At 41.5% G+C, this 144179-nt stretch overlaps 1 protein-coding gene across 2 annotated transcripts; it reads right to left on the reverse strand.

The window, feature by feature from the left end:
- Positions 1-23745: 23745 nt before the first annotated feature.
- NSD1 (nuclear receptor binding SET domain protein 1) lies at positions 23746-103199 on the reverse strand. 2 transcript variants are annotated; one of them, XM_089671153.1, is made up of 23 exons: positions 102956-103198; positions 101272-102197; positions 78299-78425; positions 72158-72327; positions 69967-71914; positions 65137-65261; positions 55757-55955; positions 55138-55259; positions 48160-48214; positions 47832-47938; positions 46406-46543; positions 43545-43668; positions 43039-43239; positions 41914-42093; positions 41132-41288; positions 40833-41038; positions 40635-40747; positions 38849-39118; positions 38450-38566; positions 35477-35618; positions 31541-31647; positions 30494-30680; positions 23746-28327 (listed from the first exon to the last, which is right to left on the reverse strand). In XM_089671153.1, exons 2-23 carry the CDS (start codon positions 102178-102180, stop codon positions 26847-26849), a joined length of 7185 nt encoding a protein of 2394 aa, XP_089527279.1. In that variant the 5' UTR covers positions 102181-102197; positions 102956-103198; the 3' UTR covers positions 23746-26846. The 2 variants fall into 2 exon arrangements, with proteins under 2 accessions (XP_089527279.1, XP_089527280.1); XM_089671154.1 differs by lacking the exons at positions 55138-55259; positions 55757-55955 and having other exon boundaries at positions 102956-103199.
- Between the last annotated feature and the right edge of the window lie 40980 nt (positions 103200-144179).

Genomic DNA, 144179 nt, shown 5'->3' on the forward strand with positions numbered 1-144179 from the left:
GAGGACACCCCCCATGTCCCTACCCCACTTCATGAGTCCTCAGGTTTTGTAACAAGCAATGTTAGTAACCTAGGAATAGAAGGGAGGGTATTGTGTTCTGTACTGTACCCCAAGATATGGAATTTACAGGTAAGTCAAAATTGTACAATACAAGTCACAAGTTGAATATTCATAGGCTCTGGGACAGCCACAGGCAATTAATGAGAAGAGTAGGCAACAACTAGACAAACAAAAATGTGACAACAAGCCCAACAAAAAGGGTCAATAGACCCAACTTCACAGTGCTTCTGCAAGAACCTTGCGGCCAATAACTGCATTCACAGAAGACTGGATTTCCATCTGGTAGAACTTTGAAAGGTATGCACAGACCAGCTAGTGGTCTTCCAAAAGGCTACAGTGGCTTGATGCTGGAATACCCAGAAATCACCCACCGCATGGAGTGGACACAGAGGACAGGAGGAAGTTTTCCTTTAGAGTGTAAGCATTGGCGATAAGTTGTCATGTATCTGGTGATGGTGGACTTTAGCAGGATATGTTTTGCAAAGTCCTGAAGGTAGGTTGAATATGGAGTCCATGCTGAAAGAAGCTGTTGCTTTGAGGTATATTCTTACGGCGCTCACTATGTCCAGGCAATGGAGAGCAATTTCCTTTAAATACTTTGGAGTAGGGCAAAATGATGGAAGGTCTATGTTGTCATTGAGGTGGAAGACCGATACCAAGAAGAGATGGTCTTGGGTGTAAGACAACTTTTTCTTTGTGAAGAATGGGTCTTTACAACAGAGAGGCCAGGTCAAAGACACATTTGACAGATGTGATAGCAACCAAGAAAGCCACTTTGCAGGAGAGACCATCTAAGACCTGATAGGCTCAGAGGGTATTTTTTGAACTCCAACAAAAAAAAGAAAAGTTGAGGTCCCAAGAAAGCACAGGGTGCTGCAATGGAAGCTGATCTAAGATACCAAAGGTTTTTAAAAGAGAATGGAAAAGACCAAACCATATCTCTCCAGAGTGCCTAAGGTCAAGTCCTGATTATAGGAAGGCCAGAATGCAAGGCACAGAGTAATCTCTGGAATTTAAGTTTCTGTGTTCACACTAGGTAAAGAAGGATTTCTAGGTACAAAATTAGATCTTTCTGGAAGTAGCTTTTCTTGTTTCCGCAATGTAGCAATGACAGACTCAGGGACCCCTCTGTCTCTTAAGACCTGGGTTTCAACAGCCATGTGAAAAAGCTAGTGACTGAGGCAAGATGGAATAAAGAGTCCTGAAACAGCACGTCTTGCCTTGCAAGAAGTCATTTTCTAGTAGTCCGAGTATATTTGTTTATCTGGCTCTTCTGGGCCAGTTTGGCGCAAAAGGAATCACTGTTTTTTTTTCTCAATGTTTTTTGTGTAGCTGGCGAACTCACAGTGGAGGGAAGGCATAAGTTAGTTTAAACTGAGATCAGGAGATTAACAAGGCATTCAATGCCATCACATCTGTAACCTTGGCCACAAACATGTTTAGCTTGTTGAAGCTGGAGGCCAAGATATCCATTTGGTCCCCCATTTCTGACATCAAGTTGAAGATGTCGAAGGGAAGGGCCAATTCCCCTTGGTCTAGGCAATGTTGGCTGAGGTAATCCACCTTCTAGTTGTCCACTCCTGAAACATGGACAGCAGAGATTGCTGGATGGAGAGTATCCATTCATGAGATTATCTGGGTTGCTTCCTCTAAGACTGCATGAACCCTTGTGCCCGCTTGATGCAGGCTGCAGCCAAGCATTGTCCAATTGCACTCTGATTGGGTGCCTTTGTGGGGGGGAGGGGTCTAGTCAGTGTTGCAAGGACATCTTTATTGCTCTGAGCTTCAGGATGTTGATGGGGAACTTGATTCCATGAATGACCATGTTCCCTGAACTGTGAAGGATAGCAACACTCTTTCCCAGCCTGAAAGATAAGCATCTGTCATTGCTTTCCAGTGATAAAAAAGGAAAGACTTTGCCATTGTCAAGGCTGGGAATCCACCAAACTTGGGAATTCCATGCTTGGCTGGACAGGAGCGTGGGCAGGTTGAGAGAAGGAGCATGCTTGTCTTGGGTTAACAAGATGTTGTGTTTGAGAGTTCTAGAAAGAACTTGGGCTAAAGAAACAGCCTCGAAGGCTGCCAACATGAGACCTAGAACTCTCATGGAGAATATCACGGAGGAATGACTAACTTCCAAAAATCTGCTCTTTAGGTTAATCACCCAGCCAAAAGCCTGGAGCATCTGAATTGTCTTGTGGATGTTTGCAGATAGCTGGAAAGGAGATGAATTCTTCAGGAGAATGTCAGCCAGATAACCTGTGACCTGCATGCCCTGAGTTCTTAAAAATGCAAGAACCTTTGTGAATACACTAGGAGCACAGTTGGTCACATTGCAGTGGATATAAAAAGTCTACACATCCCTGTTAAAATGCCAGGTTTCTGTGATGTAAAAAAATTAGATAAATCATTTCAGAACTTTTCCACCTTTAATATAACCTATAAACTGTACAACTCAGTTGAACAACAAACTGAAATATTTTAGGTGGAAGTAAAAATAAAAAATAATTAAATAATATGGTTGCATAGGTGTTGCATAACGAATATTTTGCTGAAGCACCTTTTGATTTTATTACAACACTCAGTCTTTTTGGGTATGAGTCTATCAGCATGGCACATCTTGACTTAGCAATATTTGCCCACTCTACCTTGCAAAAACACTCCAAATCTGTCAGATTGCAAGGGCATCTCCTGTGCACAGCCCTATTCAGAGCACCCCACAGATTTTCTGTATGCTTTGGGTCATTGTCATGCTGAAACATGAAGTTCCTTTTCATGCTCAGCGTTCTAGCAGAAGCCTGAAGGTTTTGTGCCAATATTGACTGGTATTTGGAACTGTTCATAATTCCCTCTACCTTGACTAAGGCCCAGGTCTAGCTGAAGAAAAACAGCCCCAAAGCATGATCCTGCCACCACCATGCTTCACTGTGGGTTTGGTGTTATTTTGGTGAGGTACACAGTGTTTTTGCTCTAAACATATCTGTTGTAATTATGGCCAATAAGTTCAACCTTGGTTTCATCAGACCATAACACATTTTCCCACATGCTTTTGGGAGACTTCAGATGTGTTTTTGCAAAATTTAGCCAGGCTTGGATGTTTTTCTTCATAAGAAAAGGCTTCCGTCTTGCCACTCTACCCCATAGCCCAGACATATGAAGAATACGGGAGATTTTTGTCACATGTACCACACAGCTAGTACTTGCCAAATATTCCTGCAGCTCCTTTAATGTTGCTGTAGGCCTCTTGGCAGCCTCCCAGACTAGTTTTCTTCTCGTCTTTTCACTGTGTTCCATGGTATATCTAATGCCTTGCAAATTCTTTTGTACCCTTCTCCTGACTGATGCCTTTTAACAATGAGATCCCTCTGATGCTTTGGAAGCTCTCTGCGGACCATAGCTTTTGCTGTAGGATGCAACTAAGAAAATGTCAGGAAAGACCTACTAGAACACCTGAACTTTATTTTAGGTTATTCAGAGGCACTTTAAATGATGGCAGGTGTGTACTGACTCCTATTTACCATGATTTTGAATGCGATTGCTTAATTCTGAACACAGCTACATCCCCAATTATAATAGGATGTGCACACTTGTGCAACTGCATTATTTTAGTTTTTTATCTTTACTTCCCCCACCCCCTAAAAAGATTTCAGTTTGTTTTTAAATTTAGCCTTTAGCCTTGGGGGGCTGAGAGTCATGTTATGAGCATCGAAAAGTACCTACTGCAAAAGTAGATGAAGGAGAAGGCTGGCCAGCCTCTCTTCTTCGACCTCTTACGTTGAACCAGGTGAACACTCAGGTCTCCCCATAAAAATCTTGATGATGGTATCAAGCATAGAGCCAAAGAGACAATATCCCTCGAAGGCCAAGCAAGTCAGACATTGTTTGAATATGGCATCAGTGGCCTGAGCACCTTAATAGTACTCTGTGCATCTGGATAGAGATCAGACCCATGTTTGGGTGTTTCTAACAATCCATCGCAACTGATGCATAACAATAGAAGTCACCTCTGGCAGTGGAGAGATCCTTTTTAAAGGTTCACAAATTTCTGCTATGGTTTGGCAAGAGTCACAGACGCCACAGGTTAGAACTTGCCAGAGTGACTTGGGATTTATGGATGGATTCCAATTAGTGGTCAAAGGTCAAGGCATGCCCTCTAAAGGTTTAGTGGTATTCCTGTTAAGCTGAGTAGCTAGCAGATTCATAGTAGGTAAAGACCATAAATTTCCTATAAAGGGAACAGCTTCAACTGTGCCTATATAGAGAAATGTTGGGGTAATACAATCTGGCTCAAGGTATAAGGCAAAAAGTCAAGCGTGGGTCCGAACCTGCGCCTTCTGCGGTGAGTGGCGGTTTCTTCTTGCTGAGGTACCTGGAATGCTGGACAGTTCCCTTGACAATTATTTGTATGATCCTACATTGACCTTGTTTGTCATGAACCTTGAACCCCTTGCTCCTCCCATGAACTTCCGGATATAAGCCATGTCTCTGCACTTCCTGTTTGCCAGATTATTGTGCTCACCAGCCAGTATCTTGCACCTTGCCTTCGCTGCTGTTATCCATATTTTGCTACTACTCGTTATTGACCCTTGGCTTGTTCTCGACTACGCTTTTGCCTGATCCCAACCTGCGACTGCTCATTAACGACCTTGGCTTGTTTACTGACCATGCTTCCATTTGATCCTTGACTACTTACTACGCTTACTGGACCTCCAGTTGCTCACCTCCTGGTGGGGTGATCCTGAGGACCACGACCTGGTGCTAACACGCAGCAAAATCCATCTTCACTGGTGAACACCGGTTGGTACTTAGACTCCGCACCTCGGCTGAGCCCACTCCTCCGCCACGGTGACCTGCCTGTGTACCTATCCTGCTGGTTTTAGGCGAGACTTTCCACTGCTATAGCAACTAGTCTTTGAGCCTGACCCCTGATCGTGACAGAATAATCTGGCCCAAACATGGAGGCCGCTATAGCAAAGTTGTGGTTCCTCTTCGGCAGCAAATTGCTTAGCTGCAGGAATTCGGGGTTACCCATCAAGAAAAAGTTGCCAAACTGGAAAGTATAGTGGATAGGCAACAGGGAGAGATTCACTCTGCAGAGACAACTGCTGGAGGATACTAACTCACATATGCCCCAGCTCCATCTAAATTTAATGGAGACCGCTGCCATTACAGGGGTTTCCTTAATCAATGTCGTATAGATTTCCAAATGCACCCTGCTGCATTTCCTTCAGAGAAAAAGAAGGTATTGTTTATATTTGAACTTCTGACTGGGGAAGCACTAGCTTGGGCCTCCCCTTATATAGAACAAGACAGTAGCACTCTGAATGATTTTGAGACCTTTTTGACTGCGATGAATCAGGTTTTTGATAATCCCAGCCATTGCACTACTGCCGAAGCAAAGTTGCATAGTCTGTGGCTGGGTAATTGCTCTGTCGCTGAATACACAGCCGAATTCACATGTTGGATCGCATATACCACTTGGAACCCTGCAGCACAAAAAAAACAGTTCCGCCAAGGGCTTTCTGGACAGGTAAAGGATGAGCTTGCCAGAGTAGATACTCCTAATGATCTTGAGACCTTCATCCAATTAGGTATCTGAATTGATCAAAGACTTACAGAAAAGAAGGGAGAGCCTGAGAATGTTTGGAAATAATGGTGGCATGCATCTCTCTGCTAGTCCATTTGTTCAGCAAGATTCAAAAGTCTCTCTGGGGTCTAACACTCCCGAGCCTATGCAGGTTGATGCTATCAAGAGATCCATTACCATTCAGGAGAGAGAGAGAAGATGTTCAGAGAACTTATGTCTATATTGTGGGGACTCTGGTTATTATGCAGTTAATTGTCCTAACAAAGTTAGAACAATTGCTATGGCTGATGTGATTGTGTCTGAACAAATAAACTCTATTAGCCAGTCTATCTTCCCACTGATTCCTGAAGAAAATAAAGTGAACTCTCTACTCATTTTGTCATCCCCATTAAACTTGTCTCCAAAGGCCATGAAATCTCCTGCTCAGCTATGCTGGACTCCGGGGTTGGGGGGAACTTGATGGATATAGAATTTGCCCACAGCAATAATATTCAAACAAGAAATACATTTACCCCTATTGATTTGGAGACAGTTGATGGTTCAACCCTTTTCTTCAGGACCTGTTACCCATAAAACAGTTCCCCTGCTACTGCAGTTTGAGGCTGACCATTGTGAGACTATCAGCTTTCAGCCAAGTTTCCTATCATCCTGGGCATTCCTTGGTTCTCCACTCACAATCCCTCCATCAACTGGGGAGCACGGACTCTAGATTTTACGTGCCCCCCACTGTGAAATGTACTGTAGGGAACTTTGTTGACCAAGTTCTTCACTGGCCAAGGAATCGCCAATTGATATGGTAGCTATCCAGTCATATGACAACTTGCCTCCACAATACCATGAGTCCCTCGATGTCTGTGACAAGAAAAATGACGATCAATTACCTCCTCATCACCCATATGATTGCCCCATTGAGTTGCTTCCAGGGGCAGAAAAACATTTTGGCCGCCTTTTTAATCTGTCTGAACCTGAATTAAAAGGTGCTCAGGGAGTGGCTCGATGAGAATATAGAGAACAGCTTTATAAGACACTCAACATCTTCTGCAGGAGCAGCCCCGTGCTTCGTTGAAAAGAAAGACTCCACCTTGCGTCCATGCATTGACTACAGAGACATGAATAAAATCACTATTAAAAACCGCTATCCACTACCCTTGATCTCTGAAATGTTGGAAAGACTGCGTTCTGCCAAAATCTTTACAAAACTTGATTTATGAGGGGCATATAACCTTGTCCACATTCGTCAAGGAAACAAATGGAAAACCACCTTTAGAACCAGGTATGGGCATTTCAAGTCCGGTTATGCCGTTTGGACTTTGCAATGCCCCTGCGACTTTTCAGCATTTCATCAACAATGTTTTTTGTGATCTGTTGGACCAATTTGTAATTGCTTATCTGGATGATATTCTTATCTTTTCCAATATCAGGAGGAGCACCACAAACATGTTTGCCCGGTCTTTGAAAGATTAAGGAAGAATAGACTTTACATTAAATTGGAGAAAGGCGAGTTTGAACAAACCCAGATCCAGTTCTTAGGTTATATCATTTCTCCAGAGGGAGTGAGCATATATCCCGAGAAGATCAAAAGCAGTGATAGATTGGTCAGCCCCTGGAAATAAGGAAATTCAACGTTTCGTCGGGTTTGCCAACTTCAACAGAAAATTTGTAAGAAACTTTTCTAAGGTGATAGCTCCAATTACACAGCTGACAAAGAAAGGGGTACCCTTCGTATGGACCCGAGGGACAGGCTGCTTTTGGAAAGCTAAAAACTCTTTTCACTTCTGCACCAATTTTGGTACATCCCGATCCTGAACTACCCTTTATAGTGGAAGTGGATGCTTCTGACTGCCGTGGGAGCTATACTGTCTCAGCAAAGTGATGAAAAAATGCAGCTTCATCCTTGTGCCTACTTCTCTCGTTTGATGTCCTCAGCCAAAAGGAATTACGACATTGGGAATAAAGAGTTACTGGCAATTAAGGAAGCCTTTTCTGAATGGAGGCATCTGCTGGAAGGGGCTAATCATCCTGTAACTGTTCTCACTGATCATAAAAATCTTGAATTCATTCGCTCGGCTAAGAGATTGTCTTCTAAACAAGCATGTTGTTCTTTATTCTTTTCCAGATTCAATTTTTATTATATCGTATCGACCTGGATCGAGGTATGGTAAGGCCGATGCCTTATCAAGGATGTTGTCTGAGCCTCCCCAGGAAGGCAACTCTGAATGTTTAATCCTAACTCAAAAGAACTTCCTAGGGGCCACAAGTATGAAGACATTCTTGAGTCTTCTCAAAGAGGGGTATGAGAATGACCCACTTCTCAATGATCCTCCTGAGGACATTAACCTTGAATAAAAGAACAGCTTTTGGACTCAAGCACATCATCTCTATGTACCTGAATCTGCTCGGGTGGAAGCCCTCAAATTAGTTCATGACGCTAAACTTGCAGGACATTTTGGGATTTCTAAGACAGATTAACTTTTGTCACGTTCCTTTTGGTGGCCTAGTTATAGGAAAGATGTCAAACGCTATGTGGCCTCCTGTTTGACGTGTGCACGCCATAAGACACCCCGAGCTTCTCCTTTGGGGTTACTCCAGCCACTTCCTGTTCCATCAAGACCTTGGGAGTCAATTTACCTCCCTCAAAAGAAATTACCACTATCTCGGTAGTTGTCGACCATCTAAGATGGCTCATTTTATACCTGTTAAGGGGGTACCTTCTGCTGAACAAACTGCGGAGTTGATGGTTCGAGATGTTTTTAAACTACATGGAATTCCTGATTATGTGGTATCTGACAGAGGAGTACAGTTCACGTCAAAATTTAGGAAAAGCTTTTGTTCAGCTTTAGGTGTAACAATTAACCTGTCCTCTGCTTTTCATCCTCAGTCTAATGGTCAGATCGAGAGGACCTAACTTTGGAGCAGTACCTTCGGTGTTTTGTCAGCTATCTTCAGGATGACTGGGTGGACCATCTTCCTACGGCAGAGTTTGCCTATAACAATGTTAAACATAGCTCCACCTCCCTAAACCATTTTTCCTCAATACGGGGTATCATCCAGTTTTTATTCCTGATCTCCCTATCGCAACTCCAATTCCTGCTGTTGCCAACAGATTAACTACATTGCAGTAGATTCAGGCAAAGATGATCGAGACTTTGGGGGAGGCTCAGAAATGTTATAAAAAGGCTGCCAACAGACATTGCAGATCACTTCCTATCTCATGTGGGCGACAAGGTTGGCTATCAACAAAACCTGAAGGTTCATGTTCCATCTGCAAAGTTGGGCCAAACGTTTGTGGGACCTTTCCAGATTTCTGCTCAGATCAACCCAGTCACCTTTCACTTAAAGCTTCTGGACAGTATGAAGATTCACCCTGTTTTTTACATATCACTATTCAAACCATTTCATGAAAATCCTTTCTCTGGAAGAATTCTTCCATCTCCTCCACCTGTTGAGGTACAGGGTGAAGAATACATGGTGGAAAAGATTCTTGACTCTAGGATGTTTAGAAAAAAAATGCAATATCTTGTCCAATGGGAAGGATATGGGCAAGAGAATTCTTGGGAGACTGAGGAAAATGTTCATGCTCCTAGATTAACAAGAGAATCCCACCAGAGGTTTCCCCACAAACCTGGTCCTAAGACATCCATGGGACACCCTGTGAGGAGGGGAGTATTGTCAGAGCCTGGGTCCAAACCTGGGCCTTCTGCAGCGAGTAGCAATGTTTCTTTTGGCTGAGCCACCTGGAATGCTGGACAGCTCCCCAATTATTTGGATGATCCTACCTTGACCTTGTTTGTCATGAACCTTGAACCCCTTGCTCCTCCCATGACCTTCCTGATATAAACCACGTCTCTGCACTTCCTGTTTGCCAGATTAATGTGCTCTCCAGCCATTATCTTGCTCCTTGCCTTCTGTTACCCATATTTTGCTACCACTCGTTATTGACCCTTAGCTTGTTCTCAACTACGCTTCTGCCTGATCCCAACCTGCGACTGCTTATTACCGACCTTGGCTTGTTTACTGATCACCCTTTCGTTTGATCCTTACCTGCTTAATACGCTTATGGACCTCCACTTGCTCACCTCCTGGTGGGGTGATCCTGAGGACCATGACCTAACACAGCAAAATCCATCTCCACCATTAGGAGCTCTGGTGAACACTGGTTGGTACTTAGACTCCGCACCTTGGGTGACCCACTTGTCTGCCACGGTGACCTGCCTGTGTACATATCCTGCTGGTTTCAGGCGAGCCTTTCCACCGCTATAGCAACTGGTCTTTGAGCCTGACCCTTGATCATGACACAAGGCCTCAGGTACCCACAATATTGGCAGATGTTGCCTGATGAGGGTTGGATCTCAGGAGGTGACCTGGGCAATGTTCCCTGATGACCATGTGGTGGAAATGCTTTGGGTAAAGTCTAGGTTTGTAGCGTCATCTTCTGTACACTGACTTTACTATTTACTTCAGGTGGGTGGATTACTGCAATAATTTTTTGATTGTAAGATTTGCTGCACTATAGTTTGCCCCTTTTTTCTGTCTTTACGTCATATGAATGGAGCCAAAGCAGACCGAAGTAGCTATATTATTGCTAGATCACCATGAGGTGTATTTCATCTCTATATGCTGCGGTCTTTCCATCTGTCTGGAGCCATATCAAACCTAAATTGCCATTGGGGATAGTGTTGCTGTATCACAGCAAAGTGCAAATGATCTCTGTTTATTGAGATCTCAATTTGATAAGGAGTGTGTGAGTAATGGTATCATTAACTTGGAAAGCACTTCTCATTCAGAAAAATTCACAGTTCGATATTGCCAACTTTGGGATTTCTTGCGCTCTTTCACATATACAGACTTTTACTAAGCTTTGTTCTCATGCTTAATTTTTTTCTTATTTTTGCACAGGTAGGTATTCCAAAAGGGAGCAGAAATCAGCATTCCGTGTGGTTATTTTGAGATACTTTCTCAATGCTGAACAGGAGGAAAGAGAGAACAGAGTGCTCATGACCCTACACCCAGTGGCTGATATCTGCAATTCATCTCGCAGCATTAACTAGTTTTGCCATAAAACCAGCAGTTTATGAAACTCTGAGAGGCACCCAGTAGGGCAAAGACGTTAGCTTCCACTACTCACCCCAATTGGCCTATTAAACAGAATGGATCTTCAGACAGGAGCTGATGCAATGTCAACAACTCTGGAAAGTAATTTAGTCTGAAAAGCACCACAAGTGGAGCCCAGTGCCCAAAGGTTACATTCTAGGCTAGACCTGCACATCTAGAGAAGTAAGGTCGGGGTATGGCACTCCAAAATCTGACTGAGGAAAGGGCATGCTGGATAGCTCTACTGTAGAAACATACTAAAGCAGTGATTTAGTGAATAATCTTGACTGAAGTGAAAAGAAAAATCCAGCAACACTAAAGAGATCATGGTAAAACAGATTGGATAGACAGCAATGGAAGCCTCTATGTCTTTCAATAAAAGCACATGTGGATGATATTTCGTTTGATAAAGCAATGGCAATAAACGGTGGGATTCCTTTGCTTTTTTGTTTTGTAATGCTTGTAACCAAAAATATGAAAACACCTGTCTGTATGGATCCACACGGTCAGTCTACACGCAGTGGTGCAGTTCCACATTCCATCAATATAGTCAATCTGTCTCAAGACAGGAAATACCACATTTGCATTCCATAAACCTGACATAGCAGAATTTGTCACAGTTTGCTTTGTGCAAGTCAAATAGAGATCTATACTGAAGGAAATACAGGGGTGCCAGGGCTGCCTAAGAATATAAATTTTCTGGCTTTTTAGCTTCAGTACTTTCCAGGTCATTGATATGAACGAAATGCAACATGAAAGATGTCTAGGAGATATAGAAAACATCCAGTGTACATGAGGCCTTAAAGTAGAGGCAAAATGTTTCCCCCCCCCCCCATTTTAGAGTAAGGGAGGGTTACAAACTATCAGCTTTTTTTGCCATCTGTGTCCCATTTGGGTAGATTCCATTCACTTCCTGTCCCATAATCAAAACCGGAAGCTTCATGCTCCCTTGCACATTTTCTGGCTCTCAAGTAATGCATGTTCAACAACTAACCCAGCAATGACAGGAACTGTTAACATATACAGTTGTGTTCAAAATAATAGCAGTCAGACATCACTAACCTGATCAATCACTGTTTTTGGTAGAAATGATATTTCTACATGGCAAATAATTTACTAGCAGGTGTAGTAGAGTAATAGAAATCCAACAGACCCAACAGTCATGACATGCATGCTGCTGATTCTGTGTAATTGAATCACTAATTGAAAGGGGCATGTTCAAAATAATAGCAGTGTGGAGTTCTATTAGTGAGGTCATTCATTCTTTGAAAAACAGGTGGCAATTATTGCCCTTATTTAAGGAAGGAAGGCAGAAAATGTTGTACATACTGGTTACAGTGCATTTCTCTCTGTAATTCTGAGGAAAATGGGTCGTTCCAGACATTGTTCAGAAGAACAGCGTACCTCGATTAAAAAGTTGATTGGAGAGGATAAAACATATAAAGAAACGCAGAAAATGATAGGCTGCTCAGCTAAAATGATCGCAAATGCTTTAAAATGGCAACCAAAACCTGAAAGATGTGGAAGAAAGCGAAAAACTACCATTCGAATGAATAGAATAGCCAAAATGGCAAGGACTCAGCCAACAATCAGCTCCAGGAAGATCAAAGAAGGTCTAAAGTTACCTGTGAGTACTGTTACAATTAGAAGACGCCTATGTGAAGCCAAGCTATCTGCAAGAAGCCCCCGCAAAGTCTCACTGTTGAAAAAAAGATGTGCTGAAGAGGTTACAATTTGCCAAAGAGCACATTGACTGGCCTAAAGAGAAATGGCGCAACATTTTGTGGACTGATGAAAGTAAGATTGTTCTTTTTGGGTCTAGTGGCCGGAGACAGTTTGTCAGATGACCCCCAAACACTGAATTGAAGCCACAGTACACTGAGAAGACAGTGAAGCATGGTTGTGCAAGAATCATGATATGGGGATGTTTCTCATACTACAGTGTTGGGCCTATTTATTGCATAGCAGGGATCATGGATCAGTTTGAATACATCAGAATACTTGAAGAGGTCATGCTGCCTTATGCTGAAGAGGAAATGCCCTTGAAATGGGTGTTCCAACAAGACAACGACCCCAAACACACCAGTAAACGTGCAACATCTTGGTTCCAGACCAACAAGATTGACGTTATGGAGTGGCCAGCCCAATCCCCGGATCTTAATCCAATAGAAAACTTGTGGGGTGACATCAAAAATGCAGTTTCTGAGGCAAAACCAAGAAATAGAGAAGAACTGTGGAATGTAGTCCAATCATCCTGGGCTGGAATACCTGTTCACAGGTGCCAGAAGTTGGTTGACTCCATGCAACACAGATGTACAGCAGTTCTCAGAAACAGTGCTTATACAACTAAATATTAATTGATTCAAAGGAAAGCAAAATCTTCAAACGTTTTTCAGTTTATATAGTGAATGTTTGAGTTTGTAAAGAAGAATACAAACACTGCTATTTTTTTGAACAGTCTAATATTCACTTTTCTTCAATTTTTTTTTTAGAGGATCAACACAAATGTGATATACTTTTCTTCATGTTTTGATTTGGAATAGAATGTGTAGTGTTCCCAATGCATTTGTGTGTATGGAAATAAAAGCTATTAGAAGGATTTTGAGCTTTATTCACTTTTTTCAACACACTGCTATTATTTTGAACACAACTGTAAATGTGAAGCCTGTCATTGCTTACTTTTTTCAGAAAAAGCTAGGGGCCTGGAGGACATGCATTTCCTTCAGCAAGTGAACTAAAAACTCCCAAATCCACATGCTTATTCTAGGGGACTGGTAAACACAGCAGATTCCAGGTTTCTCTTAGGACCTTAAAATGTTACTAAACCCACAACAATAAAATCAGTGTGTAAAGCATGCTTGTTATAATCGCTGTGGAACCTAAGGGGTTAATCCCCTGCCTTGTGTAAAAAGACTGTTTGATTCGGTCTTCTCTGATCCTCCCCTTCTACTGTGCCCAATCCATCTGCTGATAGAACAGAGCCTTGGGAGCAAGCTGCACATAGATACATAGTCTGGCTGAAAAAAAAAAGACAAAAGTCCATCCAGTTAAACTTCTTCCCTGCCACGCTATAGCCAAAAGATGGCTACAGCATGGTTGTCTAGTTCTGGGACGACATCCATTCCAGAACACGCCCCCTTCTGCGCATGCCCCGCATCGCTGGTGATTGCTGTGTCCTATGGACACAGCTGATCACGTTATACTGTAAACGGACAATCACAGTGGCCTTTTACCACGTGATCAGTTGTGTCCAATGACACAGCAGTTCACCGCATAAATACAGTTGCCGGTTATCAGCTGTACTTTCCTCACACTGTCACAGCATAAGGAAAGTACTGCCGATAACCGGCAATTGTCAGAGAAGTGATGGCACTGATGATCAGTGCCCATCAGTGCCACCCACCTGTGCCCAGCAATTTTCATATGGGTACAGTGTTGTATGACTGCGCAATTGTCAAAGTGCAACAGCGCTGAAAGCTGAAAATTGGCCTATGCAGGAAGGGAGTCAGTAGGCAAGTGATTAAAAAAAAAAAAAGTTGTAATCCTACATCCACAGATGATCCAGAGGTAGGCAAAAAAAAAAAAAAACAAAAACAAAACCAGCAAAGCATAATCCAATTTACTCCTGCAGGGGAAAAAATTCCTTCCTGATCCCCCGAGTGCAATCAGATATTCCCTGGATCAACTTTACCTATAAATGTTAGTATCCAGTTATATATTCTGTGTATCCAAGAATCCAGGCCTTTTTCTAAAGCAATCCACTGAGCTGGCCAGAACCAACTCTTGAGGGAGTCTATTCCACATTTTCACAGCTGTTACTGTGAAGAAACCTTTCCGTGTTTGGAGATTAAATTTATTTTCCTCCAGACGTAAAGAGTGCCCCCTTGTCCTCTGTGATGACCTCAGGGTGAATAACTCTACACCGAATTCACTATATGAACCACTGATGTATTTATACATGTTGATCATATTCCCCCTTAACCACTTCCCGTCTAGCCACTGTTTATGAACGGCAGGACGGGACACCTCCATGAGCGGGTTGCCGTTTCTGAACGGCACCCTGCATCTGAGGCTTGTGCGCGGCTCCTAGAGTGCGCACCCATGAGCCCGATGATCGCCGAGTCCGATGGATACGGCAGATCACGTGACATGGTATAGGACCAATGAAATCAGTCCTATAGCATGTGATCAGCTGTGTCCAATAAGGAGAGTCTTAAGTGTAAACAAAAGCCGCATGGTGCGGCTTCCGCCTTCTTCTCCTCACACGGAGTTGTCTGTGAGAGGAGAAGGAGCAAATAAGGTAGTAGAGAACAAACTGCCCTCCACCTCAGTGACACCTGATCGCCCCACAAGTGTCCCTGATCGCCCAACAAGTGTCCCAGCAGTGTCCCTGATTGTCACAGTGTCCCTGATTGCCATACAAGTGGCCCAGCAGTGTCCCTGATCGCCAGTGTCCCTGATCGCCGCACAAGTGGTCCAGCAGTGTCCCTGATCGCCGTAGTGTTCCTGATCACCACAGTGGCCCAGCAGTGTTCCTGATCAGCACACAAGTGGCCCAGCAGTGTTCCCGATCGCCACACAAGTGGCCCCGATCGCCATACAAGTGGCCCAGCAGTGTCCCTGATCACCGCAGTGTCCCTGATCGCCGCACAAGTGATCCAGCAGTGTCCGATTGCCACAGTGGCCCAGCAGTGTCCCTGATTGCCACAGTGGCCCTGATCATTGCAGTGTCCCAGCAGTGTCCCTGATCGCTACAGTGGCCCAGCAGTGTTCCTGATCGCCATACAAGTGGCCCAGCAGTGTCCCTGATCACCGCAGTGTCCCTGATCGCCGCACAAGTGATCCAGCAGTGTCCCTGATTGCCACAGTGTCCCAGCAGTGTCCCTGATTGCCACAGTGGCCCTGATCATTGCAGTGGCCCAGCAGCGTCCCTGATCACCGCAGTGTCCCTGATCGCCACACAAGTGGCCCAGCAGTGTCCCTGATCGCCACACAAGTGGCCCAACAGTGGCCCTGATTGCCGCACAAGTGGCCCAGCAGTGTCCCTGATCACCGCAGTGGCCCGGCAGTGTTTCTAATTGCCACACAAGTGGCCCAGCAGTGTCCTGATCATCGCAGTGGCCCAGCAGTGTCCCTGATTGCCGCACAAGTGGTCCTGCAGTGTCCCTGATCGCCACAGTGTCCCTGATTGCCGCAGTGGCCCAACAGTGTCCCTGATTGCCACACAAGTGGCCCAGCAGTGTCCCAGGTCACCGCAGTGGTCCAGCAGTGTCCCTGATCGCCGCACAAGTGGTCCAGCAGTGTCCCTGATCGCCACACAAGTGGCCTAGCAGTGTCCCAGATCACCGCAGTGGCCCAGCAGTGTCCCTGATTGCCATACAGTGGCCCAGTGTCCCTGATCGCCTTACAGCGTCCCTGTTCATACAGTGTCCCTGATCACCGCCACACCAGTGGATCCTGTTCATCACCATCATCTGTGAGGAGAGAGATCCAGTACAGCTGAGTCATTTTCAGCCTTTGCACACAGTTTACACACACTCACAAAACATTCCCTGCCAGCTCACGGTATCTTTGATCTTTGCCCAACAGTGACTAGTGTGAACCAACCGCAGCCAGATATCTGTCCCTCACTGCAACACCATCATCCTGATCACTGCCATACCAGTGGGTCCTGATCAGTGTCAAAAATATGGCCAAAAGATCATACACAAGCGAGGAGGCATTTCAAATTCTGAGTATGACAGATGAGAGTGACAGAGAACTCTCACTGTCAGACTCAGATTCTGTATATGAACCAGTACACAGCAGTGGTTCAACCTCTGAATCAGAAGAAGAACGTGTTCCAACAAAAATAATGAGGAACTCCAATGAGCAGCAAGCAACCACCAGCAGCTCAATACCTTCCTCTGACATGGCTAGTACCAGCACTGTAAGTGCAAGTTCTAGTACTCAGGTGTCACGTCAGCCACCAAGGATTAGGGCCCATACTGCTGTCCCAGCTGCTCTTTTAAACCCTGTGTGGCTACCTTCATGATCAGGAGCACCTATAATTCCCCCATTCATAGCCCAACCAGGCATTCAGGCAGAAACCCAAAAATTTACAGCCATTGCTTTTTTCCATTTATTTTTCACGGAAGATTTTTTGAATTCAGTTGTGTACCAATGCAATATTTTCGCCCAGCAATTTATCACCCAAAATCCCATCTTCTGTTATGCTCTAACATTTTAGTGGAAATGCCTCACAGTTGAAGAATTTAAAGTGTTTCTTGGCCTTACATTTAATATGGGACTAAAAAAAAAACAAAAACCTGCATCCTTATTGGTCGAAAAATCCCATTCAACACATGCCGCTCTTTTCTGCCACTATGTCCAGGACCCGCTATAAATCTATTATGCACTTTTTACATTTCAACGATAATTCTCCCCAGAGATCACCCCGAGTATGACAAACTTTATAAAATTCGGCCACTGATCAATTATTTCAACAAAAAAATTTTCTGAAATATATTGTCCTGAAAAAAAACATGTGTCGACGAATCCCTAATCCATTTCACTGGGAGGCTCATCATAAAACAGTACATTCCAAGTAAACGGGGTGAAGATGAACAAACTCTGCAAAAGGGCCACAGGGTATGTGTACAAGTTCCGTATCTACGAAGGAAAGGACAGTCAGCTAGAGCCCCCTGAATGCCCAGCCTATATGGGGAGTAACGGAAAAGTTGTCTGGGACCTGGTATACCCCCTCTTCAATCAGGGGTACCACCTTTACGTGGACAATTTCTACACAAGCCTGCCCCTTTTCCGCCACCTTTATCTCAAGAACACTGTAGCCTGTGGCACAGTTCGACCCAATCGGAAGGGCTTTCCACAACAATTGGTTGCCACCAGGCTAAACAGGGGGGAGTCAACTAGCTTGAGAAACGGAGATCCTGGCCCTTAAGTGGTGAGACAAAACGGGATATGTATGTCCTTTCATCTATCCATAACAGCAGCTCATTGGAAATTCAAGGAAGTCGCGGTCCCATCCGAAAACCCTGATGCATACATGAATACAACCTGTTCATGGGGGGAGTGGATTTAAATGATCAAATGTTACAGCCCTACATACCCAACAGAAGATCAATCCACTGGTATAAAAAAGTATCCTTCTACCTTTTCCATATGGCCCTGTACAATTCCAACATCGATTTCCAGAAGTCCACACAAAGAACTGTCACCTTCTTACAATATCAGGAAGAGATTATCACATCCCTCATATCAAGGAAGACCCGTACCTGAACAAATTTGGTCTGATGCAGTGAGCCGATTGCATGAAAGACATTTCCCCGATATTGTCCCTCCTACTGAAACAGACCGCTATCCTCAAAAGAGATGTCGGGTATGCTCCAAAAATAGAATTCGATCTGACACCCGATACTACTGTCCCCAGTGTCCCTCAAAGCCTGGTCTCTGTATAGAAGAGTGCTTCCGTATCTACTATACCGCACTACATTATTAGTGAAGCACGGTGAAGATATATCTCTTTGTCCTCTATCTGCTATTTCCCTGCCACGTTTCTGCCTGTTGCCTGAATTCATTTTCCTGCCTTCCATCTGAACTGACCTCGGCCTGTTAAATCGACCATGCCTCTGCCTGAACTGACCTCGACCTGTTAATCGACCATGCCTCTGCTTGCTGCCTGAACTGACCTCAGCCTGTTAATCGACCATTTTTTCTGCCTGCCTCCAGGACTGATCTTTTGCCCTCCCACTTTAGTAGTGGGATTCAAGACAACACAGGGGTCTCGCTTATGTGAGGGGATCCAGAGTAGTGTTTCCGAGCAGAGAAAACTTTGTTTTCTTTGGTTTTTGTAATTCCCGGATCAGGGTCTGGAGACCAGAGGCTTCGAAGAGATTTGGGTGGGACGAAGCCTGTACCCCTTTTTCCAGTCTTACCCAACCAAGGCCCTAAGCTTAATGTTTCTGCCTGGACCAATCCTTTTACCACATCTCTGCTTGCTGTATTGACTGTGGCCTTTTTATGGACCATGTTCCTGTCTTCTTCCTGCACCACTGCTTTGCCTGTTTGCTCACCACGTCTATGCATGACACCGGTACTGACCCATCTGCACATCCCACTGGCTACCTTCCTGTGAGACACTGGTGCCACCCATCCTCTGCACTGAAACCACAGGTACTCTGGTTTATCTTTTGTTCAACTTCTTGGTGAATGAACATAGTGCTATGTGGGCAGCCACGTACTAGTAGGTTAAGCTTTTAGGAACATGCTGTAGGTGAAGCTACACTATGCTTTACTGATATATAATGTTTGCTGATTTTTGTGATACACAGGTTGCAATGACCAGTAATCAGTCCAAACACTGAAAATGTCTTACACATGTGGTATCCCCATACTCAGGAAAAGTAGCAGAATGTGTTTTGATGTGTTATTCTAAGAATGCCTATGCAGTGTGTTAGAAATATCTTATTATTGGTAACATTACATTAAAAAAAACCTAATTTTTTTCCACATTTTCTAAAAATTTGTGTAAAAAAATTAAGTCTTCAGAAGACTTTGCTGCTCCAGGACCTCAAAAATTGTGATAGTCAATAAATTAGATGTGTAATTTTTGCCCTTCATATGCCTAACGGTGCTTATTGGATGTGGGGCCCCTCTATTTGGCTAGGCTGTGAAAAAGTCTTGCACGTGTGGTATCGTTATACTCAGGAAGAGTTAAAGAATGTGTTTTGGGGTGTCATTTTAAGTATGCCTATGCAGTGTATTAGAAATATCTTCTAAATTGACAACTTTGCGTAGAAAAAAATACATTCATTTTCTTTTCAGATATTCCAAAAACCTTTGGCAAAAAATGAAGTCTTCAGAAGACTCCCCATGCCTTTTAAAACATACTTTGTGGTGTTTGCTTTCCAAAATGGGGTCATTTTGTGGATAATTCCACTGTCCTGATCCTTCAGCACCTCCAAAACGGCAATAGGTAGTTTTTACCCTTAGAACGCTAACAGGTGCTTATTGGATGTGGAGCCCCTCTATGTGGCCAGACTGAAAAAGTCTCACACAATTGGTATCGCCATATTCAGCAGAAGTTAAAGAATGCATTTTGAGGTGTAATTTTAAGTATGCCTATGCTGTGTAATAGAAATATCTCATAGATTGACAACTTTGCGTAAAAAAAAATACATTTTCATTTTTTCACATTTTTCAAAAACTTGTGGCAAAAAATGAAGTCTTCAGAGGACTCCCCATGCCTCTTAAAACATACCTTGGGGTGTTTGCTTTCCAAAATGGGGTCATTTTGTGGGGTAATTCAATTGTCCTGGTGATCCAGGACCTCCAAAACTGTGATAGACAGTCAAGAAATTAGATGTGTAATTTTTGTCCCTAGAACGCCTAAGGGTGCTTATTGGATGTGGGGCCCTTCTATGTGGTTAGGCTGTGAAAAAGTTTCCCACATGTGGTATCGCCATACTCAGGAAGAGTAGCAGAATGTGTTTTGGGGTGTAATTGCAAGTATGCCTATGCCGTGTAAGAGAAAACACTTGTTAAATGACAACTGTGGAAAAAAAAAAATTTTTGTTTACTTTTATTTCCTTACAAAATTGGCAAACAATTACTTAAAAAAACTCTCCATGCCTCTCATTAACCTCAGACTGTCTACTTTCCAAAAAGGGGTCATTTGGGGGGTATTTGTACTGTCCTGGCATTTTAGGGCCCCAAGAAATTATATAGGTAGTCAGTGCATCAGGATTGATACATTTTCAAATATATATATACCGTGGTCTGTGGACTCTATAACTTTTACAAAGACTAAATACACACTGATTTGGGTTATGTCTACCACAAAAATGTAGCACAATGCATTTTGGCCTAAATTTATGAAGAAAGTATATTTGCAAAATTTTGTATCAAAAACTAAAAAAAAACAAAAAAAACAAAAAACTTATTTGCAAAATTTCAGTCATTTTTCTAGCAAAAAATAAAAACCCCAGTGGTGATTAAATACCACCCAATTAAAGCTCTATTTGTTTGAAAAAAAATGATGATTTCATTTCATTTGGATACAGTGTCGTATGCCTGAGTAATTGTAATTAATTGTAATTAATTAATTGTAATTGTATCAAAAACTAAAAAAAAACAAAAAAAACAAAAAACTTATTTGCAAAATTTCAGTCATTTTTCTAGCAAAAAATAAAAACCCCAGTGGTGATTAAATACCACCCAATTAAAGCTCTATTTGTTTGAAAAAAAATGATGATTTCATTTCATTTGGATACAGTGTCGTATGCCTGAGTAATTGTAATTAATTGTAATTAATTAATTGTAATTGTAATTCACAATGTGAGTGCTGAAAGCTGAAAAATTGGCCTGGACATGAAGAGGGGTGAAAGTGTCTGGACATGAAGTGATTAAGCTCCTCTTCTCAAGAGAGAATAAATTCAGTTCCTCTAATCTTTCCTCATAGCTGAGCTCCTTCAGGCCTCATCAGTTTGGTTGCCCTTCTCTGTACTTTCTCCAGTTCCCCAATGTTCTTTTTGTGAATTGGTGCCCAAAATTGAACTGCATATTCCAGATGAGGTAATACTAATGATTTGTGCCGGGGTAAAATGATATCTTTCTCTGGAGTCTATACCTCTTAATACAAGAGAAGATTTTGCTCACTTTAGAAACCGCTTAGTTTGGTGTGTATTGCTAGAGAGTTTTTTTCTTTAACCTGGGAGGGTGCATGTGATCAGCACAGGACCAATCAGCACTGTCCAGACAGAGGGTCAGGGGTTATGCAGCCTCAAAGGACAATCAGGGGAGAATGAAAACTCCTCCTAAAAGCTTTAACCAGTGCACTGATATAAGTCACAAGACTGCTCTTACTGCTGATGAGTAAAGGTGTTTAGCAGTTTATATTTACTAAAACAATTGCATTTCCATGTGTTGTGTACTGTGGGATATCGTAAATTTACTAAAACAATTGCATTTCCATGTTCTGTGTACTGTGGGATATCAGATAGAGAATGCAGGGTCCTGGGTTTAGTAACACTCTAAGGCCCGGTTCACACTGATGCAAATTCTATGTTGATTAGATCTGATCAGGCATAGATTTGCACGTCATCTGAAAAAACATTGTTTTCAATGAAGGCCATTCACATCTATGTAATGCGATTGTGAACTGGTTATATAAATAAAAAAAAAAAAAAAAAAAAAAAGGGTCCTCTGCAGTGGAAATTTCATCATGTAAACATCAATGCAAATCCTGCTGTTTGAAGGCAATTTTTGCATTGAGGTCGATGGGAGGCTTATCAGAATCACACCTGAACTGCTGAATAATTTGCATCAGAATCATGCCTGAGACACACAAATCCACCTCTGAACTCACACCAAACACACAGTCAAAAACAGATCGAATTCACACTGTAACAGAGTGAACAGGGCCTAAAAACTGTTTTTTTTTTTTTTCATGTGTATGCAGTGTATCAAACCAGGGCTGGACAAAATCACTAAAATCACTGAATCACTACAAAAGCTACAGCTTGCAGCATAGTTAGTTTCCTTTACTTCTACTAAATGCATGTTTCCTATTTAGGCTATGTACAAACAAGCTTTTTTTTTCATCTTGGCTAGTAAAAGCCAGTCTGATGAACACCAGCCTCAACAAGCGCTCACGTGCTTAAAGCCAAACTTCACCTTTTTCAGAAAATAGCCTATGCAGTCAAAGGGTACCAGTAGATATTAAAAAGCTGTGCAGTCGGTAAAATGTTCATTAACTATATTGTAATATCTGTAGACCATTTGGGCCACCCCGGAACACGGCTGAATAACTCCCAGGTAGCAATTAAAAAAAAAAATTAAAGCAAGTTTACTTAGATTAAAAAAAAACATGAGTATAACCGCTTGCCTACAGGGCACTTATACCCCCCCTTCCTGCCCACACCAATTTCCAGCTCTCGGCGCTGTCACGCTTTGAATGACAATTGTGCGGTCATGCAATACTGTACCCATATGAAATTTTTATCTTTTTTTGTGGCAGATATAGCTTTTTTTTGGTGGTATTTAATCACCTCTGGGTTTTTTATTTTTTCTTAAACCAAAAACCGCTGAAAATATTGAAAAAAAAAAGTTTTTTCTTAGTTTTTGTTATAACATTTTGTAAAAGGGTGATTTTTCTCCTTCACTGATGTGAGCTAGTGAGGCTGCACTGATGGGCACTGATAGGTGGCACTGATGGGCATCGACAGGCATCACTGATATATGGCACTGACTGGCGCTGATAGGTGGCACTGGAAGGCAGCTCAGATTGGCACTGATATGTGGCATTGATGTGCACTGGTAGGCACTGATATGTGGCACTGGCACGTAACACTGTTCAGCTCTGACAGCTGGCACTGATGGACACTGACAGGTGGCACTTCTGGGGCCACACTGATCATCAGTGCCCTGATGATCAGTGTACATGGCCCCTCCGCGGAATGCCGATTACCGGCTCTGCTCTCCTCTCCAGCTGTCAGCGTGACAGCTCGAGAGGAGAGAAATGCTGATAACCAGCATTTCCCTGTTTACATTTAATCAGCTGTGATTGGACACAGCTGATCACAAGACCGAGCCGACATCTTCGGCTCTTCCCGTAGATAGGTGATCCGCTGTGTCCGAGGTACACAGCGCACCGCCGATTGCTGCGCTGCGTGCTCCCTGAGCCGCGTTGAGAATGGGAGGACGTCAGAACGAGAGAACCACTTTGCGCCCGTCATTGGACTATATGGCGGGCGGGAGGTGGTTAAGGTTTTGTGCTTGTCACGGTGTACTTTCCTACTTTTAAATGTTGCTTTCTACTTTCCTGAATACATGTAAACACAAACAAACCTGTAAAACTGTGGTTAAAAGTCCACAAACAAAAATCTAACGTGCACATACAGACACATGTCTCCTTAGTGAGAACTAGCAGTAATTGGTAAAGCAGTAATTAGCAGAATTGGAAATGGAATGGAGCACCCTCCACTATTGGACACGTCGCGGACAGAAAGTGTTTTCCACCGTTTATTTGAAATCGGAACATTCCTTTAAAAGTGAAGATACTGTAGTGTAATGAGATATAAGTGTTCTTCCAAATGGATTACCTGTAATAGTCCAATTTCTTCAGCCACACAAACAAATCAGTACAAACAGGAGGCAGGAGTAAATTTAAACTTTACAGTATTGTGTTTTCTTCTATTTACAAAGAATTACAGTACATATTCAGAGAAGGGGCATGACCCACCTTCTACTAGTGACAGGAAATGCAAGAACCTAGTTACACAGAAAAATAAAAAAGGTACAAAAAGAAGAAAAAAAAAAGAAAAAAAAAAAATAGTGTGAGAAAACCTTTAACATCATACATGCCGCCATCCCAGCAAATGGACAGAACTGTATCCCATATCCAGTCAGCTATACTCAACTTCCATTTACACAGCAGGATGGTGTAGAAGGTCAGTGAGGAACTTCAAGAGATGGGTAGCACCAGTGAATGTCAAGTGATGGACATGGTGGTACACCAAGCAGGTTAGTTTGAGAGTTCAGTCTTTGAGAATCCATGACAGTGTCCATCTCTCAAGCCAAATAGGGTATGTAGAAATACAGACTGGAATAATCAGATGGCAGGGACCATGGAATGTCTTCAGTGCCTGGATGTGTGGTATCTGGATGTATGGTATAACTGTAGGATTGATCACCAGTATATTCGCAAGTAAAGTCAACACAACTTTTCTGCTAAGAGCTATGTATACTCATCTCTATAAAGTCAACCAACCCATAAGGGATCTCTTCTTATGCGCACTTGTCACAATTTTTGCTGCATGATAAAGAATGCCAACTAAAAGCTGCAATTAGCATAGCTACGAGACTTTTTTTTTTCTTTTTTTTTTTTTAAAACTTCAAGCTGACTTCACAGAAGTAATGATTTTACGCTAGAATTCTGAGTCACTTGACAAGACTCCAGTCTCAAACCATTGACATGCTCTCAGACTAAGACACAGACAAGATATTGCCTACACACAGCAAAGCACACACATACATACACACACTAAACAAAAAGGAACCCACACCACCTACGTGACTGAATAGCGGTCAGTGGTTACAACTTATCTAACATCTCTGCAGGGGGCAAGAGGTGGACATGTCAATTGGTAGAAACAAAAAACGCACTTTGTGAGCAATGCAACTAAATGAAAAAAAGAAAAACATGAAAAAAAAAAAAAATCTGTCATTCATGCACTTAAAAGGGGTTTAAAATTGTAAGTCTACTTTATTGAAAAAATAATAAAGTGAGTCCTTTGCGCTCTGACCCATATTACTAAACAATAAACATAAAAAGTTCACAGAACTAAAAGGGCAGAACAAGGTAAAAAAAAAAAAAGAAGAGCAAAGACTCAGCTCATGTCATGGAGGCACTGGTACAAACACCAACAACACCATGACTTACAAGGTGGTTTAAAAACAGAATACAGTAAAAACACAAAGCACAGCTGCCGATAGCACCATGGTTCCCAGCTTAACACTGCTCAGATTCAACAAAAGGCAGATGTAAGCTTAATGTGCAGAAAGGAGGTTGACACAGCACAATGTGCACTTCGAACTGGGGTGGCCCAGTCATTGGCTACAGCCAAAAATGCCTGTTACAGCAGACTCAAGCTATTTTTCCCATTCCTCTAGACAGCTACCCTAGCGATCTTTCAAACATGTCATATGGTCTCTTACTTACAGCCTTGAGATATCCATTGGCTTAGCATCACCAGCCTACTTAAAATCTGTCACAAATTGTGCACTTCACTTGACTAATGATGGAAGAGGGGAAAAAAAATGCATGGAATGGGATGTCACTCCAAAACAAGGGATTTAAGTTAATATTTAGCTGCAGAGCTTGGCATATATATATATATATATATATATATATATATATATATATATATATATATATATATATATATATATATATATATATATATATATATATATATATCTCTATCTATATATCTGAAAGATTATCCTTCCAGTTAAAGGTTCCCAACCCTTGTTGCAGAATGCCCATCCATTGAGCAAGATCCCTCCTTCTAAACTCCACCCACCACAAAGGGTCTTATTCTGTTTCTCAATCCACTTGATCTTCACTGCAAAATAAGCAGGCTGAAAGATTTAGACCCATTTGATTGGCATGAGGGGGTGGGAAGCAAAGTCGTGAACTGAAGTGCACGTTATAAGAGAAGACGCGCACACACGCGCACACACACACACGCGCGCACACACACACTTAAACTTGCCAAACTTCTCTCATAACTGAAATATTAGATTTGGCTGGGGCTAGTTTAAAACCTGATTACCTAGGCTATAGTCCCCCCCCCCCCCCCCCATGTATTGTTCACTACTTTAAAGTGTATTTCTTAGAAATTAGGCAACCTTTGTCAAAAGGCAGAATAAGGATGTTTTCTGCCTAGTTCAATAGAAGGACTCATGTTAATGCTTAATACTGCAGTCCCATACTTGAACGTATCTAAATAAATGTAAATAAGCATTAACAGTAAAGTATGCGTTACAAAACATCCAATTTTTATAGTAAGAAAATCAGGCATGCAGTGACAGATCAAGAAGAGACCAATACTACTCAGTGACAATGGAACCCTCACCCAAAGAGCACACATCCAATTTTGAGGTCCCATTGGCATTAAAAGTTTCCTAAAAATCCTCAGCTTAAAATACTACATATCATTGTAATAAGGCACCTCTCTATTTCTCTGCTGCCAAGCTCCAGACTATTGTTTGTAGACTCAAAACATTGCCAGAAGTGCCTTATTGCTGTTTTTTTTTTTTTAATAGGCCACAGCCTTTTTAAAGGACAACAGTTGTCATTTCAAGAATACATAAATCCGTATTAGTGACAAGAAAGGAGCAGTTTGCGCTCAGTGATGGAAGGACCAAGTCTAACTGTAAAATGTCATCAGCTAAAAGCAAATCAAAATGTAACAGTCTGCATGCTGTGTTTACAGTGCAATTACACTGCATCTATTTTCTATACAGCCATGGCAGCTGAGTCCGCACAATGCTTTGCATTTTTCAAAACGTGATGAGGCACAAGTTCAATCTGAAGCTCTACAAGTTACTTCTTTTCAGGTGCAGTGCACACAGCAAGACCTTGAGAAGCGCTAGAAGGGGTTTGCGCCTGGCACTCTGTAGTAAGTTCCTGCCCAGCAGAAACACCTGCCCCTTGTCGATCAGAGAGAGACGTTTCTTCAATGCAGTCTATAGATGGCAAATATTTATCTTCTGAATGGTTGTCAGGTACTGGGCTGAAAGTTTTGCCAGATACAGAATGAAGCCTCTCTTTGGCGATCCTAGTTTGGTCTTTTGAAGTAGTGGGGGATGTTTGTATACAATATACAGGTTTCTTTAACCGTTCTGAGCTTTCAAATTTCTCTTCTGTGGCTGCCGTAGACAATATTCCTTCAAGGGTGCTTAGTTTCTCCTGAGATGTACGAATGGGCAATCTCTGGGAAGAAGACTTAGACTGCTCTTTGCTGTCCCAACCATCGTGATAATCATTAGCACGGCGAGGCCTCTCTTTTGTTAAACCAGTGCTCACTTTTTGGCAGGGATCTTTAGGCTCCTGTTTAGGTGTGACAAAAGTTAATTTTTTCTGTAAAGGAGTATTACATTTATCTGCAGAGGTATTACGGGGTAGTGTCCTAGGAGGTTGAGGTGTACTGTTAGGTTGAGGATCAAACTGGCTTTTTTTCACATAATCAGATTTGCCAGCTAGAACTTTGTCATCGGCCAAAACAGGTTTTCCTGCAACAGCCTGGTGTTTAACAGCAGCAGTCAAGAACACCTTCCCTGCCTCTGCTGGTAACTTTCCAGCTGAAGCCAACACGACTTTCCCTGCGTGTGTTCCTGTAGGAGATAGCAGCACTCTCCCAACTTGTGAAGAATTCTTTCCTACAGGGGCTAGCAGTACCTTCCCAGCAGACAGACTTTTCTTTCCTATAGAGGCCAGCAACAGTTTCCCAGTAGATAAAGATTTCTTCCCCAAAGAGGCCAACAGCAATTTTCCAGGAGGCAATGGCTTTTGTGCTGAAGAGGCCAGAATCAGCTTTCTACCAGTGGGTGACTTCTGGCCTGCAGAGGTCAAAAGTATTTTCCCAGCAGACAGGGACATTTTATCCGAACACCCAACTAAAACCTTTCCAGGGGGCTTTGTATTTTCCCCTAGAGCCAGGAATACAGGTTCTTGAGTACCAGTTAAAGAGGGACTCAGCAACACTTTTGTTAGTTTGCTTTTCTTATCAACTAAGGAAGGGCTTTTCTCCTTGGCACTGTCTGCTACAGCTTTTGTGGTAGAAGGTGGATGGATAGGATCACTCTTTCTGCTAGAAGAGGATTCAGATTCACGAATTTCACCTGGCTCCAAAGGATTAGGCCCACATGGGTCATGCTCAGTGCAGGATAATCGTCCATCAAGCTTGGAGATGAAGAGCATTCCCTCACGGTGAACTTTACAAAAGGAGCTGGGGCACATCTCACAGAAAGAAGCTGCCTCTTTGTTACAGATATCACACTGATGCCACGGACATTCCCACTTGCCTAAATGAAAAAAAAAAAGAAAATATCTGTCAAGAAGTTTATAAAAAGTTTTACAGTATGTGCCTAAATAAAACAAAAAGAAATAAAAAAAAAAAAGGTTAATTTAAGTGTCTCTCAAAACATCAGATGGAGCAAATAAAGGTTGCCAAATAAACTCTGTAAGAACCTTCCCTGGAACGTTAAGTTTATGTATTTTTTTTTTAAGGATACATATGATATTTATATGCCAGCAGCAGTAGTAGTAGTCTGTCACATTCACCACTTATCCAAATTTCTTCCTCAGTTCAAAAGTGTGCCAGGGGCATACCCCACCATTTAAAACTACATAGGCAAATCCAACACATTGAAGTTAAAATCGGTCTAAATACAAGAGGCTTTTGCATTCTTCCTTGAATCTTGGTATCATCAGATCTGAGCAGTAATCCAACATGGAACAACTAATGCACTTTGTGTGCAGGAGTTTGCCATAATAACGACTGGCTCATCCAACTCTCTCTCCTTGTGCAGGATGATTCGTCTTGTATCCACCCCCTTTGTCAAGTTATTTGCAACACAGTACTAATGTCATTGAAGATTTTAAAAAGGTAAAGGTTTTGTGTTTGGCATTAGGAGCACACAAAGTAAATTTATATCCTTTGTGACTAATGAGGATCATATTTAAATTAAAAATTTTATGCCAAAAGCCCATCTTTATTCCAATCCCTATTATGTCAGGAATTTTGTGCCAAAGTAGATGACGGTCTAAAATCATGGCAGGAGGTGTAATAGATTGTCAAATGTAAGTTATACATCTGGTTTCAGTAGAGCTCTGTTGCAATCTGTTTAATTTGTAAAGAGTATAATAGAGTGTTATACAGAACACGCTATAGTCAAGCAACAGTACAGGCAAATAATCAGTTACATAAAATGGAATTAATGGGTACAGTTAGAATTGCTCATATCCCTAATGCCTTTACAGTTTCCAAATAACATCTCATCATTTTTTAGTAGTGCAAGAAACCTGTATTCATTGGTCACCACTGAAGTATAAAGGACAGGTTAAAAGGGATAGAAGAGAAAAAGATAAGAGGAGCTAGTGGTAGGGAGAAATAGGGAGGATGGGATGGGTTAGAGGGGAGGTGCAGACACATTTGTCATTTAACCAGCGTTAAGCCAGGATCATATATTTGTGGGTTCAGAAATGCATGTAAAATTCCCACATCCACAAGCAAACCATGCTGCTTTTTAGCAAACACATGGAGCTGCTATTAATTCTTAATAGCACCCCCCACGCATCTGAAAGCACAGTGCGTTTTCCAGTGTGGGAAATCAGATGGTGCAAATGTAGCATGCTATTTCCATGTGGCTGCAATTTTTTACAAAAAAGGTACAAGGAACTTTTTCCTGCATTTCCCACAGGTACAGCAGATTATTCAAATGAATGGGCTGTGCCTGCACAATCGTAGGTATGAACCTAGCTTTAAAGTTGGCCATGTCAAATTTCATGATTTTTGACAAAGTCTGCTTGCCCACAGTAAAAATAGAATTTAAAAAGTTTAAATTGTATGTTATTACAGCCCCTTTTTCCATTGGTCTACATATGGAAGGAAGACTGGGCCCTGTTGACAGTTAAATAGAAATCATGCGTATCCCTTGAAGATTATGTAGACGTTAAGTGCATTGAAATAATTGGCTTAAAAGGAAAGGACATTAAAAGTTATAAACGTGGTGAAACTTTTAGTTTGGAGTTAACTAAACTTCCAGTGGTGGTAGTTTGTGGTTTCTTTGTAGTTTCAAAACTAGAGATTCCATTAGGAATAAGCAGATCACAAATGATCTCAAGCCACTTGGTTTCACAGAAGTTCATTCTTCCGGTTATCTTGGACAACACAAATATCTGCCTTGGTGCAGCCAAATTATAGATTTTCAATATACATTTTTTATACAGGTCAAATTTAAAAAATACACCTGACAGTATTAAACATTTGTCAGCATAAACATAGTGGTGTCCTTTATCTCGCTCTTCTCTCTTCCTATTTGCATTATAACTGTCCACCATCAGGGAGCAATGACCCCCCCCCACACACACACATACACATACACTGTAAAACACATTTAATTATTAGGGCATCACTAAAGGTTTATACGCAAGCATCAGTATAATACCTTTCAGGAATGTTTACTTACCAGCAGGTCTACGTGTTAAACTTAAGCAGTCAGCATGATAAACCTTGGGGCAACCTGTTTTTTTGCATGTAATAAGCTGCCCTCCATCTCCACAGCTGAAACATTCATCTTCATGCTCCTTAACCACTTCATTCTTTGTGCGTTTTATATACTTCCTCCTGGCCCGGTCTTCAGACACTGGCTGGTTCTTAAATATAGAAGCAAAATAGGCAAAGTCAGTCAGCTTTTGTCACTATGGTAAAGATAACTTTACAGAAAAGATACACAGCTAGGAGATCCACAACTGCAACTGGGAAAAACATTTTATATTAATAGAGTCCTGGTTACTGAATGAACACATTACAACAAAGTGTAAAGAAGGCTTGGAAGGAAAGGTGTCTACCACCCAAATATTTAAAGTAGACCTGAACCCCCCCCCCGTTTTAGATAACTTGAGAGTTATAACCTGTCAGTTTTTTTGCCATCTGTGTCCCATAGGTGAGATTTCTCTTCACGTCCTGTCCCATAGCCAAAACAGGAAGGGAGAGGAAATCCCTCCAAAGTGATGGAATACTGGGCGTCTCCAGAACTAGTGTCCTCCGCTATTACTGTTCTGATGTCAATCCAAAATGTAAAGATTTCCTTTGACTTTCAATGATAATGCTAAACTGGACAAGGGTACAGGTAGCAATAAAAACTGACAGATGTTCTAATCCTGCTCCACTTAATTAAAAAAAAGGGCAAGCTTTGACTTTAGTTACACTTTAAATACATTTGCCACTCTTCTACTCATCAAGTGACCAGCCAAGAATCACCCCTTCTCTCAGCTGGACATATGCCTTGCAATAAAAGTTATCAAACCAACTAAAGTGTGTAGCAAAAAAGAGAAAGCATGAAAAAGTAATTTAAACTTAAAAACAAAAAACAAAAAATCACAGCAAATACGGCATGGTTTAAAAAATGGGTTCTTTGAAAGGGCATGTGAGTAACAAATTGGACGAGCCATGGGGATAACATATATATTTCCTTTCTGCACCGTAATTAAAAAAAAAAAAAAAGCAAACACACCTTAGGTCTGACTCCTAGAAAACCACTGCAGTTTGGCGCGCCACATTTACACACGGTCTTTCCGTTTCCCAGACATTCCAAGTTATAGTTGAATGTTAATTCAGTACCTGAAAACAAAAAAGGTAAGAAAGCATTACAAAAAACTGGGAATTTTGACATACCTTGCTAGAGCTGACCCTATAGTGTACCCATATAAACCCTGTCCACTCCAAGAGACTCCAGTTTTTTGGCAATCAATAAGGAGCAATTAGGTTTTTTTATTTTAGCCTTAACTCTGATAACCTATTAATATTGTTGTGACTAATTTTATTGCTAGGTTCCTTTTATTGTTTTCCTACAATATTATTTTCCTAAACCATTAGTATTTTCGCTCTTTATTTTTTATATTTGTATTCCCTCTTTATGAGGTATATTGGATATCCGTTTTTACAACCCATCAGCTGGATTATATAGCTATAATTATTCTGGGCATATTAGTCCGCATATTTTGGCTAAATCTTTTTAAGTATACTCCGCATCACAGCCTGAGGAAGGAGCACACATGCTCTGAACGAGCCAGCCCATTGGCCTCTTCTCTACTCCTGCTTCCAGTGATGTCACCGCTGTCTCATTGATCCCCCAGCTTGGCTGGAGCCTTGGACACCACCAACATGACTGTTTCTAGGTCTGAGGAGACACCACAACCAGCGGTCTGGACAGGATCATCTTTAGAAGGTCTTATGTGACATGCGGCTCTTCCAGCTTTCCTTGTGAGTTGCCTTATTTGTGAATAAATTACCCTTACATGCTACACTCAGAAAGCACTGCTGTCCTTTTTTCTTTTTTATAGAAATGAACATAACGCCTTGTGGCTAACTCAATGCATAGCACTAAGTGCCAAGGTGAGTGCCCTGTGCAGAAACCAGTGCCCAAAGCCCCATTACAAGCTGTCCGGGCACAGCTCCTGAGGTTTTACAGAGGTTGTGCTGATGTGGTTACACTGCTTCTGTGTAGCCATTAGAAGACAGTAAGGGTTGACTACAGAATCAGAAGATAAAATAGGAGAAGTAAAACTAATGGAGCTGGTTTCTCTGGGAAAGAGAAGAGGTCAATCAACTACAAACACTAGCAAAAAACTAAGGACTCACGGAATGGGGTAAGGTTTTAGGAGACGCGCCCCAGGGGGCATGTCTTGCCAGTGTCCAATCATCTGAAGGAATGAGCCTATAACCCATGGCATATGAATACTTTCCCTATATTGTAGGATCGAGATACACTCTTCAATCTCCGCTACAAAAGTCCTCAGTACTTTCATCCAAAATACCCTTAAAAGCAGAGTTCTACCTGTTTTTTTTAACGTTATCCCTATCACAATGCCCACCCGCAGTGCATGAGTAAATGGTAAATTTTTTTTATTAATTGAAAGTACCTTCCCCTACATACACCCCCCCGCCCATAATTTTTGTGGCACTTCCGGTCCCACTCGCCTAGGGCGACTGCATCATCAGGCTATCCCATGGACTCCTGGGATATCTGTCATCGATCCCAGGAGTCTTTGTGCACCTTAAGCATCGAATATTGTGGTATTACCGCTCATGCCCGAGACAGCTAAGTGCATATTGGGTAGCCAGCTGCACCCAAAACCAGGAAATGCATAGGAGCAGATTTCAGATGCCAATATCTGCAATGACAGCTGCCAGTATACCCGGAGGATATGAATAACAAAAGATTTATCAGGTACATACTATGTGGACAGGTGTAGGAATATCCAAATTAGATGCTGCAAGTCACAGGAATCACAATGATGCTTTTATTACAATTCTGGATAGGAGACTGTAGCTCCTCTTTAAGGAGGCGAGGTTCTTCTTCTGAATCCTGAACTTTGTCATGGGGAATAGAGGAAGTGTAGCATTTGTAGTCTCTGGAAACCGAAGACTTGTGAAGTGCAGAGAGTTTTCCAAAATCAGAGAAATATGATTTTTGTCAGACAGGACGTATGGTGTATGCCTGAGAAGGAACTAGATTCAAATAAGGTGAGCACTGTCAAAATAGGACACTGCTCCAGGAAAAGGGAATAGCTATCAGCCTGAACGACAGTTTGAGTTTCACACCAAGAGGTGCAATGTAGTTACCTCAGGCTCCTACTACAAAGCTAAATAGCAGGAGAAAAAAATATCTTTAAATTGCTTGCACCAAGAAACAGTAGAGACAATGGCAGGGGTTACCACAATAAAAAGTGAACACCACCCAATCTTCTGCCTAAAACAATGCATAATGTGCTAGACACTGCAGATTGTGTTAAAAAAAAGCCAGTGGCAGGTGTTAACATGCAGGGAAACCATGTTTAACCTTGCTGGTCCTACTAGAGGTGCAGGCTTTGCTCATCACAGTGGTCATACCCTCAAAGTGGTCTCTTCAGGTGCTGGGAATCATACAAATGGATCATGGCCTTGGACCAGTATAGCACCCCATTTCTAACATCACGCAGTGCAATAAGTGGCAAAGTAAGCACCTAAAACAGGATCTGGAGAGAAAGTTCAGAAATAAGGCTGACCGGTTGGCATACATCCCCCCCCCCCCCCCCTTCAACCTCTGCAGCAATGCTGACAGCACTCATATGTCTATTTCCCAAAGACAGCCTCTGGATATGATGCTGAGCATGTGCACTTAACTCCTTTGGTCGACCATGGCGAGGCCTGTTTTGAATGGAACCTGTCCTGTTAAACAGCTGTATGGTCTTGGCCACCGTGCTGCAGCTCAGTTTCAGGGTCTTGGCAATCTTTTTATAGCCTAGTCCCATCTTTATGTAGAGCAACAATTCTTTTTTTTCAGATCCTCAGAGAGTTCTTTGCCATGAGGTGCCATGTTGAACTTCCAGTGACCAGTAAGAGAGTGAGAGCGATGACACCAAATTTAACACACTTGCTCCCCATTCACACCTGAGACCTTGTAACACTAATGAGTCACTTGACACCGGGGAGGGAAAATGGCTAATTGGGCCCAATTTGGACATTTTCACTTAGGGGTGTATTCACTTTTGCTGCCCGCGGTTTAGACATTAATGGCTGTGTGTTGAGTTATTTTGAGGGGACAGCAAATTTTCACGGTTATGCAAGCTGTACACTCACTACTTTACATTGTATAAAAGTGTCATTTCTTCAGTGTTGTCACATGAAAAGATAGAATAAAATATTTACAAAAATGTAAGGGGTGCACTCACTTCTGTGAAATACTGTACATACTGATTTTAATTGTTGTGGGTTTAGTAACACTTTACGTAAGATGTTCCAAAAGTTTAACTTTGCATCCAATATATTATCACCACAGGATGTGAAATGGGATAGCATCTATAAAAAGTCTATGAAAATGTTACACATGTAAGTTTAAAAGGGGGTTGACAGCCCCCCTCCCAATACGCTAATGAAGTTTTTAAACTTTCCATTTTCACTATATAGCCTATATTAGACCCATCGAAGTCGCCAATGGGGATCTATGCTTCTCTGTACAAGACATCATGGCTAAAAGGAGGGGCTAGAGTCTGGAGAAGAGGCACTCCAAGGTAGGCTGCATTTGCATACAGACTGCCCTAGGTAATGTCCACATGATCCTGAGCCTGCGATTTCAATCTAATGAAAGAAACCAAGGAGGAATTTGCGTTCTGTTCCACCCTTTCAAAATCATCTGTAATACAAAGGCCATCTGGTGATGGAGCATAGCAAGTACTGTGTCACCCTATGGAATCATTTGTTAAAATTAACTTTGTCTTCTACTGCCTTAGAGGGCAAAGTGAAGGTTTACACTTATCTGTTCCTGACCACATGGAAGGAAGACTTGATTACCATAGGGGAGGAGAAGGTTTATTCCATAGGAATATCAAAGTATTCAATATCACTGAAAAAAAGGGAGTATTAAAACTTCAAAACGAGAATACTGCTATGTAAAATTCATTCTTCTTACCAGCTTTAATGTCACACAAGGCAAAAAGTCCAACTCGAGTGTCCCCATTAACAGTCCATTTTTGAGTCTCGCAGTTTGGCTGGCAGCAGTGGTTCATGAAGCGTGCAAAATTACCCTTTGGCCCAGCATCAATGATACGGTCCTAGAATAAGGTGTACACATAGTAAGCATGCCATGTACACTGTTATTTATAAGTATATGTTTTATTATATGTCCATTGAGAAACAATTTCAACGTCAATGTTGAAATAAGGTATTTTTACAGATTTTCATGTGCAGTTACTGTAAACTAATGGGTAGTGTATACAAGATCAAATCCCATAAATCTAGGCCTTTTTAATCTACAAGTTTGCTTAACCACTCATGTACCTTCACAAGTTTTGGAACAGCGAAGTTGTTAACCCTTAATTTCTCAGGAAGTTGTAGAGACGCAACATGTAGAGAAATGTCTGAAGTGATGTCAGGAACCTGAAGCGGACTGAGCTGGGTTATAGTATTACTCACATTGCTGCTAACATATGCTAACTGATTTTTAGTTAGTGCAGCTATAATGCACTGATCATGTGAGACTGTGAGATTGCGCAGTCTGCACTATACGTTAATCCATACTTCAGCACTGTTTGAACTTGTATAATACACAATATACAAGGTCCACCACAGAGGTTGAGTGTCTGTGTCAAATAAGGATGAGAGTGATCACTGAAAGGTGTAAAACCACACTGTACGTTGGTGCAACTGTAGATATCCACACCTTAGAAAAAAGCAAAACAAAAAAAAAAGAAAGAAAAACTTTTTTGCACTGCGAAGAGAGACATTATTTGCACAATTGTGTGAAGCAAACAAAGTACCTCTTATAGATATACAGTGCCTTGGAAAAGTATTCATACCACTTGAAATTTTCCACATATTGTCAGTACAATATCACAATGTCATTACAACCAACAATGTAAAATGTATTTTATGTGATAGACCAACACAAAGTGGCACATAATTGTGAAGCGGAAGGAAAATGATAAATGGTTTTCAAAATTTTTTACAAATAAAGATCGGAAAAGTGTGGCCGTCATTTGTATTCGGCCCCCTTTACTCTGATACCCCTAACTAAAATCTAGTGGAAGCAACTGCCTTCAGAAGACACCTAATTTGTAAATAGAGTCCACTTGTGTGTAATTTAATCTCAGTATAAAATACAGCTGTTCTGTGAAGCCTTCAATAATGTTCTCTAACAAACATCTGAACAAAGAGCATCATGAAAGCCAAGGAACACACCAGATATGTCAGGGATAAAATTGTGGAGAAGTTTAAAGCAGGGTTAGGTTTTAAAAAAATATGCCAAGCTTTGAACATCTCACGGAGCACTGTTCAATCCATCATCCAAAAATGGAAAGAGTATGGCACAACTGCAAACCTACCGAGACATGGCTGTCCACCTATACTGACAGACCGGGCAAGGAGAGCAGACAAGAGCCCCATGGTAACTCTGGAGGGGCATCAGTGATCCACAGCTCAGGTGGGAGAATCTGTCCACAGGACAACTATTACTTCACAAATCTGGCCTTTAGGGAAGAGTGGCAAGAAGAAAGCCATTGTTGAAAGAAAGCCATAAGAAGTCCCGTTTGCAGTTTGCGAGAAGTCATGTGGGGGATACAGCAAACATGTCTAAGAAGGTGCTCTGGTCAGATGAGAGCAAAATTGAACTTTTTGGCATAAAAAAAAAAACCGCTATGTGTGGTGGAAAAATAACACTGCACATCATCCTGAACTCATCATCCCCACCGTGAAACATGGTGATGGCAGCATCATGTTGTGGGGATGCTTTTCTTCAGCAGGGACAGCTGGTCAGAGTTGATGGGAAGATAGATGGAGCCAAATACAGGGAAATCGAAGAAGAAAACCTGTGTCTGCAAAAGACTTGAGACTGGGGCGGAGGTTCACCTTCCAGCAGGACAATGACCCTAAACATACAGCCAGAGCTACAATGGAATGGATCAAAGTATATTCATGTGTAAGAATGGCCCAGTCAAAGTCCAGACCTTAATCCAATTGAGAATCTGTGGCAAGACTTGAAATTGCTGTTTACAGACGCTCTCCATCCAATCTGACAGAGCTTGAGCTATTTTGCAAAGAAGAATGGGCAAAAACTTCACTCTCTAGATGTGCAAAGCTGGTAGAGACATCCCCAAAAAGACTTGCAGCTGTAATTGCAGACAAAAGGTGATTCTACAAAGTACTGACTCAGGGGGGCTGAATACAAATGCATGCCACACTTTTCAAATATTTATTTGTAAACCATTTATCATTCTCCATCCACTTCACAATAATGTGGAACATTTCAAAGTAAGATTATTATAAATTGTATAGAACTGAAACAAAATTATATATACATATACACACACACAATACAATATTCTTGTTTACTTAGAATCCTTTTCTTGGAGTACATTAAAGGATGGTGATCATGGAGCAGGACAGAGAAGAAAGAGTAAATAGCTGAAGCAGGTAGATCCAAGTGTAGCCATGTACAAACTGCGTCAGCAAGGATCAATATGGTACCTTTAAGACTTGGAGTTATGTCTGTGGATTCAGAGATAGAATCTAGGATGAGAGGGTAAGCTTGCACCTTCTGTTTTCTGGGTCAGCTAGCACTGCTGGATTTTTTTTTTTTTTTTACATAATTACACTAGGCAGTCTTTACAGCTTTGTTGGCCAGTGTCCAATCTCCTGGATTCAGCAGCATAGCCCAAATGTACCTGAATTACTTCATTCTGTGTCCCTTGTAGGATTAAGAAATTACATTTTTATTTTTGTGTTTAGAAACTCTTTAATAAAAGTCTATTCCAACTTCCTGACCTGGATGAGGTCCTGTTGGCAATGCAGTTCTACAGAACAATGTATTAGAGTGGAATGCATGGAATGCCAGTTTTTCAAACTAAGAAAAAGAAAGACTGTCAGCTTTCCAAGTTGCAAAAATTACCTTGTCTAGGGTTAGCATGTAGAAATTTGTGATATCATGTTCCTGAGCATAGCGAATGCGAGCTCGACATTCCTCTTCATCAATCATTTCTCCCACATATTCATTAACAAATTCACCCTAAAAAAAAAAAAAAAAAAAAAGTGTAATTTGTTTGAATGATCACTGTATCTCCTAACACGGGACACCAGTACATATACCCCATGGCATTAAAAAAATATTTACAGAATAATCACATTTGCTCAAAGATTTACAGAATAATCATAACTCTCACCTTGAGCAGTTTCTGAATCCTACAAGTACTTAAATATGGAAGGGTGTAACCATACTGCACCTTCCTAAGAAAAATCTGCATTCCACAGTCATACAATACCACCAGCCATAACAAAAAAACAAGGTCACCTTTTTTATGTCAGTTCTGCAGCGTAATCCCCAGCCCCGGCTCAAAGTTCGGAAGATCTCCACATCTGGGTACTGGCGCTTGGAGAAAGCCTGATTTTGGCAGTGCTCACCAGCTGGGCAAACTGAAGGATGGCATTCGTATAGCAGCATGCGATTAATGCATTCAGAGTCCTGACCACATGGGTGATCATCTGCTGCCTTGCAGTTGCAACGAGGGATTTCTGACAGATCAGCTGTAAGGATCTGAACCTTCCCAACTGGCCTGTTTACCTGCAAAAAAAAAAAATTTGCACATCAGGGAAAAAAATCCATCACATATGCAGTACATCTCCAATTAATGTACATGCCCACCATTTTATCCCTGTAAGGCCCTACAACTAGAGAAAAATACCTGTTAACTGCAAGACATGCACTCCACTCCTAAATCCTGTTGTGGGATGACAACACACAGTACATAGACAGAGTAGTGTCAGATCTTCCAGTTGTCTATTGCAACTACTAAACTACTCAAATCCCCTACTATTTCATTTCTAAAACAAAAGACTAAATATTTTAAAGTCCAAGATAAAAACTAGGAGAGTCAGACTTGCTAATAACACAGGACAGCTCTAAAAGCTGACATAATCAACTGGTATTTGAAATGCTGGTGTATTTAACAGACCAAAAGGCAGCACAAAACAGAAGTATAATGTTAGAGTGTACATACGCTTATTCAACATGTGTTGTTACAAAAACATTGCTTTCCTAGTTTGTAATCGTATATGAACATGGGAGCAGCAAAACTTGACCCCCAATGCTTCCCATGTAGATTTTTTAAAGAAAAGTATATGCTGTACCCTTTGTTGGCCAGCCCCTGCACAGTCCTTTAGGGTGGTTTCAGTTTATTACTAGGGTCATGAATTTTCAGCACCCTTACTGGCAATTTAAAGCACTTTCACAGGACAGGAGGTGAAGCCTAGTCTAAAAAGACAGCAGTAAGGGCCAGTTCACACCATGCCCACACTGGAACAAGCTATTCACCCATGCTATTCACACCACATGCAAAACACACTCCATCCTGCTTGCAATCAGCAGCAAATGTTAATAGAAATTGATGGCATCCCAAACACAGCTCACAAACGCAGTGTTTGCCCACACAGGATCGCATGATACTTTTGTACTACGCGATCCGGTTGCAGTGCTTTTTAAAGTAGTACATGCACTACTTTGGGTGCAGTGCCTGCGATTTAACCCATTCAAAATGAATGGGGTGAAATTGCACTGCACCTAACCTCTGTGCGTTCCTGTGCAATTCATGTGTATGGTGTGAACTGGCCCTAGATCCCTAAGTATTTCAAAACATGCTTCAAACGGGAAGCACAGAGAGGGGGTCCTTCACTCATTAATTGCAGTTGCCATACAGTAACTCCTCCTAAGCAGAATTTTTTACTTCAAACCTGTTAAAATTTTAAATTATGGAAGCACCGCCAACTTGATCTTTAAAAGGTGAAAGCACTAGGGTTGCCAACTTAATCTTGATTTTAGCATGTAATGATTCACAGATGTGAAAAGTGTTTGCAGTCAGTTAAATCTAAACTCCTGTTCGCCATGTTTCTTGCAGGTCAGTGGCTCGAAGTATTGAACTAAGTCAGCAATGGCAGCATTTTATTGTTCCTCTGTTTGATCAATAAACGTGTGGTGTTCATCTTCACATAAGGTGGTCTCATTCTTTAAAGTGCTGTAAAGCGCCAATAAGAAAGAATACTTTGGGATAGTCAAAATATATTAAAAGGAGAGGACGACTCACTTTAATGTGCTTATATGGTGGAGGCTTTTTGTCATTTTTCTTTTCCTCTTGTAGCTGCCTCATTTCTTTCTGTGCTTTTAGTTCTTCAAACCTCTCTGCAGCTTCCATTAGCCCTACATAAAATCAAAATCAATTAGAAGGCAAGGAATGTATATCTGGTGTCACGATCTACAAACCACGAGAAATCATATGAGATACCCTTTTTGTAGACTGCATCAACCCCTTTGCTCATTTTATCTTTATTGAGGGCATCTCCTTCCATATATGGAAACACTCTGGCCTGGTGGGTCCACAAATAGTCCTTTGACCCAAAAAACAAAACCGGAAACTCTCCAATGTCATGCTTCATCTTCGTGATGTTTGTAGGAATGCTCTTTGGATGGCAAACCTCAGCTGGCCACCACCTGAGAAGGAACAGAAAATATTTGGTTACCAAATCCTTCATGACAAATTAAAAGAATGTGGTTTGGTGGTTCCCACTCAGTCAATTTCTTTACCTGTATCTTCCAACCTTTACCCACACCACTTCCTTATAATGAGGTTTTTTGCCAGCTTTACAGTCATTGCAGAACCAGTTTCCCTCTGGCATTTCGATGTTAAGACACTCTCGGTGAAAAGCAGCTGGACAAGATTCACAACAAAGGAGACTTCCACCTAATGTAAGGGCAAGAGGAGAAGAAAAAAAAAAAAAAAGCTCCAGATGAGCCATTGTAATGTCTATCTGGCCCTTCATTTTGTACAGACAAGTCAGTGAGAATATACATATACAGTATATTTCGGAGTCCTTGATTATAAGACAGGCAGTTCTAAGCTCTTCTGGACTTGTTACCAAGAAAAACACCTTTTACTGGTAATTACTAAATAACAGCTAGCCATAGCTAATTCAATTTGTAGAACCAGAGTAATACATCCCATGTACCATCAACTGAAAACAAAATTCCAACACTGAGATGACCACAACCTGAAACAATAAAAAAAATAATAATCTAGGGAGGCCAAGCATAAAACCATGAGCAGTTGGCAAATTAAGAAATCCACAAAGAGGGTCCTGAAATTTGCAGAACGGAGACATCCAATGTCCTAAGAACATTAGCAAACACTGAAACATGCTGGTTGTGGGAGAAGTTATACCCCACAGGACTGGTCTACTGTTTTTTGTTTGTAATGTCCAATTTTGTCGGCAGCAGTATACATTCTAACAATCTAGTAATAAAAATCTACATAACTGAGAATACGTATTTCACAGTTGCTACAGAAGACGACAGAATGATGACCTTACCCTCAGAGCACACAAAGCACCAGCTAACATTGATATGCTCGTGGTTCTTGCATCCCCTACGTGGAGTAAAATGGTTGGGGCAAATAATGCTATTAGAAGCAAGGGTAACTGTTCCTGCAGCCACACAAAAATCGTTGGCATGATATGCAACCGGGCAACGGACACATCTCATCAATCGACCTGTTGTAAAAGAATAAACTTCATTCATATTTTTATTACAGTAAATTAGGTTTACACTAAGGAAAGCACACACACATTTACAGAAAGTTTAGACCCTTTTTTCATAAAGATTGCTAAATTATATAAACTGCAAAGACCAGCACAAATTTGTCACCTTCTCAAACAGAATCAGTCGTGAATTTAAAAGAATTGATGTGTATCTAAAGGCCAAAAAAGAAACATTTTATATACTTGTGTTCTGAAATCCAAACATTTTTCAATAACATTGAGAAAACCTTGCAAACTGTACAGATTTCTGGCAGAATCAACTTTCTTTTTCTTTTGCATTTGCATTTTATAAAACAGATAAATATAAGTTTGAAGTATTTGGTTAACAGACCAAAAGAGAGCAAACAAGTATTCTATGGTTATGGTTTCTACATATTTTAATCACAACTGTCCCTGATCTGCATATCCCAGACATTTTCAACTTTTTTTAAGCAAAGAGGAACTCTTAAAATCACATTCCTGTCTGAGGGAACCCCTGCCAATGTCAACAACTCACAGTACATTAGTTTGATGCCCAGTGGGAAGAATGCTCCTCACATTTGTGGTCACTGGAAAGAATCCCCCTTTACAAAAAAAACAAAAACAAAAGCAGAAATTGCTCAAAGCTCAAGGAACCTCCTAGCAACCTCTGGAGGAACCCTAGGATTTCATGGGTCCTTTGTTGGAAAAGGCTAGTATATACATGCTTATCAAAATACACTAAACTGTTAGAGTGTTTTTAGCAATGAAACCTGCAAGTACGGTTTCAGGCTTCATTCATGCAAGAGCTTCTGTCAGTGTAGGTCTCGCTGTCAAGCTAGGGAAAGGTATACTTCATCTTTAAATGGTTAAGGTGGCTGGTACTCCTGCTACTCAGAACTTGAGGATCTCTTGCCGTTAAATTCTGTTCAGACTTACCTTTAGAAGCTGATGGGTTGCTGGGATTGTTGGCATGGCAGGTGATGCACACATGCAAAGAACAGCGGAAGCCTTTATTAAGCTGTAAAGTGGGGGGATAATTAAAAGCACAGTTTTCATGATAATACTTCCCACACAGAGCTAGAGAGCAGCGTTTCACCCCAGAATCAGAGGTTTTGCACACAAAGCATGAATGGACACCTAGGACAAGAAGAAATAAATTAATCTGGATAGCCAAATTGAACATTAACAGAATACTGATTAACGTTATCAGCATATTTGTAATCTGGAACATTGGTAATAATTTTGTGAACTGGTTTAAATTGGATCTTTCATCTTACAACTTTTAACATTTCATACTTATACCATGTACAGCCATGCATTATATCTTTTTATGTATTTTGCAGTATGAAAAGCAGGGATGAACCGTAGAATTTTCACTTTGGTGGACATGTGGAAAAAATAATCTCATTTTACCTAATGTTACAGAACAATCCTACACGTACCTGAAGAACACTCACTACAGATGAACTTTCCCCGAGGCATGTCACGCATACCAAGGCACCCCAAGTGAAATGCTCCACAACACTGAGCCTCACACAGCAGCAGTTCCCCTGGTTTTTCACAGACCTGTAAAGAAACACATGAAACTGATGAACCACCACTTTTAAAGCCAAGTATTTAATAACCAAAAGTGTCAGGAAGGCTACTACAATATAGACAAATACACAAACTAAACAGACCTATTATTATCAAGGAAATAAAAGCACCAACTGGACATGCATTATGACCCAACATATTACACAACATTTTATGCAGAGGAAAGCAAAAAACAGTCTTTCACTGGCCAGAACAAATAAGTGCATATATAGCCAGAATGTTTTTTTTTTTAAACGAGCAGGAAAGGATTAGAACCCAAGTCAGGTGTCTGTCCTGTCCCCAGGACAGGAACTGAAGGGAAATCTCCAACAGCAACACAGAAGTAATTAGTAGAAGAGGAATGTTAGAAGCGCTGTCAGCTTATTTGTCATCCTTTTCCATTTTGCAAATGTCCACTTACTTCCCATTAGTCATAACATTGTCCTTAGAAGAGAAAAGATGGGAAAGGAGAAATAGCTCTAATAGAGCCCTAGATAGCAGTAAAACCAGACAGGAATGCTAACCTAAACATATTTTTTGTAAAATATAAAAGATGATGTTGCATCGAGTAAATAGATGCCAAACATGTCAAGTCCTAGATTGTAAGCTCCAAAGAGCAGGGCCCTCGAACCCCTCGTGTATCACACTGTATTGTCATTGTACTGTCTCATGTATTGTCTCCCATTGTAATGTACAGCGCTGAGCGAACTATTGGCGCTATATAAATACTGTATACTAATAATTTAAAATTGTGCACATGTGTAATAGCGACACATTACAGTACCTAAAATATAAAAACTCACGCTGGGCGGGAAGTCATTACAGTGTATTTCCACTTTTGCAGTCAATATATGTTACATATCTATATTTTTCTCTTTAATATAAACCTCAAAAAAAAAAAAAAAAAAAGCAGGCGTCATCACTGACTGCAAGTATATGAGAGGCAGTCTGCGCCAGTAGAAAAGACAACCATTGTTTACGTCTGATAATGAGGTCTGCCAGCACAGTGCAGAGGGCTAATTATGCCAAGCACAGCTTCCAACTCCACTTACACAAGGAGAACTAAATAATTTTTTTTCAGTGCTAGAGTTATCAGAAAAACATCTAAAATTGTAAGTAGCAATGGTTTTTTTTTTTTTTTTTGTTATGCCATGTGACAAATATACATTCGGGATTATCCCAATTTGTTTTCAAAAGTGGAAATACACCAAGATCAAATTACGTGCAATATTATCTCTAGGCTGATTAATCCCTAACTTCAGCAGACTTTTATTAGCTGCCTGACCTGAAGAGAAGAGTTTGGTGTTGGCTTTTAAAAAGTGCCCCCCACTGATATTTACCTTCACTTCCTGTCCAGACACCAATCATCTAGATAATGCAAACAAAAGCCTGAAAGAAATTCTATACGTTCCACCCTCTGCAACAGGGGTCTCCAAACTTTTTAAACAAAGAGCCAGTTTATGGTTCTTCAGACTTTAGGGGGGCCAGACTGTGGCCAGTGGGAGTAGAAAATGTCCTGGGGTCAGTGGGAATGAACAATGCCCTATTTTTGGTGTCAGTGGGGGGAATTGTGCCCCAAGGGCCAGATAAAGGCAAGCAAAAAGCCACATCTGGCTCCCGGGCCAGTTTGGAGACAACTGTTCCACACTGCTTCTTTTTATTTTTGCAGGGTTCTCATTGAGGGGATTTACCCTCACTTTCTGTTCTGTCTGACACCCATCAAATAGACAGGAAGTGAAGAGAAATCTGCCAAGCTGGGATACACTGCAAGTTCATAAACGTTCTAATCCTTTATCACATTACCAAATGCTACAAACATGTTGGCTGGTTTTAATACTTGGGTCTACGGGTCCGACTTGTTTTCAGCAGTTGCTATTTTACTTTAATGTGTAAACTGTATAATCTGAACCCCTTGCTGTCCAGTACAATTCAAAAAGCATACAGCTAAATGAGCAAGACATTCCCTCCTTTCTGTAAATGGTGAGAAGGAGTGAACAGAACTGACAAAGATGCATTAGTTTGTCTTCAACAGTTTCCTAGAAATAAAAGTTTATCTTTTAGCATCGCATATATTTAGGTACTCACCCAGATAAAAATCAAAATAAGTTATTCATACTCTACACATGGGCAGACTTGAAAAGTTTTTTTCATTGGGAACATTTTAAATCCTTAACATTATCAAGCTCTGGCATTACTTTGCAAGGGATTTTCTACCACCTGAATAAATTATGTGATCCCTATATGGCTTTTTGGAAATTGTCCTCAAAGTGAAAAATACTCTTCTTTAGGAAACCGATCTGTTCAATAGATCAGTATAATTTAACCTAAACAAATATTGTATATTGAATTTTATTTCAGTATATAGTTTGTAATTGTTTATGCATATGAGTCAACCATATTTAATGTATCTTGATGCAAGGAGAACAGATATTTGAGACTAGCTGAATCACATTTGTAGGGAGCCTTTAAGCAAGGATGTAATTTATACTCGCCAACTAGAGAGAAGCCTACAACCAGTATATAAAATAATGAAAATATTGAACGGCACATCGCATTAAAAGGGTGAACGTCACACCAGACAACTTTCAGATGACCTTAGGAACAACCCAAAACAAACCCTCAAAATGCATTATAGCTTCTCGAAGTTGATTTAAAATGCAGAATAAAATGTGTGTAAAGCAAGGCAAAGATTTTTAGGGTTTATTCAATTCAGGGGCTGAACAGTTACCTGGCACACATTCTCTTTCATGGCTGCTCCCCCTCCACCTCTCTCAAAGCTCTTCTTAGAAGATCCTCCATGTTCCTGATCTAGTCCCTCCTCAGCTGTGTCACTTGGACTGGCTGCACCAACATCATTACTTTCACCCTATACAGAAACACCACACAATGTAAACCACAGCATCATATAGTTACTTAAAGCCATAATTACACATTTACATCAAATGCGTTTTTTTTTTTTTTTTTAACTCCTTTAGGAACAGGCATAATTACAAAAATGAACGCCTAGACCAAAGTTAGCAGCGTCAGTTAATATGACAATAAGTAATTAGCCTACATAAATAATTCTTACGTTTTTAAAAGCTGAACTGCAGGTATAATCTTAATTGCATGGTTACGTTGGTCCAGCTTGGACCAAGGCAAAGTTCATACTGGATAGACTGCTGAGGAAGCTATCAATCACAGTGATTGCTGCAATCTTTCAGGTTCTGTGCCATGCGGCTTCACCACTGAACACTGACAAGTAGCTTGATCAGCACCATCACAATTCAAAGAACACTTTTTATTTTTTCAGTGAAGGCATTCTCTGATTGGACAAGGAGGAGAGCTGCGGCGATGACATCACAATCTCCATCTTGTCAAGAGAAAGCCTTACATTCACTCAAAAAATACAAGGTATTCTGTGAATGGCTGTGGTGCCAAGCAGCACAGTACACGAAAGATTGCTGTGACCATTACTAGTAGCGCCAACTACTAAAATGATAACTCGCTTTCACAGCAGCCGATCAGATATGAAATATGCACTTACATATGTAACTATGCAACCAAGATCATGCCTGGTGTTGACCTTTGAATATACAGTGGATATAAAAACACACATATTAAAAATGTCAGGTTTCTGTGATGTAAAAAAATGAGACAGATAAATCATTTCAGAACTTTTTCCACCTTTAATTCCCTCCACCTAAAAGTTTTCAGTTTGTTGTTCAACTTAGTTGTACAGTTTATAAGTTACATTAAAAAGGTGGAAAAAGTTCTGTAATGATTTATCTATGTGTCATTTTTTTACATCACAGAAACCTGACATTTTAGTGTGAGTGTGTAGACTCTTTATATCCACTGTATTTGTATACAAACATTTTCTGCTCATGTGATAAAAAAAAAAAAAAAGACAAAAATGTTAAATGCATTTTGGTTATTTTACACTTACAAACTGTTAAATGTGTACATATATTTAAACATACTATATAGTACTGTGGTAGATGAAGTTGTGCCTCTATGCAAGGCAAAACTGAAAGCTAATTTAAACAAATCTTATGCGATCAAAGTGTAAAAGATGATTAGAAGTGAACCATATTACCCAAGAGGAGACACAGAGAAATCACTTGTCCTATTATACGCACAGCATAGCAACATAACAAATAAAAATCTGTTACCTCCGAATTTGAAGCTTCCCGAGAGGACAGGTGCTTTTCCTTCTTGATCCTGCCAGCAAGTCTTAACCGTTTACGCCTCTTCCGATTTTCAGACAGCCTACCGGTTGCTGGGGGGGGAAAAAAAAAAAAGAAGGATGAGTAACATTCAGCCTGAAGCTTTGGAGGTTTTATATGGATCCACAAGAACATGAGAAATAAATTACTTAGCATGCATTAATAAAAATTCCTTATGTTCAGGACACTCCAGGATTGTTCTTTTGTACATTTGTCAGTGTTATAGTAACGTACAAATGACAACAAAGACCGTAAAAGTATATTATGACCTTACCTTTTCTGTATCGGATACGTTTCCGAGGTTTCTTCACAGGCAAATCAATAGCAGGCTGAAATAAAAGAAGTGCAAAGATGCTACCCATTAGGAAAGTCGTACATAAGTCAAAATGCATGAAGGTAATGGATACATGGATTAAAAAGAAAGAAAAAAAAAAAAGTTATTTACAGTGGTGTGCCAAAATAAAGTAATTGCTGCGAGGTTAAAAGCTAAACAGTAAACTATACATCCCTGACTAGAAGGCTAAAAATGAATAGTAACTGAAGTAAATCAGAGTGAGCAACGAAGACTAAGCTTTTGTATTACCTTACATATATCATATGTAACATACATACATACATACATACAGGGATGTGCAAATCCTATCGCCCAATTCCCAGGACATGCAGTTCCAGGCACGAGGCAGGTAGTTTGTTTTTTTCCCATTTACCCTGCTGTGGGCAAACAGCAGGGGTTCCTTTATTTTCAGGAGGAGATTCTGTTTTCACTAAAACTGATCCAAGCAGCTGATTAGCCGCTCAGATTGCTTTTAGAAGCAGTGGGAGAGGTTTTTTTTTTTTTTTTTGATCTGATGCTTTCCAGGGTAGAGAGAAAGATCTCAGGTCTTATAGACCTCAGATCTCTCCATAAAAAGGACCTGTCATGCTTTGTTACCATAGGAGATGTTTACATTTCTTGTGATAGCAATAAAAGTGATCAAAAATAAATTTAAAAAAGGGACAGCTTGAACGTTCATAGGTCCCCAGAGGTGGCCCTTTTTCAGCAACTGCCCACAGACTTCCCCCTTTAGATTGTAAGCTCCACGAGCAGGGCCCTCACATTCCTTCTGTACTGAAATGTATTGTAATTGTACTGTCTCCCTTATATTGTAAAGAGCTGCTCAAACTGTTGGAGCTATATAAATCCTATATAATAATAATAATCCCCAAGAAATTGGTTAAATTGATTCTTTATATTCTCCTGGTGGCGAGAATTGCAATAGCCAAATACTGGAAGCAATCTGTGATACCGCTTGACTATGTCAAAAATGAACTCAATTGGATCATGATTAATGATAAGCTCACTAGTATTCTTAACAACACTACTTCTAAAATTTGATAGTACTTGGGAACCATGGAATCAATATTTTTCTGTTACTTAGAAGACTCCTGGCTGATCCTCCTTTACGCTACTCTTCCTTGCCTTTATTTTCCTTCCTTTTTGTTTCAGACTATTGTTTTCCATAGTTTCGATTCCGACATCCCACTTTGTTGCAATATATGCTGATATTTGACTAAGGATTGATTATGTTTAGAGATACTTTATTTTCACTGAATATTTTATGTCAGACTATTGCTGCCTGGTAGTTTACCTTGGACTCTAGCATGCACTTGAGGGATTGTTTGGTTTCATGCCTAGCTACTTAGTTCGTTTCTTCACCCTGTTATTTTTCTTTGATTGTATCATTCCTTAGTTACTAGGCTTACTATTTTGAATCCTGTCACCCACAATTGTGGGTTTTATTCCTTTTTATGTATTTCTTTAATTAATAAAAACATTGAAATAAAAAAAGGGACAGCTTGCAGTGACGAACACATATATAAGTCATGTACGCATATGTAAACAGTATTTGTACCACACGTGAGGTATCGCTGCAAATGTTATAGTAATCAATAATTCTAGTGCTAGACCTCCTCTGTAACTCTAACTGGTAACCTGTAAGAATTTTTATAGCGTCGCCTAAGGAGATTTTTAAGTATTGTAGTTTGTTTCCATTCCATGAGCATGCGCAATTTTCATGTCAAAGTATGACATGTTAGGTATCCATTTACTCGTCATACCCTCATCTTTTATAGCTTACCAAAAAAACAGGTTATATATTGTTTTTTGCATTAAAATTTAATAAAATATGTTTAAAAATTACCATGTGATAGAATAAATTGCAACAACTGCAATTGTATCCTCTAGGTTCTCTGTTAAAAAAAAAAACTAAAAAGCCAAGTAAAAAAGAAAAGAAAAAAAAAGTAAAAATGTATAAGGATTTAGAATAAATATATATATATAAATATATATATATATATATATATATATATATATATATATATATATATATATATATATATATATATATATATATATACAGTCATGGCCGAAATTGTTGGCACCCTTGATATTTTTCCTGAAAATCAAGTATTTCACACAAAAAAGGTATTGCATTAACACATGTTTTGCTATACACATGTTTATTCCCTTTGTATGTATTGGAACAAATATAAAACAGAGGCAGAAAAGCAAATATGACATAATGTCACACAAAACCCCAAAAATGGGCTGGACAAAAGTATTGGCACCCTTAACTTAATATTTGGTTGCACACCCTTTGGAAAACATAACTGAAATCAGTCGCTTCCTATAACCATCAATAAGCTTCTGACACCTCTCACCCGGAATTTTGGACCACTCTTCCTTTGCAAACAGCTCCAGGTCTCTCTTATTGGAAGGACACCTTTTCCCAACAGCAATTTTAAGATCTCTCCACAGGTGTTCAATGGGATTTAGATCTGGGCTCATTGCTGGCCACTTCAGAACTCTCCAGCGCTTCTTTGCCATCCATTTCTGAGTGCTTTTTGACGTATGTTTGGGGTCATTGTCCTGCTGGAAGACCCAGGATCTTGGACGCAAACCCAGCTTTCTGACACTGGGCCCTACAGTGCGACCCAAAATCCTTTGGTAATCCTCAGATTTCATGATGCCTTGCACACAGTCAAGGCACCCAGTGCCAGAGGCAGCAAAACAACCCCAAAACATCATTGAACCTCCACCATATTTTACCGTAGGTACTGTGTTTTGTTCTTTGTAGGCCTCATTCCGTTTTCGGTAAACAGTAGAATGATGTGCTTTACCGAAAAGCTCTATCTTGGTCTCATCTGTCCACAAGACGTTTTCCCAGAAGGCTTTTGGCTTACTCAAGTACATTTTGGCAAACTGTAGTCTTGCTTTTTTATGTCTCTGTGTCAGCAGTGGGGTCCTCCTGGGTCTCCTGCCATAGCGTTTCATTTCATTTAAATGTCGACGGATAGTTCGCGCTGACACTGATGCTCCCTGAGCCTGCAGGACAGCTTGAATGTCTTTGGAACATGTTTGGGGCTGCTTATCCACCATCCGGACTATTCTGCGTTGCAATCTTTCATCAATTTTCCTCATCCGTCCACGACCAGGGAGATTAGCTACAGTGCCATGGGTTGCAAACTTCTTGATAATGTTGCGCACTGTGGACAAAGGCAAATCTAGTTCTCTGGAGATGGACTTGTAACCTTGAGATTGTTGATATTTTGCCACAATTTTGGTTCTCAGGTCCTCAGACAGTTCTCGTCTCCTCTTTCTGTTGTCCATGCTTAGTGTGGCACAGACAGACACACAATGCAAAGGTTAAGTGAACGTCTCTCCTTTTTATCTGCTTTCAGGTGTGATTTCTATATTGCCCACACCTGTTACTTGCCCCAGGTGAGTTTACAGGAGCATCACATGCTTGTAACATTCTTATTTATCCGCAGTTGTGAAAGGGTGCCAATACTTTTGTCCAGCCCATTTTTGGAGGTTTGTGTGACATTATGTCGAATTTGCTTTCTTTCCTCCCTTTTTTTGTTTTGTCCCAATACACACAAAGGGAATAAACATGTGTATAGCAAAACATGTGTTAATGCAATACGTTTCGTGAGAAATACATGATTTCCTGGAGAAATATCAAGGGTGCCAACAATTTCGGCCATGACTGTATATATATATATATATATATATATAATTATTATGTTTTTGGGTTCCATGTAATTTTCTAGCAAAGATTACAGATTTTAACTTGAAAACAGAAAGTGTCAGAAGGTCTGATTTTAAAGTGGACATTGGAACTTGACTTGGCTGTTCAGACATTCCTAACAACACCTCTACCTAATAAAAGACATCAACCCCTCATATTTTCCATCCTGGCAAAAAATAGATATTTATTTATTTTATCAGGACACGTGGATTGTCATAAAGGACAAGTAGATTGGGACCCCATTTTAGTCCCTTGGATAAGTAGTTTTTGTTTTAAATTCCAGACCCCTGTATAGATGGTGCCTGATGTTACCAAATATGTCAGCGATATAACAGAGAGCAACTTCTTAACATTACCATTAGCTTTTAGAGCAACTATTTTTGGTTAAAGCTGAATGCTAAGGTTTTTTTGTGTGTTTTTTTTTTTTTTTTTTTAAATACCAGTAACATAGTTATCTGAATTTGATCTGGTATCAGCCTCTTGCAGAAACCGGTACAGCTTAACCTGGGAGAGGGAAAAGCAGTACAAGGTGCCTATCAATTTTTCTGCAATGCTCAGGTGCTAACAAGTGACATGCTGATATAATGAGTTCTGCTTGCAGAGTATGATATACCAGACTTAGAGAATACAACCTCCTTATAGCCTACTCATGCCCCAGATGTCTGCTGTGGTCATCAATGATCAAAGGGCTGTACAATTTTCAGTAAAATTAGAACCAAAATACATTAGACCTCTAAGTGTAAAAGAATTAGCAGGTACAGCTGCCCTGTCTTTGCATCCTGGGCAATTTTGTAACTTTTTAATATACGTTAAATCAGCGATTTTTTTTTTGCTAGAAAATTATCTGAAGACCCCAAACAATCCTTTCTGAAAACAGATACCCTATAAAATTATATGATGGAGTAATTTTGTGCAGCACAATATTTGAGCAGTTGTTATCAAAAGCATATTTTCAGTAAAAAGAAAAATATACACAAATTAATTTTAGTGCACACAAAAACACAATATAAGACCCAATTTTATGGTAAATATAAAAAAGGGGCTGTGTCAAGTAAAGTAAAGTAGTCTCTAGAATTTTTCTCCCTCTCAGCCATTCGCAGCAATATCTCACCTGTAATGCAATCACTATTTACATACTGTACATGTCTGCACCCTGTGCGCATGTTAGCATTTATGTATGCAAAGGGAGACAGGATTGCTTTAAATTTTTTGTTTTTATTTTTAAAAAATGTTAACACGTAGTTTGGTGGATGGTGGACAGGTTGCATTTACCTGTATGTTACTGTGGCCTGCAGCATATCTGCGGGCCCCTTGTGGCCCTGCAGAATGGAATGGGCCCTGGTTTGTTCTAGAACATGTATATTTGCAATTGCTTAAAAAAGCTTTCCTTTGACAAAAAAGAATGTTAACACTTTGTTTTGTTTAACTATATTACTATCACAAGGGGGCTAGCAAGCTTTCTGCATAGTAGCATGGGCAGGATCTCTATATGGATATATTAGGGGCACTTTAAGTGCAGTAAATGTTATAACTGATGGCTGTACAGGATCACTTTTACTGAAAAGCTGGCACCCTGCTGAAAAGAAAAAAACAAACACACATGGTTCTAAGCTCAAGGCTGGAGTTGCATTGTGAGCTTGTCATAACGCCCTGAAGTCCAGGTTGTAAATATATAGGAACAGCAAGTGGTTAAAATGATCTGTCAACAGACCATTTCAAAAACAATTTTCCGTTCAGTTATATTTTAATTTAAAAAATGTATGCATTTTAATTACCTGTAAAAGCCTCCTCTGTGTAGGCATCCAAAAGGTCTGAGACTGCTGCTGGATGCCACCATGTTGGAGGTGATATGCCCAAGCAGGCTCAGAGCTGAATATTGAAAGTATTCCCCTTTGCTTCTCCCCTGATGGCTACATAAAAGTTATGTAGGGAGATGAAGGACAGAGAAGCTAGGCCAGACAAACCATAATTACACACTCCCAGAAGTGGAGAGGGGTATGATGTGGCTAAAGGGATGAGGGACTGTGCTAGGAAAACAACTCTGGATCACACTTTGAGACTATGCACACTGGCTTAAAAAAGCAAATGCTCTTGGCAGAGAGAGAAAAAAAAAAACAAAAAACGCTCATTTTGAGTGTTTTTTTTTTTTTTTGTACTAGCATTTAGGAGCAGTTAGAGTTTTTTTTTTTGCTAGAAAACGTTCTCAAAAACACAAAGAGAAGTGCTTTTTTCATGCCAAACACCTGTAGACTAACTATTTAGGACACTAGTTTCTTCTACAGGAAATATATTAAACCTCTCTAGGAGCAGCTGTTTTTTTTTAAGCCAGTGTGCATGAAGGCTGAAGATAGAAGTAAAAAGTTGAATATGAATTGTTCTATAAAGACAGTGAGGATCCTTTCATAAGGATTAGTTTTTGATGTTTAAAAAGCGGCACAAAAACGCATTAAAAATGTATCCCTTTTAATCCTATGGAGCACTTCACACCAATGCGCTGCAGGTGCAGCAAGTTTTTAAAAATCCTGCATGCTGCAATTTTGGTGCATGCATCAGAAACTAACCTCCCTATTGAAATCAGTGGAAAACGCATCAAAAATCGCACTGCACTTGTATTTTTGTTGCATTTTTTGAGTTGCACTCCATATTTCACAGGTGCAAGCTGGGAGTCAGGTAAGCAGAACACACCAAAAACGCATCACAAAACATATACAAGTTTTTACCACGCTTTTTCAGCAGAGCAGCGTGAAGGAACCCTAAAAAAGTTTTGCTTATTAATTGAAAAAAAGCAGTTTCCCAGGGAAATTATTTGGAGACACAGCCACAACAAAAATCAGAACCATCGAATGAGAAAAAACATTGTACGAAGAGAAAGGTGGTAATAACCAATTGACGTAGAAACTATCACAAAAAGCTTTGTCACAATGGCTTCTCTTAAGCTGCCCATAGTTTGGTAGAATTTCAAATGACAATTCTTAGGAAAAGAATGCTTTGAGAAAGTTTTTCTATTCATTAGTGAGTCAAATCAACATTCGTTTGTGACCACGTTGATAAGAAAATTGGAAGGCGCAGTAAATGTGTTTTTCATTCAATAAAGTCCATTCATTCCAAAGTCAAACGTTAAAAGCAAATGAAATCTACGGCCAGCTTTAGTCCAACCAGTTTACACAGTTGAAGAAAATCACCTTAGCTTTAGGAAAAATAGCCTCCTCCTCCTCTTCCTCTTTAATACCAAATTGTGCATCCAGGTCATCAAAGTCACACATTCTCGGAATAAGTTTACTTTTGCGTCTATTTCCACAGTTTGCTTTTGTTTACAAAGAAAAAGTGGTTACATTAATAAATGTAGAAAAGAAGCAATATCACAAGCAGGGCTTTGAAAAAATGCTCAGTACTCAAAAACATGCGTTCCTGAGAGGGCTTGGGAAGACTAGATGCTAGCTGACATGGGCATAGATGCCCGCACAGCATGCAAGAAAAGACTATTTATGAATCTGGAGCACCAGAGAGCCGTGTGCATGCAGTCTATGTTCATCAATAGAGACGCAGTGAATGTACGGACTCACCCGCACATCCAAATATGTCAGGTACACAGAGCAGTACACATCCCTGCATGTCTGTCAAATCATATGGTTTGTTTGCACGCGAGAGTCTGTACAGAAATGGAGTCTTCATTGACTAACATAGGCTGCTGGTAAGCAGCTCCACATTGCTCCAGACACAAAGTCCTCTTGCATGCTGTACTGGCATTTGCACCTGAATGAGCCCTTAACCATTAATAGGATATTCAAAAGTGATCTTCACCTGGTTTTGTTGGAGGAGAAATGCTACCAACCAATTCTTCAATAGGTTCAGTTTTTATGGTGACCTGGGTAGCCAGTCTTGAAAACTTTTCATCTTCTGCTTCTCCATTTGAAAATGAAAATTTAGTGCTCTTATTAGCAGGTTCACTCCCTGTTTTATTAGTGTGACCCATCTTGGCTCTCTCTTTGGTGGGTTCATGCTGTCATAAAAACACATTTGAAAACAGACTTGGTAAGCAAATACTCAACACAAACACCGCCTCAAAACACAAACCCTGTTCTGCATTAAGTGGGGTACACACTGAGAAAATCAGACAAACAATTGTCGGATTTTCCACAAATGTGCATTTCATGATGTAACAGACAATGGGATTAACGTGTACGAAAAAGAGTGGCAAAGGCAAACATTTCTTTCTTGTGTACAAGTTCTATGTTTGTTGCCACCTTCTTCTGGGTCGTTCTTTGCTTCTGATCTAACGTACATGGATACGTTCAATCACAGTATGTCAATTTAAGTTAATGTATCCATCACACAGCACAAAATGTCAAACAGCATGTTAACAGGTACACCAAAAAGAGCCCCCGCCCCAAAAAAAACAAACAAAAAGAACATCCTTGCAAAGTACCCTGACTCCGAAGAGCCCAAGAGACACAGATCTAGTGGAGTGTCTCTTGACAGGCACCCGATTCTTGAGACTATAAGCTTAAATAATGGTCTACCTGAGCCAACAAAATATGATTGAATGAGAGGCTGGGTTAGCCTTATGAGGGGGCAACAAAGACAGAATGGCTGTCTTTAACCGCTGCCCACCCACCCGCAATTTAAAGAGACGTACCCGTACTGGCTGTACTAACACAGGGGGGTGCTAAGCGCCTGAACGGGCGCGCAGTGCTCACCCCGCCACCACTGCTGTGTCCGGCGGACAAAGCGGAATCACGATCCCGGTGAATGGGACCCGGTGATCATGTGATCACATTGTAAGCAAAGCGGTTATGAATCAATCTCATTTATAACAGTTCTGTTTCTCTTCCTAGTGAGCTGTGATTGGCCCACAGCTTTCACACAATACAGGGTGCCAATCACAGCACCCTGTACCATGTGACCAGCTCCAACCAATCACACATCACAATCTTGAGCTGTCAAAAACCTAACTCATTCGTGACAGTTCATAAAGGAGTTAGGTTCATCACAGCAAGCTTTGCATTGTACGAGAAATTATCTTTATTTCTCCTGCAAAGCAAGGTGTAAAAAAAGAAAATTCCTGATCACCCCCACAAAATAGCACAATGTTACTATGTTAACATTGTACTATTCTGATAAAAGTATTAAAAAAAATAAAAAAAAGTAAAAAAATACTATATTGAGAACTAGAAAAAAAAAACCCTTACATTTTTTTTAATTTTTTTTTTTTTTACTACTTGCCAACAGCTTCCAAGCAATTTGCAGGCGAGCAGCGGCTCTGGGGAAGCGATGTAATCTTTCGTCGCTTCCGTTTTCGGGGTGTGAACACTCCTGCACCCTCGCTGCCCCCTCCCAGTCGGTCCAGGGAGAGAAGGGAACACAGCACTGAGTAAAAGCACTACATTTTACACACACACACACACACGTTAAATTAGAACACTTAATATTCTTATCGCTCCGTCACCCAGCCAGTGCCATTAGTACAGTGTAAGTAAATAGAATTTTTCACTTATCACTATATTCCTGCCACTAGCGACATCAGATAGCGTCAGGGACAGTTAAGCGCCCCTCCCAGCCAGGATCAGCTAGCGTTAGATTGCGAGCACACTATCGTACTCACGTTATAGGTTGCTGATCACGGTCATTACTAGTATAGTGTTTGTACAGATCAATATATTGATCAAGAACAGAATTGTACTAGTGGCTGCCTTGTATAGTGTCCTCAAAAACAGTGTTAGCAGGATCAGCCCCGTTCGCAGCAAGCACTAGCATTTACTCCCTTCGCTGTTTTTCACAGATTTGTACCAATTGATTGTGGGCCAAGGCAATTTATACGTACAACAATACATGGCTGGCCACCCAAATTCAGCTCTTGCCAGACAATTTGCATGGAAACCTATCATGGTTTCTGAATTTAAAAAACTTTTTTGGGCCCAACTCTAAACATGGCCATTACAAAAAAGAATGAATTAAGGTCATATTGGTCCACAGACCCGGTCCATCATATGCCCATGTTCTCTGCTGTTACATATATTTTTCAACATGGACCGGCAATGTACTGGTACGTCGCTGGATTTTGAGTGGTTATACCGGGATGATGCCTGCAGTTACAGCATCATCCTGGTATAGTTTTTTTTCAGCTGGTGGTCATATAAAAGCAATCCTAGTGATCAATTAGCTGGTGAATCGTTTTTAAAAGCAGCAGTAAGGGACATACCACCCCCCCCCCCCCCCCACCTCCTGCCGCCTTTCACAGTTTTCTTTGGCTCTCCTATCCAACAGGGTAATCCGACAATGCAGCCGGCAGAATGGCTCCAATCATCTCTATGGTCTAAGAGACCAGAAACTACAAGCATTTCATAATTTCCATTTCACCGGACTTTAACAGCGTCATTTGTAAATAGAGAAAGCATCTGATCACACTGATCTTGGTGAGATCAGACGATGTAAGGGCAGAGGAGATATCTAGAGTCTAATAGACCCCAGATTTCTCAATAAAAGAATACACCTGTCAAGGCCTATTGCAGTCACATGGGATAGTTACATTCCCTATGATAGCAATAGAAAAGTGAAAAAAAAAAATAAAAAAATGAAAAGGGACAGTAGAAAAATAATGAACCCCCCCCCCCCCCCCCAAAAAAAAAGCACCCCAGCCCCGCGCGTGCAAACGTTCACCCGGAGCCAGTACGTCAACAGTGGTTTCACCATGCATGTGAAAAAATATATATAATGTTTGGGGGACCAACGTAATTTTCTAGCAAAAAAAAAAAAAGTTTTTTTCATGTGAACAAAGTGTCAGAAAAGACTTGGTCTTCAAGAGTGGGTGATGTGGGGCATAAGCTTTTAATGTTGGCCCTGAAATGCCAGGATAGTAGAAGCAACCCCTCCAAATAAATTAGACACTCCAAGGTATTTGCTAAGAGGCATGGTGAGTATTTTGTAGATCTCATTTGTTGCCACGTATTTGGAAAACAAAATGCATGTTTTCGGTTCTTTTTCAAAATCCTGTCACAAAAATGCTATCTGTGAAATACTCGCCATGCCTTTTATCAAAAACCTTGGGGTGTCTACCTTCCAAAAAGTGGCCATTGGGGGGGGGGGGGGGAGGCGTTTGTACTATCCTATTTTAGGGTCTGATATGAGGAACTATGCTCTTTGAAAGCCTGGGAGGTGGTTATAGGATTTTGGGAGCCAAAATATTTACAAAAATGTGAGGGGTGTACTCGCTTCTGTAAGATACTGTATATACCATAGTTTGTAGATGCTATATATCTTTCACACAAACCAATATACATATATTGGGATATTTTTTTTCTAACCAAAGACCTGTAGCAGAATACATTTTGGTCTAAATTTATGACTGAGTTTATTGGATATGTTTTATAACCAAAAGTGAAAAATATCAGGTTCTCAATTTTTGGTCTTTTTTTTGTTTATAGCGCAAAAAAAAAGTTAAAAAAACAACGGCAGGAGGTGATCAAATACCACCAAAAGAAAGCTCTATTTGTGTGAAAAAAGGACAAATTCTGTTTGCGTGCAGCATTGTACGACCGCGCAATTACCAATTGAAATAGCACAGTGTTGAACAGCAAAAAACAAAATCGTCTGTTCATGAAAGGGAGTAAATTTTTCGGAGGGCAAGTGGTTAAGGAAACAATGGTTGCAAGATGCACTCTTAAAATAAACCAGGCTAGGAAAGAAAATCTCCCCCAGAACAACTGGGGCCCAAACAGACGGAAGGAAGAACAATGCCTTAGCTGAGATGGCAGGCAAAGATTACGTTAAGTAGGTAAGAAGTTCTGGACTGCAACATCACCTTATGCATGACCAGAAAAAGGTTCTTTACAGAATAAGCCTGCCAGCTCAGATACTTTCCTCGAATAGCTGATGGCAACAAAAAAAGCCTCCTGCTTCGCATCATGTGAAGTATGCCTTCCACAAACAGCCATAGACATTTTTGAAAGTAGACTTTCTAGTTCTAAGTATTGTAGGAATCACAAATTTAGAGATGAATCAGTCCCTTGGAATCCAAGCTTCAACAGCCTTGCTGTTAGAGCCAGCAAACAAAGCAAGATGGTAAAGCAGTCCTTGGGACATAAGATTCAAGCATTCTGGAAGAGCCCACAGAGTGTGCACCAGAAGTCCTATCCAGGGCCGTGGATAAGGGGGTACCATCAGTCTTCCTGAATGGGGCCCAGGCCAGCAGGGGGGCCAAAGCAGCTGGATGATTTGGATGTGGGCAGGGAGGGTGATCAGCTAAATGGGAGGGAGCAATTACTGGAACCGGTCCCCTGTATGGCTCTCTCTGTAGCAGCTGAAAGCTGGTTTCTTCTCCTTTCCCTCCCGCTGGCTTTCAGTTTCTGCAGAGAGCCATGCAGGGGGTTGGTTCCAGTAACTGCCGCACCCATCACCCTCCTTGTGCACCATAAATTTCCCTCGCCTGTCCAGGCCCCCCTGTGTGTCCCTATACCCACAGTGCTGCTGGCTTCCCTCCCCTCTTTCCCACAGGTAGCTGCCAGCACACAATAGGATCCTTCAGGATGGAGAGTGGGGGAAGGATCCAGTATGTCACATTTATCAGCCCCTTTCTTTCCTAAATGAACACAATGAGTGATTGATACTGAAGTATAGTAAACAGTGTTGTTTCTTTTGGGTGGGGGCTGTCAGGTTGGCTCTATGGGGCCCGTTGGTTTCTAACAGCAGCCCTGGTCCTATCAGGTTCAAGTATCACATGTATGCCACTGCCATCATGTTGTCAGACTGAATCTGGATCTGTACCTTCTGGTTGTAGGGTCATCAAATGCTGCATGGACAACCAAACTGCCCAAACACAGAAGAATGATTAGAAGAGGAGATTACTTGAACATCCAGAACCCCTGCCCCGACAGGGTGCCCAGGACAACTCCTCAGCCTAAGAGGCTGGAATCCTTTGTGAGGATCTTACAGAAGACAGGAAACAGGTCTTTGGTGTCAAATGAATCTGTCTGTCCAAGGATGGTACCGATTTGTCCCACATCATCAGAATGGTGTTGTAGGGGTCTGGAGTGAAACTAAGCAAAATGGGACTACCTCTAAGAAAGCTATCATCAGCCCAAGAAGCAAAGAGTCAGGTGACTACAGGATTGAAGAGTACGAGTCATGGAGCACAGTGTGAAGTTTCTCTGGCTTGAGAAGTGTCTAGGACTAGACCCAGGCTAGTACTAGGACCAGCAGATTAACACCTGAGGTTCAGAAGTTATTGTAGGGCCGCACAATTGAAGGGAAAGGACCAGCAGCAAAATACAGGAGTCACTGCTACTCTGGAAACATGTGGACATGCAGGTATGTGTCCTTATTTGCCAAAGAGGCCAGAACTAGAAAATAAAAATATTTTCATAATCAATTAGTATCTGATTATTGTTTTGATTAGATCAGATAAAATCCTCAATATGCAATTTTTTAGCGTGTGTGTGTGTGTGTGTGTGTGTGTACATACATATACACAGTGGGTAAAATAGGTATTGAACACACCACCATTTTTCTCTGTAAATATTTTTCTAAAGATATTGACATGAAAAACTTTCACTACATGTCGGTAACAAAAAATATATATGCGAGGTAGATATAAATAAACAGCTATATGGTGAGGGAACAAAATATCTAAATCGACTCACAGACTATATATATTTATACATATACAGTCATGGCCGAAATTGTTGGCACCCTTGATATTTTTCCTGAAAATCAAGTATTTCACACAAAAAAGGTATTGCATTAACACATGTTTTGCTATACACATGTTTATTCCCTTTGTATGTATTGGAACAAATATAAAACAGAGGCAGAAAAGCAAATATGACATAATGTCACACAAAACCCCAAAAATGGGCTGGACAAAAGTATTGGCACCCTTAACTTAATATTTGGTTGCACACCCTTTGGAAAACATAACTGAAATCAGTCGCTTCCTATAACCATCAATAAGCTTCTGACACCTCTCACCCGGAATTTTGGACCACTCTTCCTTTGCAAACAGCTCCAGGTCTCTCTTATTGGAAGGACACCTTTTCCCAACAGCAATTTTAAGATCTCTCCACAGGTGTTCAATGGGATTTAGATCTGGGCTCATTGCTGGCCACTTCAGAACTCTCCAGCGCTTCTTTGCCATCCATTTCTGAGTGCTTTTTGACGTATGTTTGGGGTCATTGTCCTGCTGGAAGACCCAGGATCTTGGACGCAAACCCAGCTTTCTGACACTGGGCCCTACAGTGCGACCCAAAATCCTTTGGTAATCCTCAGATTTCATGATGCCTTGCACACAGTCAAGGCACCCAGTGCCAGAGGCAGCAAAACAACCCCAAAACATCATTGAACCTCCACCATATTTTACCGTAGGTACTGTGTTTTGTTCTTTGTAGGCCTCATTCCGTTTTCGGTAAACAGTAGAATGATGTGCTTTACCGAAAAGCTCTATCTTGGTCTCATCTGTCCACAAGACGTTTTCCCAGAAGGCTTTTGGCTTACTCAAGTACATTTTGGCAAACTGTAGTCTTGCTTTTTTATGTCTCTGTGTCAGCAGTGGGGTCCTCCTGGGTCTCCTGCCATAGCGTTTCATTTCATTTAAATGTCGACGGATAGTTCGCGCTGACACTGATGCTCCCTGAGCCTGCAGGACAGCTTGAATGTCTTTGGAACATGTTTGGGGCTGCTTATCCACCATCCGGACTATTCTGCGTTGCAATCTTTCATCAATTTTCCTCATCCGTCCACGACCAGGGAGATTAGCTACAGTGCCATGGGTTGCAAACTTCTTGATAATGTTGCGCACTGTGGACAAAGGCAAATCTAGTTCTCTGGAGATGGACTTGTAACCTTGAGATTGTTGATATTTTGCCACAATTTTGGTTCTCAGGTCCTCAGACAGTTCTCGTCTCCTCTTTCTGTTGTCCATGCTTAGTGTGGCACAGACAGACACACAATGCAAAGGTTAAGTGAACGTCTCTCCTTTTTATCTGCTTTCAGGTGTGATTTCTATATTGCCCACACCTGTTACTTGCCCCAGGTGAGTTTACAGGAGCATCACATGCTTGTAACATTCTTATTTATCCGCAGTTGTGAAAGGGTGCCAATACTTTTGTCCAGCCCATTTTTGGAGGTTTGTGTGACATTATGTCGAATTTGCTTTCTTTCCTCCCTTTTTTTGTTTTGTCCCAATACACACAAAGGGAATAAACATGTGTATAGCAAAACATGTGTTAATGCAATACGTTTCGTGAGAAATACATGATTTCCTGGAGAAATATCAAGGGTGCCAACAATTTCGGCCATGACTGTATTTTATGGAAGTTGATTCTGGCACATATCAAAATGTTTTTATTTAAAAAAGGAAAACAAAAAAACCCTCTAAAACTTAAAATAGTTCCTTGCGGGTGGATGTGGAGGGGGTTCGGTGTTAAGTCACCCTTAAAGTTTTTATGTAAGGGTGACTTAACCCTTTAAGCCTGAGAGTAATGGCCCGCAACTCCCCAGGCATAAGTAAGGATACAGGTAATGGGCAGATAGATTTTGCAGAGAAAGGAGCAGAAGTGCACTTTTGGCCTTTGCCGTCAGAATCTACAATCAAAGCCAAAATAATCATGCATTGCTGCAGTGAAATCATCCTGGGATATGACCAAGATGGGGGCAATGCCAGATTGTGCTAAAGACAGCTCAGAGGACAGCGGGGACTCAGGCAGCGGACAACATTCCAGACAGTCAGGCCTTTCACTGGGTGTATTGCAGGCATCACTAAAAGTGTTTGTGTTAGCTCCTCCTGGATATGATAGGTTTGCCCTGTAGAGTAAACAATAACAGAGGATAATCCATGCGATCTGGAGCATTGATGAGTAGGTGCTTCCCTCAACGCCGACTGGTGGGAAAAGAGCACGGAGTGAGTGGGAATTTTAATGGTGCCCAAATGGTCTTCTTACTAAAAGATAGTTCCTGGTGCTAAATTACTGCAAACTTGAAAAACAACCAAAAAACTGCATCTCTAAGTAAGAGAGTCTGAATGCTCATCCTGCATGCTTTCCCCAGAACAATGACCAACTAGGTTGAAAGATTACGTCTCTCCTGTCAGCATGGACAGCAGAGAGATACAAAACAGCATGTCTCCCTACACAACACACAGCAAAACGCACACAGGTAACCCTTTGATCGCCCCAGATGTTAACCTCTTCCTGCTCAGTGTCATTAATGTCAATGCTTTTTATTAGCACTGATCACTGCATTAGTGGCATTGGGATGTCAGTGGCAGTCAGTTCCCACCCAGTGTCAGAATGCCCACTACAGCCCCACTATAGGTCGCTGATCACCGCCATTACTAGTATTAATAATTAAAAATTCAAGTATGTGTACACTGCCATTTGTAGATGCTATAACTTTCACGTAAACAAATTAATTTACACACATTGGGCTTTTTTTTTTTTTTTTTTCAGCAGACATGTAGCAAAATACATTTTGGCCTAAATTTATGAAGCCATTTGATTTAATTTTTTTTCTTGGAAATCTTTTTATAGCAAAAAGTTATCTTTTTTGTTTATAGCCCAAAAAATAAAAAAACCACAGAGGTGATCAAATACCACTGAAAGAAAGCACTATTTGCGGAGGAAAAAAAAAAAAAAAAAAAAAGGACAAATTTAATTTATGTACAGTGTTGTATGACTACACACTTGTCAGTTAAAGTAAGAGCGCCGTATTACAAAAAATGGCCTGGTCAGAAGGGGGGTACATCCTATGGAGGGAAAGTGGTTAAAGGTAACTTGGTGGGGGAGAACAACGGACATAATCATGGCTAATCTCTCCTGAAAATTGCTGTCTTGCGTTCATGTTGACCCTTTGGCTTTCATACTACTTTGACCTTGAAGAAGTCTATAGCTAGTGTTTGATGCTCTTCTTCATGTCTGATTTGTACACTTGTTGTGCTTCACTGACTTGATTGAATCATTAGGTAGGTTTATAAGCCAGCTAGCATTTTCAGAGGTAGGGTAGGGCAAGCATTGATAGCCCCTTTATCAAATCCTGGCCTAGCTGTTGGCTGCTTTTAACTACTGTACATCTTCTCTTGCCATTGTGCCAAGTCTAGCAAAGAAACAGGTCCAAAAAATGTTCACAATCAATCCAGTTTTTCATCTCTCAGTGCCGTTACACTACCAAGGAAAACACTTAACAGATTTTCTTACCTGTGAAGAAGCTAAAGGTTGTCTGCAGTTCCTTTTCTTTGGGGCACCAGATGTCCCGTGCTCATCTGCAACATTTCTGGCTCTCTTTCTCGATCTCTTACGATATTTCTTACCCCAGTTAGCTCCTATTGAATGATGAAACCAACATGGAGCATGTAAGTTATGGGGATGTTAACACTGCTGAATACAAACAAGGTATCTTCTGGACTGAAAATAACAGGGCAAACAAGGATGCCATTAAATAGGATTTCTTTACTCAAGTGTTTTTTGTTTTTTTTTTATGAAAAAGATAAACCTAACCATTAGCAATTCCTTGTCAGTATTGCCTTAAAACATATCTAAACCCCTCCAAAATGTAATCTATTGCAGCTTATCAATTCTTAGATGTAGTGGCTGAATTAGTTTTCAGGCTTTCCCCCCTTTAATCCTGTAAATAAATTTTCTGTTCCTTGATGGCTATGCTTTTTTCCACCATTGTATCTACAAATGTAGGCATGACTGCCATCCAGGCTGGACCTCAAACATGTTTAAACTTTTTTCTTCCACATTAGACTAGGGAATGATGGGATTAGTAGTTTATACCATCAGGAAAGTGTGTGATTGGCCCCAAATATATTCTGCAGCAGGACAACGACCCCAAACATACAGCCAATGTAATTAAGAACTATCTTCAGCTTAAAAGAACAAGGGGTCCTGGAAGGGATGGTTTGGCCATCACAGAGTCCTGATCCCAACATAATCCAGTCTGTCTGGGATTACATGAAAAGACCGAAGGATTTGAAGCTGCCTACATCCACAGAACATCTGTAGTTAGTTCTCCAATAGGTTTAGAACAACCCACTTGACAATTTCCTTCAAAAACTGTGTGCAAGTGAACCTAGAAGAACACACTAGCGATGGCCAGCACATCTCTTACTGAAATAAAACTTAATTCATCCATCATTCTATAAAAACTATCCATTCTAAGCTAACGGGGGTCTTAATTTACACACAACCACCAAAAGATTTCCACTGTCTGTTAAAAACCCCCTGACCTCCATTTACCTACTGGTCCATCACTGAGAAGGGCTCCCTCACTGGCCAAAAGAAATGTGCAGGAGGCAAAAAGGGGAGCTTTAGTACCATCAGGAAGCACCAAAACTTTGCTTATCAGAACGACCTGGGTCAGCCACAACAGCAAGGCTTTGGAGCCAGAAGTAGGTATGTGCACATCATACTTGGAGCAGTTTACATTTTCTATAGACAGCAGCTTGAATACAATTATATCTGTTTGGTCCTCCCGCGCTCTAGATCCCCTATTAGCTTATACTAAAAAGCTGCTAGCACCTTACCATATACCCAATGGAAAATGACAAATTGAAGACTAATTGGTGCTGCGCTATCTCTAGGTGATAAACTCCTATGATGTTAATACCCCACACAGTGTACAAACTTGTAAATAAATATACATAAACCAAACGCACATGAAAACATCCAAATTGTGGAGAATAGTGAATTCCACCCAAACGTAAAAAGGTGTAACCTAGGCACACCCCTAGAAATAAAATAGGTGACTATGGGTGAACAAAAAACACATAATTACAAAGTAAATAAATATACATACACACACTACTTTTTTGAATTGTGCCCAAAAAACGTGATATAATCCTATTGAGGATCCCAAAACTCAGTGATACAAATACAACACAAATAATATCCTGCAACTGATTAGTTGCTATAGGAAATGCTCTCAAAATTTCTACTTACTGCTCTGGAGAGGGTTCCTGCTGTGCTGATATCCACTAGTGAGGGGGATTGACCCATCTGCTGACCCGATATCTGTGGAAGTGGATCCTGGTTGATGCGATAATATATGAGAGAGGCTTTTTGCCTGCAGGGTCACTTCATGGAGGTGAGGGGGCATTTTGCCTAGTGTTGGATCTTATTACATTGTGTATTCACCTTCACAATACCAGCACTATTTAAGAACTACAAGACACCTTCACCGTCTTTAGGTGTATTGGACTTTACGTTTTTGGCTGGAGTATATGTAGTCATGGGACTTGTCGCTATTGGGTCCTTTGTATGATATTCATGACCCATTGTGTTCATATTATTTATGTCACTTATACACCACCTATTTCACATAACCCTGATTTAGGGGTCACTGTTTTGAGATTTCACGTTCATTTATTTTTTCACAAATCTCACTTGAGTCCGTAAGTTTCAGCGGATTTCAGTAATAGATGTGTGTTGCAGAAATTACTTTGCAGTTTCTTTTATTTTTTCAACACCAGCTTCTACTGTTTATTCATTTAGATTAAAAATTTTCACTTCCACCTATCCTTTATTATGTTCACTGTGAACACTTAAATTTTGGGAGCATTTCCTATAGCAACTAATCAGTTGCAGGATATTATATGTATATTTGTATATATTGAATGCAGTAAATGTAAGTGTACTACTTGGAAGGAATAAAGCAGTATTTTAAAAGGATAAAACACTATGTCTGGTAATTTTTCCCTATATGTGGAGAGACGCATGGAGAGGAGAGTATAAGGGGCTTGTATCATCGTGAGGAGGGATTAATCCCAGAGGGGATAATCAATGATAAAGGATATCCTTATTCCATAATCTAAGGAGGAGAAATCTTAATCAAGCAGGTTCCAAAGGAGGTGAACCAAAAGCGTATATAGCCTAATTGCAGGCAGATAAGGAGGTGAGCTTACATCTGCACTAATTGGAGGATTCACAAACAGTCACGGATTCACAAACAGCCACGGATTGAAGATTAAATAAAGCACAGAGTCACTATTTTTATGATTAATGGGACACTGTTTCATCACAATATTAATTAATTATATATGAGTATTTATTCATTTTTTTAATATTTATATTTTCTCACTAATAATCGTGTACAATTGGTTCTATAATAATTAGTTTTGTAATCACGGATACGTATTAATATTATGAAATATTGAGGTTTTTATTAGAATATTTTTTAAAATACATTAAGTTATTATTATATATGAATTTTTGGTTAATGGTATGAACACGTTTTAATATTTTTGCAAATTAGATCACTTGTCTATATTTGTTTACATATGATTATTAATTTTTGGTATAAATAAGGGATTATAAGTATTGAAGAGATATTAATTAATAGGAGCGCAACACAATATGGTGAAATAGGATATTATTTGTGTTGTATTTGTATCACTGAGTTTTGGGATCCTCAATAGGATCATATCACGTTTGTTTGGGCACAATTCAAAAAGAAGTACTATATATATATATATATAAATAAAACTTTGTAATTATGTGTTTTGTTCACCCATAGTCACCTATTTTATTTCTAGGGGTGTACCTAGGTTACACCTTTTACATTTGGGTGGTATTCACTAATGTCCACTATTTGGATGTTTTCATGTGCATTCTATTCAATAATTTTTGTTGTGTAATTATGTGTTTTGTTCACCCATAATCACCTATTTTATTTCTAGTGGTGTACCTAGGTTACACCTTTTTACGTTTGGGTGGTATTCACTATTATCCACAATTTGGATTTTTTTCATGTGCATTTGGTTTATGTATATTTAATTTACAAGTTTGTACACTGTGTGGGGTATTAACATCACAGGAGTTTATTTATCACCTAGAGATAGCGCAGCACCAATTTAGTCTTCAAACAGCGGCTTGAATACCCATTTAAAAGGCACGTCTGCTAAAATATGAAATAAACCTATGTTCAATAAAGCTGGGGAGGATGAAGAAGAGTAACAGAATGGCCAATAACGCAAACATTGAGCTTTATTTTTATCAAAGATCAGATGACCAACTGTCCAGGCCTTCAGATATCTCAACAACACAAATGGGAACATTAAAGCTGCCCTTTTTTTTCCCTAGCAGGGAAAGGTACCTTCTATAAATCTTTGCCCGTCCAAGAACAACTATTTCAATAGGTTTATTTTAGCATTCAAGATTTGATTCACGTTTAAGATCAGGAGGAGACTACTAGAATTGTTGGCTGTCTTGTATACCCTAAACATTGAAAGTAGGGTAAATTCAGAAAACTACTGTGCATATTTTAAAAGATATCTAAGATACTGAAAAACATTAAAAAGTATAACGTGTATGCTACTTTCGTTAAAAAAAAAAAATCTAGACTTTAGTAACACTCACCTGCTTTGTGCAATGGTATTCCACAGAGTGGCCCTGATCCTCTTCTCGGATCCCCCGCCAGCAATATTCTTTGTGTCCCCCTATAGTAAGGCAGTTTGCTATGAGGGCACACTGTGTCTGCTCGCTCCCAAGCTGTCCATGGAGCCGAGCTCCATAGACACACACAGTAGTACTTAGCCCTGCCTTTCACTTCCTCTTCACTGCATTTGATTGACAGCAGCAGGAGCCAATGACCCCTGCTGCTGCTCGACTGCTGTGTGAAAAGGTAGAGAGGGGCCATGCACAAATGAGGATCTATTCTCCCCTCTCTTCCCCTTCACACAGGGAAGGGCAAGGACAGAGAAACTGAAAACGTTTTTTACCTTATTGCAAGGAATGCACTGAGTTAAACGTTTTTAGGTTTAGTATCACTTTAAAACTTTACAATATAATCACTGACTGAATTGTTAATGAATTTAAAGCAGTAAACTGCCTAAAATGGAATTCTGAGTGTGGCTATGCCTTAATTTGATTTATTAAGTCAATAGATAAAAAAACAACAAATTCAGCTGTTATGTGTGGTTGCATTTTTAACATAATTTGCAACAAACAAAAATGCTGTGAACAGTCATACCAGGACAGTTGCAACACAAGACTAGTTATTATAAATGAGTAAAAAGAAAATTATACCTCGTCGTGGTGGGTCGGGTTTTGCTGTGACAGAACTGGAAACTTTGCTTTTGTCACTCAGACCTGTGATCGGTGGGGTGAAAGCCTTTGGAGTACCACCACTGTGGTTTTCTTCACTAGCATGGTCAAATTTCTGCCAGCGTTTTTTTGGTGCAACACGATTAGCATCATCTGGCTCATCCAACCCTGAGCACTCTCTCTTAAGTCCTGAATCTGCTTCTGTCTCCTGGCCACGGGGTTTCAGGTCATTTGTGCTCGTTTGTGCATCATTTTTAACATCTGATTGTGCAAAAGAATTACTTGATAACGTTTCCACATTATCTTTTATTAGTGTGTCATTCTGAGAAGATGCAATACTCTGGGGAGAAGAGCCCAGCTTTGCCTCATCAGGCATTCTTCCTACCAAAGTTTGGTTCATACTTTCTGAACACACATTCTCTTTTGGAGGAGAAGCAGTTTTATTTGTATAAACATCTTCCATTGTCCTAGCTCGTCTTTGCTGCAGAATGCGGGGCTTTGTAAATTTTTTTGGCCAAGGTACTACAGTATTGGGATTTGATGACTCATCCAAATTATCTGTGGAACTACAGGGGTTCTGTGCACCAGGCTGAGCAAATGAAATATCCTTTTCTTCAGTACTGGTATTTTCAGGCTCTGGTTTCAGCCCACCCTCCAATGATGTCTTTGATACCTTATCTGACCCACTTTCTGAAGAACACTCCATAGGGCTAGACACGGAAGATGTTTTTTTTCCAGTCATAAGCTGTCTTTCCTTTGCTTTGGTATCATGAAGATCTTTAAGCATCATTAACAGGCTGCTGTATTTATAATCAGGCTCCAAAGGAATTCTACTTTGACCAGGAGCAGACGGGAAAAGTAAAGGTGTAGAAGGTTTTGAAGTTGCGTTCTCAGCAAGATCCCTGCTTATTCTACTGGACTGCTCCTTTTCCAAAGAATCACTACACCTTTCATTTGAGTCATGGAAAATTTCAGTGCATCTAGGCTTAGGGGGCGATTTAGGAGAGTTTTTGGAGCCCATACTAAATTGTTCATTGGCGTTTTTACCTGCTGTGCAGGATTGGTTTTCAACATTTACAGGCCTAGTCAAATTATTCAAAGAATGGTGAACTTTGCTGATAGCATGATTTGCCAATACTTGCTTTTGGGATTCCCCAGGAGAGTCTGGTGCAGCTGATTTATTTGGCGACATATCCTTGCTGCAAACTGAATAGTCTTTGGATCTGGAAGGTTTTTTATTAGCACTTACAGGGCTGGATAATGAACAATCTCGAACACGTTTCTTGCTTTTTATATTTTCCGCAGACATCTCCACTTCTGAGCCAACAGTTTGCTTTGAACATTGATTAAGAGTCCCCAGTTCATTTTTACATATATCTGTTGTTAAAGACACAGTTGGTTTTATTAAAGACTTTGCAGTCTGACCATGATCATCCATAGACTGCTTGTTCATTAAACACTTGTCTTGCACCACTAGTCCAGTACTGTTGCTTTCTCTACTAAGGCTATGGGGATCGTTAAATATTTGCTTGAGATTACTATTTTCTCTCTGAGCCGGTGGCATTTTAATTTTCTCATCACTGCTTTCATTAGACCAATAATCAGGAGAGACTGCTTGCTTAGAGGCAACAAAGTCTTCTCCTAAGTGTTTAGTCTTAGGAGAGTTCTTATTTAAAGGCTTTCGGCTTATACCTTGTTTTTTCTTTGCAGTATCTGTTTTAGTGCAAGGAGACGGGACACTGTTAGGCAGATGAGGCTTTACATAACCATTCAATACACTGATTGTCCCAGTGAATTTTTTTCCACCATAATCTGTTTGTTTGTCTGTTGGACTTGCAAACTGTACAACATCCCCATATTCTGTCTTGGCAAGGCAATCCAGGGCATGAGTAATGCTTGACTGCCATAGTGGTCGAAGTTTTGATGGAATCTGGAGGAATGAAGACAAAATTCAGTCAAATGAAATAAAAAGCCTTATTTAGGAAAAACATGTTTCAAAAGAAATTACCTGGATGTATTTTATGTATGGGATATGGTCCACATATTCCATACATGAAAACATTCACAACATCCTTGAAGGATGGTAATAACATAATGTCCCTAATGCACATATACATACAAAAATTAAGATGCATTTTTTTTTAGTTTTTTTTTTATTATAAGCAGAACTAACCTTAGGTTTGCTACAACCTTCATTTTGAGATGGTCTTGAATCAGGCAATTCTTCAAACTGATAAACACCTTTGAATGGAACAACTGCTTTTGCGGTCACCCAAACTTTCTCAGTTAGTTCCCCCAATGTTTCCACATAATACCGATGTGGTGATTTTGTAGTAGATGCACCTGTGAAAAAATTTTAAAACATGATTAAAGTTGCTAGCATACAGATTTTAAAAGGAATATAGACTCTGCTTGGAAGTGCTTGAGGTGCTTTGACTTGCATTGAAATTGCTGCCAACTGCATATAAGTTGCTTTATGATGCTTCTGTATTCACAGACCTGTATTTGGAAGCAGCTCAGATGCAAACAAAAGTCAGGGTACATGAGTTTTTATCCCACCGCTTTACAAAAGATACAGTACAATCAGTAACCAATAACTCTGCACACTCCCAACTACAGTCAGGTCCATAAATATTGGGACATCGACACAATCTAACATTTTTGGCTCTATACACCACCACAATGGATTTGAAATAAAATGAACAAGATGTGCTTTAACTGCAGACTGTCAGCTTTAATTTGAGTGTATTTACATAAAAATCAGGTGAACGGTGTAGGAATTGCAACAGTTTGCATATGTGCCTCCCACTTATTAGGGGCCAAAAGTAATGGGACAGAATATTAATCATAAATCAAACTTTCACTTTTTAATACTTGGTTGCAAATCCTTTGCAGTCAATTAGAGCCTGAAGTCTGGAACGCATAGACATGACCACATGCTGGGTTTCATCCCTGGTGATGCTCTGCCAGGCCTCTCCTGCAACTGTCTTCAGTTCCTGCTTGTTCTTGGGGCATTTTCCCTTCAGTTTTGTCTTCAGCAAGTGAAATGCATGCTCAGTCGGATTCAGGTCAGGTGATTGACTTGGCCATTGCATAACATTCCACTTCTTTCCCTTAAAAAACTCTTTAGTTGCTTTTGCAGTATGCTTTGGGTCATTGTCCATCTGCACTGTGAAGCAGCGTCCAATGAGTTGTGAAGCATTTGGCTGAATATGAGCAGATAATATTGCCCGAAACACTTCAGAATTCATCCTGCTGCTTTTGTCAGCAGTCACATCATCAATAAATACAAGAGAACCAGTTCCATTGGCAGCCATACATGCCCACGCCATGACACTACCACCACCATGCTTCACTGATTAGGTGGTATGCTTAGGATCATGAGCAGTTCCTTTCCTTCTCCATACTCTTCTCTTCCCATCACTCTGGTACAAGTTGATCTTGGACTCATCTGTCCATAGGATGTTGTTCCAGAACTGTGAAGGCTTTTTTAGATGTCGTTTGGCAAACTCTAATCTGGCCTTCCTGTTTTTGAGGCTCACCAATGGTTTACATCTTGCGGTGAACCCTCTGTATTCACTCTGGTGAAGTGTTCTCTTGATTGTTGACTTTGACACACATACACCTACCTCCTGGAGAGTGTTCTTGATCTGGCCAACTGTTGCGAAGGGTGTTTTTCTTCACCAGGGAAAGAATTCTTCAGTCATCCACCACAGTTGTTTTCCGTGGTCTTTCGGGTCTTTTGGTGTTGCTGAGCTCACCGATGCGTTCGTTCTTTTTAAGAATGTTCCAAACAGTTGTTTTGGCCACGCCTAATGTTTTTGCTATCTCTCTGATGGGTTTGTTTTGTTTTTTCAGCCTAATGATAGCTTGCTTCACTGTTAGTGACAGCTCTTTGGATCTCATCTTGAGAGTTGACAGCAACAGATTCCAAATGCAAATAGCACACTTGAAATTAACTCTGGACCTTTTATCTGCCCATTGTAATTGGGATAATGAGGGAATAACACACACCTGGCCATGGAACAGCTGAGAAGCCAATTGTCCCATTACTTTTGGTCCCTTAATAAGTGGGAGGCACATATGCAAACTGTTGTAATTCCTACACCGTTCACCTGATTTGGATGTAAATACCCTCAAATTAAAGCTGACAGTCTGCAGTTAAAGCACATCTTGTTCGTTTCATTTCAAATCCATTGTGGTGGTGTATAGAGCCAGAAATGTTAGAATTGTGTCGATGTCCCAATATTTATGGACCTGACTGTATAACACTAACTCCTATCCCAAAAAGAAAAGAAAGCCTTTCACCCTTGAAAGTAAATATATAGTCTGTACACTCTTCATTGTGATATTCAATCTAACCCAATCCTAATATCTACACACCAAAATACAAAAATAAATAATAATTCACATAAAGTCCCATAAATGTCCAAACAATTTCTTTTCCACCTCCAAATCACATCGTGTCACTCTGTAAGTAATAGTCCACCGTAATGTATCCCAAAATTCTGTGAACCTCAAAAAAAAATATAAATTGAAGATAGTGTATTACCTTTTAAATTGGACAAACACAGTGCAACAAATAGTGTATCATGCAAACTGCATATCATGTGCACTATCATAAATGTGGGAAAAGAAAAAAAAAAAAAAAAAATACTCTTTTGGTTCAGTTGATGAATCAATATTTGCACTGTGTAGAGTTCACTGTTTACGGTTTGTAGTTGGAGTGTTCACCTTTAGTATTCACGTGCGTTATTGAATGTAAATATATTTATATACAAAATTTTTTTTTTTCTTTTCCCACATTTATGATAGTGCACATGATATGCAGTTTGCATGATACACTATTTGTTGCACTGTGTTTGTCCAATTTAAAAGGTAATACACTATCTTCAGTTTATATATTTTTTGAGATTCATGGAATTTTGGGATACATTACATTGGACTATTACTTACAGAGTGACACGATGTGATTTGGAGGTGAAAAAGAAATTGTTTGGACATTTATGGGACTTTGTGAATTATTTATTTTTGTATTTTGGTGTGTAGATATTAGGATTGGGTTAGCTTGAATATCACAAAGAAGAGTGTACAGACTATATAGTACAATGTGCAAAGTTACCTCACATTTATAAAGCACACCAATGTGCTTTAGATATGCAATTACTGCTTCAAAAGTCCCAAAGGTAGCAGAGTGTTACTCTTCTAAAAAGGAAAAAAAAAAAACCAGGAGGAGAATCCAGACAAGTGACTTGTCAAAGTCACATTCCTGGTTTACGTCTAATCATGGAGTTATTTCGGTAGTATTAAAGTGGAGTTCCACTCGACCTATATAAAAAAAATTAAAATAAAAGGGACAGAGCTGAAAATTGGCATGGGCAGGAAGGGGGTAAAAGTGCCCGGTAGGCAAGTAGTTAAAGAACCTGTGACTCCAGATCTGAGGCGTCTGTTTTTAACCCCTTTTTGAGTCTTCTATGGTAATATACTGCATGTGTTAGAATGCAGATTGATTCTTATGTGACCTGTTTAACACATTTGGTTTGGATATGTTGAATATCTTTTTGTAGAGCAAACACTTCCCTGAAGAAGATTTACACAGTAAATTGTAATACGTTGGGAATTCTCTGACTGGGACTCATCCCATGAAAATATGATTAAGTGGGGTGTATTGTGACTGCCAGATTGGGGTTTTGTCTCCTTATTCACTTCATATGCATGACTCCACTAAGCATATGTAACTTGTTTTTATTGGTATTTGTAATAAAAAACTTTACATACACTGATAAAAAAAAAATTAAAGGAACACTTTTTAATCAGAGTATAGCATCAAGTCAATTAAACTCCTGGGATATTGATCTGATCAATTAAGCAGAGGGGGTTGTTAAGTAGTTTCAGTTGCTTTGGTGATAATGAAATTAACAGGCGCACTAGATGGGCAACAATGAGACGACCCCCAAAACAGGAATGGTTTTACAGGTGGAGGCCACTGACATTGTTTTCCCTACTCCTCTTTTCTGACTGCTTTTCACTAGTTTTGCATTTGGCTAGGGTCAGTGTCACTACTGGTAGCATGAGGCAATACCTGACCCTACAAAGGTTGCACAGGCAGTCCAACTCCTCCAGGATGGCACATCAATACAAGCCATTGCCAGGTTTGCTGTGTCTCCCAGCAGAGTCTCACGAGCATGGATGAGATTCCAGGAGACAGGCAGTTACACTAGGAGAGCTGGACAGGGCCATAGAAGGTCCTTAACCCATCAGCAGGACCGGTATCTTCTCCTTTGTGCAAAGAGGAACAGGATGAGCACTGCTAAAGCTCTACAAAATGACCTCCAGCAGCCCACTGGTGTGAATGTCTTTGACCAAACAGAAGCAGGCTTCATGAGGGTGGCTTGAGGGCCCGACGTCCTTTAGTGGGCCCAGTGCTCACTGCCCGGCACCATAGTGCTCAATTGGCATTTGCCATTGAACACCAAAATTGGCAGGTGCGCCACTGGCACCCTGTACTTTTCACAGATGAGAGCAGGTTCACCCTGCCATTAGGTATTTGGATGAAATCCTTGACCCATTATCAGACCCTATGCTGGTGCAGTGGGTCCTGGGTTCCTCAGGGTGCATGCCAATGCCCAGCTTCATGTGGTGAGCGTATGCAGGCAGTTACTGGAGGATGAAGGAATTGATACCATTGAATGGTCCCCACGCTGACCTGACCTAAATCCAATAGAAGACCTCTGGGATATCATGTTTTGGTCCATCCGATGATGCTAGGTTGCACCTCAGACTGTCCAGGAGCTCAGTGATGCACTGGTCCAGATCTGGGAGGAAATACCCCAGGACATCATCCATCATCTGATTAGGAGCATGTCAGGCATGCATACAAGCACATGGGGGACATATAAACTACTGAGTATTATTATTATTATAATACAGTATTTATATAGAGCTAAAAGGTTTGCTCAGCGCTGTACATTATAGTGAGGGACAGTACATGAGACAATACAGTAACAAAACAAAACACGAGGGGTTCGAGGGCCCTGCTCTTTCAAGCTTACAATCTAGGAGTACCATTTTGAGTTGCTGCAATGAAATTTCAGCAAAATGGACTAGCCTGCTGTATAATTTTTTCACTTTGATTTTCGGGGTGTCTTTGAATTCAGTCCTCTGTAGGTTGATAATTTTCATTTCCATCAAACGATGGGACATCCTTATGTTCCTAACACATTACCCAGTCCATATCAGTATAGATATCCAGCATGATATTTTCCCCATTGAGATCTGATGTGTTTTGAAAGTGCTCCTTTAATTTTTTTTTGGAGCAGTAGATATTTTGTGCTTAATGCCATTTAGGCTCCATGCACACTGGTTAAAGAAAAAAACAAAAAACAAAAAAAAAAAAAAAAACACAACAGTGCTCTTGGCATGGGAAAAAAGGCAAAATTTTCAGTGTTTTTTTTTATATTAGCTTCTTTTTTCTGCCAGAAAACCGCTCTCAAAAAAATGCAAACAGAACGGTGGTTTTTTTTTTTTTCTGCCTCTAAACGCCGAGCTTAAAAAAGCCTATAGAATACCTAATGTGTATGGACATATAGGATAACATTAGTTTCTTCTATAGGAAAACCAACAAACTCCTCTAGGAGTAGCATTTTATTTAAGCCAGCAAACCCTAAAGTCCCACGGGAAGTTTTTGTGACTCACGTATACTAATAGAAATTATGGTATTTTGTGGTCTTACATAGACCCAATATTTACAATAAAATACTTCTATAAAAAATGGATTAAAAAAAAAAAAAAAAAGGGTCCAAGTCTTGGCTGAGCCATGACACCTAAAAAATGTTGTTGGTAGAATGTACCATTGTTGTTGAAGAGCATTCTTGGCTCTTTTACCATATCTAGGACAGCACAGTGGCTAAATGGTTAGCACTTCCACCTGGCAGTACTAGAGTCGTTGGTTCAAATCCCAACCACAGCACCACCGGCCTGGAGTTTGCATATTCTCCCTGTGCCTGCGTGGGTTTCTTTCGAGTATTCCGGTTTCCTCCCATACTCCAAAGACATGCTGGTAGGTTAATTGGTTCCTGTCTAAATTGGCCCTAGTATGTGTATGTATGAATGTGAGTTAGGGACCTTAGATTGTACGCTCCTTGAGGGTTTGGGACTGATGTGAATGTACAATATATATGTAAAGTGCTGTGTAAAATTGACGGTGCTATAGAAGTAACTGAAATAAATATTGCTGCATTGCTTCGTCCTAGTTTACAACTTATACTGAAGTTGTCAGACCCTGAATTATACCAGAAAAACATCCAACCCTCACCTTTTTCTTCCTGAGGAGGTACTGCACAGATCTTACATGGCCACCAAGGGCGTCGACTGAACTTTGCCCACACAATGTCCCCTTCTTCATAGATTGCTGGAGAAGCTTTTTTCCTTCTCGGTTGTCGCTATAGGGGAAAAAAAAAAAAGACAAAAATAAATAAATAAGCTTCCGGCATAGCTCCTCCTACACCTCAGACATCCTCTAGAGGGAATCACAGAACAGGTTAAACGAGGACATTGCTTTGAACATGTACACTGTAGGCAAAAGCGATCATAGAAATCAGTCACTGCTATTTACATCTACACAGCTCAAACAAGTCTTCACACAGAACACAAAGCAACAAATAAAAAAGGAGAAAAAAACCATTAGCTTAGACACAGAGCAGATATAATGTACAGAACACACTCTTAAAGGGAAAGTACATTTTTTATTCTATTTTTTCCTTCAAGTGACTGGTACAACCAAAAACGGGGGTCCTCAAAAGATACAAAGCTCTGGCACTACCTTGTAGTTAAGATAGTGGATAAGTATGCAGCTCATAATAGTAATGGGCCAACAGTAATGTAGGCGACAGGAGGCTGGTAGCTTCAGACACTACCCACAAGGGTCAGCCCTTTTGTGTTATATAGACAATTTTTTTCTTAAATAATGTGAAAGGGTCACCTTAAAAATAATTTTACATGATCATTTTTTTTGTTATTTAATTACATTACACTTTATTGATTGTAGATTGGCCACTAGAGATGGGTAAATTTGCTACAACAATGATTGAATCCTATCTTGCAAACCTTAGGCAGGCCATGGTGCAATTTTCTTTCCTGCAAACACTGAGGGTATTGATGGAGGAATCACTCCCGCTGAGCTATTGTGTTCTGGCAGGGAGCCATCCCTGCTGGAAGAGCACGATTACTGCTGGGGCTAAAGCCACTGGCAATAATCGCATGCTAAAATTCCAGCATGTTGGTTGTACCAAAGTCGATCGATGGATCGACTTAGGTACAATCAGCCTGGATTGAATCTCAGCCGGCTCGAGCTGAACCGGCCGAGATTCGATCTGTGACCGGCTTTAGGAGTGGTGCACATGGGAATGGCCATCAATCAGCCTGCCCACACATGGATTGAATCTCAGCCGGCTCGAGCTGAAAAGGCCGAGATTCGATCTGTGGCAGGCTTTAGGAGTGGTGCACATGGGAATGGCCATCGATCAGCCTGCCCACACATGGATTGAATCTCAGCCGGCTCAAGCTGAACTGGCCGAGATTCGATCTGTGGCCGGCTTTAGGAGTGGTGCACGTGGGAACAGCCATCAAACACCAGTTCTCACATTTGAATGCATGTGTTCAAACACGAACTGCTGGTCCGACAGTCTAAGAACTGTTATCCACATTGTACCACTGTGCACATCTCACTGAGCTTTGTCTTCCTATCAGCTGGCTTCTTATCAGTTCTGGTTGGAATCTTGTACTGCTAAAACTCCAGCTCTGCTATACAAGGACAGCAAGGAGGCGAATACCAGCTCTAAGTCTAATTCTGGAGTTGGGCTTCGACTACAGAACTGCATTCAATTTTTTTCTCATATCTGCCTTGTGTTCAGCTTTAATCTGACAGGGGGAATAGCCCTCTAATGCAGGCCATAGACAGGTTGCTTATCGGCCGAATTTTCGTCCGCACGAAAAGTCGGCCGATAATCACGCCGTTAGTGGGGCCAGCCTGTCCGCCATTTTTCGCGGATCTCCTCATTTATTTTTATCGGTCATGCTGGAAAATCCACAAAAAAACTGTCGTTTATCGTGGACATTGGTGGCAGCATCGGCAATGGGGCCGACCGATTTTTCATTTATCGGCCAAATTGATAAACGGCCCATCTATGGCCTGCCTACGGCTGAAGTAATGCTTATTTATTGTCTGGTGTCCTTCCTAGGAACATGGCTTATATCCTAAAGACATGCACTGGTGAAAAGAGAAAAAAAAAGTTTTAAATATTGAAATGTGGATAGGCTAGGTTTATACTTTGTTTCCACGTTGGCCAGTAAAGTTATTTTTGGCTCACTACCAGGGGTGAATCACACATGCAAAAAGCATCATACATGTGTTGCCATCAATTACTATTTACTTCACTAGGTCTCAATGCATGACAGCAGGCAAAAAAAATTTTAATAAATAAAAATCACAGATGTTAACACTGCCGTTTAGCATTTTCCAAAACACACACACACACACGTGTGAACAGGGCCCTAATCACATTGTTAAATTAACGACATGATTATTTTCCCTCATTACCAAGAGCAATACAGTCAAGCTCTGCCCACAGAAAATAAAAAACAAAAAACATTTGTGTATAGATATTGAAAAAAAAAAGAAAAAAAAAGAAAAAAAACAACATTATAATAAATGCTCCCCCCCCCTTTTCTTACAAATGATCACATACCTCTGTTCTCAAAAAGCACAGAAAGGTGAGAAGAGAATCAACAGCACACGGAGCTTCCCAGTGATAGGCTGGTGAAGGGAGAGCGTAAGCAGAAGTGTGATCATTGGAGGAGAGCAGGCTGAGTTCCCAGCACCGTCAGCAAACTGACCATGCTGTGCTCTCATGCTTAGCATGGTCAAATTTTTAATAGGAAAACAGAGAACACTAGGAATTTCACACAAAGGAAACAATACAAAGGACATACAAGTACATGGTACAGCATGGTGATTCACCCTATATTGAGTTGGGCATTTTTCATACTGAAACTTGCTGATACATGGGTTCATATTACTTCGTCACGTCATAAGATATATGTGTTTTTCACTTGCCAATTTATTGTATTCATTATGTGATGGAACAGTCTGTCAAGCAATGCACCTGTAACCTATATGGTTAGATTGTGTAGCTTATATTTATGCACAACTCTGTATTACTACTTCTTCCAATCTAGAAAAAAACATTTGAAAGAGAAAATTAATTTTAGAGAATACAGAACAGATGAAAGCCGTGCAAGTGTTGGAAATTATTGCTTGATGCCAAAAAGCCCAAGAAGCACTCATAGATATAGAAGACTGTGCCTGACCGTAAAAGTAAAATCTGATCCTTAAGATCATAAGCTTGGATAATGAATTGTCTGAGCCACCTAGGGATGGTGAAACATAAATCTGGTGCACCCTTTGGAGGACCATCTGAGATGACCAAGAGGGAAGCAGTCTTTCTGAAAGAATCAGCATTTAAGAGGTAGAGCCTCAGTCCAAAACACATCCAGACAATGGATGGAAATGAACTTTCAACTGCAGTCAGATAGTGGGGCTGAAGAATGATGTCCTAGTTAAGGTGAACATCAAAGACTACCTTAGGTAGGAAGGGAAACCTCCTAGGCCTCAAAACCACATTGTCATTATGCAAAACCAGAAAAGGTTCCTTGCAAGATAAGGCCACCAGTTCAGACACTTGCTTCACAGAGGCAATGGCTACAGGGAATAGAATGTCTCTAAAGCGGTTTCCTGAAGCACATAGAAAACTAGATTTAGATCCCACCAACTAACAAGGGAACAAACAGAATAAGCTACATGGGAAACTCCCCTCACAAAAGTCTTAATCAAGGAATGAAAGGGCAACAGACTCTGAAACACCTGACCTTTGGTAAAAGTAAGAGCTAAACACTGGTCCAGATCCAGCTGTAGGAAGGAAGGGATTTACACCACAGAGAACCACCTATGGTGGAAGCCCTGAGACTTACAAGTGTGGTATGCCTTCCACATCTAATGGCAGGCCTTGTGAAAAGGAGACTAACTTTAAAAAAATTTGTGGGAATCACCAGTTCAGATGGTACATCCATCTAGGGAAAAAAAAAAAAAAAAAAAAGGTTCTGGACGAACTAGCCGAGCCTACAAAGTGTCCACAAAGTCTTACCAGGTAAGAGTACCATACCCTCCTGAGCCAATTCAGAGCAATGACGATAACAAGGATGCTCTTGAATCTTCAAAAGCAGACGAGAAAGACTTTTCAGATGCTGCCGGCTTAGGAAATCTTGGTGCCTAATGTTCCTCCAGCAGGGTGGTGCACTTCTTCTACAGAGGCAGCCAAATCATTGAAAGCGCCAAGATGATGATTGGGAGACTATATCCTCAAATGACCAAGTCCCCAGCACCAGTTGGGTGCCCAGCAGGCTGGCATCAGTTGTGAGCATCTTCCAGAAGACAGGAAGGACCGACATTCCAGATCCAGAGTCCTGAGCAACCAAGCTAGAGACCCTAAATTCCCTCAGTGAAAAAAAATTAGTCTGTCAGGTGACTGGACTGACTTGTCCCCCAATGACAGAATGTTGGCTGTAGAGATACTGGGCAAATGAGACCGCCACAAAAAAGGCTAACATCAGACGCAGGTGCAAAAGTAGAGAGTCAGACAACTTCTGACTGGAGAGTATGAATCCGCTATTAGTGTTTGAAGCTTTTCCCAAATGAGAAACACTCTGGTCTGAGTTGTGCCTAGGACTAAGCCCAGATACTCCAAATAATGAATCAGTTGCAACTAAAGATGGGAAAAAGCCTGGAACAATAAAGAAAAAAAAAAAAAAAACAAGATTTCTTAGACTTTATGTAAAGTTCTCTAAGCAGAGGACAAGCAAATCCTGGAATACAATACAAGTAATACTCTACTTCTCAATGCCATTCTCAAAAAAGAGAAATATGCATTTCTGTCCCCAGGGGGCACTGCAGGGGAAAGGCTTCCGTTTAGTTTACTTGTGGGCCCCATCTTGTACCTCCTACAGTTGGGCGATTGTTGGGATACAGTAGATGATCGTTTCTGTCCTCCTCTCAGGCCTTCATTGGACAGGTAAGAGGGTCAATTTGACTAAGCTAGTTTATCTTTATAACCTTTCAAACATCCCAATGATGTTCTCCACATCACATCATGTTTACCTACAGTCTGGTCAGTAAATTGGTTTTTCTTTTCTCCTCTCATTAAAATGATGAAACCAACATCGAAATCAGTGTTTTTCAACTGGGGTTCTGCCCGTCCATCACAAGCAGAAGACGGTAGACCATTCCCCACATAGCTGACAGTCAAGCTGCAGAGCCACAGAGGGAAACAACTTGCGTTGCTGTCTTGCGGCAATCCCAGACAGCCCTCGCCTCCTGTCTGCCCTAGGTGCCTTTGTGTGAAATCACTTGGGGTGGATGAGAGAGAAGGGTAGGTAGGGATCAGCATGCCAGATACGATCTAGTAGCTTTCTTGAGCTACTCTGCATGAGAAAAACCACTACAAACCCCAGTATTGTGCCCTCCAGTACTGTTCCCTCCTGGCTGCCCTGTACTGTAAAATTTTACATCTCTAGTTCCAACGATGATTTCTGAAGATTCAGTGAGATCTATTCAAACTATTGCAATGTCTAGACAGTCAAGGTCACATTGTCTGACTAAGGTTGCAACAACTGTTTCCTCAACAGGAGGTTGTCAAAGTATCCCACAATGGGAATGCCATAAGAGCATAGCAGGGCTAGTACTGGGGCCAGCACCTTGGTGAACATCTGAGGTGCAGATCAAAGGTCAAAGTTATGAACAGGTATTATAGGGTGTCTATAGCAAAATGTAGGAAATTATGATGCACTGCAAAGATGGGAATGTCTCCTAGATCTCCGCAGAAGCAAAAGTCTCCCCGGTTAGGGGAGGTGATGGACAGAGCTGGTGGATTCCATGTAGAATTTCTAAACTTGAAAAAAGGCATTCAGGGCTAATGATGAGTTCAGGTGTGTTAGTATCCTAGCCCGAACCCACAAGGAAACTGTCACCTGTACTGGGCCAATCATCTGTGACCGGGGGATTTCCTGCCCCTTAACCACATATATACAATGAGTGTTTATGTGTGTGGCTGCAGAGCAAAGAGTGCCTCTGCTGCTTAGGATTGTCCCAGTACAGTGATAACTTCCAGGTGGGTTCAGATTAGGATCAGAACACACCCAAGCTCATCCCCATTCAGAACTTTAAGATATAAGATAGAGCAGAAGCCCGTTTTGAGTTTGGAAACTGATTCGCTTGGAAGAACCCCTAAAAACATTCTGCCACAGTGATTGGGACAGTGACACCTTGACCCAGAAGACTGACTGGGCTCAATAAAGATCTGCTAATCTGCGCGAATAAACAAGATCAGTTGTGAGAAACCGCTGGGCAGGCCAGGAGCTAAATTCTAGTTGGTAGCCTTTGGAAACCACTTCCAAACATTTCAGAAGCAGGTGGAGTCAGAGTGTAACATGTAACATGTTATGAAAGCACCGACCCTCGACCACCACTTTGACAGTTAGCGGGGGATTAAACCACCCCCCCCCCAACCAGCTGTCAAATTTAAAAATGTGGCTGTGCTGAGCTCCGCCTACCCAGCTGCATCACTCCTCTGTGAATGAAAAACTAGCGGCCTTAGCGGTTGTCGATTTGTACTCAATGAACTACCACGGTGCTGTGGAGTGCCATGGTAGTTCATTGAATCTTCCTATCAGTAGATCGGCTTGCTTGTACATCCCGTATGGGCAAGCAGATATACTGAGAGATCTGCAGGAGACCGCATGTCATCAGCAATCTGCTGATCACTGGTGCAATACTTTATAGGCTCCTGTAGCAAAAAAATAATAAATGCACATTTTTTTTACCTGCAAAAAAATTTTTTTTTTTTTTTTTTTTTTAATGTGCATTTATTATTTTATTACCAAAAGGTGAACTTATCTTCAACAAATGTCTTTACAGTTTGGCAGTGGGAGCACACATCCATGTGAAGCAGTGTTTCTCAACTCCAGTCCTCATGGACCCCCAACAGGTCATGTTTTCAGGATTTCCCTCAGATGAAACAGCTGTGGTAATTACTAAGGCAGTGAAACTGATCAAATCACCTGTGCAAAATAATGGAAATCCTGAAAACATGACCTGTTGGGGGTCCATGAGGACCAGAGTTGAGAAACACTGATGTGAAGGGAGGTTTGTCTGAAAGTCAACTTTCAGTTCCAAGCCTTGAAGGTACACAGGTAGCCAAACTTGAGAGGGTGTGCTTAAACTTCTGCAAGGAAGAACATGGCAACAGTAGAACCATTGATAATGGCATCACGAGTTTGTTGAGGAATTTGTTGTCCCCCAAAAGCAATGCACAGATCAACCACTTTCTACGTGCAGGTTCTGGAGTCCAGGACTTTAACCAATGCCCTATACATGTATACTGACAAAAAAAAAAAAAAAAACAAACATGCAAAAGATGACATTGGAAATGTCCAGCAGATTGTCGCAACTGAAATTAAATCTACAGCCATATGTAGCCATTTGTTCCTTTTTTTAGGAATTTTGACAAAGCAATATCAGAGACAGGATAGGTGTGAATAGCAGGGACCGCTAGTGAGAACAGGATTACAGAGAAGGTTTCCAACCACCTATCAGTTGTGTCCTAAACGTGGAACTTCACTCTCTCAATCAACATTGCCAATTCTTAATCCTCATGCTGCTAGCATTAGTAAATAGATAGGAATTTGCATTTACTTGTTTCAAACGTTGGTGGGTTTTTTTTACATTTCTTCAGTTGCTTCCTGTTTTCCATGCCTAGGCCATCAGGAGGGATTTTCTCAGATAAGCACACCTTCTTGTCTGCATGCCTGAGCTAGGGGCAGATAGATTGCCGCAAGTAAATGCCAAATGAATCATCTGCCCTTACCCAAGGTGGCCACAGCCAGAAATGATGGACAGTATTTTTGTCTTCTCAGGAAAATAAACCATGGAGACATGAATGGACGGGGGAGTTTTCTTTGAATAAAAATGAATTGAATACAATTTTTCGCTTTGTGGTGCTCAGGTGCAATGTAGTTCCATTTTAAAGAACAGTGCATCCTCCACTGGAGCTGGGGCTCCGGGTTCAGTGGGACTGTTCCCAATATCTATACATGTCACAGCTGTGGGGCAGGAGGGGAATGTAAAGCTTGGGGTAATAGTCAAGGCCTTAGGTACTCATAAAACCTGGACAACTGGTATTAGATGAAGATGGTGTGGCAGAAGGTGTCCGATGTCTCTTGTTTTTGGTCTGCTCCTGCTGCCTGCCTACAGAGCTCCACATGGTTCTTGCACGCAACAGCAGTGGGGAGATGCTTTCTTAAAGCTGTACAGGGGAAGGAGCACACATGCAACACTTCACCCAAAGGATGACACCAGTGCTTAGAATCACAGCCTTAACCCTCTCTGCAGAAGGAACAGCAAGGAAACAGGGAATTTTAAAAAGGTGTCCAACAACCTAGCTACATACAGTAAGTGGTACCATGTTCCAACATCAGTACAGGCAACTTCCTGTTTGCAATGAATACAAGGCTTATTCTGGCCAAGGTGGAAATCGTGAGGTCATCCACCCATCTCTCCACTCAAAAAAATACAAAGCTTCTCCAGAATGGCAAAGAAGCACTCAGCCTTTATATCCAGCAGCAGACAGGAAGTCGCACATACTGCCGTCAGAACACAGCACAGTAGGGTTGAAGTGGCTATAAAGGAATGACGCCTGCAGGTAAAGGCATCATTCTGGTATCAAAAAATTTTAACCAGTTATTGGCTTTCATGCAGAAGTGATCCAAGCAGCTATACAGGGCATGGAAGTGGAAGTGCCCCTCCCCCGCCACCACCTTTACCAGCTGTCCCATGCGACCAGGGATCCTGGCATGTTTGTCCTCAGAGAAAGCTACACTCAGAAATCAAAACCAGTTGGAAGATCATAAAGAATTCATAGAGGTAATTAATCTCACCAAACGACATAAGGATTTAGAAATGGCTGATCAAGAAGTAAAAAGTAGGAAATCTAAGAAATATAAAAGAGACCTCAATGATAAGAATAATCAGGTATTTAAATGGCAAATCACACCCATGGAATCAGAGGTTAGCGCCAATCACAATACACCAGTCAAAAATTATCATGATTAAAGAAATACAGATCCAACATATACAGAACCCCCTAAAATTTCCAACAGGGGTACAAATCCTTATACACCCAAGTACCACACTCCAAGGCAGGGATGGAAAACTAATAACAAGGAATCGTATAACTATAGACCACAAGAAGGAAGGGGAAATGGAAAACCCTCATATAAACCACAGAATAATTACAAACAAGGGTGGAAGTATCAACATGGAGGAAATTTTCGCCCCAACCAAGGAAGAGGTGGTCATAATCAATATAACTATCGTAACCAGAGTCCTAGACAGGATTATGATAGATGGCATCCCCCTAGGGAAAATATGAGAAGTCCCATAGCACTGTATAACCGTTATGACCCCATCTATGATGAATATAATCAGAGGGATTTTTAGGGAGGTGCCAGATGGAAAGGCGCCCGAGACCAGACAAAAGAAGGAGCCCAGCAAGAGGAGGGGATGCGGAGCTGGGTTCAAAAAACAAAAGAAAAAGAGAATATTAGGAGAGGAATTTTTTAACCTGAGTAATACAGTTTTGAGTCATGAAGAATTGCAAGTATTAGATAAAGGCCTTAAGTTTGCCCCGCCAAAACCTGACGATAAGTTCAGCATTTACATCGATACCCAAAAATTTATCAGAAAATTAAACATCAAAAAGTATTTTTTAAATCTTCCAGTGGCAAAAAACCCGATTGCGAGTGTACCCTGTAACCTTAACACATATACTTCGCTTAAAAATAAATCATTGTTTAATCCTCAGATTAACAATCATCAGATTGAGGTATTTAAAAGATTGGTCAATGCCGACCTAGAGAAGTTACATTTACCGAGAGCACCAAGTAATGTAGGATTACAAATAGGACTTAAAAAAGTGTCCAAAAGAGAAGACATCATTATAAGACCGTCCGACAAAGGCAGGGTTATTGTGGTTCTTTCCAAACATTATCTTGAGGAATTACAGAAACAATTAGTTGACTCCACGACATACCTGATGGTAAACAAAGATCCAACCGTCTAATATAAAAAGGAATTGGAAAAAAATAGTGAAAAAAGGGGTAGAATCAAATATTCTCCACAAAAAAGAAGCTAAAGTACCTCATCCCAGAGACATGTAGAATTCCTATTATATACACAGTGCCAAAAATTCATAAAGATTTAATAAACCCACCAGGAAGACCCATTGTTAGTGGAATTCAATCCATTATGGCAAGAATGGGACAATATTTGGACACCCATTTACAGCCATTAGTTAAAAACACCAAATCGTATCTTCGGGACACTAAACATTTAATTCAAACATTGGAAGAATGTAAACAAGGACAGAATATGATCCTAGTAAGTGGAGATGTCTCGTCCTTATACACAATTATAAACCACGAAGATGCCTTAACCTCCCTAGCGGTATGATTATTTCAGATTTTTGGTGCTGAAAGCGGTACAATTATTTTGCATGGAAATATGTAGTTTTTTTTTATTGTAGGCCTGTAATTTTTAGGAATAACTCACTGAAATCTGTCCGAACAAGAGTCTATTAAACATCCCGGGTATGATAAAATTTGAAACACAAAATCATAAATTATAATTTAATAATCATAAAAAATATAATAAATTTAATTCAATAATATAATCAAACCAAAAACACTGAAATTTTAAATATAGCGTTAAGTTCACACATCGCTGAGCAAAGTCGCAAAATCATTTTCAGTGTCTGATGACGAATTTCCCCACGAATCATTATCACTCAATTCTGCAAGTGGTTCTGATTTACTATCGCTGTTCTCTAGCCGGTCTAAAACACTTTTGACCTAAAAGGGACACTTTTTGGACGCCGTGGGCGTTTCTCAGTTTCCAGGCAGAAAGAACAGACAAAATGCAGGCAGGGCACAGGACAAAGTACTAGGGACAAAATGTATGTGAAATGGGTTGAAACAGCAATGTTTTACTATGTCAAATTTGTTTGGAAAAAAATGCAATTTTTTAAAATTTTCAAATTTCCCGCTGCCGGCGGCGCCTGTACGTCCCGACATCACAGGGACCGGTACACAGAAGCCGGATGCTGGCATCGGCCAGAGGAGATGGCCGGGGACGCATCACGGGAGCTCAGGACAATGTAAGCTCTGCAGGGACTCCCTATGCAGCGCCGCATGGTAAGCCCGAGTGTAGCTCGGGGTTACCACTTTTGGTACTGACATTTTACCCCGAGCTACACTCGGGAATACCGCGAATTTACATTGCACTAGTTTATTTTTTACCTGGTTTACAGTTACGTTTCTTCTATTTTGGATATGCCTGTTTATACTTCTATAGCGCCACACCATTAACATAACAAGTTTACATTCATAATTGTCTCCCCTCTGTGATGTAAGAAACCAGAAGCGATAAGGATTTCATCATGGTCTGTTTCGGGTTGATGCTTACAAGCCATTACCGGCTTGTAAAGCATCTGATCTCAGCTTCATCAAATGCTTCCAACACAGAGGAGATATTTGGGTCTCTCCATTAAGAGGACCTGCCATGCTTATTGTGATCACAAGGGATGCGGTTCATTCTAGTGGTGCACCGAAATGTAAATTCTGGTGCCGAAACCGAAAATTCACTTGGCCGAACACTGAAATGAGCAGTTTTTAAAAATGAATATATATTTTTTGGAAAAAAATACACGATTAAAAAAAAAAAAAAAAAAAAATATATACCCCAATTTGTTTTGTAAAATATGAAAGAGGATGTTACGGAGCATAAATAGATACCCAACAGGTCAAGTTTTAAAATTGCGCACGTTCGTGGAATGGCAACAGACTGCGGTACTTAAAAATCTCCATTGGTAATGCTTTGAAAATTTCTACAGCTTAGCAGTGTAAAGTTACAGAGGAGGTCTAGTGCGTGAATTATTGCTCTGACGCTCGTGGAGATACCTCATGTGTGGGGTTTGAAAACCATTTACATATGTGGGCATGGGTTACGTATGCGCTCACCACTACATGCAAGCACGGGGGGACAGGGGCACTTTCAACTTTATAATTATTTAATGGGGTTTTTTTTTTTTTTTTCACCGACCCTTTAAAAAAAAATGTTAATCACTTTTATTCTTATCACAAGAAATGCATGCATCCCTTGTGATAGAAATAATTAGTGACAGGTCCTCTTTATGAAGAGATATGGATAAAAAATAAAAAAGATATTGGGGGGGGAAAAAAAAAATATATATATATGGCCGGAATGGGAAGTGACATCACTCTGGTCCTCCAAGGGCATAGAGATGAGTGGGGGCCATCTTTCCTTCACTCATCTCTACACCCAATGCCAGGATCGATGTTTCTCAGGTAAGGCTGAGAACTACTGAGCAGAGGCTGGTGACGGCAACGGTGGGAGAGCAGCGTCGGTGAGAGGCAGGTTTTTTTCGGCACCTGTACTGGTGCTTTTTTTTCCCAACGGCTGAAAGGGGTGTTTTTGGCAGAAACGTTTCGGCCACCGTAATTTAGCAATAAGTTGATTAAAAAAAAAAAAAGTTTTAAATAAAAGAAATTTTCCAAGCACCACCACGTAATCTGCATCCCCCAAACACCTCCAGGCGAACACATGCGCAAGTCCCACACACATATGATAGCTCCACAAATGTGAGGTAGCGCAGCAAACATCACAGCAAGAGCAATAATTCTAACACCAGCCAGACCTCCTGTGTAACACTCTATACTGGTAACCTGTAAAGGCTTTTAAAGCATCACCTAAGGCGATTTTTAGGTACTATAGCTTGTCGCCCTTCCACAGGCATACACTATTTTAAAGCATGACATGTTAGCCATCTATTTACTTTGTGTAACTTTTTTTTTTCTTAATTAAAAAAAAAAAAATATAATAATAATAATTGTATTTTATTGTGTCTGTGAACACTTAAATTTATAAAAAGTATTGTTTCCTAAAGAAAAAAAAAAAATAGCATTTTAAAATGGCTGCGCAAATATCGTGCAATATAAAAAAATTGCATCAACCACACTTTTATTCTCCAGGGTCTCTGCTTTCAAAAATATATAATGTCTGGGGGTTCTAAGTAATTATCTAGCAAGAAATGTCAGAATTGGCCTGGGGGTAAAGTGGTTAAGCTGGCCTTACATTAATCTGTTGGATAAATGAAAATTCACTTGAGGTGAATGGGGGAAACACTCCTGCTGTGCTATTGTGTTCTCATGGTGGGTAGACTCTCCTGCAGTGGGAACACACTGATCAGTGTTGTCAGCTATAGCCAGCAGATCATTTGAGAAAAAGCCGAAAGGCTGGCTGCACAGAAGTCGATCGGTAGATCGACTTCAGTACAACCAGCCGGCCCCTGCTGAAGCAGACAAATTTCGATCCATGTGTGGCCGCCTTTACTGTACATAAAAAATGCTACTGCAGTTTATTACAGGACAAAGAGTGGGGCTGCATAGTTCTGTAATGGAAACAGTTTGTTTAGGCCAAACTAAAGTGAAATTAAACCTGAAATTCTAGTTTAATTCACCAGACCTACTATTTAGAGAATGCAGGGCGATCACCCTACTGTTCAACAAACAGCAGAAAACAATACTACATTGTGCAATATATTTGACTGCAGTGGATTACTTGTGACAGTAACTTCCCCAGGTATAGAATAATGGATGTACGGTGCAGAATAAAGCCAGCCATACACGACATGAATTTCAGCCGATTCCCACTGAATATACTGAATTCGAGCCATGTGTAGCCTTGTCGGAACAAAGAGGTATTTTGACTCCATATAATGGAGTACAATACAGGATAGGATTTCATTGAACCTGGGTATTAGGCTTGTACCTCCAGGTGACTAGACATTGACAGAGCTCTTGAGGACATACCCTCTAGGGGCAGCTCCCCTATAACCCTCCCTCACTCTGAGTTCTCAGCTTTGTAGCAAGCAATGCAGAATAACCAAGGAATACAGGTGACTGTGTCCTGTTGCTGCTGTAACAGGGAAGCAAAAAGGTAGACTGATGGTATGCCTGAAAAAATATTTTAACTGCGTATAAAAGGTAAAAAGGAAAAGAAACTACTTAAAAAGTGTTCGAAAAAAACTTTTAAATAGTAGGGGAAACAGTAAAAAAAAAAAAAAATCCTAACATCAGAGGTAACATGAGGGTGGTAGAGGGCCTTTTCAAAAAGGGGAAGGCATCCTTTAGAAGGGCCCAGAGTCTATAAAGTAGACTGCAAGGTCTAATATGGAAAGTTGAAAACAACCTATTTTGCAAAGGATTCTCCCTTCCCTACTTAATCTAGATCTTCATTCCTAGGGTAATGATCACGAATAAACCTGGGAAACGAGATCAGGCATTCAATCACAAAAAGGTATGGATCCATATGTTGAAGGGACAACAGGTCCATACGTTTTCTTGATGATGTAACGTGATGCAACATAGAAAGAACTGTGTCGGGGGAGGAGATGCATCTTGTCCAAGGCTGTAATGTGTGCCATGGATCAAGAGATTGTTGGGCAGCATCTTGTCAGGTCAAGACAGGCAAATTCTAGTAGTAAGGTTGCCCGACTCTGGGTAACCTCCAGGACAGAAGTGAAGATTGCTTACTGCTGTAAGGTCTAACTGAAGGAAAGGTGTAACTACCATGAAAACACACTGGGGGAGATTTTGTAAAACTGGAGCGCTCAGACTCTGGGGCAGCTGTGCATGTTTGGCAATCAGCTAACTTCAGCTCGGTCAGTTTAGCTTTGGCTGTAAAACCTGGAAGCTCATTGGTTTCTATGCAGAGCTTCACCAGATTTCGCACCATGCAATTTTAGTAATTAACCCCCACTGGTATTGGATGTGATCAAGAACCCTCACCTTGTAAAACAACCCATTCAGTTTATAATAGAAACGAAAAGGCAAAACATGTGTACACGTACACACACACTTGAGAAAGTATTCATACCCCTTGAAATTTTCCACATTTTGTCATGTTACAACCAAAAATGTGCTGATATACCAACACAAAAGTTGCACATAATTGTGAAGTGAAAGGAAAATAATAAAAACTGTATTCAAAATGTTTTACAAAATATCTGAAAAGTGAGGCATGCATGTGTATTCAGCCCCCTTTACTCTGATACTGCGGACTAAAATCTAGTGGAACCAATTCATAATCTCGGGGAAGATTCCCTATGTCTGGAAGGGGTTAATATCCCTAACCTACCTTAAGAAGCACAAATCCCTAAAGCTTCGATATATGGGACTCGGCCCCCCCGCTCACTGGCTTTGATTGGGAGCCAGTGGCTTTAGGTGCCCCAGCAAAGCCAGCGAGACATGGAAGTAAGGGGAGAGAAGAGCTGCAGGCATGCATGGCACAGGATCAAATGAGGGCTCAGGTAAGTAAAGGGGGGGGGGGGGAATGCTGATGCCTAAACATTTTTTTACCTTAATGCAAGAAATGAATTAAATTGAAGTTAAAAAATGTTTAGGCTTTATAACCACTTTAAGTCTTAGCCTCCTAGACTCATGTCTAAAAGGATGGGTGAATCTAGATCTACATGTTGCCACCCGAGTGGAAGCACTAAGGCCTCTATCCTTTGATGGGGTAGAGGTTTTTGAGAATGAGACACTTGGAAGTATCCTCTGTGTAGGAATACTGCTATTTTCAGTGACCTTTCTAAAATGTCTTCCAAAAAGATGGTTTCCCTCACATGCTAAGCGGTTGAAAAGTCTTTGGATGCAGCTTTAGCCGACCAGTTTTAGGGCCAGTTCATACAATAGAAATGCATTCAGGACACGCTTCTGTATGCGCATTTTTTATGCATTCCAGTTCATTTTCTCTCCTCGCTTTTTCTTCAACATAACAAGGACATGCGCATTCTGGTGTGTTTTACTGCTTTGCAGTACAGTTCAGAAAAAAATGGAGCATGTTCCACTTTTCTTTCCTGTAACAGTAACACACAAACTGACTGTACTGGTGTGAACTATGCCACTGGAAACCATGTACTCTATCAATGCGTTTTTGATGCAGATAAAAAAAAATCCTGCACTAGACCACATGTAGTGTGAAGTGGCCCTTAAGCCATTAACGTTAACACATGTGGATGGAAATTAGAACCATCCTGGAAATTTGCGTGATGACCACTTGTAAACTATTAACACAGTGAAGTAAAAGGGAAGGTAACTGCTGAAGGTGCTCCAAAAAAGTAGCATCCTGAAAAACTGGATTGCGTCAGTTGCACATTTTCCCCATTTTCCAGGCAGCTGCGGTATGACAGAGAAAGCAGTGATTGTCCCAGCCTTAAAAGAGTTCTCGAGCACTTAAAATTTTCTATGTATAGGATACAAGGTTCACACTTGCAGGCTGGTTTCGGGTACAGGAATCACATCTGTTCCCACACCCACAACCAAATCATGCTTCCCTTAAGAGATGTACGGGGCTGCTATTCATTCTGAATGGCACTTTGCGCATCTCAGCCCACAGTGCAATTGTGAGTGCGATTCCCTGTCACCACGTTCTTTTAAAAAGGTGCATGCACCTTTTTGGCGCAGAGATGTGGGCATAGCAGCCTAGTCAAATAAATGGGCTGCCTTGCCTGAGCAAACTTGGGCCACATGGCCCGCAAAAGTGTGAATTGAGCCTTAAAGGCGACGATTACCATTAAAAAAAAAAAAAGTGCATTTATTATTGTTCTTTTTAGAAGGATCCGCAGATCGCAGGAGCAATCTCAGGCTCCTTCAGACTCTCAAGAGAGCTAGCTGCCCCTACCTCGTACAGGCAGGCAGTTACCCGAGAGCAGGAAGATTCATGAATCAATGCTCACCAGCACCCTCGTAGTTCACCGAGAACTACAAGCAGTCAGCAGCAATGGATGATTGTACTTCTAGTCTATCCGTTTACAGGAAACTGAATGATGTCGCTGCGTGGATGGAGACCTGCAAGACCACATGGTTTTCAAATTGTGACAGCCAGTTCAGGGAGAGTAGCTCCTGCACACTGTCACAGGGACGGGGGATTGGGAGAAGAGGGTGCAGAGAGATGCTGGAACATGTTAAATGTTTCCTTAAAAACTAGAGGAACATGTTCCAAAAGGCACCAAGCAATTGAAACTAAATTCCTGCTCACACTACAGTTACAGCAGTTTGTGTACCCTTTTGGGATAAAGGTTTTCCATATATAAATATCATTGATCATTTTAAGCACCCATCAGTAGTAAATGGTTTGTCTCTTCCTTGTAACTGCTCCACCCACAGGACAGCTTGTTCTTTTGAAAAACAATCTTACAGGCCAGATCATCATATGAAAATAGAAAAAAAAAAAAGCCTAAAATAGGAAACTAATGCAGCCATTAATTCTAGGCATTAGTAAGCTGCAATATAATAAAAGTTTGTTTTGGGGTATATATTATCTTTAAAGGATAATGATATCACCTAACATGTTACACATATTCAGTGTGTAACGTTATGAATAGACTGGGCCCCAACCCACCAAGTTGTAAAATTTTGCCAGCTAGCAGGAGGAGAAGATAGCTAGCTGTCAAAAGTTTTAAAAAACACGACTATGTGGTGCTTCACCCACCCGTCCACGTCATTCGTTCACAGTCCTCTATGAATGAGAAAACTGCAAGTTCTGACAGTCTTAGCAAGTGTTGGCTTGTAGTTCTTAATGAGCTACAACGGCGCTGTGAGCACTGTGGCCTCACTATGGGGGGGTGAGCACCCAGGTGACACCCACTAAAGGGGTGACATCCGGAGCGGTCTTTAAATGCAGTAGTCAAGTGCTTTGCTCTCCCCACTCATTCCCTGCTCGACCATCCCACCACTGCGCGGCCACTACTGTGAGTCTCTGGTTGGCTGTGCTGACAGGGGAGAGGCGCAGCTGCAGGTTATCCATCTGCTTGCTACCCACTTGCCCCTCCTCCTGTCAGCAGCATACTAGTACATTATGATTTAATCCTGCAGGGGGCACAGCTTTAAGTAGTTCTTATAAAGTTCTAGAATATGACTGACCGTAAAGTAAAATCTGTGGCAAATACATCCAATATCTTCCAGTACAATGGAATTTGTCTGTTGCTTAAGGATACAATTGCACACCTGTCTGGAAATCAATGCAATAAGAGACTCCCCCTCTCTATTTGTCCTGTTTACCATCATTATTGAAAGTAAAAGAAAATAACAAAATGTGGATTATCTCAAGAAAAGTAACAGAGGGAAAAATCTTCTAATGGGGACATTAGTTTTGATGACCAGGAGGTTCCCAAGGGATTCCCTTAATTTTCAGGGATTTCCTCTCACTTCCTGTTTTGTAATTTGGGACAGGAAGTGATAGTAAATCTCTTCAATAAGACACAGATGTAAAAAAAATAAAAATAAAAAAAATAAATAATAACTGACAGGGGTTATAACCCTATCTTACTCTATCTCAAAAATAAATAAATAATATGTATTGCCCAACGTTCTAAAGACAATGTCACTACCATTGTGGCTAACAGAGACCACACTCTACAGCAGCCATTTTCTACCATGGTTCCTTGACTTACCATTTGATGGCACCTGCAAAGTTCCAAGACCAATGCCACTTGGAAAGGCCAGCAGCATGGCACCAATGATCTTTTTTAGCTGCCTGTGATGGTGGCATTCTGACTGTAAGGTTAGCATTCTTAGTGCTGTCCACCAATGCAAGGGGCATTTATTATCATTGACTCCCAATGTATTGGTTTTAGTAGGTGTTCCTTGAAAATTATTTTAGGGGATTCTCTGGGATAAAATGGTTGGGAAAGGATGCTCTACAGTGTGAGTAGTGAATGGGAGGAGCATGTTTTGTTGTGATAGGAGCAGAAAAAGAGGAGCAAGGCAGCAGACTTCCCATTCCAAAACACACAACCTAATGGGACCCATGACAATACAGATGAGCAGATATAACAATTGCACAATCATACTGGATGGCAATTACAAAATCATACAAGTTTCCAAATTTAGGCAAAGAAAAAAAAAAAAAAAAGTGTGCAAGCCCTTTTGCAATCTGACCTTACGATAGTTAAGATAGTGGGTGACGTGGTTCCATCACTTGAACCAAGCATAGTATAATATCTCTAGTGCCTTGCAAGGCAGTTAGGGTCCCCCTGACTGTCATACTGGAATAAGCGGACACTGAAGGTAAGTAGGTAAGTTCAAGATGAATGAGCAAACCACAAATAGTATTTAAGCTATCTAAAGTACACATTTTACACTACTCTGCCCCTAGGGAATGGAGGGAGATGTGATGTCCCCTATTGCTCAGAATAGCAGCTAGGAATCCTCAAAAGTAGAGTGCTATGCAGATTCACTGCTTGGCACATAATATACAGTCAGTTCTCACCAAGTATAGCAGGATCCAAAGTATTTGCGCTAGTTCCTAAAGAGATAAAGAAACGGTCTAGGGCTTCATTGCATTTGTGAGATAATCCATTTTTACATCACAACTCTAATCACAAAAATGTGAAGCACCAGAGGGTTGCGCCAACCCACAATGTGACTACTGGCAAGGCCTTTTAAATAAATCTGATAATTAAGCAAATGCTGTGAATCCCAGAACGTCATCTTTTCGGCAGAGAAACATTAGTAAAGCTTGCCAAGCATCACAAGTTTCTGTGAACGTCAAGCTGTATATGGCTTTAAGTGATTATGAAATCAAAATTTTTCTAAAATAATATACAGGTTTCTACTGTGGTACTGCAGAGAACAGCTCAAAACCTCCTCTTCTGGAGTCCCAACCGTGATCTCGGTTCCTCCTTTTCTGTGTCTGCCCCCATACCAAACCAATTGTTATGGAGGCAGACACGCAGGCTCGCTCTCAAGCCAGGTTGCATGTGCACATAGACACACACACACACACACACACACACACACACACACACACAGGATGCCCCCTGGATGAGATTGACAGCAGCAGGAGCCAATGGCAATCAACAAAGCCTGTAAGACCAGGAAGAGGGGGCAGAAGATTTGCAGTTGGGCACAGCACAGGATGGAAAAAAAATAAATGCAGATATTTTTGCTGGTTAAAGAACAAAAAAAAAAAAGTGCATTATTTGTTTTTTTTCCTGGCGCCTGCAGAGCATTGCACCTGCGATCAGCAGATTGTGGGTGCAATGTCAGACTCTGGCAAGATCTCAATATAGCTGTCTGCCCGTACCTCACGTATGGGCAGACAGTTACTGGAGCGCAGTTAGATCAATGAACTACGAGAATGCGGCAGATGGTAGTTGTGGTTCATTCATTCACAGAACCCTGTGGAAACTGAGGGGCACAGGTAGGTGCTCTTTAGTAACATGTTACCCCCTAAATACTGGTGTAACATGTAGCAGGTTACAAAAGGTGACCTTATCCTTTAGTGAAGAAAATGTATGAAGGTAAAAACCATTAGTGTTCAGAAGCACTTTCATTTAAAATCACCCTAGAAGCGCAGATAGACAAACCGCCCACCGTGGCTATAGTCTCCTAACAGCTGGCACCAGTAGCAATCAGAATACCCGAACATTTTCTGCATATAACTAGATACAGCAGCTGTTCAGCCAACGACCCAAGAGCGAATTTTGGCCAGCTCATCAGCCACCAGTCAAAGTTTGCATAGTTATGGCCAGCCTTACACTTTCTGATTACAATTTAGTGACACAAAAAAAAAAAAAAAAAAAGCAGTAATAAACCCAAAAAGCAAAAATTTTTTTATTTCAGCTTGCCAATTCTTCGATGTAGAGGCTGCATTAGTTTACCTTATGCTCTAATTGTTTCTATTTGAATCCTGTGATCCAGCCAGTAAGGCTGTTTCTCAACAGCGCAAACCCGTTTGCAGTTACAGAGATGAGACAAATCATTTACCACTGACAGGGGTGCTTAGTTTTAATTTATGCAAAACCTTTATCGCAAAAGGAAAAAACAGTTTGCAGTATTGCTTATAAAGTGTGAGCTGGAGTAAAGCTTGTTTGTTAGCGCATCTGAATCTTCTAGCACAGGGGTCTCCAAACTTTCTAAACAAAGGGCCGGTTCACTGTCCTTCAGACTTTAGGAGGGCCGGAGTGGCCAGTGGGAGTTGAAAATGTCCCAGCATCAGTAGGAGTAAAGAAAATAAAAAAAAGACAAAGTGCTTGTAGTCATTGCAAGGAGGAATAGTGCCCAGTCACTGGCGTCACGGGGGGAGGGGGGAGAAGTAGTGCCCAGTCACTGGCGTCACGAGGGGGGAGAAATAGTGCCCCGTCGCGGGCGTGGAATAGTGCTAGTGCCCCGTCGCGGGCGAGGAATAGTGCTAGTGCCCCGTCGCGGCCGAGGAATAGTGCTAGTGCCCCGTCGCGGGCGAGGAATAGTGCTAGTGCCCCGTCGCGGCCGAGGAATAGTGCTAGTGCCCCGTCACTGGCGTCACGGGGGAGGAAGGGTGCCCCGTCACTGGCGTCACGGGGGAGGAAGGGTGCCCCGTCACTGGCGTCACGGGGGAGGAAGGGTGCCCCGTCACTGGCGTCACGGGGGAGGAAGGGTGCCCCGTCATTAGTCAGTGGGAATAGTGCCACATCCTTGGTGTTGGTGGGAGGAATAGTGCCCCATCATTGGTGTCAGGGGCAGGAATAGTGCCCCATCATTAATGTCAGTAGGATGAATAGTGCCCCATTATTGGTATTAGAGGAATAGTACTTGTTTATATCAGTGGGAGGAATTATGCCCATCATTGGGGTCAGTGGAAGAAAAAAAACTGCCCCATAGTAGGTGCCAGTGGAAGAAATGGTGCCTCCTTGTTGGTATCAGTGGGAGGAACAGTACCTTGAGGGCCGGATAAAGGCAAGTAAAGGGCCGCATTCGGCCCATGGGCTGCAGTTTGGAGACCACTGTTCTATTACATCTAACACTCCCCTCCCCCGGACTGACAATGATGCTGTCCAAAAGGTGCCCCCTGTGCTCCTTCATCCAAACTGGGGGTACTCTTAATACAGGAGGCGTTACTGGCCAGTTTACCAAGTGAAACAGAAAAAAAAAAAAAAAACAAAAACCCACAACAGGAAGGTACCAGAGGAAAACGTCTAAAGAAAACTAAAGCAGCCACCGCATCCAATGATTGGTAAGCTGCAATATGTTTTTGGTTTTGGGATTAATACCACTTAAAGCGGATTTCTTCAACTACACTCTGAACTAGCAAGTACAATAGTTTCATACAAGTTACTTTATGATCCAAACTTTCCATCTGATGCAAATGGAACAAAGAAAACACCAAAGCTTTTCCCACGCTCCCAGAAGTCCTAGTGCTCTACAAAGTAGTTTGTTCGAAAACTGATCTGCATTAAATATATAAATATTGGCACTTCTAAGGTCAAAGGAAAAGCTTTACGCTATATGATACTATGGTTTAGGGTTTGTTCACACGAGGAACATGGAACTACATTACCCAATGCAGTCAACACAAGAACAAAGCAAAACAGCCTTATTTCCTATCCTATTGTTGTCACAACAATGTGTTATGTTGGTGTGTTTTGAAATAAAACAAAAAAAAAAAAACAAAATAAACACACACATAAAAACAATAACACTAGAGAGCATGTTAAAATGCATGCCAGTGGTGTGAATAAGTCCTAAATAAAAAAAAAATATGAATTTATAAAAAGGGAAGATAAAATTATATATGGTTATATTTACTGGTTCTACTAATGTAGAGGGCAGCAGTTAATCTAGGAGCCAGAGACCATTGTTTTTGAAAAAAATAAATAAATAAAAAAAAATACAAAAAAAAAGAAAGAAAGAGCTGGCACACCAACTTCTCACCTCCTGGAATTTGCCCAACCCCTTATTAAACCAAGCTGAGGAAACCACATCTACCATGGTCACATGACCAATTACAACAACAAAAACAAAAGGAGGACACCTTTTAGTCAGGCTTCCATGGATGAAAAAACCCATCAGGCCAAACACTTTTCTTTGCACCACAGAAAACAAACTGAAGCAATATAGTTTTAAAACCATTTTTGGTAGGCCATTGCATCTAAATCCCAATTTAACTCCGTGCCAAAAGATACAGAAAACCTGCTTAGATTTTTTTTTACCCTGCCCAAAAGAATGTGTACAAAGCATTCCCCCAACCCCCCCCCCCCCTAAAAAAAAGGCAAGCTTGCTTACAACTTGTAATTCCGAGGAGTTTGGAGAAAGTTCATGACTGGTATCAAAATCTTCCAGTTCGTCTTCTAAAGACAAGGACTCATCTTCAGGGCTCATAATTGCTAGTGACCCATGTCCACTTAGCCTATTATCCACCTGTGATGGTGTACTTTGCTCCATTCCCCCATCTAGAAGACTATCTGAAATTGTACTGGAGTGGGTTCCATTTGATATGTCCGGATCTTGAATCATTGCTAAGAAAGAGCTTTTTCTTGGAAGAGCTTTATTTTCCATTTGATTTTCACCATTGTTTGCCCAATCTAGCTCAACCAAATCCTCCAATTCTGCTCCAAAGTCTGGAGGTGCGTTTATTTTTGTAGGTGCCCCAATACTATCCAACGCCGGGGGGTGTTGTCTGTAAACAGGCAAAGGCATGCCATAGCTAGATTCATCCAGTCCATAATTTAGATGTTCCACATTATATTCAGATTCCACATGGCAATATGTATTAAATGGGTGCATTCCATTTTTTAAAGGTTTACATGATTTCATAGGAATGTCTGGTGTATAGTGGCGTGCAGAATCGGGTCCCGTTGGATGAACTGGTGGCTCGCTTTGATTATAAAAGTAAGATTGTGGACTTGGCTCCGACGCTCGTCTGTCTACATTGTGCGATCCGTTCACGCCATCCATATTCACCATGGAGGCGATGTCTTGGAGCCGTTGCAGTGGATTATAATGGGAAGCGGATTCTTGACCATAACCTGGCATGTTAGTCTGCAGCGGCGGATTGCGTGGCACCGGGCAACCGTTCACCGGCTCCAACATGCTTCGATCCGCCACGTACCGTTTGCGCTGGGCATTTGGGTCCAAGGCGTCAAAATAGGCCGGGCCGCTGCCAAGCCTGTCTAGATCACAGGCTTCATCCATCCTGTGCAGGCACTAACCTGAAGAAAACAAAGATCAGGTTAGTGGAAGAATGTACATTATATCCATGTAGGCAAACTAAGAATCACTGTAGCTTTTTTTTTTCTATTAAACTCCATAGATACAAGAAACAATTAGAGAAGCCAAGATTTCAAAATCATCGAGCCAGATGGAATGGTCAGCAATCAGTGAATGATGTTCTCTGGCCAAAATGGCAGCCAGCAGCAGCAGAGGCCTAGCAAGGCTAATGAGTGTCTGTGCCGGTGTGCACACACTTCAGTCCCTCCTGACCGAAGAGAGAATGCTGAAAAGGAAAGGGGGGGGGGGGACACAATCCATGGGACAGATCAATTAAAGAAAGATCCCAGATCCCCTCCCCCCATCATACCATGTGAACACGGGTCAGGATATGAAATACAAAAACATTGAATGAGTGCCCCCCATCCCATCCAGCAACACACAGGTTAAGTCATGCTAAGCCCTGTGTACCGGCTTTGTCCCCGATCGCACAGCCCTGGCCATAGCTTGTCGGATGTAAACATTCACGCACAGCCCGGATCCCCACTGCATGCAATCAGCCAATGCAAAAACCGCCAAGCGATCTGCAGAGAGCCGGGAGATCGCTGCCGTGTAACGTGGAGGTCAGCATGGAGAAGAGATCTGCTTAAAGAGATCAGGCTCTCATGGGTTGATGTCAAATCAAAGGGCCGATCGTCGGCCTCCCTCCCCGCTGCACAGCAATGGTTGGGAGATAGAGCGGCTCCTGCCCCGGCCTTACCGTGCGCCTGCCCCTCATCACACACAGCGCTAGGCCCGGAGCCCGCGGCGGTCTGCACTGCCTCCCCCCCGACCGCACAGCACGCAGGAGGGGAGAGCTGCTGTGCCTCGATATACCACAGGAGGCGTGCGGAGCCTGCGTGGGGGAGGGGAGGCTGCAGTCAGGAGGCTGATGGGGTACTTGCTGGAGGTGGGGGACGTGCGCACTGCAATCCCGGGGTTTGTCAGAAAGGGCATTGGGGGAGGGGTGAGTGTGCAAGGCTTGAGATGGGTGGGAGGAGAGGGCAATACTTAGCATCTACTTATTAGGGCCAGGGCAGTGGGAGATGCTCTGTCGCCTCTTTACCCCTCTGCTGGAGAATGGACAAGCACTGGCAAGGGGAAGGATGATTGACAGCACAATTAATACGACCGGGCAGTCACCTGACTACTGGAGAGGCACACACAACACAAAGCAGTGCAGAAGCTTGCATCAACCAATACCGATTGACTTCCGGTTCATTCAGGTTGCTATGGGCTGCTGCTCTCACATTAGGCAGTGCAGAAGCTCACAGCAACCAATGACAAGTGACTTCCGGTTCATTCAGGTTGCTATGGGCTACTACTCTCATAAAGGGAAGTGTAGAAGCTCACAGCAGCCAGTGACAGTTGACATCTGGTTCAGTCATGTTGCCATAGGTTACTGCTCCAAAAGGACAATGCAGAAGCACACAGCAACCAATGACAAATTCCAACCATGGGTCACTGCTCACAGAGAACAATGCAGTAACTCACAGCAACCAATGACAATTGACTTCCAGTTCAGTCAAGTTGCCATGGGTTACTGCTCACAAAGGACACTGCAGAAGCAAAGAACAACCAATGACAAGTGACTTCCGGTTCAGTCAAGTTGCCATGGGTTACTGCTCACAAAGGACACTGCAGAAGCAAAGAACAACCGATGACAAATGACTTCCGGTTCAGTCAAGTTGCCATGGGTTACTGCTCACAAATGACACTGCAGAAGCAAAGAACAACCAATGACAAATGACTTCTGGTTCAGTTGGGTTGCCATGGGTTATTGCTCACAAAGGACATTGCAGAAACTCACAGAACCAATGACAACTGAGTTCCGGTTCAGTTGGGTTGCCATGGGTTACTGTTCACAAAGGGCACTGAAGAAGCACAGAGCAACCAATGAAAAATGACTTCCAGTCCATTCAGGTTGCAATGGGTTACTGCTCACAAAGGACACTGCAGAAGCTCAGAGCAGTCAGTGACAGATGACTTCTAATTAGCAGCTTGCTATTAGTAACTGTACTCTGCAACGCCATATTTAGTACTGGCCTTCATCTATAAAGTGCTGCTCTTATGAACCACGTCCCACAGAAAGGGAATGTATCTGTGACATATTTCCCTCAGACATCGACACATGCGGGCAGTAAGCAGCCTTCTTTGACTACAGTGACCCGAGTGGCTGCTCGGTGTTCCTGCACTGTGCCATCAATGTTCAGCCATTTGTGTGAGCTGACATGGGTAGTAGGTGCAGAAAGAGCTCACGGGAGGGTTGGTGTGGCTGAAGCTCAGCGACATGATGGGGGAGGATGGACCCTCATAGACTCCGTTCACCCCCACTGTGGGCTCTCACAGGCTAGCCAAGGCCCGGTGCACTCAGCAAACATGGTGGACAGACAATATGGCTGGTGGTTGCAGCACAACGAGCCCTACCTACACCGTTCTAGGAAGAACGAAGGAAAATAAAAGCACACACTGGAGTATCGAGCAGTGAACAGAAGGCTCAGTCACCGTCTGCCCGGTCCTCCTCTCGTCATAACACTGCCCGTCACTCACAGCCCTGCCCCCACTGTCTCCATCTTGTCAGCATTCTCTTCCATGTCCTGGAGGGGGGCACTATCCTGGGGGACACGACACTGCCCCCCACTAAACCCGGGGCGGGCACATGTCTACTAAAATGTGTTCTGTGTGGGAAACACCGTCCTCTGCAAATATCTGGGCTGTCATGACAGGCCGGGAACAAGAGCACAGACAATATCAAAATGGCGGCCCGGGCGCGGCCTGTCCTCTCTTTATTACCTATTCACTCTAAAACGCCCGAGTGAGTGACAAAGCCTTCCCCGTTATATGTGCGGCAATGTCTCCTTCAGTGTGAACGCGACTAGCTTTGAACAGAGCTCAGAATGGGCCACAAGTGTGGGAGGACGTGTGAGGCGATATGATAATACTAGAAGACGTCACATGAGGGAGAATAGCTCTGTCAGCACACAGCACAGGGCACCGCACACTGACAACTCGGGAACCCCTACAAGTTAGCCGCACATGTGTCTCTCTGAGCCGCTCTCATTGACTTCTAGTAATACATGAACATGAAGTCAGAGCTGTGCTGTGTACCGATAGACTCACGTCCCTCCCGCCCCCCTACAGGAAGAGCCAAGCATAGCACCCAGGCTGCTAGGCCTCCTACTCCCGAGCAGAGCCGTGTATGAGGCAACACCAGCCTGTTCTTGTGTGCACTCACTTCACCTTTCTGCACTTATCTTTCCAGCAATATTGTATAAGCTTTCACATATATCTTTATATATTCATTTGTAATGGGCAATATGTGCCTATCTTTTACACACTTCAATACTGGGTGTGTTGCATCATTTTCTACAATGTACACTGATCAAAAATATTAAAGGGACACTCTGAAAACACATCAGATCTCAATGGGGAAAAATCTCATGCTGGATATCTATACTGATATTGACTGGGTAATGTATTAGGAAGGTAAGGCAGGCCATAGACGGGTTGTTTATCGGCCAATAAACGAAAAATCGGTCAGGCCCCATTGCCGTGGCTGCCACCAATGTCCACGAAAAACGGCCGTTTTTCATGGATTTTTCAGCATGATCGATAAAAATAAATGTGAAGATCCACGAAAAACAGCCGGCGGGCTGGCCCCACTAACGGCGTGAATATCGACCGATTTTTGATGGAAATGAAAATTATCAACCTACAGAGGACTGAATTCAAAGTCACCCTGAAAATCAAAGTGAAAAAAGTATGCAGCAGGCCAGTCAATTTTGCGGAAATTTCATTGCAGCAACTCAAAATGGTACTCAGTAGTTTGTATGGCCCCCATTTGTATGCATGCCTGACAACGTCGGGGAGTGCTCCTAATGAGACAACAGATGATGTCCTGGGGTATTTCCTCCCAGATCTGGACCAGGGCATCACTGAGCTCCTGGACAGTCTGAGGTGCAACCTGGTGGCGTTGGATGGACCAAGACAGGATATTCCAGAGGCGTTCTATTGGATTTAGTTCAGGCAAGTGTGGGAACCATTCAATGGTATCAATTCCTTCATTCTCCAGGAACTGCCTGCATATTCTCACCACAAGAGGCCGGGCATTGTTGTGCACCAGGAGGAACCCAGAACCCACTGCACCAGCGTAGGGTCTGACAATGGGTCCAAGGATTTCATCCCCATACCTAATGGCAGTCAGGGTGCCATTGTCTAGCCTGTAGAGGTCTGTGTGTCCCTCCATGGATATGCCTCCCTAGACCATCATTGACCCACCACCAAAACGGTCAAGCTGAACCCTTTTCACGTCTGTCACATGTGCTCAAGGTGAACCAGCGAATTTTTGAAAAGCACAGGGTGCCAGTGGTGGGCCTGCCAATTCTGGTGTTCAGTGTCAAATGCCAATCAAGCTCTATGGTGCTGGGCAGTGAGCACAGGGCCCACTAGAGGATGTCGGGCCCTCCGGCCACTCTCATGAAGTCTGTTTCTGATTGTTTGGTCAGAGACATTCCCACCAGTGGCCTGCTGGAGGTCATTTTGTAGGGCTCTGGCAGTGCTCATCCTGTTCCTCCTTGCACATAGGAGCAGATACCAGTCCTGCTCAGGGGCGAACTGACCATTTGGAAACTCGGGCACTGCCTGAGGGCCCGGGGTCAGTAGGGGGCCCCATGAGATGCCCCTGGTACCTTTTTCATAGGCTTTTTTGACTTTGGGCAAAGACACAGGGGCCCCATGATCCCCTATTGCCTGGGGGCCCCATGAGTTGTCAGTCCGCCCCTGGTCCTGTTGATGGGTTAAGGACCTTCTACGGCCCTGTATAGCTCTCCTAGAATAACTGCCAGTCTCCTGGAATCTCTTCCATGCTCTTGAGACTGTTCTGGGAGACACAGCAAACCTTCTGGCAATGGCACATATGGATGTGCCATCCTGGAGAAGTTGGACTGCCTGTGCAACCTCTGTAGGGTCCAGGTATCGCCTGATGTAGTGACACTGACCCTAGCCAAATGCAAAACTAGTGAAATACAATCAGAAAAGATTGTCCTCCACCTGTAAAACTATTCCTGTTTTGGGGGTCGTCTCATTGTTTGCCATCTAGTGCACCTGTTGTTAATTTAATTACCACCAAAGCAGCTGAAACTGATTAATAACCCCATCTGCTACTTAATTGGCCAGATCAATATCCCAGGAGTTTCATTGTCTTGATGCTATAGTCTGATTAAAAAGTGTTCCTTTCATTTTTTTGAGCAGTGTATTACTGTAGTTCAGGGGTCTCCAACCTTTCAAAAGAAAGGGCCAGTTTACTGTTCTTCAGACTTTAGGGGGGCTGGCTGTGCCCAGTGGGAGTAAACAATGCGAGATCTTTGGTATTAGGGGGAGAAATAGTTGATGTCAGTGGAAGGAATAGTGCCCCATTGTTGGTGTCAGTGGCAGGAATAATGCCTCAAGGGTTGGATAAAAGTAAGCAAAAGGCCGCATCAGGGCCACAGTTTGGAGACCACTGCTGTAGATGAATATGTATAGAGAATATTAAATATATAATATTATATATTTTATACTGTATGTTGCTATATAGTCCATATGGGATTGTGTGTAGAACTCACAGGCAGACTCCTGCCTGTCAGGTGGAAGCAGTCGGGTGGCTGCACTGCTGCCCGATCGCTTCCACAGCTCTTGATTATCCCAAAGACTTTTGGGGAAATATTCTGCTGACTGATGAAACAAAAGTTCAATGTTTTGGAAGGTGTGCATCCCGATACATCTAGTGTAAAACTAACACAGCATTTCATAAAAAGAACATCTTACCAACAGTCAAACGTGGTGGTAGTGTGATGGTCTGGGGCTGCTTTGCAGCTTCAGGACCTGGATGACTTGCCATAATTGATGGAACCATGAATTCTGCGCTCTAGCAGAAAATCCTGAAGGAGAATTTCCAGTCATCAGTTCATGACCTCAAGCTCATTTGGGTTTATGCAGTAGGACATTGATCTGAAACACACCAGCAAGTCCACCTCTGAATGGCTCAAAAAAAAGAAAATTAAGTTTTTGGAGTGGCCTAGTTTAAGTCCAGACTTAAATCCATTTAAGATGCTGTGGTATGACCTTAAACAGGCTATTCATGCTCAAAAACCCTCCAGTGTGGCTGAATTAAAACAGTTCTGCAAAGAAGAGTGTAATTCCTCTACAGCAGTGTTTCTCAACTCCAGTCCTCATGGACCCCCAACAGGTCATGTTTTCAGGATTTCCCTCAGATGAAACAGCTGTGGTAATTACTAAGGCAGTGAAACTGATCAAATCACCTGTGCAAAATAATGGAAATCCTGAAAACATGACCTGTTGGGGGTCCATGAGGACTGGAATTGAGAAACACTGCTCTACAGTGATGTGAAAGACTGATTGCCAGTTATACAGTCAGGTCCATAAATATTGGGACATCGACACAAATCTAACATTTTTGGCTCTATACACCACCACAATGGATTTGAAATGAAACGAACAAGATGTGCTTTAACTGCAGACTGTCAGCTTTAATTTGAGGGTATTTACATACAAATCAGGTGAACGGTGTAGGAATTACAAGAGTTTGCATATGTGCCTCCCACATGTTAAGGGACCAAAAGTAATGGGACAATTGGCTTCTCAGCTGTTTCATGGCCAGGTGTGTGTTATTCCCTCATTATCCCAATTACAATGAGCAGATAAAAGGTCCAGAGTTCATTTCAAGTGTGCTATTTGCATTTGGAATCTGTTGCTGTCAATTCTCAAGATGAGATCCAAGGAGCTGTCACTATCAGTGAAGCAGGCCATCATTAGGCTGAAAAAACAAAACAAACCCATCAGAGAGATAGCAAAAACATTAGGCGTGGCCAAAACAACTGTTTGGAACATCCTTAAAAAGAAGGAATGCACTGGTGAGCTCAGCAACACCAAAAGACCCGGAAGACCATGGAAAACAACTGTGGTGGATGACCGAAAAATTCTTTCCCTGGTGAAGAAAACACTCTTCACAACAGTTGGCCAGATCAAGAACACTCTCCAGGAGGTAGCTGTATGTGTGTCAAAATCAACAATCAAGAGAATACTTCACCAGAGTGAATACAGAGAGTTCACCACAAGATGTAAACCATTGGTGAGCCTCAAAAACAGGAAGGCCAGATTAGAGTTTGCCAAGCGACATCTAAAAAAGCCTTCACAGTTCTGGAACAACATCCTATGGACAGATGAGACCAAGATCAACTTGTACCAGAGTGATGGGAAGAGAAGAGTATGGGGAAGGAAAGGAACTGCTCATGATCCTAAGCATATCACCTCATCAGTGAAGTATATTGGTGGTAGTGTCATGGCGTGGGCATGTATGGCTGCCAATGGAACTGGTTCTCTTGTATTTATTGATGATGTGACTGCTGACAAAAGCAGCAGGATGAATTGTGAAGTGTTTCGGGCAATATTATCTGCTCATATTCAGTCAAATGCTTCAGAACTCATTGGACGCAGCTTCACAGTGCAGATGGACAATGACCCAAAGCATACTGCAAAAGCAACCAAAGAGTTTTTTAAGGGAAAGATGTGGAATGTTATGCAATGGCCAAGTCAATCACCTGACCTGAATCTGATTGAGCATGCATTTCACTTGCTGAAGACAAAACTGAAGGGAAAATGCCCCAAGAACAAGCAGGAACTGAAGACAGTTGCAGTAGAGGCCTGGCAGAGCATCACCAGGGATGAAACCCAGCGTCTGGTGATGTCTATGCGTTCCAGACTTCAGGCTGTAATTGACTGCAAAGGATTTGCAACCAAGTATTAAAAAGTGAAAGTTTGATTTATGATTATTATTCTGTCCCATTACTTTTGGTCCCTTAACAAGTGGGAGGCACATATGCAAACTGTTGTAATTCCTACATCGTTCACCTGATTTGGATGTAAATACCCTCAAATTAAAGCGGACAGTCTGCAGTTAAAGCACATCTTGTTCCTTTCATTTCAAATCTATTGTGGTGGTGTATAGAGCCAAAAATGTTAGAATTGTGTTGATGTCCCAATATTTATGGACCTGACTGTAACAAATGCTTGTTTGTGGTTACATAGTTACATAGTTAGTCTGGCTGAACAAAGGCAAAAGTCCATCCAGTTCAACCATAAAAAAAAAAGTTATAATTCTATACACACAGGTGATCCAGAGGAACGCGAAAAAAAAAAACCCAGCAAAGCATGATTCAATTTTCTCAAACAGGGAAAAAAATTCCCTCCTGATCCCCCGAGAGGCAATCGGATATTCCCTGGATCAACGTTACCTATAAATGTTAGTAACCAGTTATATTCTGTGTATCTAAGAAAGAATCCAGGCCTTTTTTAAAGCAATCCACTGAGCTGGCCAGAACCAACTCGTGAGGGAGTCTATGCCACATTTTCACAGCTCTCACTGTGAAGAAACCTTTCTGTGTTTGGAGATTACATTTCTTTTCCTCCAGATGTAAAAAGTGCCCCCTTGTCCTCTGTGATGACCTCAGGGTGAATAAGTCTACACCGAGTTCACTATATGAACCACTGATGTATTCATACATGTTGATCATACTCCCCCTAAATCTCCTCTTCTCAAGAGAAAATACATTCAGTTCCTCTAATCTTTCCTCATAGCTGAGCTCCTCCATGCCTTGTATCAGTTTGGTTGCCCTTCTCTGTACTTTCTCCAGTTCCCCAATGTTCTTTTTGTGAATTGGTGCCCAAAACTGAACTGCATATTCCAGATGAGGTCTTACTAATGATTTGTACAGGGGTGATATGATATCACTCTCTCTGGAGTCTATACCTCTTTTAATACAAGAGAGGATTTTGCTCGCTTTAGAAACTGCAGCTTGGCATTGCATGTCATTATTAAGCTTGTGATCTACCAGAACTCCCAGATCCTTCTCCACCATTGATTCCCCCAGTTGTACTGCCCCTAGTATGTATGATGCATGCATATTCTTAGCCCCTAAGTGCATAACCTTACATTTATCAACATTAAACCTCATTTTCCACATAGTTGCCCAATTATACAGTGCATTGAGGTCAGCTTGTAAATTGAAGACATCCTGTAAGAACGTTATTCCACTGCACAGCTTGGTGTCATCTACAAAGACTGAAATGGGATTTTTAATCCCAGACTCTATATCGTTTTAAATATATTAAAAAGGAAGGGTCCCAACACTGAACCTTGGGGTACACCACTGACAACTCTAGACCATTCAGAGTATGAATCATTAACCACTGCTCTCTGAATACGATCTTTTAGACAGTTTTCTGTCCATTTACATACAGATTTTTCCAAGCCTGTAGACTTTACATTACACATTAGCTGTGTGTGGGGAACTGCGTCAAATGCTTTTGCAAAATCCAAGTATACCACGTCCACCGCCACCCCTCTATCCAAGGTTTTGCTCACCTCCTCAAAAAGAAATCAGATTTGTTTGACAACTTCCATCTTTCATGAATCCATGCTGTTGCTTAAAATATTTTTTTCCAGCAAGAACCCTTCTATATGGTCTTTTATTAAACTCTCCAGTATCTTCCCAACTGTAGAAGTTAAACTAACAGGTCTATAATTACTTGGTAAAGATTTTGACCCCTTTTTAAATAATGGCACCATATTGGCCTTATACCAATCCAGTGGTACTATGCCAGTCATTAAAGAGTCCCTAAAAATTTGAAACAATGGCTTTGAAATGACAGAGCTGAATTCTTTAAGAACCCGTGGGTGTTTGCTATCCGGTCCAGGTGTTTTATTCACCTTTATTCTGTCTAAATATTTCTGGATCATATCAATTGTTCCTATTTTCCCTGTCTCTCTGAAAGAGAACATAGCCAGGAATATTAATGGCCCAGTCATGTGAAGAATGAAGCCAAGATTTAGCAATACCAATTAAATCATAGTTCTCTTCATGCACCAAAGCTTCCAACTCACCTATTTTGCTTGGCAAACTTTTGGCATTGGTAAACAAACACTTTAATTCATTGACACCGTGTTCACACGTATTTATCACCAAGGGTGGCACAACCAGTTATTAGGTTTAGTGGGCAATTACTTTTTCACATAGGGCTCGGCAGGTTTGGGCAGCTTTTTTCCTTTAATAAATGAAATCATCATTTAAAAACTACAATTTGTATTTACTCGAGTTATCTTTGTGTAATATTAAAATTTGTTTGATGATCTATATCATTTTAGTGTGACAAATATGCAAAAAAATAAAACAAATCAGGGAGGGGGCAAATACTTTCTCACAGCACTGTACCCCAAACATTTTAAGAGAGGGATTATAAACTTTAAAGTGTTTCTAAAGTCTCATTTTAAATAAAAAAGCAGTTTATACTCACCTGCTCTGTGCAATGCTAACTCTCTCTCTCTCTTCCTCCTCACAGGATTTGACTGACAGCAGCAGGAGCCAGTGGTTCCTGCTACTCTCAGTGTAGCCTGTTAAAGCAGGAAGGGCAGAGAAGACCTGCATCCAGGCACAATGTTGGATAAATAGTGGGCTGAGGTAAGTGTTTCTTGGAGGGGGGGTTATAATTAGTGGAGTGTCTTTACTTTTAACCTCCCTGGCGGTATTCCCGAGTGTAGCTCGGGGTAAAGTTTCAGTACCAAAAGCTGTAACCCCAAGCTACACTCGGGCTTACCATGCGGCGTTGCACAGGGATTCCCTACAGCGCTTACCTTGTCCTTCGCTCCCGTGATGCGTCCCCTGCAGCGTCCCCGGCCATCTCCTCCGGCTGATGCCAGCATCTGGCTTCCACGTTCCGGTCCCTGTAACGTCAGGACGTATGGGTGCCAAAACCGGCGGCAAATTTGAAAATTAAAAAAAAATGAAATTTTTTTTAAAACGATTATTTCATAGCAAAACATTCCTGTATCAAAGCATTTCACATACATTTTGTCCCTACTGCTTTGTCCTGTGCCCTGCCTGCATTTTTACTGTTCTTTCTGCCTGGAAACTTAGAAAAGTCCACGGCGTCCAAAAAGCGTCCCTTTAGGTCAAAATCGGTTTTAGACCAGCTAGAGAACAGCGATAGTAAATCAGAACTACTTGCAGAATTGAGTGATAATGATTCATGGGGGAAATTCGTCATCAGACACTGAAAACGATTTTGCGACTTTGCTCAGTGATGTGCGAACTTGGCGCTATATTTCAAATTTCAGTGTTTTTGGTTTGATTACATTATTGAATTAAATTTAATTGAAATTATCAATATCAAATTGCACCTGATATCGGCATGTCCCCCGAATTTTAAATCGTGGGACTTCACTGTAAATTGCACGATTTCAAAGTCAGGCTTGATGTGACCGGGGTGTAAAACCTGGAAGCTGATTGGTTTCTGTGCAGAGCTGCACCAGATTTTGCACGCTCCAGTTTTAGTAAATCTCTGTCTATGGAGGACAGAATTGCACTGCATCTCACCAAAGAAGCACAGGACCCTTTCCTAAAGTCGGATCACATTGATGTGAACAGGCTCCACAGGGACCAATGTTATTTCCTTTGTCATGCAGTTTAGTGCGATCCAATTCACATCTGAAATTACATCAGTGTGAACCAAGACCAAGGCTAGGCTAGCCTAAGCCTGGGTTCACACTGATGTGGTGCAGAATTCGCAGTAGTTTCTGTGCTTATTCCGCACCGCATCACAATTGGACCCCGTTGATGCGAACCGCTGCAGGTGTGTATGTTAAGTTAACAACACCCCAAAATCGGTCTGCAAAACATGGTGCGATGTGCAGAATCGGATCACGTAGGTGTGAATACCCAATGCGATCCAATTCTAGTGTGGACCAAAAAAAAGGTCCTGCACTTTTTTGGTGCGGTGGCGGTGCGATTTGAGCCATACAAAATGTGTGGCTCAAATCTCACCACACAGAATTCGCATGTGATTTGTAGAGGAATGCGGTGCAGTTTCTGTGCGAATCACATGCAATATGTAAAGTGTGAACCCAGGGTAAAACAGAATATGTACTTGCAGGTATTTGCAGAGACAATTAATAATGATACTTTTGACTTACAAGACATTTTCTGAATTGAAACAATATATTTAGATAGTTATATATTGTAACATCTCTTCAGAGCCTGCAGTAGGTTTCAGTAGTAGTACATTTTTGCTGAAACTGAAATTTGAGCTAGTGTGCAGCACAGAGCAACCCAGATGTACCACATGTATTAGAGCTGATTCACACATGCGCAGTGCATACTGAAGTTTGGGTTTCACAGCTAGATGACACAGTGGTTGTTCTGCGGTTCAGGTCAGGTTTACATCTGGTTCAGGACAGGATTAGCTCAGGATCTTATCCTGTCAAACATGCGGTTTAAAAACAGTTCCCTTAGAAGTCAATAGCCTGTAATCCTGAACGATACTGCACTGCTCAGAAATTGTACAGGACTCTTTTTCAAACCACACTGAATCCGCATTGGCAGTGAACAGGCACCATAGGAAGCAGTTATTTCACATGTTATGCGGATTGGATGCGGTTCAAACCACATCCAATCCACATATATGTGAACCAGCCTTAATGAGCTATTCATCTGGCAGTTTTATTCATTTTTAATAGCCACAGATGTTTGCAATTGGAACCTGACATAAAAGCAAATTTACCCTCATTAATCTGATTCTATGAAAAAGCTCTAATATGAATTAAAAATGTTAGGCTTTGTGATTTACCAGGAAGAATTGTCTGTACTTTGGAGACTTTGGATTGGTTTGGATAAATTGTATAGGAGGTTTTGATATAGTGAGCACAGATCACTGGTGGTGATCAGAACTCATCGCTTGTGGGTTGATTAATCAGAGGGATGATTAGCGAACAGATGTTCACTGGTATCACAACACTCTCCCTGCTGCCACCCACTATGATGGTGCCAGGCACAAAGACACACATAAACCTCCGGACAAAGGATTATTTTTCTAACATGAAACTCTTCCTTTACTTATGCAGGCCATAAATGGGTCGAATTCTGAACTAATTTTCTTTAGAAAATCAGAAATTTTGTTATCTGATGATTGATTTTTAAACTTCAACCAACCAAGCCTTCAAGTTGCTAAAGAAAAGAATTTTCGTGGCCAAGCATTTTCTTTTCTTTCCAGGTCACAGCTCATGCTTGTTTTTTTATTATATTTCTTGCACTATTCTCCATTCATTGATTAGAAATTCGTTAATTTTTTAAAAAATTTCCAACATGCCCGATCACTCAAATTTGATGGTCACTCAAAAATTGGTCTTTGCTGTGGCCCACTAATGGTGCGAAATTTGAACAAAAATTCTTAGAAAAGATTTTTGAAAAAAAATTCATGTATGGCTGGCTTTATACTTTTCTGCATACAGAATATACAGTCAGGGATCATTCATACCAGATGCTTTAGGCTGCATTGATTAGCACTGATGAATGCATGCCCAGCACAAGGACACTGCAAACAATTGTTTCTCGTTTGTTCATTGGAGCAAACAGCTATACCCAGCTGGGTTTATTGCCACCTGCAGACGTTGGACAATAGTTACACTCAAAAACAAAAGGACAGGGGGTTGCCCTTGGTAGTGGCCAAAAACTCCTGCACAGCTGTGGGCAATTCAGTAAACATATATATATTATATATATGATATATATGAATAAATACCAGCGCAAACCCACATAATAAATTGCATCACCCAACCTAATTAGACAAACTAAAAAAATGTGACCACTTATATGCTAATGAAATAATAAAAAATATATATAAATAAATACATAAATAAATAAATAAATAAATAATTATTGAATTAATAAGTCCAGTGACAAAAAAATCCCAAAATAACAGTCCCGTGACAAAAATTGTAATTATACTGTAATTTTCATTGGATTCTTCCGTGCTTTTGATCCCTTCACCATCCACCAGTGCAAAAACCAACATTAACCGCACTCACCAGATATTAGTGAGTCACACGCCTTTCAGGAATATTAAGGGCTCCTGGACCCCCTTTACTTTATATAGGACCTCCAAATAATACCTCCTTTCAGATCTGGGTACCTCTTCTGGTTACTCCTCTCACCGAATCCCCCAAGGAAAATCAGGAAGAAGAAAAAACCATAGCGTAATACCGTAGTGATTTCTCATCAAAAAAAAAAAAAAAAATCTCTCCAGACCACTCACATTTTAGCAGGATATAACCCACATTTTATTGAAACAACAACGATCTTTCTTTAAAACGATCCTCTTTCCATGTACAGCGACTCTTGCATAAAAGACCCCACAGCCTAGTATACAGCAGGATGGCAGACCTCAGATGCAGACTCATTCACTTCCGGTTGCCTGTTCCGGCGTCTGACGTTATTTCCGGTGAGTGGAACGCACGCCGAGCGGTGCGTTCCAAGGGGCCATTTTTGAATAGTGAATGAGTCTGCATCTGAGGTCTGCCATCCTGCTGTATACTAGGCTGTGGGGTCTTTTATGCAAGAGTCGCTGTTTTTTTTTTTTTTTGATGAGAAATCACTACGGTATTACGCTATGGTTTTTTCTTCTTCCTGATTTTCCTTGGGGGATTCGGTGAGAGGAGTAACCAGAAGAGGTACCCAGATCTGAAAGGAGGTATTATTTGGAGGTCCTATATAAAGTAAAGGGGGTCCAGGAGCCCTTAATATTCCTGAAAGGCGTGTGACTCACTAATATCTGGTGAGTGCGGTTAATGTTGGTTTTTGCACTGGTGGATGGTGAAGGGATCAAAAGCATGGAAGAATCCAATGAAAATTACAGTATAATTACAATTTTTGTCACGGGACTGTTATTTTGGGATTTTTTTGTCACTGGACTTATTAATTCAATAATTATTTATTTATTTATTTATTTATGTATTTATTTATATATATTTTTTATTATTTCATTAGCATATAAGTGGTCACGTTTTTTTAGTTTGTCTAATTAGGTTGGGTGATGCAATTTATTATGTGGGTTTGCGCTGGTATTTATTGATATGTTTTTTTGGTTTTTGCACCTGTGTACAGCAGCATCTCACGGGGAATTGTGTGTCTAATAAGAGAATCCTGGGCGCTGAGGTTTTTTCTTTTTGTCTACATAATTCAGTAAACAGTCTAATGTCTAGGACAGGGGTCTGCAACCTTTAAGACATAAAGAGCCACTTGGTCCCGTTTCTGAGAGGGAAAAAAAGACTGGGAGCCGCAAAACCATTGCAACATTTAAAACAAATCCGACACTGCATATATTGCAAAAAGCGCTCTGGTCATGAAGGGGGTTTAAGGGCCCAGTAAGCAAAGGGTTAATCAGGGCCACAGTGTATCGTCATAATCACAATCATAGCCTTAGGTCAGTGGTGGGCAACCTTTTTTTTCAACTGAGCCAAATCTCGCCAAAACCACGATTTAAATTTATTTTGAGAGCCACATTTTTAAAACTGAAAATACATCCCCCATATAGTAATTCATCCCCCATATAGTAATTCATCCCCCATAGTAATTCATCCCCCATATAGTAATTCATCCCCCATATAGTAATTCATCCCCCATAATAATTCATCCCCCATATAGTAATTCATCCCCCATAGTAATTCATCCCCCACATAGTAATTCATCCCCCACATAGTAATTCATCCCCCATATAGTAATTCATCCCCCATAGTAATTCATCCCCCATAGTAATTCATCCCCCATATAGTAATTCATCCCCCCTATAGTAATTCATCCCCCCTATAGTAATTCATTCCCCATATTGTGTCAATTCACTTACTTTTACTCCGCGCGTTCCTCTCGCCGTGTTCCCGCGCCGTTCCGGTCTTCAGGGCGGACTGTGAGAGGAGAGGAGTTCGTCACGCTGCCCCGCCTACATCCTGACAGCCAATGTTTGCCACGCTCCGCGGGCCGGATTAAAAGGTCCGCCGGGCCGTAGTTTGCCCATTGCTGGGCTAGCTGCAGAGTCCTGACTTTTGGGGCGGCCGCCCGAGAGAAGGGAGGGGAGCAGGCGCCCGGCACACAGAAGAGCCGCATTAAAATGTGTAAAGAGCCGCGGCTTGCCGACCACTGAGCTACGGCAACCCTATTGCCTGTCACCTGGTGGGCAGTGTGCTCCGGAGCCGCAGCAAAGGTGAAAAAGAGCCGCATGCGGCTCTGGAGCCGCGGGTTGCCGACACCCGGTCTAGGAGTTAGAACGTAAAGTTTTGAAAATCCTAAGATCTTTGTTTTTTCTTCTTCTAGCAATTCACTAGCCAGGCAATAGGCCAAATACAGATTTTATTAGTAGCCCCTACTAGTACTGCATGCATGGGTTCTGCTGTGATGACCCAGTTTCCTAATGGGAAGCCTATGGTTTTTTTTTTTGCTCTGGGTGGGAAAATGTGACCAAACTACTGACTTGTCACAGTGTCCCTTTAACAGACCTAGGCCCCTAGACTCTGGACGAAGATGGTCAGCAGTACCATGGTGGAGACCTGCTGTCTCAAGTGCCCATTTACCACTCTGCTTACAGTTGCTGGCTTTCAGGGCCGTGGATAAGGGGGTAACACCAGTCCTCTTGCATGGGGCCCTGGCCAGCAGGGGAGCCCAGGCAGCTGAGTGAATAGGATGTGGGCAGGTGATCGGCACAGCGGGGGGCAATTACAGCCACCTGATAGCCGGCTTCTTCTCCTCTCCCGCTGGCTTTCAGCTGCAGTAGAGAGAGCCATACAGGAGATCGGTTCCACTAATTGCCCAACAAACAACCCCCCTGTCACACCCATCACCCTCCCTGTACACAATACTTTTCCCCTGCTGCCTAGGCCCCTCACCATTGAGTAGTAAGAGTACACAATAGAATAGGCATTGCTGGACAGTCTTTATGCCAGGGACAAGGGGAATTGCTAGGACATAGTCCCTGTAAAAGCCATCTCAGTGAGAGCTATCACTGGCACTTATCACCCCAAAAATAAAGCAGCACACAGCCACCAAGATCTTGAGCATGGGTCTCCACAATGTCACAGGACAGCTGAACACCTCTCCAGTTTCCACCAGACATCTCTGTATCACAGAACATAGAGTTCATAGTTTCTAGCTTCCTCCAGACTCTTTTTAGCTGCAGGATAGCTAATCACTTCCACTGGACACTCTTCAGTGCAGGAAAGATGAATTCTAACAATACCACAGGACAGCTGTACACTTTCCAGCTTTCACCAGGCACTCCACTGTGAGCTATCTGGGCCAGATTCTTAGATGAAGTTCCTTGGCTAGCTCTAAAAATACTCAGGAATAGCAACCAAGATTTGCTACAGCTGGGACCTCACTGAACCTCAGCAGACTCCAGTAGACCCTCTGAGGCTCTCCAGAAAGATAAAAATATGGCTGCTTCAGACCCCATACTATTTATACTCTTACCAGCCACCTGAGCCACCTGCTGGACACACCTTCCCAGGGATTGGCTGAAGCACAATAAATATTCAAGCTGCCTATTTGACTCTGCCAGCCCTATGTTCTAGAAACTTCCAGGAGGTGGGGGATACAGTCAAACCTGCAACCTGTGAGATTCAGAACACCCCAAAGAAATCAATAGCTGCTTCAATGGTTACAGGGGAGCCAAAAGGAACTAAATTTACCTGACATCCTAGCAACCTACCTAGAATACCACTAATTTTATATCCAGGGAGGTACGCATATCCCCCTCCCGTGAGACCACCAGTGTAACAGTGGGACCTGAATATAGTATTGCAAAAACTGCCCTTTGAGAACACTAGAGAGATCCTGCTGCTGATATTGTCCCAGAAAGCGGCTTTTCTTGTGGCCATGACTGCGGCATGAACTGGCGGCATTGTCCTGCAGGCCTCCATATTTCGTGTCACATAAGGATGAAGTTGTCCTGCGTCCAAATCTTCCCCTCTTGCGAAAAGTAGTGTCAGCCCACCCAAGGATGTAGTTCAAACTAAGTAAGTGACCCTAAACTCCTTGGTTGGCCAGACTCTCTGTTTATTGTTGCCCATGTACAGTGCCGGGTTTACTTCTCAGGAGCCTAAAGGCAGAGAATTCTGAAGTGCCCCCCCCCAAAAAAAAAAACAACAACAAAAAAAACAGTAAGACTGATTTTTTTTTCTTGAAAAAATACTTTTATATAAATATTTTTATATGTGTAAAGGGGAATGCTGCAGACTTTGATGTAAAAGGGAGCACTGCAGGCTATGATGTAAAGGAGAACACTGCAGACCATGATGTAAAGGGGAACTCTGATGTAAAAGGGTCTCTGGTCTATAGTCCCCCCCCCCCTTTACATCACAGTCAGCAGTGTTCTCCTTTACGTACATCAGGGTCCACAGAGTTCCTTCTTACATCAGAATTCCCCTTTACATCAAAGTCAAAATGCTCTGTTGTTGTTGGTCAGTAAGAGAAAAAATGATGGACAATTATTGCTGTCAGTGGGAAGAATCTCTCAAGCATTGGTGTGAGTGGGGTCATTAAAAATTGTTGCATCATTGGAGTCAGTGAAATAATTAAAAATTACCCCTACATTGGTATCAGTGGGCAAAGCAAGCTTTTAGTGAAAGATTATTTATGCATGATTTTTTATAAAGCCATTTGTGTTAGGGAACTAGAAAGTCCTCTTCTATGCCATGTGTGTAATACAGCACGTGTTTCATAAATACTGTGGGGTATACATATACAGTATATACAGTGCATTTATAAAGTATTCAAATCCCTTCACTTTTTTCATTTTTGTCATGTTGCAGCCTGATACTACAGTTGTTTACATAAATTTTTTTTCTCATTAATCTACATTCAGTACCCCATAATGACAAACTGGGAACAGAATATTAGAAATGGCTAGAAATTTATTAAAAAAGAAAAACTGAAATATCACACTGGCATAAGTATTCAGACCCTTTGCAACAACGCGTGCAATTTAGCTCAGGGGCCTGGCATTTTTCTTGTTCATTGCTGAGATGTTTCTACACCTTGATTTGAGTCCACCTGTGGTAAATTAAATTGATTGGACATGATATAGAAAGACACACACCTCTCTGTAAAAGGCCTCACAGCTAACAATGCATACTGTATTAGAGCAAAGACCATGAGGTCAAAAGAATGGCCTGCAGAGCTCAGAGACACGATTATTGCAAGGAACGGATCTGGGGAAGACTACAAAAAATTTCTGCTGCACTGAAGGTTCCCAAGATCATAGTGGCCTCCATAAGTTTACCAAACTGAGCAATGGGGGGAGAAGGGCCTTACTAAGAGAGGTGACCAAGAATCCAATGTTCACTGTGACTAAGCTCCAGAGATCCTGTGTGGAGATGGGACAAAGTTTCAAAAGGACAACCATCACTGGAGCCTTCCACCAATCTGTGCTTTATGGCAGAGTGACTAGATGGAAGTCTCTCCTCAGTGCAAAACATATGAAAGCACCTGAAAAACTCTCAGACTGAGGAACAAGATTCTCTGGTTTGATGAAACCAATATTGAACTGTTTGGCCTCAATTCTAAACAATATGTCTGGAGGAAACTAGGCAATGCTCATCAACTGCCTAATACCATCGCAACAGTGCAGCATGGTGGTGGCAGCATTATGCTGTGGGGGTGTTTATCAGTGGCAGGGACTGGGAGACTGGTCAGAGTTGAGGGAGTGCTGAATGGAGTACAGTACAGTGATGTCCCCTATGAAAACTTGTTCCACAGTGCTCAGGACCTCAGATTGGGCTGAAGAGCCACCTTACAACATGACAGTGATCCTAAGCACACAGTCAAGACAACACAGGAGTGGCTTAGGAACACCTCTGTGAATATCCTAGAGTGACCCAGCCAGAGCCCTGACATGAACCCTATTGAACATCTCTGGAGAGACCTGGAAATGGCTTTCCATTGATGGTCTTTACTGAAACTGACTGAGATTGAGAGGATTTGCAAAGGAGAATAGTAGAAAATCCCCCAATCTAGGTGTGCAAAGCTTGTGGCGTCATACCCAAAAGACTTGAGGCTGTAATTGCTGCCAAAGGTGCTTCAACAAGGTAGTGAGTAAAGGGTCTGAATACTTAAATACATGTGATATTTCATTTTTGTCTTATTAATACATTCACAGACCTTTATAAAATTGTGTTTTACTTTGTCAATATGGGGTACTGAGTGTAATGAAAAAAAAAATGACTTTAAACAACTGTAGTATTAAGCTGCAACATAACAACATTAAAAAAGTGAAGGGGGTCCAAATATATTATAAATATAACCCTTCTAAGTAAAACTAAGGGAAGTATTTATAAAAAAAACACTAGCTGTTCATCCACCAAAACTGTATTTAAATTTGATCTGCACAAATGGGGTAAAATCAAATCTTCTCAAGCTAAATTCTCTACAGATCGAATGTTATTCATTGAAAAAAAGTGTAAATGGAGAAATATCACATTATGGCCACTAGATGGCACTGAGTACCATAGGAAATATAGGATTTTCTGGCTAATAGACAAATTGTGAAGTCAATTACTAAAATACCTAGGGCTATACATTCACTGAAGTTGAATCTTCCTGGTGCATGTGTTAAATGACAGCGATTGATTAACAACCAGTGAATGTTTAGTCAAAGTCACGTTCACTGCTTTAAATATATGCCTCATAGCATCAGGCTTGAATTTTGTTTACTTGTTGGGCTAGTTTGTTAAGGCTGTGCAAACTTAAGGTCCACCCAAAAGGGGAAGTTCCGCTTTAAGCCTTTGTCCCCTGCTCCCCATTAAGATTGGCACTTTTGGGGAGCGGGTACCCAAATTTGACAGGTACCCGCTCCCACTCCTAGGCAATCAGAAGCGGAAGTTGTCTTCTACCCATCTCTCCCCGTAGTCTTCTGAGACACGTGACAAATCCCACAAGACTACGGGACCATTCAGAAAGCGCAGCGCTTCTCGCGCATGCGCAGTGGGCACCCGGCTGTGAAGCCACAAGCTGTCAGAGCTGGGTGCCCACACTGAAGATGTGAAGATGCCAGGGCTGGGGAGAGAAGACGGCCGGTGAAACCAGCCGTGGTGAGGACACCGCTGGACCGAGGGACAGGTAAGTGTCTGTATTTTAAAAGACAGCAGCTACAGTTTTTGTAGCTGCCGACTTTTATTTTTTTTTTATTTCAGCTGGAACTCCACTTTAAGTTGATTGGGACTGTCAACTGTGGCATTGCAGGTTACATAAAGTGTGTGTTTTCTGAATCTAGAGCACCATCTACAGGTCAAAATAGATAATTATTTTAACCTAAAGCATGCCTTTTTATTTATTTTTTTTTATTCTTCTTATATGTATGAATGTGATTGTCTTAATCTTATGTTTTTTTTCACCATTTTAAAGAGCTGGACATTTATGCTATGACAGTACACCCCAACACTACTACCAATACTGGTACCTTTTTCCCCAGGAATTTTATAAACAATTGGTTGCATACTTCTAAAGCAGTGAAACTGATATTCACTGACCATTCACTGCAGGTGAAACTTCCTGTTTTAAGCTAGCATTTATCCCAGTTATTGATATGGTCTACAGAACAACGCCATGTTATCGAAAGAGGGAAGTGTTCTGTAGTCCTAACATGCTGATCTTGTCAGTAACACCTCGGCTGTCCTAGAATGACAACATTGCTTTTGAAAAAAATAAAACCAATGCAGCCACTGCATCGAAGGGCTGGTGGTAGGCTACAATATATTACATTTTTGTTTGGGAGATTTACTGAAGAGAAGATGACAGTACAGTACCAATTCTCTGGTGAGGTGATTAATCAGATTCAGTTAGGACAATATCTGCATGCTATAACATTATCAGTACCTAATTTGTATTGGATCTTGGTAACATTTATTCTACAGATGAAAACACACAGTTGGATCATACAATCTATGAAAATTAGGATCATACAGATGTCTTATACATGGTCACACTGGGATTGAGCACATTCATTAATTCAGCTTGGATGAGATTCTGTAAAAACACTAACTGGATACACTGGAAAGTATTGGTTGCCATGAGTGAAACACAAATTCCAGTTTTGTTTTTATTCAAACCTCTTACTGTATTCCTTTTTAAAATCCCAGCAAAAAGCTGGCAGCACATGTTACAATTTGTGCAGTTTACTAAGTTTAGGATAAACAGTTATGAAAATATAATATCTTACAGATACATTGTGGTACCTTCCCCTGAAGACTTGCCAGAACATGCATCCAGCAGACCTCTCCCTTCTAGGTCCTGAGAGTGTAGAGGTATGCACACTGTTCTTGTCCTGCAGCTGTGGTTAGAAATGCTTTTAGACCTTCTAGGTGGACTGGTTCCTCACCAAGCTTTGCAGGCTGTCACTCTCCAATAGATGGCAGCTTCCAGCCTCCAACCTGAAAGCAGAACCCCCCTCCTCTGGGGCTCCCTCCCAGGCTACACAGCAACACTGCTGAGCAATCCATCTTCTACCCATCTCCCCTGTCAGCATGGCATTCTCATATTTATGGACTAGTCTAGCACACTACCAGGGCCTCTTAGCCTGGGTTTGGTCAGAATTCCCATTAATATGCAGCTTGAGGTTGTGACGATCACGACATCAAACCCCTGCCCTTCTCACCAAACTAGCCAATCTAAAACCGCGATGTCACGTGCATAACAATGCCATGCCCAGCTGCACCCTGCACACAGATTTTCCAGCTAATGGACCACAACCTGTGTGCCTGAAGCCTGTGCGCGATTGTTACTAAGTCAGGTTAATTACGTAATTAACCCTTCACACTGCCACCACCTCCTTTTTGTACAGAGAAAGAGGAAACTCGGCAATATCAGCAATAACACTATGATTGAACTAATCTTCTGTATACCACTGTCACCACAGGCAGGTTATACAGAGGGTTAAACACACATAGTAGCGGCAGGAAGTTGCATTAAAGAGCTTTAGAAACAGTTCAACACTTTCAGAAAGAAAGATTTATTACTAAAAGGTCAAAAGGGTGCAATAAAAATATTTACAGAAACAGATGTAGCCAATATATATAAATATACAGAGAACAATAGCACAGCAAAGAGAAAACAGAAAGAAGTTTAAAGGGTTAAAGTACTTGCCAATCCGCCTTGGTTTAAGCAGTTTCAAGTCTTATGAGCTCAAGGATGCTTTTGATCTCCCTCTTTAGTTTCGATGTTAAGGCAGGGAGATCTTCTTCTCTCACACACTCCAAGCATAACAGCTCTTTTTCTAGCAAATCCACAGGGTGTCTCTCTGGAGCAGTAACCAATCGTCTCCTTTTGGGGAGGGAGGTGTAGGTGGAGACAACCAGAATCTCTCATAGCTGCTATTACAGTTCATAACTCATTCTCGGGGCATTTGCCAGCATGGGCGCTAGTATATTAATACTCAGCAGCATTTGCGGAATGGTTAGAGATGAAACATGTTATATACACTTGAATGGTTCAGGAGATATACTTTCCTGCCCTCCTATATATTCCAGCTAGGGAATATAATATATCAAACGGTTTGTATTAACTTAACCAATCTGACGATATGCCTGTTTTTTATGTAAGTCTCTCATATTCCAAGATATGAGATCACAGGGGGAAAATGGATTTTGAATGTGGTATCTAGTTTTTACTTCTCTGGAATGTCTTTGAACTCAGTGAAGGGCTTGGTTTATACTTTTACGATATGCCAGATTGCACAGTTTCTTAGACAGCTAGGCACCCAGCTAGTGAGGCTTCATAGCCAAGACGCCCTCCTGCTGTGCTTTGGCTGCCTGTGACTTCTGCAAACACACTCAGACCATATGTCACTCAACAGAGAGGGAGGGGGGATGATTGGAAGAGGCAGCCTGCTTTGGTAGAGAGAAATGGTACAACATGGAAAATTCTTAACAAAATGGAGGACTGCATCCTTCTCTGTGGGCACAATTGCTACAGAGGTCTTCACTCACTCTCTACTCACTGGCTTCTGGAAGCTTCCATGGACCTCCAGAACCAGGTGGAGGCGATAGAGTAATTCAGCATGACCTCACACTGAACCCACAGAAATTCAGGCTCATTCACTACCATGAGCCAAAAATAAATTTACCTTAACTAGCACCACCTAGTGGGTGCTACATTCTGATTGGCTATGGGTAATGCAACTACTGCCAAGTTACATATGTTTGATGGGTGACACGACCTCTTGTTTTAGGAAAGTTCCTTAATGTCATGCAAAGTTAGCTACCCTTTGACACATTGCCATTTTCTCCTTAAAGGGAAATTCAAATTTGAACTCTGGGCAAAAAAATATTTATTCAAATATATTTCTTAATAGCCACAAAGTATATAAATTCACACTGTGTGCCTCAAATGCCTTTACAAACCTAGATATTACCATGTAAAAGTAGAAGCAACATCATCACTATGCAGTACATGTCCTCTGCATAGTGCAAGTGCACAGCACAGTCTATTTGCCTTTAGTAAATCAACCCCAGTGTTTCACATGGAATTACTACACAGATCTGGAAGAAATATACAAAGCAAATTAAAATTCAAGGAAGAACACACAAAATCTGGTATTTAGTCAATATTTGCTTATCCCTGAGTTCAGTTTTAAGAGCCCATTCAGACCCATGCATTGCTGGTAAAATTGTGCTTACTAATTCTCTTGATAAATATCCTACAATGTCTAATACAGGGGTATGGTGCATGGCAGTATCTCATATATCTATTAAACTGTCACATTTTGAATGACAATTACTCAGTCATGCGACAATGTACCCAGATTAAATTTTTATAATTTTTGGAGACAGATAGAGCTTTCTTTTGCTGGTATTTAATCACCGTTGGGTTTTTATTTTTTGCCACATAAACAAAAAATACCAGTAATGTTTTTTCACAAAGTTGTCAATTTAAAGTGATACTAAAGCTAAAAATGTTTTTTACTAATACATTCCTTGCATTAAAGTAACAATTGTTTTATATATCCCTGTCCTCTCGCTTCCCTGTGTGAAGGGGAAGATATGGGAGAAGAGATTCAGCACTGTGCATGGTTGCATCTATTCTCCCCTCTCTTCCTCTTCACACAGCACTTGAGCAGCAGCAGAAGCCATTGGCTCCTGGTGCTGTCAATCAAGTGCAGTGAGGAGGAAGTGGAGGTGCAGGACTAAGTCCAGCAGTGTAAGTCTATGGAGCGTGGCTGTAAGGGATTTCCGTCAAGACGAATCGCGATTAGAAATGCGCATGCGCATAGGAACTCCCGGAGAAGAGTTGTCGGTTGTGCGCATGCGCGCAAGAATGCGCGAACACGCACGTGCACACGCACGGTGAAGATTGGCACCAGACGGCCTATTTAAAGAGTGTCTCTGCCCATGTTAGATGCTGACTGGTCTTCAGCTCCCCCGTGTCCTGTTTGTTCCTGTGTGATTCCTTTGTTGCTGACCCAGCTTGCTCCTCACCTGACTCTGATTTCTCTCCTGATTGATACTGGTTCCTGACTTCGGCTCTGCTCCTGACCTTGGCTTTCTTTCTGTACCGTGCTGCCTGACTGTTGATGACCCTAGCTATTCCCATGACACTGCTCCTGTCTCTTGTCCTCATTACCTGCCTTGCCCTGGTGCACGCCTGGCAATCTACAAGACCTGCTCTGCTTGTTACTACTGTGCTTGAATCAGAGGATCATCAGTCTTCCAGGGTCATCATCTGCAAGAGCTGCAAACAACAACTACTGGTGCTCTTGTCCCCCTGGTCCTAGACTCCCTCTGTTCCAACTCCAGTGGGGTCAGGGCTAATGACACAAGTGAGGCCGACCTCGTCATTTCAGTCTTCCATCAGGTACGTGACAGTGGCTCCATAGACACATAGCACAGGAACACGCACACTCTGTGTGTCCCCATAGAAAACGGCTTACTATGGGGGCACATAAAGAAGAGGAAGAGCCAAGATTGCTGGCAGGGGACATGAGAAGAGGAGAGTCAGGGCCACTCTGTGTAATACCACTGCACAGAGCAGGTAAGTATAACATGCTTGTTGTTTTAAAAAAGATTTTTTTGTTAGTTTAGTAACACTTTAACAAGTTGTGTCTCACATACAGCATAGGCATACTTATAATTACACCAAAAAACACATTCTACTATACCTCCCAAGTGTGGTGATACCACATGCATGAGAATTTTTCACAGTCTAGTTGCATACAGAGGCCCAAAATCCAAGGAGTGCCTTTGGGCTTTCATGGAGCATAAATTATATGTAGCACCCTCCTAGATAGGTGCTGGGTTAGGTAAATTTAGTTTTTTCAGCTCTCATATAATCAGTGGAGCTGCTTGTGATTTGTCTGCTCTTTGTTTCATAGACTTACCCTTGTCTTCCAGAGGTTTCTGGAAGGTAGTGGACTGGGAAAGTCAAATGTACAGCGTGAATATTTACAGAATGTGGGCCTAGCCAATATCTGGGGGACGGTGCCCTGATGGTGAGCATAAATAGTCTGAAGCCTGGGGCTGCCCTTTTCTTCTTCCCCATGAGGAGAGGTTCCCAGGCAGGAGGGCTGGTCCCCTCCAGGGAGCCCAGCTGTAGATTCTGCTAGTCTCATCAAAGTCCCAGCTATGCAAAGCTGGGGGGAAGGGGGGGGGGCGTTCTGCTGCAAATTCTTTGGAATCTAAAAAGATGGGTTTCATTGACAATCTGATCTGAAAGTTTAACTGAGGAGATTATCTGCCTGAGTTTGAAAGGAGATATCCAAGTATTCAGGGACACTGTGAGTACAGAGACCAGTGAAGGATCCAAGTGAATGTTGCTGCTGTTAACCCCTGGTGCACTGGGCAGCACAGTGGCTAAGTGGTTAGCACTTCCGCCTGGCAGCACTAGGGTAGTTGGTTCAAATCCAAACTGCTGCACCACCTGCCTGGATTTTGCATGTTCTCCCTTTGCCTGCGTGGGTTTCCTCTGGGTACTCCAGTTTCCTCCCATACTCCAAAGACATCCTGGTAGGTTAATTGGCTCCTGTCTAAATTGGCCCTAGTACGTGTATGTATGAATGTGAGTTATGGACCTTAGATTGTACGCTCCTTGAGGGTTAGGAACTGGTGTGAATGTACAATATATATGTAAAGCACTGTGTAAATTGACAACGCTATATGAAGTACCTGAAACAAATAAATAAAAATACTAAGGCAAGGCTGGTCTGGAACATTACTTATGGTGTCTAGTGTGGTCCACTTTTGTTCCTACTCCTGAAGGGACTGTTCTGAGAATTAGCTGCAAAGGGAAGAGTGTCCTCACATTTTTGTCCAATGTTCTGGAGTATCCCACAGCTTCCTCAAGTCCCACCTCAAGTTAACCACTTGTCTACTGGGCACTTTTACCCCCTTCGTGCCCAGGCCAATTTTCAGCTTTCATTGCTGTTGCACTTTGAATGACAATTGCACAGTAATGCAACACTGTACCCATATGAAATTTCTATAATTTTTTTTACAAACAATTGGTTGCATACTTCTAAAGCAGTGAAACTGATATTCACTGACCATTCACTGCAGGTGAAACTTCCTGTTTTAAGCTAGCATTTATCCCAGTTATTGATATGGTCTACAGAACAACGCCATGTTATCGAAAGAGGGAAGTGTTCTGTAGTCCTAACATGCTGATCTTGTCAGTAACACCTCGGCTGTCCTAGAATGACAACATTGCTTTTGAAAAAAATAAAACCAATGCAGCCACTGCATCGAAGGGCTGGTGGTAGGCTACAATATATTACATTTTTGTTTGGGAGATTTACTGAAGAGAAGATGACAGTACAGTACCAATTCTCTGGTGAGGTGATTAATCAGATTCAGTTAGGACAATATCTGCATGCTATAACATTATCAGTACCTAATTTGTATTGGATCTTGGTAACATTTATTCTACAGATGAAAACACACAGTTGGATCATACAATCTATGAAAATTAGGATCATACAGATGTCTTATACATGGTCACACTGGGATTGAGCACATTCATTAATTCAGCTTGGATGAGATTCTGTAAAAACACTAACTGGATACACTGGAAAGTATTGGTTGCCATGAGTGAAACACAAATTCCTTCTCTGTGGGCACAATTGCTACAGAGGTCTTCACTCACTCTCTACTCACTGGCTTCTGGAAGCTTCCATGGACCTCCAGAACCAGGTGGAGGCGATAGAGTAATTCAGCATGACCTCACACTGAACCCACAGAAATTCAGGCTCATTCACTACCATGAGCCAAAAATAAATTTACCTTAACTAGCACCACCTAGTGGGTGCTACATTCTGATTGGCTATGGGTAATGCAACTACTGCCAAGTTACATATGTTTGATGGGTGACACGACCTCTTGTTTTAGGAAAGTTCCTTAATGTCATGCAAAGTTAGCTACCCTTTGACACATTGCCATTTTCTCCTTAAAGGGAAATTCAAATTTGAACTCTGGGCAAAAAAATATTTATTCAAATATATTTCTTAATAGCCACAAAGTATATAAATTCACACTGTGTGCCTCAAATGCCTTTACAAACCTAGATATTACCATGTAAAAGTAGAAGCAACATCATCACTATGCAGTACATGTCCTCTGCATAGTGCAAGTGCACAGCACAGTCTATTTGCCTTTAGTAAATCAACCCCAGTGTTTCACATGGAATTACTACACAGATCTGGAAGAAATATACAAAGCAAATTAAAATTCAAGGAAGAACACACAAAATCTGGTATTTAGTCAATATTTGCTTATCCCTGAGTTCAGTTTTAAGAGCCCATTCAGACCCATGCATTGCTGGTAAAATTGTGCTTACTAATTCTCTTGATAAATATCCTACAATGTCTAATACAGGGGTATGGTGCATGGCAGTATCTCATATATCTATTAAACTGTCACATTTTGAATGACAATTACTCAGTCATGCGACAATGTACCCAGATTAAATTTTTATAATTTTTGGAGACAGATAGAGCTTTCTTTTGCTGGTATTTAATCACCGTTGGGTTTTTATTTTTTGCCACATAAACAAAAAATACCAGTAATGTTTTTTCACAAAGTTGTCAATTTAAAGTGATACTAAAGCTAAAAATGTTTTTTACTAATACATTCCTTGCATTAAAGTAACAATTGTTTTATATATCCCTGTCCTCTCGCTTCCCTGTGTGAAGGGGAAGATATGGGAGAAGAGATTCAGCACTGTGCATGGTTGCATCTATTCTCCCCTCTCTTCCTCTTCACACAGCACTTGAGCAGCAGCAGAAGCCATTGGCTCCTGGTGCTGTCAATCAAGTGCAGTGAGGAGGAAGTGGAGGTGCAGGACTAAGTCCAGCAGTGTAAGTCTATGGAGCGTGGCTGTAAGGGATTTCCGTCAAGACGAATCGCGATTAGAAATGCGCATGCGCATAGGAACTCCCGGAGAAGAGTTGTCGGTTGTGCGCATGCGCGCAAGAATGCGCGAACACGCACGTGCACACGCACGGTGAAGATTGGCACCAGACGGCCTATTTAAAGAGTGTCTCTGCCCATGTTAGATGCTGACTGGTCTTCAGCTCCCCCGTGTCCTGTTTGTTCCTGTGTGATTCCTTTGTTGCTGACCCAGCTTGCTCCTCACCTGACTCTGATTTCTCTCCTGATTGATACTGGTTCCTGACTTCGGCTCTGCTCCTGACCTTGGCTTTCTTTCTGTACCGTGCTGCCTGACTGTTGATGACCCTAGCTATTCCCATGACACTGCTCCTGTCTCTTGTCCTCATTACCTGCCTTGCCCTGGTGCACGCCTGGCAATCTACAAGACCTGCTCTGCTTGTTACTACTGTGCTTGAATCAGAGGATCATCAGTCTTCCAGGGTCATCATCTGCAAGAGCTGCAAACAACAACTACTGGTGCTCTTGTCCCCCTGGTCCTAGACTCCCTCTGTTCCAACTCCAGTGGGGTCAGGGCTAATGACACAAGTGAGGCCGACCTCGTCATTTCAGTCTTCCATCAGGTACGTGACAGTGGCTCCATAGACACATAGCACAGGAACACGCACACTCTGTGTGTCCCCATAGAAAACGGCTTACTATGGGGGCACATAAAGAAGAGGAAGAGCCAAGATTGCTGGCAGGGGACATGAGAAGAGGAGAGTCAGGGCCACTCTGTGTAATACCACTGCACAGAGCAGGTAAGTATAACATGCTTGTTGTTTTAAAAAAGATTTTTTTGTTAGTTTAGTAACACTTTAACAAGTTGTGTCTCACATACAGCATAGGCATACTTATAATTACACCAAAAAACACATTCTACTATACCTCCCAAGTGTGGTGATACCACATGCATGAGAATTTTTCACAGTCTAGTTGCATACAGAGGCCCAAAATCCAAGGAGTGCCTTTGGGCTTTCATGGAGCATAAATTATATGTAGCACCCTCCTAGATAGGTGCTGGGTTAGGTAAATTTAGTTTTTTCAGCTCTCATATAATCAGTGGAGCTGCTTGTGATTTGTCTGCTCTTTGTTTCATAGACTTACCCTTGTCTTCCAGAGGTTTCTGGAAGGTAGTGGACTGGGAAAGTCAAATGTACAGCGTGAATATTTACAGAATGTGGGCCTAGCCAATATCTGGGGGACGGTGCCCTGATGGTGAGCATAAATAGTCTGAAGCCTGGGGCTGCCCTTTTCTTCTTCCCCATGAGGAGAGGTTCCCAGGCAGGAGGGCTGGTCCCCTCCAGGGAGCCCAGCTGTAGATTCTGCTAGTCTCATCAAAGTCCCAGCTATGCAAAGCTGGGGGGAAGGGGGGGGGGGCGTTCTGCTGCAAATTCTTTGGAATCTAAAAAGATGGGTTTCATTGACAATCTGATCTGAAAGTTTAACTGAGGAGATTATCTGCCTGAGTTTGAAAGGAGATATCCAAGTATTCAGGGACACTGTGAGTACAGAGACCAGTGAAGGATCCAAGTGAATGTTGCTGCTGTTAACCCCTGGTGCACTGGGCAGCACAGTGGCTAAGTGGTTAGCACTTCCGCCTGGCAGCACTAGGGTAGTTGGTTCAAATCCAAACTGCTGCACCACCTGCCTGGATTTTGCATGTTCTCCCTTTGCCTGCGTGGGTTTCCTCTGGGTACTCCAGTTTCCTCCCATACTCCAAAGACATCCTGGTAGGTTAATTGGCTCCTGTCTAAATTGGCCCTAGTACGTGTATGTATGAATGTGAGTTATGGACCTTAGATTGTACGCTCCTTGAGGGTTAGGAACTGGTGTGAATGTACAATATATATGTAAAGCACTGTGTAAATTGACAACGCTATATGAAGTACCTGAAACAAATAAATAAAAATACTAAGGCAAGGCTGGTCTGGAACATTACTTATGGTGTCTAGTGTGGTCCACTTTTGTTCCTACTCCTGAAGGGACTGTTCTGAGAATTAGCTGCAAAGGGAAGAGTGTCCTCACATTTTTGTCCAATGTTCTGGAGTATCCCACAGCTTCCTCAAGTCCCACCTCAAGTTAACCACTTGTCTACTGGGCACTTTTACCCCCTTCGTGCCCAGGCCAATTTTCAGCTTTCATTGCTGTTGCACTTTGAATGACAATTGCACAGTAATGCAACACTGTACCCATATGAAATTTCTATAATTTTTTTTACAAACAATTGGTTGCATACTTCTAAAGCAGTGAAACTGATATTCACTGACCATTCACTGCAGGTGAAACTTCCTGTTTTAAGCTAGCATTTATCCCAGTTATTGATATGGTCTACAGAACAACGCCATGTTATCGAAAGAGGGAAGTGTTCTGTAGTCCTAACATGCTGATCTTGTCAGTAACACCTCGGCTGTCCTAGAATGACAACATTGCTTTTGAAAAAAATAAAACCAATGCAGCCACTGCATCGAAGGGCTGGTGGTAGGCTACAATATATTACATTTTTGTTTGGGAGATTTACTGAAGAGAAGATGACAGTACAGTACCAATTCTCTGGTGAGGTGATTAATCAGATTCAGTTAGGACAATATCTGCATGCTATAACATTATCAGTACCTAATTTGTATTGGATCTTGGTAACATTTATTCTACAGATGAAAACACACAGTTGGATCATACAATCTATGAAAATTAGGATCATACAGATGTCTTATACATGGTCACACTGGGATTGAGCACATTCATTAATTCAGCTTGGATGAGATTCTGTAAAAACACTAACTGGATACACTGGAAAGTATTGGTTGCCATGAGTGAAACACAAATTCCTTCTCTGTGGGCACAATTGCTACAGAGGTCTTCACTCACTCTCTACTCACTGGCTTCTGGAAGCTTCCATGGACCTCCAGAACCAGGTGGAGGCGATAGAGTAATTCAGCATGACCTCACACTGAACCCACAGAAATTCAGGCTCATTCACTACCATGAGCCAAAAATAAATTTACCTTAACTAGCACCACCTAGTGGGTGCTACATTCTGATTGGCTATGGGTAATGCAACTACTGCCAAGTTACATATGTTTGATGGGTGACACGACCTCTTGTTTTAGGAAAGTTCCTTAATGTCATGCAAAGTTAGCTACCCTTTGACACATTGCCATTTTCTCCTTAAAGGGAAATTCAAATTTGAACTCTGGGCAAAAAAATATTTATTCAAATATATTTCTTAATAGCCACAAAGTATATAAATTCACACTGTGTGCCTCAAATGCCTTTACAAACCTAGATATTACCATGTAAAAGTAGAAGCAACATCATCACTATGCAGTACATGTCCTCTGCATAGTGCAAGTGCACAGCACAGTCTATTTGCCTTTAGTAAATCAACCCCAGTGTTTCACATGGAATTACTACACAGATCTGGAAGAAATATACAAAGCAAATTAAAATTCAAGGAAGAACACACAAAATCTGGTATTTAGTCAATATTTGCTTATCCCTGAGTTCAGTTTTAAGAGCCCATTCAGACCCATGCATTGCTGGTAAAATTGTGCTTACTAATTCTCTTGATAAATATCCTACAATGTCTAATACAGGGGTATGGTGCATGGCAGTATCTCATATATCTATTAAACTGTCACATTTTGAATGACAATTACTCAGTCATGCGACAATGTACCCAGATTAAATTTTTATAATTTTTGGAGACAGATAGAGCTTTCTTTTGCTGGTATTTAATCACCGTTGGGTTTTTATTTTTTGCCACATAAACAAAAAATACCAGTAATGTTTTTTCACAAAGTTGTCAATTTAAAGTGATACTAAAGCTAAAAATGTTTTTTACTAATACATTCCTTGCATTAAAGTAACAATTGTTTTATATATCCCTGTCCTCTCGCTTCCCTGTGTGAAGGGGAAGATATGGGAGAAGAGATTCAGCACTGTGCATGGCTGCATCTATTCTCCCCTCTCTTCCTCTTCACACAGCACTTGAGCAGCAGCAGAAGCCATTGGCTCCTGGTGCTGTCAATCAAGTGCAGTGAGGAGGAAGTGGAGGTGCAGGACTTAGTCCAGCAGTGTAAGTCTATGGAGCGTGGCTGTAAGGGATTTCCGTCAAGACGAATCGCGATTAGAAATGCGCATGCGCATAGGAACTCCCGGAGAAGAGTTGTCGGTTGTGCGCATGCGCGCAAGAATGCGCGAACACGCACGTGCACACGCACGGTGAAGATTGGCACCAGACGGCCTATTTAAAGAGTGTCTCTGCCCATGTTAGATGCTGACTGGTCTTCAGCTCCCCCGTGTCCTGTTTGTTCCTGTGTGATTCCTTTGTTGCTGACCCAGCTTGCTCCTCACCTGACTCTGATTTCTCTCCTGATTGATACTGGTTCCTGACTTCGGCTCTGCTCCTGACCTTGGCTTTCTTTCTGTACCGTGCTGCCTGACTGTTGATGACCCTAGCTATTCCCATGACACTGCTCCTGTCTCTTGTCCTCATTACCTGCCTTGCCCTGGTGCACGCCTGGCAATCTACAAGACCTGCTCTGCTTGTTACTACTGTGCTTGAATCAGAGGATCATCAGTCTTCCAGGGTCATCATCTGCAAGAGCTGCAAACAACAACTACTGGTGCTCTTGTCCCCCTGGTCCTAGACTCCCTCTGTTCCAACTCCAGTGGGGTCAGGGCTAATGACACAAGTGAGGCCGACCTCGTCATTTCAGTCTTCCATCAGGTACGTGACAGTGGCTCCATAGACACATAGCACAGGAACACGCACACTCTGTGTGTCCCCATAGAAAACGGCTTACTATGGGGGCACATAAAGAAGAGGAAGAGCCAAGATTGCTGGCAGGGGACATGAGAAGAGGAGAGTCAGGGCCACTCTGTGTAATACCACTGCACAGAGCAGGTAAGTATAACATGCTTGTTGTTTTAAAAAAGATTTTTTTGTTAGTTTAGTAACACTTTAACAAGTTGTGTCTCACATACAGCATAGGCATACTTATAATTACACCAAAAAACACATTCTACTATACCTCCCAAGTGTGGTGATACCACATGCATGAGAATTTTTCACAGTCTAGTTGCATACAGAGGCCCAAAATCCAAGGAGTGCCTTTGGGCTTTCATGGAGCATAAATTATATGTAGCACCCTCCTAGATAGGTGCTGGGTTAGGTAAATTTAGTTTTTTCAGCTCTCATATAATCAGTGGAGCTGCTTGTGATTTGTCTGCTCTTTGTTTCATAGACTTACCCTTGTCTTCCAGAGGTTTCTGGAAGGTAGTGGACTGGGAAAGTCAAATGTACAGCGTGAATATTTACAGAATGTGGGCCTAGCCAATATCTGGGGGACGGTGCCCTGATGGTGAGCATAAATAGTCTGAAGCCTGGGGCTGCCCTTTTCTTCTTCCCCATGAGGAGAGGTTCCCAGGCAGGAGGGCTGGTCCCCTCCAGGGAGCCCAGCTGTAGATTCTGCTAGTCTCATCAAAGTCCCAGCTATGCAAAGCTGGGGGGAAGGGGGGGGGGCGTTCTGCTGCAAATTCTTTGGAATCTAAAAAGATGGGTTTCATTGACAATCTGATCTGAAAGTTTAACTGAGGAGATTATCTGCCTGAGTTTGAAAGGAGATATCCAAGTATTCAGGGACACTGTGAGTACAGAGACCAGTGAAGGATCCAAGTGAATGTTGCTGCTGTTAACCCCTGGTGCACTGGGCAGCACAGTGGCTAAGTGGTTAGCACTTCCGCCTGGCAGCACTAGGGTAGTTGGTTCAAATCCAAACTGCTGCACCACCTGCCTGGATTTTGCATGTTCTCCCTTTGCCTGCGTGGGTTTCCTCTGGGTACTCCAGTTTCCTCCCATACTCCAAAGACATCCTGGTAGGTTAATTGGCTCCTGTCTAAATTGGCCCTAGTACGTGTATGTATGAATGTGAGTTATGGACCTTAGATTGTACGCTCCTTGAGGGTTAGGAACTGGTGTGAATGTACAATATATATGTAAAGCACTGTGTAAATTGACAACACTATATGAAGTACCTGAAATAAATAAATAAAAATACTAAGGCAAGGCTGGTCTGGAACATTACTTATGGTGTCTAGTGTGGTCCACTTTTGTTCCTACTCCTGAAGGGACTGTTCTGAGAATTAGCTGCAAAGGGAAGAGTGTCCTCACATTTTTGTCCAATGTTCTGGAGTATCCCACAGCTTCCTCAAGTCCCACCTCAAGTTAACCACTTGTCTACTGGGCACTTTTACCCCCTTCGTGCCCAGGCCAATTTTCAGCTTTCATTGCTGTTGCACTTTGAATGACAATTGCACAGTAATGCAACACTGTACCCATATGAAATTTCTATAATTTTTTTTACAAAAATAGATCTTTCTTTTGGTGGTATTTAACTGCCACTGGGTTTTTATTTTTTGCACTATAAACAAAAAAAGTGCAAAACATTTTTTTTAAAAAGTTATTTTTTGTTTCTATTATAAAAGTTTGCAAACAGGTAAATTTTCTCCTTCACTGATGTGCGTTTATGAGGCTGCACTGATAGGCAGCACTGAATGGCAGTGATAGGCAGCACTGATGGGCACTGATATGGTGGTACGGATAGGCAGCACTGATGGGCACTGATGAGGTGGCACTGATGAAGCAGCACTGATGGGCATTGATGAGGAGGCACCGATGATGCTGCACTGATATGCAGCAATGCTGGTCACTGATAGGCGGTACTGATGGGCAACACTGACGGGCGGTGCTGACTGACGGCACTGACTGTCAGCACTGACTGGCGGCACTGATGGGCAGCACTGATGGGTGCAACTGCTGGGCAGCACCGATGTGTGGCACTGCTGGGCACTGATGTGTGGCACTGCTGGGCAATGCTGGGTGGCACTGCAGGGCACTGATCCTCAGGGCACTAATCATCAGTGTCCTGATGATCAGTGCCGATCTGCTCTGTGACAGCTGCCGGTTATCGGCAGTACTTTCCTCACGCTGTGACAGCATGAGGAAAGTGCTGCCGATAACCAGCAACTGTATTTACTCTGTGATCTGCTGTGTCATTGGACGCAGCTGATCACATGGTAAAAGGCTGCTGTGATTGGCCTTTTACCTCCTCACATGATCAGCTGTGTCTATAGGACACAGCGAGCACAGAGATTGCCGGGTGTGCGCTGCTTGGGGCACGTGGGAAGGCACGTTCTGGGAGGATGTCATATGATGCCCTCCCAGAACTGGACAACCGCGCCGTAGTCATCTGTCGGCTATAGCGTGGTTAGCAAGTGCTTATTCTGCAATAGACTTTAAAAAGGCAACTCCTAGACTGTTTACTGAGCCGCAGGAGTGAATGTTGCTGTTTGCCTAGCTGCTGCTACACAGAAAGGGAAAAGAACCTGGGGCACACATCAGCAGCCCTCATGGGGGTCAGGGCTACATATGCATAAATTACACATTTCACTTCCTGACCAGGGGCGGACTGACAACTCATGGGGCCCCTGGGCAATAGTGGATCATGGGCCTCCCGTGCCCTCGCCCTCACTCAAAAAAGCATATAAAAAGGTACCAGGGGCATCTCATGAGGCCCCCTACTGACCCCGGGCCCTCGGGCAGTGCCCGAGTGCTCAAATGGTCCAGCTGCAGTACATATACTGCGGCAGGGTGGCACCGCTGCGCAAAATCACGTATATAAACGTCATTTTGCATATCAGGTAGGGGGACCACGTGAGGCGCGCGAGAAGTGGGTGGATGCAGTGCGGTATATTCCAATGGTGGGCATACCATACACTTTTTCTGGCAGAGATTTCTTCTCTTTTTTTCATTCAGTCCACAGGCTGCATACAAAAGAAAAAGAACATAGCATATACAGTAATGCCACGGTTTACGAACGCCTCTGTTAACATAATTTTCAGTTTACGAATGAAAATCCATTGAAAATAATGCCTCGGTTTACAAATTTTTTACAAATTTTTTTCACAATACTAAGTGTATGTCAGTGCTAATTTTTAAATGCAATTGCCATCTTTTTTTTTTTTCTTCAGTATAGCTCACAACATTAGCTGTCAGTTTCCCAGAGCTAAGGGATACTTTGTATATTTTAAGAACCTGAAAAGATACATTGTATCTTTTAAGAAACTGAAAGTAAACATTGTATCTTTTAACTTGGGGAAATAAACTAAAAGAAACTTTCTTTCAGCTGGAGGGGGAAAGTGACTGCTGAATTTCTGAACTACTGTATAGTGAAGGGGAAAAAAAAACCGGTAATTACATTTAAAAACTGGCACCTGACAGCTGAGTGAAGTGCCTGCAATTAAACATTTTTTTAATTACCAGCAATTCTTTTACATTCATCTGTCAGTGGGAACCCCGCTGATAGCTGAAACATTAACACATGGTTGTCACTACTAAAATACTGCATGAGTTAATAAAATAATTCATGCAGTATTTTAGTAGCGTTTACTGTTTTTCTGACCTTCTGAACAGATTAATTGGTTTTCAATGCATTCCTATGGGAAACAGCTTTTCGGTTTACAAATTCTTCACTATATGAAATGTCCTGCAGAAGGAATTAAATTCGTAATCCGAGGTATTACTGTATACCCAACAAGGACCAGCGACGTACTGGTACATCACTGGACTTTGAATGGTTATACCAGGATGATGCCTACAGCTGCAGGCATCATCCTGGTATTGTTTTTTTCAACCGGCGATCGGCTTTCATGTAAAAGCAATCCTAGTGGCTAATTAGCTGCAGGATTGCTTTTACAAGCAGTGGAAGACTATGCCCCCCTCCCCCACTGCCTTCCACGGCCTTCTCAGGCAGTCCCGTGCCATCGGGGCAACCTGAGAATGCAGCTGGTGTTTCTGCTAGCTGACCATAGAGCTGATTGGAGACCAGAATGGTGCCAATCATCTCTATAGTCTAAGAAATCGGAAGCTACGAGCATTTCATCACTACAGTTTCACAGGATATAAACAGTGCCATTTGTAAATTGGGAAAGCATCCGATCACACCAATCTTGGTTTGATTAGATAAAGTAAGGGCAGAGGAGATATCTAGAATCTGATAGAATCCATATTTCTCAAAAAAAGAATATATGACAATGCCCATTGAAGTTATAGGGAATATTTGCATTCCCTGTGATAGCATTAAAAGTGATAAAAAAAAAAGAAGATGACAGTGTAAAAATAATTTAAAAAATCAACATAACTTAAAAAAAAAACCCTCACCCCCCTGCGCACGCGTGCATCTGTGTTTGTGAGCATTGACCCTATGCCAGTATGGAAACAGCGGCTGCACCATACATGTGAGGTATCGCCACGAACTTCAGATCAAGGGCAGTAATTCTAACACTAGACCTCCTCTGTAAATCTAAAATTGTAGCTTGTAAAGGCTTTTAAAACATTGCCTATGGATATTAAAAACGTATGCAGTTTGTCGCCATTACACGGGGCATGCGCAGTTTTAAAGCATGTCATGCTTGGTATCTATTTACTCGTCATACCATCATCTTTTATATCTTACCAAACAATTGGCCAATATTTAGTGTTTTTGTGCATTAAAAGTAAAAAAGTGTATTTTAAAAAAAAAAAATTGCGTTTGAAAAATCGCTGCACGAGTACTATGTGACATAAAAAATTGCAGCACCCACTATTTTATTCACTAGGGTGTTTGCTTTAAAACATCCTAGTGAAATCAAATCAAATACCACCAAAAGAAAGCTCTATTTGTGTGAAAAAAGGACATACATTTCATTTATGTACCATATTGCATGACCGCGCAATTGTCAGTTAAACTAGTGCAGTGCTGTATAGCAAAAAAAATGGCGTAAATTGCAGTATCTATACCATAGTTTGTAGACACTATAACTTTCACACAAAGCAATCAATATACACTTATTAGGATGTTTATTACCAAAAAACATGTAGCAGAATACATTTTGGCCTAAATATATAACTAACTTTGAGCTTACTATATATTTTTTATTTTCTTCAAAAATGTTCGGTCTTTTTTTGTTTATAGCACGAAAAATAAAAAGCGCACAGGTGATCAAATACCACCAAAAGAAAGCTCTATTTGTGTGAAAAAAAGGACATTAATTTTGTTTGGGTGCAGCATTGCATTACCGCACAATTATCAGTTGAATTAGTGCAGCGCCGAGTAGCAAAAAGAGGCGTGGTCATTAAGGGGGGTAAATCCTCAGAAGGGCAAGTGCTTAAACAAAAATTGTGTGATTTGGTATTGTATGAGAAAATTTTTCGTGCTTGTCCCTTCGAATAATTTTGGACAAAAGCTATGTATACTAACAATAGATTATTGTACAATCTCTTCGAAAGTGGTATTTTCTGATCGTGTGTAGTAGGCTTAATAGTATCACTTAACATGACCTGTGGTTAAAGGGAATATAAACCATTGCAGAGCTGTGTTTCATATTGCTATGGTTGCCTATTATTATTATTATACAGGATTTATATAGCGCCAACAGTTTGCGCAGCACTTTACAAAGTGAAGGTAGACATTACATTTACAACACAATTTGGTACAACAGGAAACAGAGTGCCGTGCTCCTATGAACTGGAAGACAGCTTATGTTATCAGTATGTGTTCAGTCTGTTGACAGCCAATAAATCACCAACCTCATTTCTAAATCTTAGGTAAATATAAACTTTTTTATAGTTAAGCCTGCAGAATTATAATAGTTTACATTGTATTTAGCCACTTCAGCTCTCTCACCTTTAAGCGTGGTACACACGATGAGAATATTGGTTGTATGATTGTCCTTTTTTTTTTTATGCTAGCCTCATATCGAAAACAAACAGGTTACTCTTGTAAGACAGAATACAACTACCTGCAATGATGTAATGCAGTGTATTGTAATGTATTCTTTTATTTCCGAGCATGCGCTGTCTTGGTCACTTGGTTTTTTTAGGTTTGAATACTGTACTGATTAAATGAAAACCGCTTGTCCTGTTATCTTATGAGAAATTTTCATGCTTGTCCCTTCTCCCTACCACACATAATGAGAAAATTGGTTTATCATACGATAATCTGATCATTAGTACACAGCTTTCAAAGGCCAATCACAACAGTTTATGCAAAATCATCCGAAGTGACAAACATGAAAATTTTCTTGTACAATACACAGTATAAACAAATGATTTTCCTTTAATCAGTACAGTATTCGTCTGTGAAAAATCAAGTCACCAAGACCGTGCATGCTCAAAAACAAAAGAATGCATTACATTACATCATTGTGGGAAGGTATTGGTGCCTTGAAAAAGCATTCATACCCCTTGAAATGTTCCACATTTTGTCATGTTACAATTAAAAAACGTAAATGTATTTTATTGGGATTTTATGTGACAGATAGAACAACACAAAGTGGCACATCATTGTGAAGTGGAAGTAAAATGATAAATTTGTATTCAGCCCCCTTGAGTCAATACTTTGTAGAACCACCTTTCACTGCAATTACAGCTGCAAGTCTTTTTGGGTATGTCTCTACCAGCTTTGCACATCTAGAGAGTGAAATTATTGCCCATTCTTTGCCAAATCGCTCAAGCTCTGTCAGGTTGGATGGAGAGCATCTGTAAACCGCAATTTTCAAGTCTTGCCACAGATTCTCAGTTGGATTTAGGTCTGGACTTTGACTGAGCCATTCTAACACATGAATATGCTTTGATCTAAACAATTCCATTGTAGTTCTGGCTGTATGTTTAGAGTTGTTGTCCTGCTGGAAGGTGAACCTCCGCCCCAGTCTCACGTCTTTTGAAGACTGTAACAGGTTGTCCCTGTATTTGGCTCCATCCATCAACTCTGACCAGCTTCCCTGTTCCTGCTGAAGAAAAGCATCCCCACAACATGATGATGCCACCACCATGTTTCACGGTGGGAATGGTGTGTTCAGGTGATATGCAGTGTTAGTTTTCTGCCACACATAGCGTTTTGCTTTTAGGCTACAAAGTTCAATTTTGGTCTCATCTGACCAGAGTACCTTCTTCCACATGTTTGCTTTGTCCTCCACATGGCTTCTCGGAAACTGCAAGCGGGGCTTCTTATGGCTTTCAACAATGGCTTTCTTCTTGCCACTCTTCCATAAAGGTCAGATTGCACGCCTAATAGTTGTCCTGTGGACAGATTCTCCACCTGAGCTGTGGATCTCTGCAGCTCCTCCAGAGTTACCATGGGCCTCTTGGCTTCTTCACTGATTAATACTCTCCTTCCGCTGCCTGTCAGTTGGACAGCCATGTCTTGATAGCTTTGCAGTTGTGCCATACTCTTTCCATTTTCAGATGATGATTGAACAGTGCTCCGTGAGATGTTTAAAGCTTGGGAAATATTTTTATAACATAACCCTGCTTTAAACCTCTCAACAAATTTATCCCTGACCTGTTTGGTGTGTTCCTTGACCTTCATGATGCTGTTTGTTCACTAATGTTCTGTAACAAATCTCTGACGGATTCACAGAACAGCTGTATGTATACTGAGATTACATTACACACAGGTGGACTCTATATACTAATTAGTTGACTTCTGAAGGCAATTGGTTTCATTAGATTTTAGTTAGGGGTATCAGAGTAAAGGGGGCTGAATACAAATGCATGCCACACTTTTCAGATATTTATTTGTAAACATTTTTTAAAACCATTTATCATTTTCCTTCCACTTCA

Source organism: Staurois parvus, unplaced genomic scaffold (genome assembly GCF_062004578.1).
Source record: "Staurois parvus isolate SC_StPar_1 unplaced genomic scaffold, SC_StPar_1.0 ptg000099l, whole genome shotgun sequence".
NCBI classification, from domain to species: Eukaryota; Metazoa; Chordata; class Amphibia; order Anura; family Ranidae; genus Staurois; species Staurois parvus.

What these genes read in the sequence shown, in the direction of transcription:
- NSD1 (XM_089671153.1), bottom strand. Translation starts at nt 102,180, where the DNA reads ATGGATGAAGCCTGTGATCTAGACAGGCTTGGCAGCGGCCCGGCCTAT. An exon ending in ACCTCCTCAGGAAGAAAAAG is followed by an intron (nt 72,328 to 78,298) that starts GTGAGGGTTGGA and finishes ATTTTTTCACAG; the next exon opens with GTGCATCTACTACAAAATCA. An exon ending in GTAAAGGTTGGAAGATACAG is followed by an intron (nt 41,039 to 41,131) that starts GTAAAGAAATTG and finishes GTTCCTTCTCAG; the next exon opens with GTGGTGGCCAGCTGAGGTTT.